The sequence below is a fragment of the Chelonia mydas genome, chromosome 9 (genome assembly GCF_015237465.2).
Source record: "Chelonia mydas isolate rCheMyd1 chromosome 9, rCheMyd1.pri.v2, whole genome shotgun sequence".
Classification (NCBI taxonomy): domain Eukaryota; kingdom Metazoa; phylum Chordata; order Testudines; family Cheloniidae; genus Chelonia; species Chelonia mydas.
The window spans coordinates 80,667,765-80,811,943 of NC_057855.1; the positions used below are offsets into that span (position 1 = coordinate 80,667,765).

General features: G+C 44.2%; 2 protein-coding genes and 1 long non-coding RNA gene across 20 annotated transcripts in view; 1 reads left to right on the top strand and 2 right to left on the bottom strand.

Moving 5' to 3' along the window:
• Positions 1-24,091: 24,091 nt before the first annotated feature.
• On the top strand, positions 24,092-119,770 carry SLC16A2 (solute carrier family 16 member 2). 2 transcript variants are annotated; one of them, XM_043522101.1, is made up of 7 exons: positions 24,092-24,566; positions 68,157-68,204; positions 93,112-93,256; positions 103,528-103,990; positions 105,435-105,578; positions 108,622-108,850; positions 110,333-119,770. In XM_043522101.1, exons 1-7 carry the CDS (start codon positions 24,092-24,094, stop codon positions 110,551-110,553), a joined length of 1,725 nt encoding a protein of 574 aa, XP_043378036.1. In that variant the 3' UTR covers positions 110,554-119,770. The 2 variants fall into 2 exon arrangements, with proteins under 2 accessions (XP_043378036.1, XP_007060231.2); XM_007060169.4 differs by lacking the exon at positions 68,157-68,204.
• Positions 119,771-131,659: 11,889 nt separating this feature from the next.
• On the bottom strand, positions 131,660-133,477 carry LOC122461867. The gene is made up of 2 exons (XR_006284088.1): positions 132,848-133,477; positions 131,660-132,134 (listed from the first exon to the last, which is right to left on the bottom strand). It is a non-coding gene; the product is annotated as an uncharacterized LOC122461867 (long non-coding RNA).
• Positions 133,478-136,719: 3,242 nt separating this feature from the next.
• Positions 136,720-144,179, bottom strand: part of RLIM (ring finger protein, LIM domain interacting) — a 19,157-nt gene continuing 11,697 nt past the window's right edge. For 13 of the 17 annotated variants that reach the window (XM_037909806.2, XM_043523183.1, XM_037909797.2 and 10 more), the window contains one exon: positions 136,720-143,641. In XM_037909806.2, coding sequence (XP_037765734.1) covers positions 142,083-143,641 — 1,559 coding nt within the window. In that variant the 3' untranslated portion in view covers positions 136,720-142,082. The remainder of the gene's footprint in view (positions 143,642-144,179) is intronic. The other 4 variants (XM_043523181.1, XM_043523182.1, XM_043523180.1 and 1 more) reach the window with 1 other exon arrangement.

A 144,179-nucleotide genomic window follows, 5' to 3' on the forward strand; every position in this document is an offset into this window, starting at 1 on the left:
AGCAGCCTACTGTTTTCTTACAGCTCTCCTTTAGTTCAAGTGAAGAGACCTGTGCCTGTGGTTTAGCAAGTCCGAGATCCTATCCCTATTGATAACTATGGTGCCTGTGTGCATGCACCAGAACTCATTCCATGTGGTCTCTTTCTCTCTCTTTTTCAGTCCCCATCCTGTCTTCCTAGCACGACCTGGACTGCGATGCTTGTGGAGGCTGCGGCTTCATCTCCATGGTGCTCTGATGTCCAGCTGCTGGTCTCTTCCTTTGCCATGCTGTCTCCTCATTGTAATTCCTACCTCTTGCCCCTGCGTGCACAATGGGTGTGCATTACAGTTGCTTGGGAAAGCTCTGGAGATGCATGTTTGCAGGGATGAGGAGAGGTGACCCAGTTTTAGCCTGCCCCTGCCCTTTTTCATGAGACCCCACCCCTTTTCTGATTGCAGGTAATGCCCATGCACTCGCATTTATGTACTTCACTCTGTGCAGAGCATATCAGCACTGTATTCTCCATGTAGGATGTGATACTTTCCCCTGGCATGGATGTCTCTGTGCTGTTTGGACAATGGAACTGAGCCCACTAGTGCCAGGCCTGAATTTGGCCCTTTGCTACCATGATGCACTGAATGGATTGTCTGTCTCCTAAGATTTGATTCATCCCGGTGTAGATATCAGTAATTCCCATAGTCTTCAATGGGAGTTATTGGTGTCCTGCCAATGGGAGAATCTGGTGCCCAGAATTCAAGCAGTCTCAGGGCTCTGCCCCACCCCCATCTCTGTCCTCCCTGCCCCAAAGCCTCTGCACCCACACATGCATACCCATTCAGTGCCAAACATTCAGCTTGTCTCTCTTAATACACACTCTGCTGCCTGGATTACAGGCAACTACTTGCAGAGCTGGAGAAGGAGTAATACTGAGGAATTGCTCAGAGGCATTTGACCAGAAATAGTGATGAAATTCTTCATGCCATTGCTCATCTACTTACTTGTATTACGGCTGTGGAAAGTCTGTGGATCAGGCCCAGACTTTGTGCTGCATGAATGGAACAGGCTGCAGGTTCTAATATGTTCCCACCCACATTTCATCTGTGCTCCTGAAATTGCTACTTCTTTCTTCGATGGTGAGTAAGGGATAGTTCCCTGCACATGTTTGACTGAGACTCATATTTATGGAGCTGCTCACAAGTGCAGAGCAGAAATGTTATACTCATGCTGCTGCGGAGTCAAGCAGATGCTAGAGGACAGAATGAGTGACCTAGTGACACACTTCTCTGTTAGGCAGAAGCAGTACTCAGTGCTAAAGAGGTCTGGAAAGAAGCTTAGGGGGATCGATCATAATCTGGGGGCAGCAGCTTTGGTAAGTGCTCAGAGTGCAGCCCTCAGCAACGCAGCTTGACTTTTAATTATTATTGTTTCTGAGTCTGTGCCCACTTCATACCCCCCTTCCACTTTAAGTATGGGCTATACTATTCCGTTGCTCTGTGCAAAAGGAATCGGAGTGGGGAAGATTCCTTTATGGATGTGGAGTCTAGAGAGGCAAATGCTGAATCACATCACTCAGAGGAAAAAAATATTTCTAAATTGGTTTTATATTTAAACCTCACAAGACACCAATCTTGCTATCTTCAGCTTCGATCTACCAAACTGAGCAGGGCTAGGATTGACATGTAGTTAGAAAGAAGGCAAGCCCTGATGGTCCAGACAGGGGTACTTCCCCCGTTGAACCAATGTCCCAGTGAGGGGCTAGGAGGTGCAATGGTAGTGGTGCAATGACTTCTCCATGAGATCCAGAGGTCCCAACCACTTGACCACAAAGATCCTGTGGCAGTTTATGCAAGAGTTGGCTCAGGAGTCCTGAGCATTTAGAGTCTGCTTGTAGTTTCCATAGGACATGGTGTCCTTCTCCCCCTGCCCTATACTGTTGCACAGGACAGGAGAAGAAGGACGCCATCTCCTACTGAAACTGTATCAGAGTACAGTGTTGTACAGTATAGCTGTGCACTATTAATCAGTCGTATTCCACCCTCAAGGTTACTCATTTTAGTGACAAGTGATTTTATATATGCAGGGCCTGATATTTAGTTTAGTAACACTCAAAGGCATATGCAGTGCTCGTAATTTGTTCTTACAGTTACTGGCACTGCATGCAAGTCTGGTAATTACACATGCAACTGCATCTCATTAGCTAATTGCTCTGACAGTGGTAATTGCATATACAAACTGAGTAGGGAATTGTCCATTCATTTTATGTGTGCAGTACCTAAACAATCTCACATTAAGCCCACCAACTATAAAGCCCTTTGGAATCCTTCAAGCGAAAAGGTGACATACACATGTAAAATTGTTAATAATTATGATGATTATGGGATGTGTAGTAGAGCTTTTGAGCTCCAGGTCACTGATATATAACATTGTGTGTCAGCTGCTACCTTTCTGCCTCCTGAATGATGTCCATTCCCCTCCTCCTCTTTGTGTTTCCTCTTTCTCTGATCACTCTGCCATCCCCACTGAGATAGCTAGCTCCTTCCTACGTCTCTACCATCCTTGCTGACCTGTTAGATTAGATCTGTGGCAGATCTTGAAATAAGGCTTTTATGGAAGTCAGTTAGGTCCCCATCATCCACCATCTTTTGACTCTGACTTACTTCCTTTAAAAGGACTATCAAATTTGTAAGGCCTGGCTTTGCTTTTGCATGTGGTCCTGCTGGATGCCTTTGATCAAGCTCTAACTCTCTTTGTGCATCTAGATCCTCTCTCCGGGAAACATTTCTGATCCATTTGAAGCTATTGAAGTTGAGCTTGTAGTATCACAGATCTCTCTCCTTTAAAAAAATAAAGTTAGTGGGTAAAATCCTGGCCCCATTGAAGTCAGTGGCAAAGCTCCTATCGGCTTCAATGGGCCCAGGATTTCACCCAGTGAGTGAAAAGTAGCCAGAATTCAGTACTAGAGACTAAAGTCTCCCCCCCCCAAACCCCATAATAGAATTGACATAGCCAACAAGGGGCCATCTGGATACTAGGGAAATTACAACTCATAATTTACCACTGGTATAGCTCCAACTGTGGTTGAATGCTGTAACTGTGGTTTAAAGATAGGCCTCCAAGAGGCATCCTTAGAAACACCTGAGCTCCATCTGCTTTACAATTTCCACCATGCTCCACCGGAGCAGTAATGCCGTTGGTGAATTACGGCTCCTAACTCATGAGTGACCAGCAGACTCAGCAGGGAATAAATCAGCCTGAAATGTTGTGAAGGGAGCTCAAGATTTTTGTTACAAAACTGCTTGGGCCAGAGATGGCTTTGATTGGCCAGTTATTCTGAATCACAGATACCTCTCGGACAGTTGAAATCACAACTTTGCAGTCTCCTCTGATCCAAGTGAATGTTGTCAGAAAAACAATTGACTCTGATGTTCCTCACCAGGTAATTTCTGCAGTGCAGTTTCTTGTGAACCTTGGCACATCCTGGAAGCACCCCAGCATAGATGGAAATTGTTGTGTCAGAACAGCACACTCTGTCACAATCCGCCGGTACTGCTCCAGCCAGGTCAGTAATTGTATGGTCACCAACGTGCCTGCAAAGGGGAATTGAAAAGCCTCTATACCTTTTCTCTGTGCATCCTATTTGCCATTTGGGGAACGCACAACCACACAACCCCACAACAACAATGTGAGGAGACAGATTCTCAGCTGACATAAATTGTCATAGCTCCATATATATATATATGGCCATCCTGTTCAAATTTGGGTGCTTAAAGTTAGGCACCTAAATCCATAGTTAGGTACTTAATCAAAAAAGGCTTGACTTTCAGAGCTGCAGAGCACCCACAACTCTCACTGAAATCCATGGGATTCAGCACCCCTGAAAATCAAGCCATCACTTTGGGTGTCTAAATATAAATATAGGTGCCTAATTTTATCCAACCAAGTTTGCGAATTTTGCCCACATGTTCATTATTTTAATAGGGGCTCCTAACTACAGTAGTGTCTTCTTTGCAGCTGGCCCACAAAGGACCCATCATCTCTCCTGCCCTCCAATTCTGTGCAGTTCTGCTTTCACAGTGGAACTGCTGAAAGACCATGAGACTATTGAGGCCGGGCTTGGAGCCTGAGAAAGCCCCCTGCAGGCTGGGCAAAAAGCCTCAGGTTTGGTGATCACCTTCGCTCATAGTAGTGAAAACCATCTATTGTAGCACCCACCTTCTTTTACGAACATAAACCCTACACGTTGCACATTTCACAAAGCAGTGTCTCAAAGGCATAGATCAACATTAATCTGTTCTCTTACCGAACCTATGTTTCTTTGTTAGAGTGAGATCAGGGTCTGCCCATAGCACAGTCGTACTTTTCTGTTTGAATCAGCAAAAATAGCAAACTCTGACCCCTTGTCCAAAGGCCTAATGTCCTGTTTATGCATTTGAAAAGCGCTTCCATGAAGGCCTTGTCCGCCTGAGCAGGGAATTTCCTGATTTTGGACTGGAACAATCCATTTCATTATTTGTTTGCTTGAGGAAGTGCTCTTGAGAAAAAGGCCCTCAGTGAAGTACACGCTGAACTCTCTACCTTCCTCAGGGGAGACATTTCACTCCAGTAACTGTTTGGGAACACTCAGATCGCAGTGAAGTGAGTCACTCTCCAGCAGCCATTCAAAGAGACAAGATAAAATGTGCTCTCAGGAACATAGGAAATCCCTGCGTGGGAACAATCCCACTGGGCATCCTGTCCAAAATCCTGTCTCTGACGGGTCTATATCAGATGCTTCAGAAGAGAAGTGTCCATACCACACCTTCTGTGAAATCTTGTTCTTAAAAGAAACGGTGCTGCCATCTTGAATACCCAAGTCTAGGAGCCTCAGCATGAGTGGTGAAGATCTGCAAACCTCTTGTGCTAACCTTACCTGGTTCTAGTTTCCAACCTCTTCCCTGCACTCAAATGCCAGGCTTCTTGTTTCGCTACAGTGATCAACAGGCTAGTTAGAAAATACAAAGTCCAGTCTATATAACACCATGTTTGTAACTAGACCAGGCCTGTTTCCACTCCAGGAGCATCTGTTTTATTAATTCTCTCTAAAACTAGGCTATTAACTCTTATTCTGCTCATTGCCTCTGCCCACAGCATTTACAAATTGCCTCCTGAAGTATACGTTATAACCACAGAGTTTACTTGAATTTGCAAGTCCAGCTTCATTAGCTGTGATGTCCTCTCTGACACTTATGCGCAGCCAGATGCCACAGTGAGCAGAGCCTCATATATGCAAATAACAAGAATAACGAATGAATTACACTGTGCACCATTTCATACGGTATTATGTGATATTATTTAGCTTCATTTTTCCAGCATGTCTTATTCTGGAAGCAAAATAATGGTTCGTTATCAGATATATATAGAGGGCCAGGTTGTCACAGATACATTCCTGATATAGGCACACACAGTTCAGGTGTTAGTTCATGGAGGTGGCTTCTAGGGCACCTAGCTCACCACTAGTTCAGGCAAATGCTGTTCACACCTGCACTCATGGCTGTTGCATGCACAAATTAGGCCGTATGAATAAACATTGAGTGCAAGTAGCTTTGACAATCTAAGCCATTATACATAGTCAATGTGAGACGAAAAAAGGAATGTGGTCTTGATAAAAATTGAGACATATAAACAATTTTATAATACATATAAACACATGTACATATAGATAATGCAATGATAGAGCCACATGTAGATGCTGTTTACAGAAAGAAAGCGTGAGAAAGAGAGAGAGAGTCTCCTTTTTTGCTGCACTTTTTTGACTGAGTAAGGGCACAGTTTAGAAGGGTGGCTGGGCTGGGTTGTGGACATCTGTTTTGAAAAGGGATTTGCCAGTGGCAAAGGTTGTAGCTTGCTGCACTGGGATAAGAAGGCTCCGTAAAGGTCTTATGAAAATAAAATCAACAATAATACCTACCCTTTTAAATCTGTAGATATAGTTAGAAAGTGAGCGTAATCAGATAGCAAGTTTAATTTCCTTTGTTATAAGTTGAGAAAACTGAGGCAGAGAGAGGATACCTGATTTGCCCAAAGTCTTACCGTAAATCAGTGGGTTGGGAATAGAGCAGAGGACCTGATTCCCAGACTGATGTTCACCTCCACGAATGATGTGATTTTTGCATACTTATGGCCTGATTGTATGATCATATCAATTAGGCTAAATGTCTTCCTATGTTTTGATCAAAAGCTTTTTTTGGTTGTTATCTAATGCCAATCAATTGTCTTTGCCCCACCATTGGTACAAATAAAAATATTGCAAGGAAATGTTGTTGTGTAAAAAGTGCTCCAGGGCTGACAGTGTGTTTAAAAGTTTCACCCCAAACTGTCTTTCTATCGCTAAACTGCACATCCCTGAAGAATGGGATTGGCACTTAATGGCCAGTGGAGTCAATCCTTACACAGTGTCACTAGGTGGCGCTGCTGCAATAGAATAAAAGTAGGCCTTGCACTGCAGCAGTTGGAATCCAAAACGCATACTGGCGGGCCTGATTCTAATTTCATTTACACGGGTTTAAATGAGAAGGAACTTCACTGATGTCAGTAGAGCTGCACCAGTGTAAGTGAGAATCAGGCTCCGTGTTTTGTTTTCTGTGATCATGCATTTTGTATAGCGAAGTGCAGCTACTCCTGCAGCAAAGATGTGAGTTTTAGTTAGTAAAGAGTTCACTAGTTTAGGAGTAGTAAGGACCTTGGTGCAGTGAGGTCAGTTTTTAAACCTGAAAGCACCATTTGATGTATAATTCTTCCACAAAAGATCTACTGCATAAACGTGTTGATCCTACATAGGGTGACCAGATAGCAAGCGTGAAAAAGCAGGACACTTTATTGGGGGAGGAGGGGAGGGAAGAGGAGATAGTTGCCTAAGTAAAACAAAGCCCCTAATATCGGGACATCTTGTCACCTTAATCCTACATCACTGGGAAGCCAATCCCAGAGGAAGTTCATGTTTGTGGCCATGTTCTAGCCACAAAGCTCACAGATCCCAGCCAGTGCCCTGATGTCACAAATGTCATCATGTTGGAAAGCATCCACATTCTGGGACCCCCAACCCTGGACCAAGGGCGGCCCAGGAGAGCCAGATACAGAGGGAGGCACTTGCCAAGAACAGTCCTGCACTCCAGGAGAAATATCATCCTCTCTTACCAACATACCCCCAAGGATGGGCTCCTTGATTACTAGCTCTTCCCTAGCTGACCTCACCGTGTTGTTCCAGTTCTGTTCCAGCAATGTTCTAGTCTCCTGGGACGTCCAGGGATTCAAGGCCTGGGCTATGAGGTCAGGAGCTCTCGTGCTGCTGCAGACTTCCTGCAGGAGCTTGAGGAAGTCACCCAATCCCTCCATTTAAAACAGGGGTACTAATCATACCACCTAACCTCCAAGGGGTGCTGGGAATGTAAGCTAACCTGGGGAAGCTCCCTGAGATTCTCAGGTGGAAAGAACTGTAGAAAAGCCAAGAATATTATTATTGACAAATCTAAAGTCTCCTGACTCAGTTCACTGGACTTGAACCTACAGCCAGATCAGACGGGCTTCATGTCCTGTTACAGATGGACTGCTGTCTAAGGGGCTGGTACTGTGAGCTACTGAGCACCTCCTGTATGGTGACGGGTGCACTCACCTCTCATTCAATTACTTCCCTGGGAGCTGGAGAATTCAGCCCCTTGTGACATTGGGCCCTGATCTAGCTTTGGCTGCGGGGTCATTTCTGATCTCTTTGGCTTTTCCAGAAAACTCATGTGAATGTATAGACCCTACGTCACACATTCTAACTAGAAGCTGGGACGGGATGACAGGGGATGGGTTACTCGATACATTGCCCTGTTCTGTTCATTCCTTCTGAATCATCTGGCACCAACCACTGTCAGAAGACAGAGGCTCGATCCACCATTGGTCTGATCCAGTATGGCCGTTAGTATGTTCTTATGCAAGGGACAGACATTTCCTAGGTTCTTAGCACGGCAGAAAGTCCAGAGCTGGCGCTGACTGTACCAAGTCTGGTATATGTTTTCTTTGGCAGAATCATGTGCTCTTTACAGATATAAATCATGGTGATTTGCTTTTCCTCTCTGCCTAATCCCCTGGCCACAGGAGCAGATGCTCAGGAGTCCCTTTGGAGTTCCAGAACAAGTGCACACACACAGCTCAGCCCAGATCCTCAAGATACACTTTCTGTTACTGTCGAGGAGATTTACAGATGTTAATTGCACCCAGGGGTTACTTCTGGATCTCTTCTTCACAAGATAACAGGTCAATTATTCTTTCCCAATGTATTTAGTTTTACATTAACCATAAAGTGTGGGTGAGAAGAACTGGATTGACAGGCCTGCGTCCATGACTTATTATATAGCCCTGTCTGCCACCGATTCTTTAAGAAAGGGAATTGAATAACGTCAGTACTGTGTATTATTACTCTGATTGATGAAGGAGCCATATTAACATGTGTGTGTAGATATAGAATACACCTACCAAAGATGGGTGAGCAGATATGACTCATCCAAGGTCATGCAGCAGGTTAGTGGCAGAACCAGCTACAGAAGCCAGTTCTCCTGATGCCCAGCCTGGCACTCTATTCACCAATGTAGGATTTGAACCTAGACTTCCCCACACGTTGGAAGGGAAATGGATTTAGGTCCAGAAGGGAAGGAACACTGTGATCATCTACTCTGACCTCCTGCATAACCCAAGCCACAGAACCTCATCCGGTAATTCTTGCATCAAACCCATAACACCTGTTTGAGCTACAGCATGCCTTTTAGTAAGCTAGCCAGCCTTGATTTAAAGACTTCAAATAACGGGAAATCCACACATTTGGAGGTAAGTTGTTCCAGGGGTTAAATACCGATCTATAATGTGTAGGGGAAAAAGCTGCATGCTCACAGGGGAGTTCAATTTGTGTGACATACTCTGGAGGTCTCACACTGCCAGTACTAAAACATCCTTGGAATTTCTAAATGTTATAGATGACAATCTCCTAACTCAAAAAGTTTTTCGTCTAACATGAGGGGATTCTATATTAAACTTCTTCTTGACAGACAAAGAGGAACTGATCACAGAAATAAAAATTAATGGCAACTTAGGTACAAGTGATCATGGCTTGATCACATGTATAATGTGCAAACAAAATAAAACCCAAACCAGTTATATATATATACTTGGTGCTTTAAAAGGACCAGTTTCACAAAGCTGAAACAATTATGAGTCAGATCAGCTGGGAGGAAGAACTTAATAAGAAAAATATGACTGGTAGTTGGGAATTGTTTAAGAACACTTTATTAGATGTCCCAAAATCCACAATCCCACAATTGAAGAAGGCTGATTTAGAAGTGAAGTGAAGGCAGCTATAATTTTTTATATATATATAAAACAAATGGAAGAAAGGGGAAATTGAAAGTAATGAATATAAATGAGAAGCTAGGAATTACAGAGAATTGATAAGGGAAGCAAAGGGACACAAGAGGAACTCTATGGCCAGCAGAGTTAAGGACAATTAGAAGGAATTTTTAAAGTATATTAGGAACAAAGGAATCCTAAGTAGGGTATTGGTCCATTACTAGATGGAAATCATAGAATTTTCAATAATAATACAGAAAAGGTAAAAGTGTTCAATAAAATATTTCTGTTCTGTATTTGAGAAAAATAGATGATGTAGTCATATTATATGATAACAGTCTTTCCATTCCACTAGTATATCAGCAGCTATTAAAATTAGATATTTTTAAAGCAGCAGGTCCAAATAACTTGCATATTCGAGTTTTAAAAGAGCTGGCTGAGGAGCTCACTAAACCATTAATGTTGGTTTTGCAATAAGTCTTGGAACACCAGGGAAATTATAGAAGTCTTGAAGAAATCTAATGTTGTGTTAATATTTTGAAAGTGTAAATGGTTTGACCTGGGTAATTATAGTCCTGTCAGTCTGACATCGATTCTGGGCATGATAATGGAGTGGCTGATATGGGACTCGATTAATAAAGAATCAAAGGAAGGTAATATAATTAATGCAAATCAACATGGGTTTATGGAAAATAGATCCTGTCAAACTAACTTTATATCTGTTTTGATGAGATTACAAGTTTGGTTAATAATGGTAATAGTGTTGATTTAATATTGATTGATTTAAACTTTACAAGGCATTTGACTCGGTACCACATGCCATTTTGATTAAAAAACTAAAAAGGTATAAAATGAACATGGCATATATGAAATGGATTAAAAACTGGCTAACTGATAGGTCTCAAAATGTAATTGTAAATGGGGACTCAACATCAAACAGGTGTGTTACTAGTGGGACCCCACAGGGATTGGCTCTGGGCCCTATGCTATTTAAAATTTTTACTAATAATTCCTTTACAGAGTGACTAAAAGAGTAAATGCAATCCCAAGTAATAAATGATTTCCATTGAAATGCCTTGAGATTATCATCATCATCTCTCTAATTAGCCTCTCTGATTTTTATTGTTATTGTTATATAAAATATTAATTTGTATTTTTATTCCCATGTCTCCTATGCTCTGTTATCAGAGGTCCTTCTACCTCTGGAATAGCTGTGGCACCTAGATCTCATGGAGACACTATCTTATCATTAGAGAAATAAAATGTAGACACTTTGAATGGTTGCAATGATGAAAGAGTGTAGGTCTAGGGGGTGGAATGAAACTGACCGGACTGCTCCTGCGTTGAAAAAAACCTTTGCACTCATGCATCGTTGTTTTTAAAAAAATCAAATTTCTGAAATACTGTCGGAAATTGCCCTTCCTAATGGATGGCATTGAAAATATTGAAGCACTTGTTAGAGAAGGGCTGCCGCTGGCTGATTAAGATTATATAACTCCACTACACACACAGGGTGTTAATATGCAGATGACACATTTATTCAAGAAACACAGCCAAGTTACTTTTAATTTGCTTTAATATTTATTTGTTTTAACTTACTACTTCCCATTGCTCAGACATTGGAAAGGTAACAGTTCTGTCCCTCCCGAGCTTTGGCCCCTTGATTTTTGAACAGTGATGTTTTCCCCTGTATGTTTCTTTTAATGGAGCACAGACAGCCTGGCTCCGCTGCATTTACTTCTCTGATTGTGGCACCTTAGAGACTAACAAATTTATTTGAGCATAAGCTTTCGAGCTGTAGCTCACGAAAGCTTATGCTCAAATAAATTTGCTAGTCTCCAAGGTGCCACAAGTCCTCCTTTTCTTTTTGCAGACACAGACTAACACGGCTGCTACTCTGAACCTTCTTTGATTGTGTGTCAATACGCATCACTGACGATATTAGCATAGCTCCACCTCCTGGCTATACATAGGAGAGCAGACAATATGGTGGCCTGTCTTTTAAAGGGGCCTCAACCTCATTTGATTAAAGCCAATTTAAAATTATAGCAAAATTAAAAGTTCTGGTTTGGAAATGTAGGCCCTATAATTCCTGCTGAACAGTGATTGCTTTTTCTATTTTGTTTACTAAGTAATAGCTGTGGGTTAAATCTATATGAGCTAAATTCATCCTTGGGGTAACTTCATTGCCTTTAATTAATGTGGGAAAGACTGAATGGACCCAAGACTTAATAGGGTGCCATTTTCCAAAGTGTTCAGCATTGGCCTAGCTCAGCTCCTATCGAAGTCCATCAGCGGAGTGCTTTGAAATGTCACACCTTTAGAATCCATAGGACATTGTTTATCAGAATCAAATGCTTTTAAGTTGTCAGTTTGTTTTGCCCAGATTACTCGGTAGATTCCCTTTAAAGTTGTCTGTTTATCTCATAGTGAAGACAGTTGCATCAAAATATTACTGTATAATCTTGTGAAACCTGAACAAAATCAGTGCCATTTAGAATTTGTCAGGAAATGTAAATGTATTAGTGTCATTAGTACACATTTTATTTATGGTATATGGAAAGGGCAATACAGCAACACATTACCTTTCCTTTAAAAGTAAAGGCGATCTCTCGATATGTTCAGGCATTCAGAGACCTAGTGTTCTTACTGGTATTTTTATTCCTGCAGCTCTTGCTCTCTGAACTGAGTGTTCCAATGCTCCTGCCAAGGAATGCTCTGTCACTGTTTCTTCCCCCTCTGCCCCTGAAATCATTTACTCTACTGAGATCATGTATTTGTTGTCTTTGTCAGGCCAGATGAAGTGGCTGTTTTAAGAACAGTTGAAATCTAAAGAGAAAAGCATTGCTAATGACAGTCACAGAGGAAAAAAAAGTAACCACATGCAAGCATGGAAATTTCTCTGCTGGTAGCCACTTGCTAACATAACCAGTTTCCAAATACTGACAACGTGTGCTGCTTGACCAAATGCAACATGTTGCTTTTGATGTCTGGTCAATGCAACTCTGTTGCTGGGATAAAGTCCGAGTACCAGATCACAAGTCTCTGCTGCTTCAGTGAAAATGAATTGTGTATTCCTCTTAGTCAGACACATCGTGCTGTTAGGCTTCCTAAGAGGTTTGCATAAGATGTTTCTATGCAGTCACTTTTTCATTTCTGAAAAACAAAACAAAACAACATATTTTTGTGGCTGCCAGTAACTTGGTGTAAGAAAGTTCTAGTAATACAAGGAAAGATGAAATTTCTGAAACCAACCACAGTTGATGCACAGCATTGTTCCACCCTAATGACTGTAGAATGGCTGGAGAACTGCTTGCCTTCTGCCTGCCTCTGATAGCCACAATTTGCCACCATTCTTCAGGGACTTTTCCTGGGTCTGATCCAATTCTCACTGAATGCAATGGGAGTCTTTCCATTGACACTACCCTGCAGGAGGCTGGCTCTGTAGCAGAGGGGTTCTTTTTCAGCACCACCCTTTCTCACGTGATAAAACAAGGGAAGCTGGTGAGAGCCAATGTGCTACTTTTTTGTAGCTGCTGTGCTCACTTGGTAAAGCCTGAGTTCTGGAAGCTGCTGTCACTGGGAAATCCTAGTGAGACAATGGCTGATTTGCCTCAAGATGAATATCCACTTGGCTGATGGGTGCCAGTACAAAAACCTGGATAGACAGAGCCTCCACCAACACTTTTAGTTACATGAGCATTTAATGATACAGTTCTTAAAGGGACACTGTCAGGCTAAAAACATGGGTAAAATCCTGCCCTCATTGAAGTCCGTGGCAATGAGGCCAGGATTTCACCCCATGTGTTTAAAAAGTGTTCTTTAATTGTGTTATTCATGACATATTAGATTATTAGAAGCAGAGAGCTTTCAAAGTCTCATATCCTTTATGTATTTCACTTAGCTTGGTCAAGGAAAATGAACTAATTGGTTTCCCTTTTGTTTTAGTCAGTTTCATTTTGTGGCTCTAGCGCATTAGCTCAAGGCCAAATACTGTGGGGGGAGGGTGTTTAAATCCAAATAAAAACCGTTTTTAATTTTTAAAAAAATCGTGGAGACATCGAACTTTGCTGAAAATATCAGAGTCCTAGCTCTATGACCTGCTCTGTAGGCCCCTTCATGCCAGAAACAGCCCATCACCTCACCGTCAGGTTGACTTTCATTCTGATCTTCAAAGCCCTCAGTGGGACCCAGCTACATAAATGACTGCATTACTCTCCACCATCCACTAAGACAGCTGTCTCTGGGACAATGCAGCTCATGCCATGAAAGCTGGAGATAAAAAATACTCCATTGAAACGGTTTGGCTGTGAAATGAGCTTCCAGAGAAGATGAGATTAATCCAGTGTCTGGCCACCCATAGGGCATGCAGCAAGACCTTCCTTTTTGATAAAGCCAGAATGATTTAGATAAACAAAATATAAAACACACAAAACCCCCGAGGATGAATCAGAGCCTTTTATAACCAGAGAAGGCTCCATGAAGCCAACTTGGGAACCCTTTATGCCGAACTCATTTGCCTGAGCAGGTGATGGGTGCTATAGAAAACCAATAGGTTATTGGTGGGTGAGTGAGGGGGTGGAATTTGAAACACAGCCACCAGTGGAAGAATTCTTGATTCAGATCTGGGGGAAGCTGCAGGGACCTGTGGAAGTTAGTGACGACCAAGGGCACTTCATAGATGCCCTGATCTTCAGCAGATCCCACTGCAACCTCCTTGCCCCTTCCCTCACAAAATAAAGAATTTGGAGGTTCTCCTCATGAAATTTACCTTGCCCTGGGCCTTCTCCCACACTGACTTTTTACCAAACATACAATTTGGGCCTAAATTAGCCTGCCCTCAAGGTCAGTGGATGAGAAGAGCATGATGTTACTGGGCATAATACAGTAATGAAGGAGAGCATCTATTTGTAGGAGCAGCTCTTAATTTGCAGGGTATTTTTTTTTTGTTAACTTCAATTATAAGCAATTAAGCAAGTATCCACCTTTTGCTTTGGAATCACCCGGGGCAACAGCATGGTGGATACTCTAGTATTGGTCTTCAGGGAAATCAACGTCACTCATATTTATTCTTGCTTTTCATGATACGCACTGTAGAGCTGGAAAGTTTGTAGCATTATTCTAAAAATGTGGTGAGAGAATGCAACGGCAATTTTAATATCCAGGGAGAAGATAATCATTTTTCCATGGAGCTACTAAGTGTTTGTACAGAACCTAGCACCAGGGAGCCCTGGCTGGTACTGCAATAAAAAATAATTAAAATGTATTCCTAATTCAAATGAGTTGACACCCGTTGTCTCCAGCATCATCAGCCCTTGCTTTAGGATGTTGCCTCTTTCAGGGTCTACCCTAATTTTAAAGCAACAGTATTTATATATACAACATGATGGGAGCAGTTCCAGGCACAGCAGTAACTCCTTTGATGTGATATTGGATGTAGAAGCTCACTGGTTATTTGGAAGCCTACTGGTGCAATAACCTTGGCAAACAGCCCTGGTACCACTGTGGCCGGCCTCAGGAGAAATGATTCAAACGCAGGTTGAACCTACTTTTGAAATGTGGCACAGAAACAATGGGATTGTTTGCAGCTTGAACTCTAAACAGAGAGCCTATTTTTATCATAAATTCTTTCCAGGCCAGCCACTTACAGTCAGTTCTGAGCAGGTCCCATTCCATCCAATGGAGGATGCACAAACCTTCCATGCACAGACATGTTACAGCGCAAACATGGAGTTAAGGAAGAGCAGTCTACAAGTGGGAAGGGGATAAAACTGAAGAACCGAAAGCTGGGAGGCTGACAAAAGACGGGGTTCACCATGAGGGTTCTACAGGGAGAAGGAATTCAGGGAAGGGAGAAGATTATCTTTGCTTTTAAATACATTTAAATGTAAACTGTGGAGCAAAATGGGAGTCTGCAGAGGGGCTGTACTCCTGTCCTGCGTGTCAGCGACAATGCCTTGGTGTGCTCTGTTCAAACTCAGTCTGTCTCTCACACAAGCATGGCTCAAGAGCAATGCAGGAACAGTCAGGAATCCATCTCTGACGTGTGGGAGAAAGCAGTCTGTAATGGAAAGTTTATAAGATCCAATAGTCACTGATTTGCAGGCTGGTGGAATGACAGCTCAGCAAGCAAACAAACAAAAAACACAGCAACAGCCAGAAAGAGAGGCTCTTTAAAAACGCAAATCAAGGCAAGGTCACATAAGCAAAACAAACACTTCCCCAGCTGGGGGATCATCCCACTCCTTAGAACCCAGTTAGTGCCCCTAGTCTTTTCTCTCTTCTGTGGCCCTGCCTTTGACTATGCCTCTGCCAGGGGAAGAAACAGGGAAGCAGGAACTGACTCTGTGTGCACTGCTGTGGAGCAGATAATTCCACTGCACTCTCTCCCATTACTTTTCCAGACATCTTTACTTAGTAATCCTGGAGGTAAAGAGAGATCATTATGGGGCTTGAACAGATACCTTTTAATCTGATAGCAGTCTGATACTGACACAAATGGAAAGGCAAAGAAAGCATAAGGCTTGGCATACATTGAAATATAAATAACTTGAGGCAAGCGGGCTTGAAGACCTACTTTAATACTGACACCTTTGTGTGTAATTATTTAATAAAGGATAGAAATGGGAGGTACTTTTAAAAATTAAATAAATGTAATGCCAAGCACATCCCCAGCAGGTTTTAATCAGCTGTATGAACATGTGGTTGCATGCTGTGACAAAGTGGGAATTCTCTGAAATATTTTTATTATTCCTAGGCATGCCTCAATTTCTCGCCATACTTTGCATTGCTACGCAGTGGGTGCAAAAGGGTGAAAAACCTGCTCTTTACACAGAGCAAGAAACATGATAGGTGTTGTGTCTGGGGTGGACTGAATGGGTTGTTAAAAGACCGGCAGAAGCCAGCCTGTCTCAATGGAGGGTCTGCAAAGTCACTAGAAGCCCCAGTGGAAGCTACTGACACTTAACCCATGAATATCTCCAGCAGGTGGAATCTGTGAACTCAGCAAGGGACTGCAGGAGTTGGACATGGGACGGAAAGGTTTCAGTTGGCCAGGATAAGCGTTAGCTTTTCAAAGAGACTCAGCAGCTCTCAGCTGGGACTGACAGAGAGATGGAGAGACAGAGCAAGAAATGGATTCCATGGTAGTTTGGCTAGGTGAAGCACTGGCTTGGCTGGAATGGACTATATCGCAACCTGTATGTCTCTATGCTAACCTGAGGACTTCCCGCTGCTGTATGCCAGTTGAACAATAAATCCTACTCTGTATTGAAAGGCTGCCAGGTGTCACTGCAAATACTTGCTGAGGTGCACTGGTCCCTGAAGAGTGTAAAAGTCTCTGACCAAGAGTCTCCCACAGTTGGGCTTGCTGGGCAGAGCCCATGGAGTAGGAATGCTCATGAAGTAGGAATGCTGGAGCCCAGAGGCCCAGTCTCAGAGGTGTTGAGACCCTGTGTATCCATGACACATGCATATGGCCATGGGAACACAGCACATTGTTTGTGCTTAACAAATAACAAGTGAATAATGTTAATAACTCAGGACTATAGGATCCCAAAAGCCCAAGCCCTTAGGACCAATACATAACTCCTTTAGCTCTGCTTAAGCATCAGGCTCTTAACCTTGCAAGGGGCCAGCCACTAGAGGGATACATGAACACATGCACTCAGCTCATTTATTACACAAGTTCACAAAACTTATCCATTTTAAAAGACGCTGGCAAGTTAAAAATTATATTTTAAAAAACAACAGACAACTAAATCAACATCCTGTGTTACATTTTGCCCTCTGTTCTATTTCTTTACTTTCTGTTCTTCACTCATCTTGGACAGTGAAAATAGATGCAGAACTGCCACTTTTGTTTACAGTCAGTCAGTTTTGCTTTATGGCTGTCATCCATAGTCCAAGGCTGAAATGTTTTGGCTGCAAACACAGCAGGGGAATGCTTGAATCCAAACATAAATCTGTTTTCACTGATTTTTATTTGTTTGTATTCATTTCCTGGAAAATGTTTCTGGTAATATTATGTATCCTAAAACTTTTGCCTAACAAAACACGAGTGTTTGCCTGTGTCTTATGGTGTCTCACAAAGATACGGAAAATAATGTTATATCCTAAGGACGCCCAGAACTATCTGTATTGATCGTGAATGCAAGTACCTCTTCACTTGGAAAACTTAGCACCACATGGCTACTTTTCACTTAGGGTGGGGCTAGTTAGGCCCTGATCCTGCAAAGGGATATCCAATCCCATTGAAGCCAACGGGACTCTGTAAATGTCCATGTTTGGGGATCCCTTTAAAATACTGGGACTGTAGGCCCCAATCTTGCAAATGGCTCCATGAGGGTGGACCATGTGGTACTGGGATCTGCACCTTTAAGTGGTTTAGCTTCTCAGATAGGAAGTGTGTGGGATCAGTGCTGCAGAACCCCATCTTCAGTGATACAGAGGCAACTGGAACTGCATTATGGAATCCAGAGGATCTCTTTCAGGCTCCTTGGGCCCAGAGTGATTGCTGGACACTACATGGTACCAGGAATAAACAGAAATTAAAGAAAATAACTGGAGTGGAAGAATGGAACTGCTAATGGCTACATCAGAGCTGAAACTCTGGAAATAGGGCAGACAACTGGAAGACAGTTAAATAGGGCTTCACTCTATATCTGCAAGCAATGGGTGCCCATGAAAAGGAAGCCAATCAGAAGGCAGCCTTATTTCTGACACAGCAGGTTCTGAGGCACTTGATGTGTTTAACTCAGTTAACTCAGGAACAAGAGGCTAACCACGAAAACTTGTGCAGTACTGCACTCCAAGCAAAAATGAAACCTATTCAGAGCTATGTTTTTAACAAAAAGGTACAAAAAGAAATTATGTGGTGCCAGAAACAGTGATATTGACACTGAAAGAAAAGTCACAGGTAGTGAAAGATAAATGGGTAAAACTCAGGGCTTACAGTGGTGAGTTGATTCCCACTAAAGGAATATGTGAATTTGATGGAGGGGTAAATAACGAACTGGAACAGATACAATCTGTAATAGTATAAGTGAAAAGAACATCTAGTATTAGGTTAAAAGCATGTCAAGTCCTTGCTCTCATCAAGAGAGTGCACTCACCGGTAGGGCAGGGGACCAAAGCAATTGAGGAAGAGTATGAGGACATCTTCAAGGGGATACAGAACAGAGCTGAAAGAGCCCAACCGCCTCACCCTTCACACCTGTGAGAAAGTTCCTCTCATCTTAATCCATTTATTCATGTCTGAATATTAGTGTCACTGTAGCTGAATTTTTGGAAGCCTTCATGATCCATCGCTAACTCTGAGCATTCAGCAGTGATCTGCAGCACACCATCCATTCATCTCCTTGCTGGTCATCCCCTACTACAAAGACTCTCCATTCCTTCCATAATAACTTTATCAAGGTTATTTCCATCTCTATGGGTAATGTCATTAAAGTACATAAGTTTGCAGCTGCTGATTTCCGACATTAGAGTCTGCTTCTCTCCAATAATATTTCTAATATAGACATTCATCTTTTTTTTCTGTCCAGAAAATATGCAAGAGTCTTTGCCAGCACCGTATTTCAAAAGCTTCAGTTTTCTTCTTGTCGGCAGCAATAACGTCCCACAATTCACATCCATAAATTGCTATGGAAAAAATTCGGCTTTTCACCAGGTGCACTTTCATGCATTTTGAGATGTTTCAGTTTTCCACACTTTCCTAAGGGAGGCCCCAGCTGAGCCAGCCATCTCTAAAAAAGAGGATGAAAAAGAGATGCCAGGTCATCTCATTACGCTGGGAATCATCGAACTGATAGAGTGGGTATACTTGTTGGTCATGGTAAAAAAAAAATGGCCCCAAAAGAATTAACTAATTATGTAAAAATGGAACATTTCCACTCCCTACAAGGGGAGAAATTTGGGAGGAGACGGCTACTGCCAAGTATTTTTCTAAACTGACTGTTTAAGCAGGGTTCTGGCTGGCACCCTTAGAAAAACAGCGGCCACGTCCATGCACACTCAGCACTCCCTGTTTCCACAGACTTCCATTTCGGTTGCTTCACCAGAAAACACAACAAATTTCTGATAGTAGAGAGGATACTAAAGTCTACACAGCTGCTGTCTTGTTCTGGAGGAAAAAAATACAAAGTGCCTTACCAGAAGGTCCAGGCAGTTCTGGAAAGAGCAACTGCTGCTGGGTTAAAGCTAAACAAACAAAAATGTAAATTCCACTCCACAAAAATAACGTACATGGGCGAGAACCTAACACAGCACGGTATAAAGGTGGAGAGCAGTAAGGCTGAGCCACCACCAACACGCCTTTCCCAACAGACAAGGAAGGGGTACAAAGATTCCTTGGCATGGTGAACTGTGTAGGGAAATTTGTGCCTCATCTAGCTGCTCAAACCAGCAACCTGAGAGCACTACGATGCAAAGACGTCCACTGAACATGGACTACAAATTTTAATAAAGGATTCGAGAAACTGAAGGACTTAATTAAAGAGGTCCCAGTCCTGAGGTACTATAATGGGAAGTGCAAAACTCAGCTGTCCACAGATGCCTCCAAGGAGGTATTAGCACGGCCCTCTTACAAACAGCATGGTCAAAACAGGAAATCAATGGGTGATGTATCAGACCTGTTCGCTGAAACTGACCATCAGTTACTTATTGCCATTGTCAAAAGAACACAGAGGTTATTTTTTCAGCTATAAATGTATGTTTTCCAAATCAAATTCATATCTGGGAGAGATCGGGGGTGCAGATATACTCTCTAGAGCATTTGACAAAAATGCAAGGGTGCAAAGTCCAGAGCTAGAATTTGTACGTGTCAATCTGATTAAAAAACCTGCCCAGTCTCAGACAAAATGTGGTCTGTGATTGCCAAAGCAACAGCTCAGGCTAAGACCCTGCGTCAAGTGATTAAGGCTCTTATCATAGGGCAGCCCCTATCACCATTAAGGGGGGGAACTCTCAGGCCTACCTGGGATTTTGTTGACACCATCTTTGTTTAAAGATGGTGATCCCTACGGTGTTACAGAGAAGTACAATAAAAAGGATACATGGATGTCATTTAGGGATTGACAAATCTAGGAAAAAGGCTAGAAACATTTTATATTGCCCTCAAATAAACAGTGACACTGAGAAACCTGTCAAGGCTTCTTGCATATGCCAAAAATAAGGCCAAGTCAACCAAAAGAGCTCATTGTGGTAGCTCAGGAAAAACTGGCCCCCTGGGGAAAAGCAGATGTAGATTTGTTTACACTGATTGGAAAAAACTATGTACTTATTCTAGATTATTATTTTCACTTCTCTGAGATAGCTTTACTCAAAGACACTATAGCTAAATAGGTGATTGTGCATGTCAAGTCTATTTTTGTTAGACATGGTATACCTGACATAGTAACATCTGACAATGGGCTGCAATTCAGCGAGCATGAGTTTAAATAAGGGGTCCTCAAACTGGGGGGTCAGGACCCCTCAGGGGGTCGCGAGGTTATTACATGGGGGGTGTGAGCTGTCAGCCTCCACCCCAAACCCCGCTTTGCATCCAGCATTTATAATGGTGTTAAATATATAAAAAAGTGTTTTTAATTTATAAGGAGGGATCGCAGTCAGAGGCTTGCTATGTGAAAGCGGTCACCGTACAAAGGTTTGAGAACCACTGGCTTAAGCAGTTTGCAATGAGGTTTGGGTTTAGACATGTAAGTGCTAGCACACTGTCCCGCATCTATTGGTTTGGTGGAAAGTGGTGTTAAAATAATAAAGCAACTACTGAAAATGACTGCAGAGTTAGAATGTGAGCTGTACGTAGCATTGTGAAATGAAACATGGTTTGTCACCTGCAGACATTTAACAGAAAACTGAGAATGGGAATGCCTGTAATGATAGATGCAGTGTAGTTGTAGCCATGTTGGTCCATGATATTACAGAGACAAGGTGGGTGAGGTAATATCTTTTATTGGACCAACTTCTGTCGGTGAAAGAGAAGCATTCAAGTTACAGCATTCAAGTTACAGAGAAGAGCTCTGTGTAAGCTTGTCTCTCTCACCAACAGAAGCTGGTCCAATAACAGATATTATCTCACCCACCTGCTATCTGTAATGACAGACACTGATAAAACCAAACAAAAAAAGCAGCATGTTTTGAGATCCTGGGCGCTGCCACCACTTCATGAACATGACAATATCCATGATGTTTCATGAGGTTGCCCTGCAGTCTTATGATTGTCACCCCAGACAGCCATATGCTGAGGGTGAATGGGCAACACCTTCCCCTGCTTCCGGAAGGGAGGGAGAGAGGGGACCTGAGTTTTCTGTTTTTGCCTGAAGGGCTCAGTTAGGCAACAATCAGGTCAGGACAACAAAGCTCCAGGACATAAAACTGCCTGAACAAATGGACTGGAATTTCAAAGGAGATCCACATGTCAAAGCAACAGTGCAAAGCACTTCAGAGATCAACTGAACATGGTTAGTAAACTTAGTTAGTAGGTTAGATATAAGTATTTGAAATAGTGTGTTACACAAAGGTTAAGTGTTACTATTATCAAGTTTTGGCTGGGAAAGGAAACTGTATTGTTTTGGGGACTGTATCTTTAAGAGGTTTAGCTTCTCAGACAGGAAGTCCAGGGGAGGAGCACTGCAGAGGGCCATATCTGCGATGAAAGGCAGCTGGAACTGTGTCTGTCACTGTATAAGGAAAAGGCTCTCTCACCCAAGCACTTTGGGCCCAGAGTGCTGAACACTAGAGACCCGCACACGTGCTCTGACTCCAATGAAGTCAAGGGGCTCTGTGCTGGTTCACGGAGCACATAATCACTTGCAGGAGTGGGGGGCTTAGGTTGGTAAGCTCACTGGCTCAGCGGCCTGTCAGTTTTAGGGATTTCTATGTCTACATTTGCCCTACTATTTAGGCATGAGAACGAAGATAGGGTCTGATCCGTGAATCCTTATGCTGAGAAGTAACTTTCCTGATGTGAGTAGTGCTAATGGACATCATATGTGTAGCTGTTTGCTGTATGAGGCCTACAGCATCTATGGTTGCCTCTATAGGCCATGAACACCCATGTGGCACCGTATGGAAAGTGGCAAAATAATAACAATCACTTGCTGTAAGTCCAGCAGCCAGTAACTTGTGCCTCAAACCCATCTGCTGGGCTGGCCCCTAACACAACTCACTTGCCCCTCGGTGCTGCAGCCTCTCCACCGCCCCCATGCACGGGGGGTAGGAACTGGGGCTCTCAGGGAGGATTCAGCTGCAGGTAGTGGGGAAGGCACAGTGCCCTGCCCTGGCAAGGCACAGGCCTCCTGTGGTGAGGTGGGGGTTTACCTAGCTGGCAGGGGCGGTGACTTATATGGGCCCGTGGTGCCCATGCTCCAGGAATACTCAGGCCTCGACTCCACCAATGTTTGGGGCCGGGTCTCTCCCCCAGCCCCGCCTGCTGCCCCCACACAATTTAAAAGGGACCGGGGGCCCCCAGCCACCACCACCAGCAGCGCAGTGGGGCTAAGGTGGCTTCCAGCCCGCCCTTGCTCTGCGCCACTCCCTGAAGCAGCCGGCATGTCCCTGCAGCCCCGGGGGCGGGGGTGTCTCCGCATGCTGCCTCCACCTTCGGCACCGACTCCCCAGCTCCCATTGGCCAGGAACTGTGGCCAATGGGAGCAGTAGGGGTGGTGCCTGCGGGCCCCGCCACCTGGGAGCTGCTGCCAGAGGAGTGTGCGGGTCGCTTTTGGGAGCCGCCCGAGGTAAGCGCCGCGCCCCTCACCCTCCCTCACACCCCAACCCCTTGCCTCAGCCCAGAGCCTGCACCCAAACTCCCTCCCTGAGCCTGACCCCTCACCCCTCCCACACCCAAACTCCCTCCCAGACCCTGTACCCCACACCTCAACCCCCAGCCCAGAACCTGCACCCCTCCCACACCCAAACTCCCTCCCAGACCCTTAGGCAGGGGTGGGACTTGGACCCCTTTTGGGCACCACCAAACATTATACAAACCTGCCGCCCCTACCAGCTGGCTGCCCCGGGGGAGGGGAGTCTTGGCAGCCCCTGCGGTGGCTCGGGGCCCTACGCCGTGCAGCTCTGCGCTCCACCAACAATGCCCTGATTGACTTCCACAGGGGGAGGCGCTGCCAATGAACTGCCCTAGGCAGGGCGCACGGTCGGAGGCGTCTGAGGGCCGGGGCAGCCGAATTACACCCGTGGGGAGGAAGGGGGGGCGGGGGTTGTTTTTAAAGCCCGTCTCTTCCCCCGCCCCCAGCAGCAGCGAAGGGGGTGGGCTGGGCAGACAGGCACAGCGCTCCTCTCTGCAGCCCGGGGGAGGGGGGGCTGGCCCCTTTGCTCTCTGCCTGGGGATTCACCGGGCGCGCTGGGGAGCGGGAGCGAGCGGATCCCGGGGCTCCGCGCGCCTGGGTCCGACGCAGCCCGCCCGATTCCTGCGTTGTTTACCGTGCGAGGGGAGGCAGGAAATCAGGGGCGGGGGAAGCTGGGCTAGAAGACCCCCACCACGTGAATATCAAGGTCCAGGCACAGACTGGGATCCGCCCGGCGGGGCTGGCCCCGGTTGGCGGCGGAGCCCGACCCTCTCTCCGCGCTGCGGGGGCGGGGAGCGCTGCCTCCGCCGGGGCGGAGGGCTTGTGTCCCGCGGCTTCCCCCGCCCCTCTCCAGGCCGGGCCCGGGCCCCCTCACGCGCTGACCGGCCCCGTCTCCCCGGCCTGCGGCAGCCGCCGCCGCTGAAGGGCGCTGCGCGGCGGCGCCCGGGAGATGGAGGAGGATACAGCGGGGGGCGGAGAGGCGGGGAGGAGGCAGCCGCCGGCGGCGGCGGGCGGAGGAGGAGCGGGCGAGCCGAGGGATGACAGGGGGAGTGGAGCGGGAGGAGGCGAGGGCATGTGGGACCAGCTGCTGGACGGGCTCCGCAGCCGGGATCCGAGAGGCGGCGGCAGCCCCTGCCCCAGTCCGGCCGAGATGGCGCTGCACAAGCAGGAGCAGGCGGTGTCCGAGGCGAAGGGGCCCAAGGCGGCGGAGGAGGATGGCGAGGCAGCCGGGGCCGGGGGGTTGCAGGGGGCCGGGCCGGGCTTCCAGCCTCCCGAAGGCGGCTTCGGCTGGATCGTGGTCTTCGCCGCCACCTGGTGCAACGGGTCCATCTTCGGCATCCAGAACTCCTTCGGGATCCTCTACGTGATGCTGCAGGGCGACCTGGGCGGCGGCGAGAAGGACCCCACGCTGGAGTTCAAAACAGGTGAGAGGGCGGCGGGGCCCCCTCCCCGAGACCGGCCTCTCCCCGGCCCCGCGGGGCTGCGGGCGGCGTCCGGGGTGGCAGAGCCGGGGAGGGCGAGGTGGCAGACTGAGGGATAAGTGGCTTGCACAAAAATCACCCCGTAACCAGATCTAAGATCTTCCCGGGCCTGGCACCAGGAAAGGGAACTGTATGTAACTTCGTCTGGTGTCCGTGAGACACACACACCCCGGCGGGGGCAGGGGTGCCCTAGAAACGCCACTGTAAAAGTGTCTTGTTTAAATAGGAAACATCAGACTGTCTGCTGTAGGAGCAAGTTCCAGTCCAGGCTGTCACTCCTGCAGTGCTCCTGCCAGCATCGGTGCATTGGGAACTCCCCTTTCTGCTGCTTGGCTTTGGTTGGTTTATATCAGAACCTGCATGCTGTTTAAATCTAGGTGTCTCCTTGCAGCAGCTGTAACTTGGGGGAGAGGGAGGCAGCTTGGGTTATAATCTATATATTAAATGTCTTCCATTCCTGCAAAGATATCCCCAGGGAAAGAATCAGGAAAACCAAATCAAATAGGAAAGCTCCATTGCTGTCCGCAGTGAAACAAACATTTCCAGAAAGAGGAAATCCTTGGAAATATTTTACTACGGGGCATAGGCAACATATTAAGGTTGCATAAGCATTTTCATTCTGACCCTCTGTTTTTTCACTAGTTTAGAACTTCCACCTTTGGACTGAATTACCAGGCTTGTTCTGTGCCCAAAGGTGAATCTTTTTGGAAAGTTTCAGTTCTCCTCTCCCACCCACAAAAGCAAAACAAACAAACAAAAATCCCCAAAACAGTTTAGTTGTTTTTTTGGGGGGGTTTTGCGGGATAGCAGAAATGTATATTGTCTGCATTTATATTAAAAAATATTCTGACACTGTGCAGTCAAATAGTTCCATGTTTCCTCAGGAACACAGGAATTTTTACTAGCTTTCTTCTTTCTTAAAAAGAAAAAACAAAACTAAAAACCCTGCCTAGGAAGTTTTATAAAGAAGACCCTGTTGAGACTATAGGATTGCGCTGAAGCACAAAAAGATCAAAATGATAAAGTTAAGGTTGCACATGTAACATGCCTTGTGCATATCCACTATGTGACTGTAATTAAAGATGATTTCTCAAATATAACAGTATTTTACAATCTTATGTGTAGAACAATGTGCATGCCATTGTTCTGCACATTAAAGCAATGGTCTACACAGACCATTAAAGCAATTTATATGAAGAGTGTACCATTAACTGTTCTTACACAACATACTACAGAGTAAAAAGGAAACTTAGCTGACACATATAGGCCATCTGATTTTTTTTCCCCGCCAGCTAAACAAGCTTTTTAATTGCCTCCTTTGAATTGCACCCCAGGAAGGCTGCTGACAAACTGCCTTAGTCCTGTAAAAATGCCTGCTAGTAACTTTAGTCACTTAATTTCAATAGGGATACTGACCTAAGAAAAGTTAGTAGCAGGATGAAGTGTTTTCAGGATTGTGTTGTCTAAAGATAGAAAAGAGCCTGTACCTTAATTATTTATTTGTTTGTATTATGGTAGCAGCTACAGGCCCCAGCTGAGATTGTGGTTGTATTGTGCTAGGGACAGTCCCTGACCCAAAGCTTATACTCAAATAGACAATACATACAAAGCGTGGGAGAGGAAACAGAGACTTAGAGAAGTGAAATGACTTGCGTGAAGTCTCCCAGCAGGTCAATAGCACAGCTGGGAATAGAAGCCAGATCTCCTGACTCTCAGTCCAGTGGCCTATCCTCTAGAACCAGTGTTTCTCAACCTTTTTGATACCAGGGACCCGCTTGTTGCCTTCCTAAACTGTGTCAAGGAGATCTGAGGGACCGGCACTTGTCCAAGGACTGGTCATTGAGAAACACTTCTCTAGACCACATTGCACTGATGTGCTAGATGATTGACAATGAATGTACAGGAATTAAAGAAACTACAAGATGCTACACCTCTTAGATTCTAGAATTAACAGCATGATATTGTTGAGAAATAATATAATCATGTAATTAAAGATCGTAACATAGTGCATATCCACATGGCGGCAGAGTTAAAGATGTATGGACAATCTTCGCATTGTCACTTCTAGGCTATTAACAGAACAATGTTAACATGGGTTGTCTTTTAAATTGTAAGTGGTGGAATACACAATGCATCTCCGTGTTTGTATTCTTCAGGAAATCAACACTTGGTTATCTCTTTCCTTCTTGTGATCCTACCAACAAAACCTGAGGCACAGTTTTAAAAGAGAAGATCTAGCTAAAAATATTGAAAACTGAAGTTTTGGGGTCAAAGTGATTAAAAACTCTGCCATGGGCATGCAGGAGTAGGCCCCTGTTTCTTCTAACGTGTGTGTGAGTCAATCCAGTGCTTTGTAATTAAATTGCCTATATGACAAATGTGAATTTTGGTCTGTGTGCTTAGCAAAGAGACCGTTTATAATGCATATGCTTTGACCTGCTAGCCTAATGTTGCCTTTATATGTTTGTATGTCAGTTCTCACTTGCTTTCCAATCACTGGACAGGTACGTGGTTCGCTACGTACTAAACGTGTACAAAATTCTAACTTTCAGGGAGAAGGGAATGACTGCCCATGTGCAATGGAGGATTGTTTATTTATTTAATCCTCTGTTTAAGTAAGTCTTGGTATTTTGGCATTTAAACGTATAGGCTCAGAGAGTCCATACACCTGCAATTCCAGCAGCCTGCTGAGGTCCCTCTGTGCTAAGACCTGAAGCTGGGACTCCATGGGTCATGGGGAGGCGCATCTGGATAGGAATGGAGATGGAGAGCAGCTACTCTTCTTGACATGTTCTACTCCATGCTTGGGTTGCTTCGATGAATTCCACCTGCTATCTAATGCTGCTAGAAGCAGCACTGAGTCTGGCCCATAGCTTCACACCCCATCCCTTCTGACAAGGGAGCTGTATGGGACTACCTGCATGCCACCCCTTCTCCCCAGTTCTTGGTTTCACAGACCACCTCCGCCCCTCCCCACTTTCAATTACGTACTATCCCTGTGGAAACATAATCAGGAAAGAATTTGTAGCTGCTTTCAGATTGCTAAGTGTTATGGCTTTCCTGAAAAGAATCACACTGTCTATTTATGCTCTGCATTTCATCTCCCTTCTCAGTTGGCGTGGTGCTCTGAGCTGTAAACTGAGCCAAAAGTGTGCGACTTGACAGCTTCCCATAGACCACCAGCAAGTACTCCACAGACCACAGTGTGAGAACCCCCAATAGATTAAGTATAGGACTAAGAGTAACTCCTCTCTAATCCGGCTCTGACACTGAGTCACTTTGTGGCCATGAGCAAGTCACTTAACCTCTCTTCCTCAGTTTCTCCATCTGTAAAAATGGGAGTTAATACATGCCTATCTTGTAGGTTTTTATGAGAATGATGTAATATTTGGAGAGCGCTTTTAAGATGTAAAGGCAGAGTAGGATTCCAGCCAAGTTATACTCCTGAAAAACAGGGCTTATATTTATATTAAAAAGGTGCTAACTCAAACTAAGCAATAGCAGCACAGACACATGGCTGTAATTATCGAGGTTTATTTCTTGTTTGCATTGCATTCTCTTGTTTCTGATCTCATAAAATGTAGAATCCTTGGAGCTCAAATGTAGGGTCAGGCTGTAAAAACAACCTTCTTTCAACAACACACTGAATGCATAGCTCCTTTGTTTAAAGAAATATACTGTTGAGCATATCTAAACAAGCAATCCAGTGATGATCAGTATGTACCGCTGTGGATATCCAGCACACCCCTTGGCTACGTGTAGCAAGAGATGACTTTATAGTGAGACACATTTGGAGGTTTCATTTTGTGGAGGGGGAGGAGTATTGTAGAGAAAAATTGAAGCTACAGTAAAATCTTTACCCAAGGGAAGAGCAAAAATCAGTCACTTCTAGCAGCTGTGGCCTATAAGGAAGCATGGAGCAATAGCGTACCTTTGGGATACTTGAAAAATGATAACGGTGATTAGATAACCTAGTAAAAAGAGCCCTGGTCCTTATTGGGTTTGTTAGACTCCCTAGCATGCATCATGGGAGCGACTGACTCCCATTGTGGCCTTGGGTGAGTCTCCTCTCATTGCCTCAGTTTCTTGTCCTGTAAAAAGGGAACAGTATTCCCATGTCTCATATGGGTATTTGTGAGAAGGATTAGTGAGTGGGTGAAATGGGGATTCCTTTCCCATGGAAATGGATGTTGGGGCAGTGTCTTAATACACTAGCTTTTCCCCTCTGGGGAAGCAAACCTAACCAGAATAGCAGTTCTTCTAAAGGGTCAGTGTGCACTGGGTCTTCAGGACCCCTGACTGATCCATTTTAGATTGGAGGCTCTTAAACAAGAAGGGAGGTGCTGAGTTTTATTTAAATCTGTGACCCACTTTAAAATGTGACGGCTAAGGAAAATAGGCTAGAAACCCAGGCCAGTTCTGGATTCTGCAGGTCAGACAGGGATGCCCCACCAGCATGGGCACAGTTGAGGCAGCCAAGAGTTCCCAGCTGGTGTTGCCCAAGCACAAGCAGTGTCCCTGATATGTGGGGCAGCAGGGTACATTGGGCAGGAGAGGCACCTGTTTCCGTTGGGTTTAGTGAACACAGAATGTCAGTTGTGCGCATTGCTTGTGGTTAACTTCAGTTCAAACATCCACTGAGGATCTGCCGTGAAATGGCAGGGAACCTGCCTGTCTGCCATTCTGAAAGTGTGTCTTGTTTCTATAAATCCACAGTAGGTGTTGCAGTTTCAGGGATTTAACAAGAGCTGGCAAGGCAGCTAGAAGGACTGCATTGATTTTTCCTCTTCCCTTTTTATTTATTACAATCATCTAGATATAGATTAACTTTATTTGCTTTACGTTTTATGTTTCATTTGCCTTGACATAGGAACTACAAGCACTTTGATAAATGGACTGTAAAGTTTGTCTGGTTTCTCCATAGCTCTCCCATAAGCGCCTCTGTAGCCTATTCCTCACGGCAGTAGTTCCTCAGTGTGTTGTGCAGCAGTCCTTTGACTGCCTTTTTGCACAAGAGATGGGACTATTTTGCTGCTTCGTCCAGCAGTGAAAGAATATCCACTGTTACAGCTCTGTGCAGAGTTAGGCTTCTGATTCCAGGTTTCCTGGTCCTATAGAGACCAAATGGTGTCTCAGAGTAAAAATGGGATTAAATACTTAACCGTAGTGGTTCTTGCTCAGAATTAAATTGTTCCCTACCTTTGTGGCTGGCTTCGCCTAGGATACACTAGCAGGAAACTTTGGGGGGCTTTTCTGGTACATCACTGAGTAGGGATTGCCTCTTAAAATCAAGAGTGCATGTTCTACACTGTGTAGTTTCTGTGATCATGTTGGAGGAATGTCCATCCTGTCTTCATCTTTTATGTTTAAGGCAGAATAGGAAATGAACCAGCCATGAACAACCCTGCTTTGGTAACAAGATGGACAAGGTGTCCCAATGGGCTTTTTTTTGTCTGGAAGGCTATAGGGCTTGTCATTTAGATTTTTGTTGTTGTTTTTAATCTGAATTCCCCATTGAGATCTATGGGAATTTCTGCTTTAAAAATTGATGCTGTGTTATGTCCTCTAATTCCTAGGATAGGTAAACTAGTTTGTTTAATCTGTCCTGCTTTATCAAAACTGGTGTGTGGAAGGGACAAACAGCAGGTTCATGTTACTGATAAAAATGGATCAGGGCTTCATCAGAACAGAGAAACCAAGCTAAGATCCTAGTTCAGAAAAAAGTTTTAGTGAGAGGAGAAAACATAGTTCTAACAGCCAAACTGTTTCTCTACTGAGAATAAAAGAACAAGGAGCAGAAAGTAGGAACTGACTCATTTAATACATACAGAAAAGCTTTGCATACCTCATTGTGGGGCCCTGCTGGCTCTGTGGGCTAGAAAGGGAAAACCCTAATGATACAGTGAATTCTGGGAGGTCATTTTTGAAAATGCACCCAAGTAAATTTTAGCAAAATTTCATTGCACTGATGACTTCAAACTCTCTTTCAGATCCCTCACTGTACAGGGCTGTGTAAACTGCAGGGACGGTGTCAGAGTCAAAAATCTGTCATTATAGCACTCTTTATTTGTTGTGTAAATCTAAATTTAAAAAGAGGCTTCTGTCCAAGACTCCAGGATTTAAATTCAGGATCTGTTTGGGGGTGGATTTTGTGGTAATGTTTTGTGGACTCTTCAGCCAAATAGGAAAAGCTAAAGACTATTTTCATGGAGTGGGGGTGTGTGTGTGTATTTCTCCATGAAAATGTTCTTTAGTTTTTCCTATTTGTATTTCTCTCACACACACACACACACACACACACACACACACACACACACACACACACACACACACACACACACACACACACACACACACACACACACACACACACACTCTTAATGTCTTCCTCTCTTTGCCTATAGCTTAGTCACCCATTAGGCTAGTAAACCTATGACTTACATTGAGTGACAAAGAAAATAGATCCATTTAGGGTATTTGCTAACATTGTAAGCAGGACATGTAAATCATTGTTTCACTCCTACTTAATTCTTACATGAAAAAGTAATTTAAATTTCAAACATTTGAAGTGTCCCTGTGACAGATGATGAAAAGTAAACAGACTTTTAGAAAATTTGTTAACACAAGGAATTAAATATGATTTTAATATCTAGGACTTCTTATTTTTGTTGTTGACCATATATTTCAAATACATTATAGAACTTGGGCTTCAGGTTTTACATGTTGTTTCTTGAAAAGGTCTTATCTGTCCTCTCCTGAAGGTGGCACCGTAGCTGTTGATGTGGAACAGTTTTTCAGATAGGCTCATTTCAGATGGACTTGACATCTTATATTAATTGCTCTAAGGCGATTGTATAACTATTAGACTTCTGTCTGCTTTTCACCCAAGGGCCTCAGAGCACTGTACAGACTTGAACTGATTACATTTCCACATCCTACGCTATAAGGAAGTAGCATTAGTCCCATTTTACAGATGTGTAAACAGAAGGAAAGTCGCTACCCTTAAGTCCACACACTGAGTCAGTGGATAGAACCCAAGTATCCTGATCCCCAGGATCTTCTTCTAACCATCAGACTACATAGCATCTCCTAATGATTCTCCCTAGTAATCATATTGCCTTTCACAATTTTCCATATGTTTTTTGTCTTCTCCATCTTACTGATCTTTCCCAACCTCTTCATTTCACTTCCCCTGAATTTTTTTTTAACAACCTTCTCTTCTTCGCTCTCCCTTCTTTATCCCCCATTCTTTAATTTCAATTTTCCTGAGATCCGTCAGTGGTTCTGGATCAGGTTGTTAGTTCCCCCACTGCAAAAACAGCAAAAATAATTAAGTAAACTAGATTTTTAAAGTTCAGTTTTAAGAATCAGAGTTTATTAGGAATGCATGAAGAGTTCTCATTAAAAATTATTTTTAACCACAGCTGTGAGTTCTTAGTTCTTTTGAGGGGCATGGTTTAGCCTTTGGCTGTGCCTTGCATTGATGCTCATCCTCTTGGTGTGTACATGGAATGAGTAGACACAAGTCTTTTGAATTTGATCAGCATAATGGAGGATATTGCCCTGTAGTTCACAGGAACTTCAAATGAAGTGTAACCAGTCTCAGGTGTAACCTCATTGCGTCGATTGGAGTAAAGTGAAAAGCTTTAAAACTTCCCTCTTTATTTCACAATAGCTAAAAATGCAAATATAAAACTAAAAGAACAAGAAACAGGATTAATACAAGACTTTAATGATAACAAGCAACCTTGTACGTAATAATTAATGCACTGCGGCATGAGAGAGTGGAGGAGTAGGTTGTATCTAGACAATTCTCAATTACTAGATTAACCATTCTAATAAAGAGCTGTTTACTCTCAAGTTACCTCCCTCAGATATAAAAAAAAAATCTTCAGTGTTGCTGAGAAACAGGGAAAGTGTTATTTAGAAATGCATACTGCAATGCTGCCAACTCTTCCGATCTTATTGTGAGGCTCAGAATATTTGGTGTTCTTCTTAAAGCCCCAGCCCTTGGAGTCAAGTGATTACGTGAAAATCTTATCTGTCATTTAAAAAAATAGTTCTTAGCCATCTGGTTGTGATCTGAGTGCACCCTAAAATCTTGAAATAATAAGGGGGACAAAAAGGACCTTGGTATTTATTTATTTTAAATCTCATGGGTTTTTTTATGTCTGACTCACAATTGTCGAACACTTGGCAGTGTTGGTGTTACTGGTTGGCAGTACCAGTGTTCGTTCCAGTCAACAAAATATAAGCACCTCCTGCTTTTAGTAAATCTTCCATCCCCCATACCCTTCCCTTTTTATATAAACCAACTTAAAGCCTGATCAAATTATTAGACTCCAAAACCGGTGATGGCCCACCACTGGGAGCACCCTGCCTCTGGCTGTAATACTCTTCATTCCAGTGGTGAGACTGGAATATGGATAGGAACAGAGAACCCTATGCACAAAAGACCCTGGGGTTTTTTTTTTTTTTTGTCTTCCTCTGCAGCATGGAGCACAGATCACTTGCAGGTTTAAACTAGTGTAAATGGTGGATTCTCTGTAACATGAAGTCTTTTAAATCATGATTTAAGGACTTCAGTAACTCAGCCGGAGGGTAGGGTTCTATTACAGGAGTGAGTGGGTGAGGTTCTGTGGCTGCCATGTGCAGGAGGTCAGACTAGGTGATCATGATGGTCCTATCTGGCCTTAAAGTCTACGAGTCTAAAAGACCTTACTCTCAAAGAGCCAAGTGAAGTTAGTTAACTGTGTGGCGGTGTAGTGAGCTGGCTTTTTTTATGGTGTTGCTTTCTGAGGGCAGAGAGAAGATAAGGAACCCGAACTCGGAGTATTCTCCTTTTAGATTCGGTGGTAGAAACCAGTGGGCTTGATTCTGGTCTCATTTATACCGGTGTGAATCCAGAGTAACTGTAGTGAAGTAAATGGGATTCACTGTGGTGTAACTGAGAACACCGCCTGTCTCTTTTTTTTTCTTTTGGAGTTGGCTTCCTGAGAGTGATTGATGTAATTTTGTCTGCCTGCAGCCCATGGGTTTGTTCCATTGCATTGTTCTGGATGCATCTTCCTGTTCAGTGACCAGGAGGATTTTGTAAGTCAACGCTTTCTCCGTGTAATAACAGTGACCGTGCAAGACCAAAGTACTGGGCCTTGTTAACCTGATGGTGCATGGATGCAAACCGACTAGAGAGCCCTGTACAGAAGGCTGTGATCATTGGAAAATGAGAGTTGCAAATCCCAGAAACTCCAGCCCTAAGACGACCTTAGAGCTACATAAAGGGAAAAAGAGAGGGTTTGAATTCTAAGTCAGCCAATCTTCAAGAAATAACACTTGGCACAGAATTGTTACTTGATTCTCTTGTGTGCGGGTGGTATAAATTACTAAAGGGTGTGTGGTTTGCCTGATTAATCTCTTGCTCAATACAAGCTCTGAACTGTATATCTAGTTTAAAAAGCCCAGGGATGTTGGAAGAATTCAAAATATCTGCTAAAAAATGTTGTCTGTCTTCAAGCTTTATCGACCCAGATAGCCCTGGCCTACCCATGAAATCCTGTAACTTTGTGTTCTAGTTCTGAGTAAGTTAGTTTCTTAGTATCTCAAACAGGATAGTACCAGCTGTTCTCTGTAACCATGGATATTGATAGAATCTGAAATTTTGATATTGGAAAATTGATTTATGTAGGGAATAAATAATTCTCTAAAGCCCTGACATGAATTCCTAAAGGGGCAGGATAACACCAAGCAAATTAGGCCTTGTGATGTTAAAGCTGCAGTGTTCCTTCCTTGGAGGAAAGGTGCAGGATAAGACAAAATGTTGTTATAGCATCAAATGATCTAAGAAGGTTGAGTTAGTGCCCTAACGTAGCCCTGCCAACTGGTTTGGGGCTGAAGTGCGGATGCCCCTCTCTACCTGTAAGAGAAGGCAAAACCTATTTAACCCTATTGCAGGCCCCTGAGAGGAAAAAGGGTGGAGCTAATTCCAATCAAGTGAAGATGTTCACATTACCACAAGGGTTTTGTCATGTTCATGGTGATTCGTAATTGTTTGTTTGTTAGGGGGCAGCATTTCTAATAGCAACTGGCAGATTGTATTTTTGTTTCTTCCTCTTGCTTTTGATTAATACATGATTTGTAACTGCACCTGTGCTAGCAATCACTTTGTGTGTTATGCAATGTCCGCTTTGGGAGACTATTGCCATGCTGAGGGCAGGAGAACAATATGAGCCAGTTTGTACACAAGTTAGGGGGCTGCTACTTCAGACCCTTACTTACACAGATAGACCTGCTGAAATAACTGAGACTTCCTGAGAAGCTAAAGGTTTTCAGGATCAGATCCTTGGGCACTAGGCCTCATCACATGTCTGTAGGGGATCGGGAAATATCCATCTTTTACATACTGGGAAGGTGAGGCACAAAGCAAAGTGACTTCCCCAAGGTCAAACAGTGGGAGAACCAGGAGTAAACCATAGGAATTGCAACTCCCACTCTTGTGCTTGGTGTGAGACCACGCTTCCTGCAGACGAGTAGTTAAATGTTCCATATCCAAGCACTTACAGCTTAGGTCTTCTAGTACTGAGGCCCATCTGTTGTCATCAGTTGGAAGTGGGAGCCTGCAGCTGGGGGAAGAGAGAAACGTGTGTTGCTAATCAGAGGTTACAAGCATTGCTACTCTGTCCTGAAAGCATGTTTCAGGTTAAAGGCCTAGTAGGAAAATGATGAACGTGGTTTACCAGTGAAAATGTCCAGTACTACAGTGTGTTTAAATATCTGCTCAGCTAATCCTACAATGGAATAATAAATTACTGTAGTGTCCTTTAAGCAAGGCCTGTGCCCTATGCTCTTTATTAGTCCTAAATGTTGTGCCAAGATCCCTAGATCTGTGCGCTTGGTTCTGGGGTGGTGGGGGAGACTTGTAATTGGAGGCTTATACCTAGCAGAGCTCTGATGTTTACTAGGCAGGTGCCTTCTCCAATAGGTGTTGGGCATATGAGAAGTGGGGTGGACTGTGGGTGGCTAGAGAGGGGGTGAATATGTGGGCAGTGGACCACATTCTAGTGTGTCATTTCCATCTTGGAAAAATTATCTGGTTTAATTTTAATGGCTATTGACAGCCAAGCCAGTTTAGATGATCATGTTCTGCATGTCTCTCACACAGACCAGTTCAGGCCATCCCCAGGGTCTCTTCCTCCCTGTCTGTTAAAGACAATGCAAGTCACCCAGAGCTGCCTGCATATTCTTCAGTCCCTCAAACCTGCCTCCCTCCTCTACTGCCTTCTGTCCTGTTGTGCTCTGCAAAGAGCAGGAAACTCTTCAGCACAGAAGCATTGACTGCAGAATGGAGCCATCCTGTGGCACAATCCTGGAATTATGCAGCACCCGAACAAAGAGGAAACTTGCTTAGAATTTGGTTGCATAATCAAGTAGGGTGTAGGGCCTTGCCTCTGAGTGATGCTCATCCCGGCAGGTGTTTTCTTACCTACCCCCAATTCTTCATGTAGTTATCAATGACTTGATTAACCCAGGGCAGCAGTACTGTCCAAAGGTGTGCCAGGAGCTCCTAGTGTTCACCAAGTGCATATTCTGCTGGGGCTGCCTTTTATGGTACACGTTACCCCATGTGTCCTCCGACTTTGGCTATGATTTTGTTGTGAACAGGCTGGCAGGCTTGCACTAGAAATTGACATTTTCATGGCAACTTAATAAGATCCCCTTATCCATTGTGTGTGTGTGTGTGTGTGTGTGTGTTTTAAAAAAAACAACAACAACAACAACAAAACACCAAAACCCCACCCTAAGAAACTCAGTGTAGATGAGCATCAGCACTGAGTTTTTCTTTTCCATGGGGGTGCTCCACCCCTGGTCTGTCCCGAAGCCCCGCCCTCTCCCCGCCTCTTCCTGTCCCTGCCCCACCCCCCTGCCCCAAGGCCCTGCCCTTGCTCCACCTCTCCCTGCCCCCCTCCTTGAGGCCCCCGCCTGCTTGCTCCTCTCCACCGCCCCAAAGCCCTTCCCCCAGCTGCCAATCAGCTGTCTGACAGTGCCTCCAATCAGCTGATCGAAGTGCTGCCAAACAGCTGTGGCGGGTGGGTGCTGAGCACCCACTATTTTATTTTATTTTTTTTCCCTGTGGTTGCTCCAGCCCGAAGTGCCCACAGAGTCAGCGGCTATGTGGATGAGGGCAAGCTCTAGCTCAGTGGGCTTTTAACCGCTTCCTGGCCTTATGGGGATGTGATGGGCTGTAGGCAGAGGAAATCATTGCTTGTGACTTGAATGGCAGTAAACAAACTACGATGTTACAGAGCTAATGGGGAGCTAATCCCAATAGGTGATTCTTTCTGCTAGCTGGTGTATCCTGGAGAATTTTGAATGTAGCATTGTGCCAGTACCCTTTTTATCAGCAGACTCTAAATTTAGTGACCTGGGAACTTTTTTTTTTTTATCCTAGTGACTGTCTTATATATTGTTGCTTGGTAAAGATCCAAATGTCAATGGTTAGAATTACAAGGTAAGGTGAGATGCTGTCTTTTACTGGACCAACAGCAGTGCACTTTTTTCATAGGACCCGTGTGTGTGTTATAACATAGTACGTATGTTATAATAAAATCTATATCGTTTATATAGAACAAATCTGATGCTTATGAACCTCAAAGTTGGAAAACTCATCTTAATTAATTGCAGATACCGTTGTTTCCCTCAACCTAAGTGAGTTATTGCTTATTTTGTTGTTTGTTTTTCTTCTTTTGTGAACGCCTGATTTCATTGCTCTTGTATTGTGGTAGCACCTTGGGGCTGCAGCTCCATTGTGCTGGGTGCTGTACAAAACATACCAAAAAAGAGTCTCTGACCCAAGGAGTTTGCAGTTATAGTTATGTCCCTTGGAAACCTTCGTGAACTTGAAGTTATCTACCTGTGTTTATAAATGTATAGCTGCATTTTGGGTGTGTATGTGGATATACTATATATGCAGACACACGCTACGATTTTATGGAAGGGTTCAGCACCCAAAATTCCAGTTGAAGTACATGGAATCTCTAGGTGCTCAGTACTTCTGAAAATTAAGCTGTGCATGCGCCATATAGAGTGTGTGTGTATACATAGCACGTGTGTGTAAATGTTGTGCACATTTTCCCTCATCCCAGGTTTTTCTTAGAGCAATCTCAGACAAACTACAGTGTGTACGGTCAATAGAAGTAGTTTGTTAGTAGACTTGAGGGGTGACTTGGTTTGCTGGGGGTTCATTTCTGTTCATCCACCCTGAGTCGGTTGAGGATGTTGCCAACCCCACATTAAGTATGTTCTGAATTGCTGTAACACGCTTTCAACTGTAAGCGTTTCAAATATCAGACAGTTACCTGGTATAACAGGTCTTGCCAGGTGCTGTAAACAAGCAGCTCGTTAAAGAGATAGCAGCACTATTTTCCAGCGATGTAGCAAGGAGTCTTCCTGCATGAAACCTGTGTAGATATGAGCAGTGGATCTCATTTCACTTATTTATTCTTCCTTCTTGTAAGGTCCCCTGCAGCAGAGGTGTTGTCCTGGGATTGGTAAGAATCCCTTCCCCTTTTACAATCCTCCCCCTCAAGGCCCAGTCTCCAGCAGCCCCTTTCAGAACCTGTCTGTGCCTTTCCCATTTTATTTGCTGTTCAAATGTGTATAGGATGCTGCAATCCCTGCCCTGATCAGCTTACTCATCTTTCAGTAGTGGTCATCCAACTCATGTCACTCAGCAGTGATCTCCCCATCCTCACAGGCTGGTGGTAGACCATGTTGCTACCACAGTGTGCTCAGCATGGGAGAAAGAGCCAGGTCCATGAATCAAACTTGTGTGTGCTGCTTATGTGGCAGTGCACAGCACTGGTACCTCTAGGCCAAGCTATTTCATTGCGTTTAAATGAACTGGTGTACTGGATCAAAGCGCTTTCCTTGGGGAAAGGGGAAGGAAGGAGCATTTTGCTGAGAAGCTGATTCCAGGTGGTAATCTATTAAAGATGACACAGTGTTGCAAAAAGCTGCCTGCGCTGCAGGGCACGGGGAAAGGAGGAATGTGGCATATAACCCTTATAGCTGTTAGCTAGGCCCATGCAACTGAGTGAGCACCTGGATTGTGTTTGCATTCAGCTGCCTCGCTCCCTTATGGTAAAGTTCTGTGGAATTTTAACATGACTGAAACAAACAGGTTTCTATAGAAATCCCTGTAAAATCCCATGCAATGAAATCTGGAGTGAGAGCCTTACTGTGGAAGGGATTTTTGTCTCTTACAAAAAGAAAAGGAGTACTTGTGGCACCTTAGAGACTAACCAATTTATTTGAGCATAAGCATCCGATGAAGTGAGCTGTAGCTCACGAAAGCTTATGCTCAAATAAATTGGTTAGTCTCTAAGGTGCCACAAGTACTCCTTTTCTTTTTGCGAATACAGACTAACACGGCTGTTACTCTGAAACTTGTCTCTTACAGTCACCCAGTGGAAGCCAAGAACAAGGAACTTGTTCGCCACTGGATTCAACTGGACTGTTCCATAAAGCGGTGAAGGATCAGATTTGGTGCACTCAAGTCTACAAGAGCAACCTCTGCCATATGTCCCCTACAAGCCATCAAGCCATGGAATTCCCTCCTATTTTAGGTGGGTCCCGTGGCTTGTTGTAGATCCTGATAGGGAAGGAGGCTCACCAAGGTCTGGATGTGGGGAATGCTTCCACCTAGGTTGTCTGAGGGTTATGAATGTCTTAACCCAAGGCTCAGTTCGAGCGGATGTGAGACTGCTGGGTGTGAGGTGGGGGTGGCTGCTGGGCCAGCCTAAAATGCTTGTCAGAGGGTCAGGTACCTCGCTCCTGGGGCTGGGAGCTTTCAGATGGTGGAGCAAGGAAGAACATGTGTTACTATTGAGCAACCTCCCTTCCTACCCTGCCAAAGTTCAATGCTTCCAAGCGTAGTTGGCCGAAAGGAGGGTCACTGCAGCAGGCAATGGTTCTTGGGGACACAAAGGAGGGGAAACCTTCTAGGAAAGGAATTATACATCTTCCGCCGAATAACAGCTATCACGTAGCCACATTACCAACACATTCTGTCAGTAACTCAAGTCGGTATCCTAAGAGTAACAGGGAACTATTATTTTTTTTTAACCTTTAAGAAACTGACATCCCGACTCTGAGCACCTTGCCCAGGGCCCGCAAGGCCCTGCTTCCAGGAACGCTTGGCCAGTCCATTCTTTAGTTTGAGGTAGTTTGGTGTTCAAATAGCATGTCCTGGGTGTTCTCCACATGGCATGGCTCACTGGTGCTTATTTGACATTTCCTGCATCTGGGACAGTGCCTCAAACTGAGAAAAAGAAACAATAACACTCACACAGTACCTGCAATGAAATTAACTTTTCCAAATGCCTGTATAATACCCAGCCCAATGCTTGTTGTGTGCTATATAAATCATACTCTGGTGGTGATATACGCAATGGAAACAGAACCCTCTTTTGGGGAAGCCATTTCCCCTTGTCCCAACTCCCCATAAAATTGGTTGCACAGGCAACCTTAACCCTGGCATTTCCTAACTATTGAGTGCTTGACTTTGCAACATGAGTAATGCTCTTTTAACATAGTTTTTTTTGGTGTGTAATTATTTATATTACAGTAACACCTACAGTCCGACCTGAAATTGAACTGTAATGTGCTAAACCTGCAAATTACACAAAAGACATTCCCTGCTCCCCAAAGTTACAATCTAAATAGACAAGACAGACTGAGAAAGTAATAGTATCCCTTTTATAGATGGAGAATTGTGGAACAGAGAGATTGAGTGATTTGGCCAAGGTCAAGGAAAAAGCCTATAGCAGAGCTAGGAACCAGGCTTAGATCTTCTGATTCCCAGTCCAGAGCCTTAACTGCAAGATACTAATAAAGCCCAGCATTAGTTAACTAAAACGTTAATTTGCTATTGTTGATAGCTACACACCAGCTGTTTCTTATAAGGGACACCTAGTCTAACAAGCCTGTTTTGTTTTGTTTTTTCAGTCTGTTACACCCCCAAGACCTCGTCCTATCTCTTGGGTTGTTGAGCTGAGTGAATGGAGCAATAGATTGGTTGTGTAAAGGAGAATTCTCTTATGCACCCCCCAGTATAACATCATTTGTGAATTATAAAGTGACCGTGAGTTGTTGCATAAGGAGCAATACAAACTCTTACTATTTGTTTGGCTCCAGATGAAGAGGGAACATCAACAGTCACAATGTTCCTGATCACTGACCAACTAGTAATCCATGTATTTTAGTAAAAGCACGTTTATTTCTTAAGCTTTATGTAAACAATGGAAGCTGTGAGCAATAGGGGGTGGGGAGAAACTGGTCTAGGGACTAAGCTTACTTTAAAGCGAAGCACGCCAAGCTGCTGAGCCTGGGGAGAGCTTAATTAAAATTGAAGGAGAAAAACTTCCAAAAAAATAGTAGGTACTTAAATGGGACATTTTTGTTCTGGGTTCAGAATGTTTCCTGTTTCTGTTGGTATCGGCTTTAATAAAACCAAATAATCTCCAAGAAAAGCACATTGGAACTCTTAAAGAGGCACTTTCCAGATGAAAATTTGTAACAGTATTATTATTGAAACCGAATTTTAACACTCTAATTTATATTCATCCTTTCTCGCTGTTTCTTTGCTTGGACCTTGACCTTGCAATAAGTGGCACACAGCTGAGAGCCCTGTACCAATCCGCATAGACTTCAGTGGGTCTCCACATGGGGGTAGGGTTCACCTGCATACCTCTCATTGCAGGATTGGGGCCTTGGACAGGTAAGTAACACCAAACTTGAAGAATTTCACTTCCTGGTTCTCTTACACTAGCCCAACATTCTTGGATTTGGGTTTCCTTCAATGCTGGAAAATGTTCAATGGTCTTTTGTTCTGCAAGTGATTTTTAGTGATTATTTAAATATAACTAATGAAAGCATTTCTGTTAGGTAGTGTAAATTTAACACACACCAAAAAAACCTTTCATTTTGATCTGGACTATAGTGGTAGTAACTGTTTAATGTGTTCGCTACCTTTTGAAATATCCAAGGAAAGAATTTGGGAGGCTTTTAAAAAAACAAAAGGCGGAGAAGGGATCCCATAAAATCCTACACCCCGAAATACTTTGTTTCCAGCCTACCTTTGAGTGGAAATCAGCCATAAAATCATTTTTATTTTGAAATTCAATTCGAAGAAGCTCTTAAACTAATTGGATGCCATGGAAAAATAGCACTGTCCATGTACAAGTAAATAAAAGAGCCTTATTTCTCCTCCTCCTTATAGTTGGAGCTGTGGTTTCTCTGGAGCACACTTTCTACAGCCTGCATAGAAGGCTGTCATGATGGCAGCCCTTTATAGGCCTGTTTGCCTCTTCTGTGTGTTAAAGTGCGAATTTTAGCTACAGAGGACTTAATTTCTGGGCTCCAGTGGGTCTTAATGTTTTAACTAGTCATCATTGATTTGTCTTTATTAGTGTGTGTAAATTGCCGGGCTACTTACCACAATGCCCTGGTACCATCTGTGCAGATGGGGAGTTGCAGGGGTTTTTTGGAGCCACAGAAGGGGGTCCCCAGGGTCTCAGGTAGGATTATCGAATCTAGCTAGATTTTTATATCCCAGCTAACTCTGTGGTCTTTGAGTTTGGGACTTCAGGGTTAAGGTTTGCAGTGCCTTGTTTGGGAAAATTGCCAGGAAGCGTTGTTGGGGGTGAGATGAGGGTTGCAATTGGATTCAGTGTACTTGTCTCAGGGGCTCATTAACTATGCTCATTACAGCATGTGAATGGGGGAAATGACTATGCTCTACCAGAGCCAGCTCCTCTTAATGTAATTTATGTGAGAGCTCAGTTAATCCAGGCAGTCACTTGGAATGTACAATGGAATGAATATCTTATTTAAAAAAAATATACTTTGTGTATATATAGATTTTCCTTAGGAGATTCTTCTCCTTTAAGAGGTATGGATGGCCCAGATTTCCATTGCAGCAAGGAGCTATAATTTATTTTGGTGGGAGGGAGATTGTACAGTTACTGAATTATAGGTAAAGTTGGGTATTAGAAGATCGCCTGGTCAGAGCCATCCCACCACCCATAGGGAAGGTTGCTGTGAACTCCACCATCCCTGGAACCAACAACCAACTGCAACCGGACATCGTCATCACCAATGAGGACCGGAAGAAGATCGTCATTGTGGATGTCACAGTGCTCTTTGAAAACAGGACCCCTGACTTTCCATGACTCCCGATCTCGAAAGCTGGAGAAATATGCCCCTCTGGCCGACACCCTCAGAGCTAGGGGCTACGAGGTTCAAACTCACGTGCTGATCGTCGGAGCCCTGGGCAGCTGAGACCCCAGTAACGAGCAAGTGCTGAGAGAATGTGGAGTCGGTCAATGCTACGCTCGACAACCAATCCTAAATTCTCAATTACTGAGGGACGATCTGCACTCATTGCTATATTTTGCTTTCCGCCACAAACTCTCTGTATAACATTTTTCATGAGTAATGTACCTGAATACTTGGATGCTAAATATCTAAAGTGTATTCTTAAATTCATTCACCTAAATTTAGGTTATTGCTGATTATGCACTATATGTATCTTATGAGTTTAAAAACAAACTTGGTATTTGTGGATAATCTAAGCACTATACCCAGATGTACAAACACTCTTTTCTCAGCCTGTATATTATATAATTTTAACATTAGTTTTAATAAAAATTTTAAATTTTGTTTGTATCAACAGTTGTGCTCAGAGGTTCAATTTGGGACCCTGTTATGCTGGGCAGCGCAAGGACGTGCTCAGAGTTAGTCCCTCTCCTGGAGAGCTTACAATCCAAGGCTTTGATTCAGGAAAACATCCCTCTGCAGCAGAGTGCTTAAGTCTCACTGAAGTCAGTGCAACTTAAACACATACTTAACTTTAAGCATGTGCATAAGTGCTTTCCCGAATCAGAGCCTAAATATAGGCAATACGTGACAGATGGGTGTAGAACAAGAGAGAGAAGACCAAGGTGTCAGTCATAGAAATGCAAGTCTGCGTACATTGTACACAAAGGTAATTTGGAGCCCTGATAGTACTTATCATATTTAAAAATAGAATAAGCCAACGAGATAAATGACTTGCTAGCGAGCCCACTTGCCTGCTACATCCTGTACTGGATACACACCCCACTCAGAGTATAGTTTATGGGAGTTTGCAGTGATTCTAGGACCTTTCCTATCCCACAGTGCCAGTTTTGATTTTGGTGAGAAGACTTAATTGCATATTAGTTCCCACCTTAATGTAGTTCTGGCTCATTCAATCACCCCAGTAAAATGACTTTTTTAATTGACTTTTAGATGGCTGGTGATTTTTTCTTTTAAAGTCTCCTGGCACTGAACAGGTTTCTATGTTCTACTCTGTTCCTGATTTACTTTCTGAAGTTAATTTTTCCATTCCTCAGGGAGATGTTTAAAGGATTTTGGAGGGTGTTTTTTTTTTAATAGATCTGCAGTTCTAGTGCACAGTGCGCTTGCAGGTTCAGGCTGTGAACAGAGGCACGTTACAGCAGGATCTATTGTAGCCAGGGCAGAGCTATGCTGTCTGTCATTGTCTGCAGTAGAGATGTAAAATATTAAGTGGTTAAATGATAAGTATTAGTCTTACTGTTAATACATTGCAGTTAACGTTTAAAACAGATTGGTAAAATAGTTCCATGACATTATAATACCTAATGTGCCTGTTAAAAACACCACAGCAATACCAGAAATATGTAGCAATTGTGCTGTGAGAATTGGGTTTTAAGTGTCCTTATTTTATGTGGGCCTTATTTTCTTGCCTGTGTATTTTTTTTCTACATTTCATAGTGTATGTGAAACTATGTTCCGCATTGTTAGAACCATTTCTATGGAACTGATGTCACACTTTGATAGCATTAACCTACTTGATGTTGTTTAAAGGTTTATTGCGATTTTTGGTAACTACTTTTCCAGAGCAGTAAGCACACCCATAGTCTGAAGATGGAGCGATTGAAAAGAAGTAATGCTTGGAATCATTTCACAAAGATAACAGAAGACACCGTTAAATGTAAACTGTGTAATACAGAGCTGAGGTATGCAAACAGTTCCGGAGCAATGCTGAACCATTTGAAGCTGAAACATCGCTGTTTCATGTGAAAAAGAATGCAAAAATCAAACAACACTGACTGTTTTTGTTTCTGGCAATTCAAAAAAATGCAACACGCAACGTGCCAAAAAACTAGCGGAGTTGTTGTGCACCATGATCACTACAGATATGTTGCCTGTAAGTGTGGTTGAAGGTACAGGTTTTTGTGCATTGATGAGTTTTGTAGACCCTGAATACGTGTGCCTGTGAGACAGACTGTAACCCCGCGACAAGAGAAGTGCTATGAAGACTGAAAACTCTCTGGGAAAAATTGGAAAAACGCCGTTAAAGTAGCTTTCACCACTAACTGCTGGACAGCATTAACTACAGAAAGCGACATGACTCTCACTTGCCATTCTATTGAAAATTGGGAGCTTTGATCCGCAGTTCTACAAACTGACATACAGTGTAAAACCTTTCTGAAAAATTAAACACTACAGTGGAAAGATGGGGTGTGGCAGGCAGTGTCTTGGCGTGAGTACACAATAATGCAAGCAACACTGCGCTCGCAAACGCACCGAGGTCTGTTACATGGGAATCTGTCAATTGTTTTGCCTGTACTTTGCAGCTAGCCATAAATGATGGGTTTTCTTCAAGTAGTGTGGATCGTGCTGTTGCAGCTGCAAGTAGACTAGTTGCGCACTTCCACCCCAGCACTGTGGCTGCAAAAGCACTTGAAAGAAAACAAACACAGCTTCAGGTTAAGTGACACCATCTGATCCAGTTCTGTAAAACTTGCTTGAATTCGGTATATGATATGTTCGAAAGACTCAATGAGCAAAGGTGGCCTATAACAGCTGTGCTTTCAGATAGCTCTGTAACAAAACAATCTGCTGCCCGAATGTTTCAGCTGCAAGATGAGCACTGGCAATCATACCTCACCAATCTATTAGAATTCTTTGAGGGATCAACAAATGTGTGGACATGGATGATCCCGTGCATATAATGTTCTTGGATTTTCAGAAAGCCTTTGACAAGGTCCCTCACCAAAGGATCTTGAGCAAAGTAGGTAGTCATGCAATAAGAGGGAAAGCTTGGAGTGTAAACATAACTTCGGAGAATGAACAGACGACTAGAGGTTGTAAAAACTCATCATATAGCTAAGTAGTCTGAGCATGGACTAAGCTTGAATATGTTACATAGGAGATACTTAATGTCCACCAAAGACTCCTCCAATGCATTATTCTAGGTGTAAATCTGAAAGTGGTTCCTTGCTTGGTATAGTGTGTTCTTAATTGAAGCTGACCCTCTCTTGGTCTGAGGTTAGCAGAACTCTGCAAAAAGTCCCCAGTGTCCAAATCCCTTTTGTATTTGTGTTCCACAGCCTTCACGTGTGTGAGAACTTTGCTGTTGGCAAGTAATGGGCCAAGTCTATTGGTGGGCATGTTTTATATTGTGAATCTATGTACAATGAATCCAAGTAGTAGTAGTAGTTTTCCACGTCAAGGGCAGAAGACTGTTTAGTTTCCCACTTCTCTCTTGGCAGTCAGAACTAATACCCGAATACCTGTTTGGAAAAGATCCCTCCAAGAAAACAAAACATAAGACTTTGTGTTCATTTGAGAATCTTATATAGGTCTCCCACATTTGATTGGCCTGAGATCCTCCAGTCCCATGGTGTAAATGAGGCAGAAGGGAGTCAGCATAAACTGAAGTGTATTGATTTTTATTTTGACAACGGCTCAGTGAAAGTTAAGGAAGCACGCATGATGCAGAAAGCAGGTTCAGAGCTGCCAGTGCCACTAAAGGAGGATCGGAGCTAACCAGCCCAGCCTTGAAAGTGGATGAAGCCAACCCAGCCGGGATATGGGCTGAGTCACAGTGTTTCCAAGGTGGTCTCCTGTGGAACGCTGACCGGATTTTAAAGCTGCTCGCCTGTATTGGAACCCATAAGAAACAGCTATGACAGTTCCACTACTTACGCATGCCTAGGGGTGAATTCCCCCTTGCGTCACAGCTGCCGCCCAAGGTGAATGTGGGTGGATTATTTAATTGCGAGATGATTTCACTTGTGCCATGATATATGGAAACAAAGCTGCATCATTAATTTCTTTCTGTCTACTTGTCCTTGTGGTAAATTCCAAAAATTCAGTGAAAAGGAATTTTTTGGGGTGGCGGGAAGAATGGAATGGGGCAGTCCCCTCCTTTCATTTTAAAAACAAAATCCCACAACCAACAACAAAAAAAACTTACTTACTAGACAAATATAGTGGCCAAGTTCTGCCTTCGTTTGCTCCCCTTCTGATCACTCGGGTTGCACAGGGTGTAATTCAGGCAAAATTTCCCCCTATATTAGTAACTTTCTGTAGAGAAGGGTGAATAAGTTGTGTCTTCCCCCCCCCCCCCCATAAAACAAATCTGCACTAAAGGGCAATCGGGATGTTTGTATTAACTGTCTAGCGAGCAACCTTCATGCTGCTTCTGCTGCCTCAAACTGCATAAGATAATTACATCGTTATCATTTAATCCTTGAGTAGAATAAAAAAATAAAGTAATTGGGATAGAACATTGCCAGGGGATAAATCCATCCAACCTTTTAAAAATAAACTTGGCTGGGCCTCCACTTTTCCGAGTCTGTTATCCCATGGCAGTGTTCTTCCCATTGCATTCAGGCTCAGGCATGCAATGAGTGCTCGCTCTTTCTTAAGGCTTCTCTGTCCTTATCATTGCAGCCGAGTAGCTCACAGAAAAACGAGACACGTGCAACCTGCTCTTGGACCGGATAGATTTTTCAGAAGCACCATCAACAAAACAGGAAACTTCTCCTTGCAGTCAAACAAAGTTGATCAGAAACCTGCTGAAATGAGAGGAGCTAGGAGTCAAAGGGACTGCTGACCTCTTTCTTTATTGCTTTTTAATTTGTTTACTTGGCTCTCCATTGTCTATAATACCATCTGAGTAGCTTGAAAATACAGTTTCCTTCCCCTCCAGTTTTTCCTGTTCCACTTGGCACGCATTGTTGGGTTTCTCCCTCTCCCGTTTGTGTGTGCGCATGTGAAGTTAGTGCTGGTACAAAGACAACCCTGGAGAATTTTGTCCACAGTACGAGGTTCCCAATCCTCACATTACCCTGAGAGCGCACCTCCTTCCTGACCTGCGGAGTCTCCAGTGCCCATTCAACCCTGGTCCCGTTCAAATAAAACAGCACAAACGGAAAGGTATATTACCTGCCAGCTCCAAAGTTTAGGATTGCAGGGTGTCTCCTGCAATGGTTGATCCCACTACTATCTTACTGCCGAGCAGGGGGCTGCTGCGTTCCTCGGACTGGTTCAGCTGATATAGATTCTGTGGAGGCTGTAGCGGGGGAAAGACAAAACTCAGAACTCTGGTCATGGCAGATAGGTAAAGGAAAAGTTATTCTTGAACTAGGTCTTTTTTAAGACCTGACCCGAAACCGTGAGTCTGAACACTCCTAAGCTCGAGGAGATCTCACACTGAATTGACATATACACACATTTTTCAATTCAAATTTAAAATCTGTTATTTTAAAATAGCATCCTTATTTCCTTGAAAGTTGAGAAATTTTTTTCCCTGAGTATTCTGGCTGTGTGGCTGGTAGAGAAGCCTGTGGCATGGCCAGTGTGGTTGTTTGCGAACGCAGCCCTCTGTGTTTAAGGTTCAAGGTATCATTTTAAAGAATAACAAAATTGGCCGGCAGCAGAGACCACACTGAAGCAGCGTGACTGCCATGGTGAGAAAGTGCTGGAGGGGAGAAAAAACACTCCCTTATGCAAGGATGCATTTTTGTGAGTTTAGCAAGAGGTGAACAGTCTGCTGTCTCTCTCTTCCCAGCTTTTCATGTAAAAGAGTTGTGGTCAACTTTGTGGAGTGAAATGGAGGTGAAACCACCCACAAATGTCTGTCAATATACTTCTGCTTACTGGTAAATGACCACGAGTCATCCACTTCCCTGCTCTCAAAGCATGCACAGGGCACTCCACTGAGCCTAGGTCAGTGGTCTCCAACCTTTTTTACACCCAAGATCACGCTTTCAATCTAAGGGCAACCCAGGATCTGTCCTGCCCTGCTCACTCCATCTCTTCTTCTCCCCCCCCCCACTTCTCTCTGTCACTCACTGTCCCGCACCCTCACTCACTTTTGCCAGCTGGGGCTGAGGGTTGGCGTTCAGGGTGGGTGTGTGCAGGCTCTGGGCTGGGGCCCAGGGGTTTGCAGTGTGGGAGGGGGCGAGTGCAGGGTTGGGGTGTAGGAGGGGGTGAGGGGTTCAAGCTCTAGGAGGGAGTTGTTTGGGTGCAGGAGGGGGCTCCAGGCTGGGGCAGAGTGTTGGGGTGCAGGAGGGGGTACAGGGTGCTGGCTCTGGGAGGGGGATCAGGGCTGGGGCAGAGTTTTGGGGTGCAGGAAGGGGTTCAGGGTACAGAAGGCAATATGGGATGCTATGTCTGGGAGGGGGCTGGGGGTTGGGGTGCAGGAGGGGGGTTGGGGTGCTGGCTCTGAGTGGGGGCTCAGGGTGGGGCTTCAGGTGCAGGAGGGGGTTTGGAGTGCAAGAGGGGGTATGGGGTGCCGGCTCCAGGAGGGGCTCAGGGATGAGGGTGGGAGTGCGGCCTCTTGTCAGGCAGCACTTACCTCCGGTGGCTCCCCGTCGGCAGTGGGTGCAGTGAGGCTAAGGCAAGCTCCCTGTCTACCCCGGCCCCACACTACTCCTAAAAGGGGCCAACGCACCCCTGTGGCCCCTTGGGAGTGGGGGGGGGCATATGGCTCCACGTGCTGCCCCTCTCTGCAAGCACTGCCCCCTCAGCTCTCCCGGCCATGGGAGCTGCGGGGACACTGCTTGCAGGCAGGAGTAGCGCACAGAGAGAGACCCCTGCCTCCCCCACCCCACCTCGGGGCTGTTGGGCTGTGCTGGCTGCTTCCGGGAGCGGTGTGAGCCAAGGTAGGCAGGGAGATCACAATCAGCTGGGAGATCCTCTAGGATGGACCAGTAGATCGTGATCAACCTGTTGGTGACCACTGGCCTGGATGATGTTAATATCGAATGGCTACTGAAGTTGTAAAGGAAGCGAATAGGAGCAGTGGGGGAATAGATGAGCAGAGGTGCTGCCAGTCAGGAGTGTGGTGCATTTGGCATTGGTGGTTGGGGGACTGGAACAAGAGGGGTACCTGTTGGGACAGCACTGGGATTCATCTGCAAAGCCCGGGTGGGGAGCCGAGGACTGGAAGAGCAGATCAGGACTGTGGTGCACTGGCTGAGCTGTACTTAGGGAAACTTACGCAGCACCTGTCTGTGCTGTGTCTGGCTCAAGCTAATCGCTGGTACTGTTAGCCCTTTGCACTCTTAAGACTTAATTCACTCCTAAATTAAGTTTAAACCTACGGGACGTTTTGGTTGTTGTCTCTGTCTAATCACTAGCATCAGACCCAATCAGCTTTCTTCGTACAAGCAGATTAGGTACATACCATGCTATGGCACACAGGAATTTCAGCTATAACCAGGGTTTGTGAGCTGTGTGTGTTCTCCACGTGGATGTGTTGCTAAACCCTCCATAGGGGGTGTGCAGACAGCTGGCAATTGCAAGAGGCTGTGCAGAGACGTTTCCCGAGCTGCATATAAACCTCTTTGCCTAAGCAAATACTCCCTCAGACAAAGGGCTCCATTCTCCCCTACCTGTGCACATGGCTGTTACCAGGAACCCAAGTGTGTATGCAGGAGGAGAGGTCTCTCCCAAGCCCTCCTGCGAACAGTCACCTGTGTGCTTGCTTTCCACCAGAAACCTTTGCGCAGACAGCAGGGGATCTGCGAATACCAACCTATGCCTTGGAGCAGTAAATGTCCCTCACAAATGAAATATCTCCTGTCAAGTACCTGCAGTGCAATAGGAATTGAGACTGAGAGAAGATCCAGTTGGCAAAATATCAGCTGCTCGTGTCTTTTTTTTTTTTTTTTTAAACCAATGCATGTTCATTCTCTCACATACACACAGACTCTGCATTTGTGTATAGCTCTTCCCCACCCACCAGGCGCTAGAAAACACCAGAGTCAGAGGCACTCAACTAGCATACAGTGCATTCCTTCATTCTCTGGCTGTTGGTAAGTGTCTGCATATTCCTCTTGCCACAGTTCAGCAACTTGCAGTGAAAGAGGATGCCCTGTTAACATTTTACCACAACTCTAGTTTCTGGTTTATTCACAGAAAGGTAGCCTGATCTACTGGGCTGTGTGCTGGTCTGGAAGCCAGGATCTCCAAGTTCTTAGCACTGACCTTGATTCCTCTGTGGCCTGGTGTCTCCTAGGTGTCCACTTCCCAATCCATTCCCTGTGAGAACAGAAAGCAGTCGGCAGATTTGGAAGCAGGTGAATGGTGGATGGCAATCTTGCCATACAGATCACTCAGGATTGGGCGTCTGACATCTTGCACTTTGAAGCATCCCAGGGACTGCCAGCCAGCCTAGAACGTTAGAGGTATGAGCCAGTGTCTGGGAAGATCAGCATGCGGGTGCCTGTGCACATATGGTGTTGTTCCGTTACCAAGCTGGCTGAACATTGATATTGTTAATAATCCCATTTAATGGCTCGGGGACCTAATGCACCCATCTGGTCAATCATCCACTTCTGGGGCTCCTGCTTCCCGCTCAGAAAGAAGAAAATAATCTGTTTTGCAATTTGTTTTTCCAGGCTATGTAGCCAGCTGGTGTTTGTTTCCGAAAGATGGGTTGAGGTAGAAAGAACATTGGCCTTAAATTTCAGGGTACAATTCATCTTGCAGAATTCTGACCCTCGCTACTTTAGTAACTGTCTCCATCCCCAGATCCCCTTGTGACCATCAGAATCCGCTGATGTGTATACTTATTGGCATTCTCCAGATTTGAACATCTGAGGGTTGCTGGCAGGATGTCTTCATTGGAGGGCCCTCGGCTCTAAAGCTCACTTCCCTGCCTGGTCTGATGGCAAAGCCAGAATCTTTTGACCTTCAAGGCATCTTCTGTTTATTCAGGCCTTTGTCTGGAGGCTTGATTTTTGAGGGTTAAGTCATTTGTTTTGACATTGGACCATTAATGTTCCATTGATAAAGATTCCCAAGCCCAAGGGCTAAGTGTGATTCTTGCATTATAAACACATTGTTCATTAAAGAGAGTCCAAAGCCTTTGACATTGTAAGGGCATTCTCTGTGAAAGCCCTTTAATATTCCAGATCCAGCTCTTTTTTTGTTTCTAGCTATTGTTATACCTTTTCCAAAAACAATCTTTGCAGAAGCCATAAGTTTGCTTAGGGTTTATTTAATTAAAATAAATCAAACCAATATTGCTTTATTCTGTGGCACAAGATTGGTGTTTGTTCTAGAAATGAAATTAAATGGTCACTTCGATCTTATGGATTGTGAAGAAGATGGTGAGTCTCAATTTTTTTAAGGGCTATTAAACTCTGCCCCGCTTCGGACCAGCAATCTGTCCAAAACTTGACTCCAATTCAAACAGCCCTACATTTGGGAGAGCCCAGATCCTGATCTCAGCTTTGTTGCTAGGCCCAGTATGTAAAGTTAAAAACAAGACAAGCTCTTGGATCTGAACATCCATAAATTTTGATTTTAAGTCCAGAACTGAATTTTATGGCTTTGGTTTATGTCTGCTTTGGATTACATTGCTCTATCTGCTTCTCTCCTCCACTTTAACAGCTGATTCTTATTTATTATTTTGCATTGCAATAGCACCTAAATTCCCCAGCCCCATAGTGCTTTGCATTGTACAAACACACAACAAAAAATGATTCCTGCCCCAAGGAGCTTATTGTCTAAGAAGATGGACAATAGGTGGTTACAATAAATAGATGGGAGGGCACACAAGGTAACCGTGTGACAGATTTAAAATGCTCTGGCTCTTGCATATGTGATTATCTATTGGAAATAGCCATGTCCCAGTAAATTGAGTGTTTCCAGGTGTTTGTTTAAAACAAACTCCATTTCATTAAGTTCCTGATTTCCCCGTGCAGTGATTAATGAATATTGAAATGGGTGGGGGACGCTCGTAATACACCAGTCAAGGAGAAGGAAAGCACTCGTTTGTTTGGGGTTTTTTTTTTTCATAAATTTTAAGGTCAGAAGGGACCACTATGATCACCTAGTCTGACCTCCTGTGTAACAGACGCCTTGGAATTTCACCCAATAATTCCTGCATCAAGCCCTTAACTTGTGGTTGAGCTCGAGTGTATTTCTAAACATCCATTCTAAAGGATTCAGTTGATGGAGAATCTACCATCTCCCTGGATACGTTGTTGCAAGGGTTAATACACAGACTGTTGAAAAGGTGTCTGTCTTTATTTCTAGTCCAAAATTTGTCTAGCTTCAGCTTCCAGCCATGCCAGCTGTTTACCAAGGAGGGGGAGATCTCTTCTGCTCTAGGCAGAGGACAGGAGCGGTTCTCTTTACTTGCCCATATGTCTCCCTTGTTTTCTCCCTCCTTTGGCTTTTCATTCCCTGCCCATAGCTTGATGTCTCTGCAGTCTTTACACAGCCCAGGTTTTCATATTTTCATCCCTCTCTATTGCCAAGAGATGCACCAGAGATGCAATTCCACTGCCTCAAATGACTTCTGCATCATAAATAGTTGGTGCACAGGTGTTGGTGCTCTCAGATTTCATACTTCTGCAAAGAACCATTTAAAATAAAATATGGTTGAAAGCTGCCTACTACTTCTAGTTGTCAGCTTTGTTTCAAAGTACTCTACCTTAGGTTACAGGGACAAACCATTCCAATGTGTAGAAAGAATAGTAAATATGGCAGGCGACCAACTTGGCTTCACAGTGAAATCCTTGCTGATCTTAAACACAAAAAAGAAGCTTACAAGAAGTGGAAGATTGGACAAATGACCAGGGAAGAGTATAAAAATATTGCTTGGGCATGCAGGAGTTAAATCAGGAAGACCAAATCACACCTGGAGTTGCAGCTAGCAAGAGATGTTAAGAGTAACAAGAAGGGTTTCTTCAGGTATGTTAGCAACAAGAAGAAAAGTCAAGGGAAGTGTGGGCCCCTTACTGAATGAGGGAGGATGTGGAAAAAGCTAATGTACTCAATGCTTTTTTTTGCCTCTGTCTCCACAAACAACGTCAGCTCCCAGACTACTGCACTGGGCAGCACAGCATGGGGAGAAGGTGACCAGCCCTCTGTGGAGAAAGAAGTGGTTTGGGGCTATTTAGAAGAGCTGGACGAGCACAAGTCCATGGGGCCGGATGGGCTGCATCCGAGAGTGCTAAAGGAGTTGACGGATGTGATTGCAGAGCCATTGGCCATTATCTTTGAAAACTCGTGGCGATCGGGGGAAGTCCTGGACGACTGGAAAAAGGTTAATATAGTGCCCATCTTTTAAAAAGGGAAGAAGGAGGATCCTGGGAACTACAGGCCAGTCAGCCTCACCTCAGTCCCTGGAAAAATCATGGAGCAGGTCCTCAAGGAATCAATTCTGAAGCACTTAGAGGAGAGGAAAGTGACCAGTAACAGTCAGCATGGATTCACCAAGGGCAAGTCATGCCTGGCTAATCTAATTGCCTTCTATGACGAGATAACTGGCCCTGTGGATGAGGGGAAAGCAGTGGATGTGTTGTTCGTTAACTTTAGCAAAGTTTTTGACACGTTCTCCCACAGTATTCTTGCCAGCAAGTTAAAGAAGTATGGGCTGGATGAATGGGCTATAAGGTGGATAGAAAGTTGGCTAGATTGTCGGGCTCAACGGGTAGTGATCAATGGCTCCATGTCTAGTTGGCAGCCGGTATCAAGTGGAGTGCCCCAAGGGTCGGTCCTCGGGCTGGTTTTGTTCAATATTTTCATAAATGATCTGGAGGATGGTGTGGATTGCACCCTCAGCAAGTTTGCAGTTGCTAAACTAAACTGGGAGGAGAGGTAGATATGCTGGAGGGTAGGGATAGGATACAGAGGGACCTAGACAAATTAGAGGATTGGGCCAAAAGAAATCTGATGAGGTTCAACAAGGACAAGTGCAGAGTCCTGGACTTAGGACGGAAGAATCCCATGCACCGCTACAGACTAGGGACCGAATGGCTAGGCAGCAGTTGTGCAGAAAAGGACCTAGGGGTTACAGTGGACAAGAAGCTGGATATGAGTCAATAGTGTGCTGTTGTTGCCAAGAAGGCCAATGGCATTTTGGGATGTATAGGTAGGGGCATTGCCAGCAGATCGAGGGACGTGATCATTCACTTCTATTCAACATTGGTGAGGCCTCATCTGGAGTACTGTGTCCAGTTTTGGGCCCCACACTACAAGAAGGATGTGGAAAAATTGGAAAACGTCCAGCGGAGGGCAACAAAAATGATTAGGGGACTGGAACACATGACGTACGAGGAGAGGCTGAGGGAACTGGGATTGTTTAGTCCGTGGAAAAGAAGAATGAGGGGGGATTCAATAGCTGCTTTCAACTACCTGAAAGGGGGTTCCAAAGAAGATGGATCTAGACTGTTCTCAGTGGTAGCAGATGACAGAACAAGGAGTAATGGTCTCAAATTGCAGTGGGGGAGGTTTAGGTTGGATATTAGGAAAAACTTTCACTAGGGGAGTGGTGAAACACTGGAATGCGTTACCTAGGGAATGCGTTTCCTTCCTTAGAAGTTTTTAAGGTCAGGCTTGACAAAGCCCTGGCTGGGATGATTTAGTTAGGGATTGGTCCTGCTTTGAGCAGGTGGGGTTGGACTAGATGACCTCCTGAGGTCCCTTCCAACCCTGATATTCTGTGATACCTCATTTGGTTTTTTTAGGACTAACTACAATGAAAATGTCCCTTTAACATGAGAAGTTGAAAGCTGCTGAGGTAGAATTTTCAAGGCAGTGCCCGAGGAGGGAGTTCTGTTTGGAATCTCTCTTCTCTTTGGAGCCAGGTCCTGGTTCCCAAGAGCCTTTTCAGGTTCCAGTGCTGCTGATATGTACATCTTGGATCTTTTTCTTTCTTTCAGAAGGCATGAAATCCTGTCCCCATTGAAGTCAGTGGCAAAATTCCCATCAACTTCACTGGAGCCAGGATTTACCCAATGACTCTTCCTCCCCCTGCTGGGGATGCTAGCTGTAACAGAAATGGAGGAGTTCTTGGGGCTGAAAACTCCCTGCATTCCAAAATTCCAGTTTACTCTTTGCCATTTATGCTGTCTCATTTCTTGCATTTCTCTCAACTTGGAGTCAAATAGACTAACCAAATTCACTTTCAGGTTCTCATGTACTGGCATAGTGAAATTTTGGAGAAGTTTTGTCTTAAAGAACACACATTAAGGAAATACTTGCATTGAACTCAGATTTGGTAAATTTAGGTTTTGTAAAAAGAAATTTTGGGGGCCAGATTTGATCTATCACTGACCATTAGCCAAAAAAAAAAAAGGTTTTGTGTTTGTAAAATCAATCTGGACAACTGTAGAAGGAAGATGAAGAAGCACTAAGTGTAGACCAGTCAAGCCAGGGTTTGCAGCTGTTGAATGGATTAGGCTTTACCCCGATTACAAGAAGGGGTAAACCTCAATTAGTCCAGTCAGGATCAGTGCTGGTGTAGCTATACTGAGGACCGATAGAGCTATTCCTGAATGTAGACACAGTCTAATTCCAAATTGCACTCAAAGCACAGCCTCTCTCTCTGACTCCCTTGGGTAGCTCAGCAGTTAAATATGGAAATACAGTTCTTAGAGTTCTGTTCCCCATATGTATTCCACTTTGGGTACAGATGTGCTCCAGGCACCCCTGGTTGGAGAATTCTTGATAGCAGTTTCCATTGGTCCACACATGCGCCCTTGCTCCCTGATGACAGTAGCCAAGGAGATAAAGGGTAGAACGAATGAACTGCCTCTCCAGTTCCTTCTTACTGCCACTTGGCCTGGGTCAGAACCTCCAGTGTCTGGAGCTTTGTCTTCCTTTATTCTTTGATCTGTACATCTATTTTGTGAATTATTTTAGAATTGTATCTGTTAGTTTTTAGCTAAGTTTGATAGCGAGGTACCCTGTCATGGGTACTGGACTGTGCCCAGGAATCCGGGCTTCAAAATCTGTGCCTCTTGTCCAAGCTCCTTCTCAGTCAGTGACGACCATCAACATTGCCTGTACTGCCTTGGAAGCTCACATCTCAGCAAGCTGCAGTGTCTGCTGCTCTTTCTCCAGTCAGACCCATGAGGGGTGGGAACTTCACCTGAAGAAGCACTTAATGGAGAAGGCCATGAGACCACAGTCAAACCCAGGCTGAGGGACCCCCCCGCCCCCATACATTGGCCTGACTCAGCAAGGAGTGCACCTCCTGCCACGAGGTCTGACTTACAAGTGAAGGAATCTACTCCCACAGATCCCCCGTCAGGGCCTTGTCAGGAGGGCAGGGAGCATTCTCATAAACATGAGAGCAAACCCTCCTCTAAAGCCACTTCAGAGAAGTCTGATACAACCTGCCTGAGTTGAGCAAGTCTTCCTACTCAGCCTATGAGTACCTAGGATGTTCTAAGTGTCAGGATCATGACAAGAAAGCCCAGATCAGTACAAGACTGCACTCCAGCAGCAAAGGTGCCTCTGGTACCAACTAAGCCTAAACTCCGGGAACTGATGTCATTAATAAAAGGCAACCATCAAGAGCCACAATTGCCAACGGTACCAGCTCTACATTGCCCAGCTGTGGCACAAACTGTAACTGCTCTGGCTCTGTCAGATTGGGTGGGCAGGACTTCTTGAACTCCAGGGAGAGCAGAGTCTTATGTCCCACCTGACAAGATTTTGTTTTCCCAGATCTCCAGCATCATCAGGTCCTTCCCTCATGAGGGGGGTCCTGATTCCATCAGGTGATGCAGCTTATGGGAGGATTCTTTTTCCCATTCCATTGTCCAGCCATGGTTTCCCTCCAGCAGAACCATTGGTACAGCTGATGGATCCAGAATTGGCATTTTCTTTCTCGAGAGACTCTGAACCATCCAATGAACCTATGTCCAGGCAGGCATGCCTAGGAGGAAGGGACTACCTTGGGAACTACAGAGCAACTTTCTGGCAAGCTGCAGACACTAGTTTTCTCAATCTCCTACTCTCCCATGCAGGCCCTGTAGAAGTCAATCTGATTCTTCTCTCCATGCACTGCCATAGGACATTCCTCAGGAGGGTTGTGACCTTTGTGTTGAATTGACAGCATTGTCAACCCTAGGGTTGCTCCATTAGCTCAAGTGTGAGAGGCATGCATTTTTGGAACTAGAAGGCCAGAATTTTGGACCTCTCCACCTGTGTCTGCGTAATTCCATGTATCTGCTGACTTGGATTGATTACAGGACAACATCTAGGGTCAAGCAAGTGTTTGATTGCTCTGTCTGTGGCCAGTGCTGAGTCTATGGCCCATGTGCTGAGACTGCCAACAAACTGGCTGCTTTGTAGCAATTGTGAAGGCATTTTTCTTTCATAATGTGGCCACCTACCCATCCCCCTAGGAACTGGACTGAGGCTTGGGCTACACTGAGGTTTTTAGCCACAACTGCAGCTTCACCCATGCATCCCAAGTGTAGACGAATTGCACCAGTGCAAGTTGCCACTTATGCCAGTGCAGCATATCTATGCTTGGGGTTTGCATGAGTGCAGCTCTATCAATGTATAAAAATCCCAGCATAGGGGAATCCCTGAGAGACACCCTCCCCTGCCACCCGATTCACTAAGTGCATACCAGCAGCCAGCCATGTAAAATGTTAGAAAGTTCCCCAACCTCTCTTTCTGGCTAACCTCATGTACACAAATGCAATTTCTCCCGCCTAATCCTGTGCAGTGCAGTTGGGGCTGTCAGGACCAGGCTCCGGAGTGAGTGTTACAAGGTAACAGTTTCCTTTCTCTGGCTTTGTGGAGTGTGTGCGCATCACTGCTGCAGCTGCACAAACTGGCCATCTGGAGCCCCGTGCAAACGGAGCTGCATCTCTTGATTTTGGTGACTCAATATTGTTCCCTGCGCGCCCGCCCCCACCCCCCCCTTGTTGGACCCTCATGTGTCTCTGTTGCTCGCCCCCGCTTCCTCTGCGGTGAGGGGGGCAGCCGATTTGCTCTCTTCTGGATGGGTTTTGGTTTCCTAACCGTCTCTTTCCTCGATATTGTAGTTCCCTAATTTCCATCGCACATTGCTCAGCTCCCAAGAATGTAGTTGGTAAATAACTCTGCTAGTGTGTGTGTGTGCGTGTCTTCTCTTGATTTTACACAGTGCTGCCCAAAATACAGTCAGCAGTATCGCCCATACAAACCCTTTTAAATGAAAAGTGCTCCATAAAAATGTGGAAAGGGGTGACTTTTATGAGAAGTATTTATTAGGTTTTTCCAGGCCTGGGGGAGGTTGTTTGAGGGGGCTGGTGGAGAAGGAGAACCTCTCTGAAAAGATGTTAAAGTCAGGAAAATAGGACAGAAAATAATGAAATGTTGTAAGCATTTTCAGTGTTTCCTTTAAACTTTTTAAAAATCCATCACTTATTGCATTGCTGCCAACTGAAATGACATCATCAGGGTAGCTCTGAAAATCTCAGAATGAGGTTTATCCTCTGAATTAACATTTTAACAATTAGGGTCCCAGTTCTGCAAAGCACTTAAAGAATTCAGCTTTGCTGAGTTGGAGATTAAGTGGATTTGGTGGCTTTCTTGCCTTCCTCTAAAGTAACTAGCACTGGACACATTTCTTGGATTAGGTGGAACTTTTATCAGCTCCAGTAGGGCAGGGAGGTTGGATGGTATATTGGATGGACTGATGATCTCCTCTGGTATGACTGGAGAAGGGAGGTGGGGCAAGATGGGTCATTGATCTATTGTGGTGCAATACATTGTGGGGTGGGCATTGGGGAGCAAGGGAGAATCTCACTTCACAGCAGAATCCACTGTGATCCTGCTGGGCATTGTTTTTATCATGACTGAAGCATGTTTATGGTCTCTGTTTCCTAAATGCAACTCTTGTGTCTGCAATGGAAAGAGGGAGCTGGAATGGCCATTGACTCTCTGGCTGTAATTGTGTTTAATGGGCTTGTAAGATCCAGCCCATGAGGAACTCTCTCAGCATCCATCAAGGAAATGAAAGAAAAGCCAAAATCAGAACTATTTATCCCACTTTCTTCTCTCCCCTGCCGTCCCTCCCACCCCGCCTGAACACTGGGGACTGATAAAATGGGACCCAGATCTGAGCATATGTTGGGTTTTGCATCCCAAGTCTATGCACTTAGGATTGTATTTTAGAATTGTTCTGTGATAGACGTGCTCTCAGAAACCTTTCATCCAGCCCTGTTTTTCTGTTCTGAGTGCCCTGGGCACCCTTGTGAACACTGAATTCAAAGGAAGGAAAGGCTGTGTAGCTTGTTGGTAGTTCCTCTGTGGCTGGGCTTATTTCACAGTTGATCATTTTTTCTTTTAAAATAAGCTCCATTTTGAGACAAGATAATTCCAGGGCAATTTGGTACAGAAGAAAGGAGCTAGCCTGTCTGACAGCCCTGGAGATGAAATCCTCTGTCCAGCTGCAGAACTGAGACAGCTCAAGGAGGGGTACTGGCAGAGTAATCTACATCCACGCACCTGTGCTGCTCCAGCGCCATGATACTTTAGCCATTTGCTTTCAGGCTTCCCTGTTAACTGATTCCTTCATGTCCTCCTTCGGTCCCAGAGGCACTGCAGTCTTGTGGCCTGTGTTTATCTCAGTCACATTCTGCATGTGCGGCTGCAGGAACATTACAAATGAAGGGTTTGGGCCACATCTGTCTGAAGGTCACTGACTCTCCTCCATCCCACCTGTTCTAGTCCTTTTAGCCCTTTTGCAGCACAGCACTTCCAATAGTTTTGCTTAGGACTTGGCCCGTCTCCTGCCGTCATTCCTATTTTCCTGCAGCAGTGAGAGATGCAGCTGAAAGCTGATTTCTGAGCCCTGGGCTTCTGTCCATGGGTAAGCTGCTATGCAGGGGGCTACCTTTGTTACAGTGATCTAAGTGGTCTGCTGCATTAAGAATACTTGGCTTTGGGTCTGCCTTAAAAACTGGGACCTCAGTTAGGATCATGTGTGGCTGATAGACCACATTTTACTTACCTCTTTATCTTTCTTGGAGTCAGAGACAGGGAAATCTTGTGCCAGCCCAATATAGTATAGACCCTAGGGAACTCTGTGATTGGCCCCTGGCCCTTGCATTGCTCTCCTGAGCTACCTAGCATTTTAAAAAAAAAACCAACAACCAGGAGTTTGGATAAATACTCTGTGCTGCAGTGAGAATCAAAGTAAGCACCAGGCCTTGGAACGCACCCGTGTGGGGTATTCCTTGTACATGTGTGTTGGGGAGTGTCAGAGGAAAGGTACGTAAGAGCACCCGTAAGAGTGATTTTAGAAATACGAGTAATTAATAATGGTGCCATCAATTGAGCGCTTTGGAAAATTTGGTGATGGCCCTGCTGATAGTGTGATCCCAATGCACAAAAGGCTGAGGAGTTAGAACTGGAGACTGTGTGTGCAGGGTCAGTGGAGTGGAAGCTTGTTCTTTGAATTTTTCTCCTGCTCCATGAGCAGTGCTAGGCAACAAACCCGCTGACCCACTTTTGAAGGAGGATATTTTTGAGCTCTTGTGCTGTCGCTGCTGTTTAGATTTCTGCTCCGCCTGGGAGCGCACTGCTCATGGAGGTGTAAACATCCTGCAGATGGGCTTCGTAGTATCATTGTTTGGTACGATTTGCTGGTGCCTCTTCTATTTTGATTTTGTTGTTTAAAATGATCAGCTTGCTACTTCCGACTGGGGTTCTGGCGGTAACTAGGAGTGAGGGCTCCATTGTAAGAGTCGTGGATTTCAAGGCCCAGGACTAGCAAGGCTGAGTCAGTTGGCTGAGCATCTCTGGGCCCTAAAATGTTCTCTGCTTCCTCTCCTATATCTGTAGCCTGTTCAGTGTGTGCGCCATGGGGATCAAAGTGTTGGTGTGCTCTGGGGTCAATGGAAGGACTCCCATTGACTTCCGTGGGCTTTGGATCAGGCCCATTGTACATGGCAGCCCTTTTCACAGAGACAGCCAGCTTCCTCTCCTCAGATTCACTGCTGGTCCTTCCTCTGGCACATCACTGCTCTTCTGTGCAAGCCCAGCCTGCAGCTATACCGTCTCAGCTAGGCCAGACAGCAGAGCCACTAAAACCAGGCCCAGATGGTTGATTGTTCCTCGGGCCTAGCTCCCCTCTCATCCCCTTGTCTCTCCCAAAGCAGCACCGTTATGAAACACATTCATGTGTTGCACACACCAGACAGTGACTGTAGAAATCACATGCATATGGTGAGCCAGGGCTAGATGGTGGTCTTGAACACTGGTAAATGCAGCCTTGTTCTGAGGATGATGTTCGGCAGAATTGAATCAATGACTCCACGTTGCTTATGCTAATTCAGAGTTCTGCTGACACTATGCGAGCTTCTGAACTACCAAAGGAGAAGTTGGAATTCCAGAGTGGATTGAGTCCTTCCTGGGAGTCCCATAAGACTGTGTCTCTAGTCTTTCTTTTATTCACAAGTATGTCTGAACTTGAGCATAGATAGCAAGAGCAATAGGAAATGCAACAGCAATAATTCCATGTTCAGAACTCCGGCTAATCAGCCAGGCCATGACTTCAGCTTCAGCCAGCAGTAGTGTCTCCCTCTGTCCTCTTCCCAAGTTCTATATCTATTGCCGGTCTTAACCTCACCCAAAATGCACGCTAAAAAGTCATTTTGTGTTTGGCCGGTCATCCTAGGTACGTTCTACCGAAGCAAGGGGCTGGGCCTAACACAAGGAAACTATTTGAAAGACACTTCGGCTTCTTAGCAACCAAAATGCTCTGCTGCATGGATTGTTGCATAGTTGTTCCTTGCTTCTTCCAGAAGGATGAGGGAGTTGGCACGCATGCGCGCACACAAGCCAATGGTTGAATAAACCCCCTTAATCTCTGGAGATGAGCCTCATCTATGTGGAGACCTCCTGCCTCTGCACTGACTTCAAATGACCCTGCTGGTTTTGCAGGAGCTATGCTGCCAGGAACTCCCCCTACCACAGCTACTCATTCACCACTCACTCCCCAGAGGTTTTTCTGTGTCCCAGAAAAGAAAGTGGAAAAGGTCATTGTAGACTTCATTGCAATTTAGACTAGCTTCCTCTGCATCCAGGTTGAGGGATGGGAGACAAATCTAGTTGAGCTTGACTGGGCCACCTGCCCCGGCCTCACCTCATCTGTGGAGATGGAACCATGCAGAGAGGTTTCTATGGCTTTGCTGGGGAAAAGTGGAAGCATTCAGCTGAAGTGGCATTGCCTCTCTCCTTCCCTTGCAGCCTAGATGCAGGGACACAGGTTCCCTTCCACATGAGGAAGTTGAGGGGAGCCTGCAAACCAAAGAGCATATCTGGTATTTTTATTTCAATAAGTTGTTAGCTTTTATTTTTTACCTCTGGTACAACAATGCAATATGTTTATTGGGCCCCCCAGTCACCCAGACAGAATGTCTGGTCTTTATTGGCCTAAAGAAAACTTTCTTCGTGGTGTTTTACTCCTTGCAATTTGGGAAGAAGAAAAAAAAAAGCTGTTTTGTACAGTGGGAGGCAGATAAGTTTCTTCTGGGGAAGCACATTAACATTTGGCACAAAACAAAACACATCAGAGTGTAATGACTTTCAGTCTGCCCTTAACTCACCTCACTGGGTTTAGATATTGCATGGGTCTGGGAAAGTAACTTTGTGTGAGCCCTACATTTACTCCGGAGGCTGCTGCAATCCTTGGGCATTGTAGGGGTTGGCCAAGAACCTTGATTTTGATATATTTGATTTTATTGGAAAGGCATGGAGAACTTTCTTCTGATCCAGTACCATGTCCATTTTATTCCTCTAATGCATTGTCACTATAATCTCCTAGAATAGCTCTAGAGGTCATTATGTAGAAAGAATATGCTATAAACTACATACTGTGGAAATGTTCTGTTACACTGATGATACATACAGGGCCCAAATAAATCAATGGCTTTATAGATGACTGTCGTGGAAATAATCAACCATTTTCAATTGTTCTATGGATGACCAGCATCCAAGGTCCATCTGCAGCAACTTAGATGTCTGATGACAGAGTGTGCCATAAAGCCTTCAGTGATGCTTTAACCACCAGCCAAAATGCAGGATCCACTGCTGAAAAATTAAACTTTAGATTTCATCAGGCTAGAAAAACAGAATCCTCTCAAATGAAATTTCTCATCTTCTATCAGGTTTTAAAATGAAAGGTGGGTGGTTTCTAACACACAGAGGAATAAGGTCAATTACTTCAGAATTCAGCTTCCCCATTCTAATCAATCTACAGTTCTTCTGTCATGAACACATGGCATCAAAGGGGCATAACCTGTTTTCTTGTTTCAGGAAATATCTTCTTTAGTTTCAGTATATTCTTTAGTTACTGAGCTTTGCTTAACAGAATGGGTCACTTTCCCAGGAACCACGTTCTAAGACAGCGGTTCTCAAACTGTGGGTCAGGACCCCAAAGTGGGTCGCAACCCCATTTTAATGGGGTCACCAGGGCTGGCTTAGACTTGCTGGGGCCCAGGGCCAAAGCCAAAGCCTGAGGGTTTCAGCCCTGCATGTTGAACTCATGTTATGGCCCCCTGGCTGGGGCTGAAGCCCTGGGCTTCAGCTTTGCACACTGTCCCCCTATCGGGTCAGTGGGGCTCAGGTGGGCTTAGACCTTCAGTCCCCTATCCTGGGGTTGTGTAGTAATTTTTATTGTCAGAAGGGGGTCATGGTGCAATGAAGTTTGAGAACCTGTTTTAAGATCTGCATCTTAACTAATGGAACCACAGGAGATTAAAAATCAAAGGATTATTTTGATATCCCTGTGTTTTCCCCTCTGGATACAAACTTTATGAATAATACCTAGGTCTTGTATAATGATTTTCATTAGTAAATCTCAATGTGCTTTACAAAGGAATATCATTATCTCTAATTTATAGATGCATGGAGGTGAAGTGACTTATCCAAGGTTACCCAGCAGGCCAATGAACAGAGCCAAGAATAAAAACCAGGTCTCTTTAAACATTTGATTATATATTGCTCCATACATACAGCAGCAATCAGACTTGTTTGGTCTATGCTCCACTTCTTAATGCCAACAGATGTCAGACTTTGAGTGGACTTGTGCAGCTTGAATTCCCAGAGTTTGGTCACCATTATGTATTGACTGTAGCAACTTGGAGCATTTTAAAAACCTTTCCCCCCATCTGTCCCCCTTTCTAAAATGGTTTTGGTTGCCTATGATCAGAGTTCAGTTGTATCATTGTAGCAGAGCTGAGGTAGAATACCACTTCCTGTTCCAGGGAATCAACACAAGCCAATCAGCCCCCCAGGCTTCCCTACAGTTGCAACCAGATTCATCTCCAAGGGTTTGTCTACACTGCATTTGGAAGGTGTAATTTCCAGTACACCCATGCTAGCTCTGATCAAGCTACTGTGCTAAAAATAGAAGTGTTGTCATGGCAGTGCAAGCAGTGGGAGGGGATAGCTGTTCTAAAGATAATCCCTTCCCAAATGTTAGGTATGTGCTTGGGTGGCTAGCTCCTCCCCCTTCTATTTTTAGTGCCCTAGCTCAATCAGATTTAGCAGATGTCTACTCAAACTGGAAATTACACCTTCCAGTGTAGACACACCTTGTTTGAATCTCTTCCTTTTCAAGCCTAAGGCTCCATGAACCTAGTTCTTGCACGAAGACAGAGCAGCCTCCTCTCCAAGTGAACTCAAAAGCTTTTGCCCAGGCCTAGGGAGCATTCCTCAGCCAGCTGCAATGCATGCGCTGCTGGTGTTGCAGACAGAGCCAAGAGCCTGCACGCAACGTATGGATACGTGCAAGTTAATGGATGGCTGTCTTGTTTGTGAAGCTGTCTTGTTTGCTGAGAGACAAAGGAACTTTAAAGATAACTGACAAAGTTTGAGAAAGGTCTCCTTTGAAAGCAGGCTAAGGCAGCTGCTATTGCTGTGTAGATTTTTCCTTTCATTATATTTTCTATGTAACGGATTGTATCTTGAGAATTGGGGGCTCATTAGTCTTAAGCAAATAACTTAATTAAAAGATTTTGATGGAAATTATGTTGGGGAGAGGAGTTGTATCTGCTTCAGAGTTTATTAGGAGGGGAAGGAAGGAAACTGAGACCACTGTGTGTCTAACCCCTTAGCGCTGGACCTCTGACTGCCAGAACCTGGGACTTAGACGACAGGATGGATCACTTGTTAAACGCCCTGTTCTGTTCATTCCCTCTGAAGTGTCTGCCACTGGCAACTGTCGGCAGCCAGGATACTGAGCTAGATGGACTATTGGTCTGACCCTATATGGCCATTCTTCTATTCTGTACCTAATTCCGCCATTCAATCCCTCAGTACCTCAGTTTCCCCATCTGTAAAATGAGGGTGGTAATAACAATTTCCTAATTGACAAGACTGTTGCAAGGCTTAATTTAATGTTTGTAACACACTTTTTGAGATCTTCAGGCAAAAGGTGCTAGAAGTGTTAAGTATGTCAAAGGTAATTTAACTCCTATCTTTTAAAAAAAAAAAATGAAAGTGAGGGGATGGAGAAAGACAGAAATAAAACAGAAATGCCTAAAGTGCCCAGCAGTGGCTGCTGTGGAGATCATTATTTATAAATATGTCCTGTTGCTTCATTTTTGTTTTTCAGTCAAAGGGAACGGTTGTTAGAAGGAGAATCCTCAAGCTGTTGTGTACCTTAGCTTTGCTTTCAGTAGGTTTTTCCAACTTTGGCCGCTATTGGGCTGTCCCTGCTTCACCACAATGTCTGCCTCCACCTCGCCACCTTTTACGTCTTCAGCAGATACTACTTCATTCTAACTGCCAGAAATACCCCTCCCCCACCTGTCCACCTCAGTAGTCTTACTGCTGGGGCTCCCAGTCCTGTCTTGCTGTTCAGTTTAATGGAGAGTTTCCTGTTGGTTCTTATCTGGCACAAGCAGTTGGTCTCCTATTGCTTCTTAGTGCTCAGGGTTATTACCCTGGATTCCTCTAATGATCCTTTCCAGCACTATGTCGTAGTGCACCCAGCATCTCCAGCATTTGGTGGTATGTCACAGAACTATTGGTACTTAATGTTCTATCGAACGAAGGAAGCACTAGGGTCCTGCTCAGAACAATACGTGGCCCTAATCTCCTGGGAGCCGGTGACCCAGAGCTCCAAAACAGGAAATGATATTTTCGATTCAAATGTGACCATTCGGAGGGGCGGATGTTTGGATGGAGAACGGATGTTGTTTTGGGGGCAGCCCCTGCTGACAAGGGCAAAGCATGTCAGTGCAGCTGAGACAGAATTCATAAATCCTTAAAGGTATTTTCTGTAGACCCAGATGGTTTCAGGGGAGCTATCATCAGAGTTACAGAGAGAAATAATCTTGGAACAATTTTCCATAGGTCACACCACGGCCATAGTGACAGCAGTGGTGGAATTTAGATCCACTGGATCCAGAAGGAGAGGTTATTTGAGTCAAAGGAGGATTTTTTTTTTTTTTTTGCTGTTAACAACATAGGGTGTATGTCATACAGTGACAGTCCTAGTTCCCTGTAGTAGATGGCAATGGTGCATATACACACTAACATTTATATAGCTTTTAATCCAAGGATCCCAGAGCACCTTGCAAAGGGGAAGTAATTCTGTGCCCATTTTGAAGAAAGGGTGTTGAGAAACAGAAGTTAAGTGACTTAGCCAAGGGCAGTCAGTGGTATTGATGGTAGTAATCTAGCTGCCCTATAACAGTCCCAAGCTGTAACCACTATTCTCACTGCCTTATAACAGAGAAATAAGCACTAAATGTTGTTTTTCTTGTGGCAGCATACAGGCCCTTACTGGGGATCAAGACTGTTGAGCTGGGTGCTATACATGCATGATAAAAGTAAAGACATTTTCTGCCCCAAGGATTTTACGGTCTTTGCACAAGATAATAAGTGGATACAACAAACAAATGGACAGGAGCTGGTGAGAACAAGGGAACAGTGAAAGGTTGATGATGAGTATAATAAATACAATAATTTGCAACAGAGATGCTTCTGTCCTCTTCCTCCCATCTCAGAAACAAAAGCTTCTCTGTCGCTGGAAGAATACAGATGTTTTCAACTGGATCTAAAGAGTCTCCCAGCTCCTCCTCCTCCTCCCCAAGCGAGTGATGCCCTGGCACATTTGCTCAGCTGAGCAATCTGGGCTCCAGCCTGGCAGATACTGGGTTGTTAGCTAGGTGAATATTAATAGTTCAGCAACAGAAGCTAATCTGCTGGTCCTCTAGGAAAGAGAGAAAATTAGGTTTGGAGAGGATTAGTGAAGCTCACATTTACTATTTGAGGCTTGAAGTACAAGTAACTTTAAAACATGTTCCCTTCTTGCAGAGCTACAGGACACCAGGAGGGTAAAGTGTTTTCTGGCAGCGCAGAAGAACATTGTTTGCCAGCTAGACTGCTAATGTTGTCCCCATCTGTCTTCTGCAGCACTGATGTCCCCTTCCCACTGCTTGATGCTATGCCCTTTGCAACCAGGTACAGACTCTTGCTTAGTGATCTGCTTACTCTGCATGGAAAAAGTTAGATTTTGGTTTCTTTGCCCACTCAGTCATACACCAGTGTACCTGTTCAGCTTCAGAGAATTGCTGGAAACTGCTACGAATCTGCTGGACTCTTTAGCTTCCCAGACCATTCTCGAAGTGCAAAACTGATTGGTCAAAATTATGCTGATGAAGTGCTTGTCATGGGGTGTGTATCTAAGCAGGCAGATCAACTCCCGAACAAAATCTGTTTGACATCATTAAGGAAAAAAATGCATAAGGGCTTTTCTTGTTTCGGGGCCGGTGAAGCTGCACTGTTGTCAAACCGAATTTAGATTGACAGTCTCCATCTGAAGTCCCTCCTTCTACAGAATCCACACAGTACAGACAACTCCAGCTTCCCCATGCAGCTCCATCAGTTTGGCTGCACCATGTCCTAGAAAGAACCGCCTCTGAACAATGCTTCTCACCCCACACTCTCCAAGTTTGTCAGTAGAATATTGATGCATCCTGCTGGCAGTTCCAGAAAATGCTGAATGCCAGTAAAGGGTTTGGTTACCACAGAAATTCAGAGACATTCACATTGTGTAAGAAAGAAGCAGTCATGGGAGGGTGCAGGGAAGGGTTTGTTCCAATGGTGGCAGGAAGGAGTGATATTTTGTTTTAATTGTGCTTTCCATTGAAATCACATCTCTAATCTCTTCCTACTGTCCAGTGGACACTTGCTGTGTTCTTAGGCTCTGACTTAACTGCCTTAAGAGAGCCTCTTGAGATGGAGGAGAGGCATTTCTCTCTGTGCAGTCCAACTGTCCAGAGCTGCAGCTCTTCTGTATGCAAGTTTGGGTTGGCACAGGATCTCTTTTGGTGTTTCCATTAATGGTTTCTCTCCTCTTCCTATACCTGATCCTTCCACGTGCTCCTCCCCTTGGAGAGGAATCACAACTTGTTGGTGATAGAATGTCAGGTCAGGTCATGCAGTAGAATCATAGAATCATAGAATATCAGGGTTGGAAGGGACCTCAGGAGGTCATCTAGTCCAACCCCCTGCTCAAAGCAGGACCAATCCCCAATCAAATCATCCCAGCCAAGGCTTTGTCAAGCCTGACTTTAAAAACTTCCAAGGAAGGAGATTCTACCACCTCCCTAGGTAACGCATTCCAGTGTTTCACCACCCTCCTAGTGAAAAAGTTTTTCCTAATATCCAACCTAAACCTCCCCCACTGCAACTTGAGACCATTACTCCTTGTCCTGTCCTCTTCTACCACTGAGAATAGTTTAGAACCATCCTCTCTGGAACCACCTCTCAGGTAGTTGAAAGCAGCTATCAAATCCCCCCTCATTCTTCTCTTCTGCAGACTAAACAATCCCAGTTCCCTCAGCCTCTCCTCATAAGTCATGTGTTCCAGACCCCTAATCATTTTTGTTGCCCTTCGCTGGACTCTCTCCAATTTATCCACGTCCTTCTTGTAGTGTGGGGCCCAAAACTGGACACAGTACTCCAGATGAGGCCTCACCAATGTCGAATAGAGGGGAACGATCACGTCCCTCGATCTGCTGGCAGTGCCCCTACTTATACATCCCAAAATGCCATTGGCCTTCTTGGCAACAAGGGCACACTGCTGACTCATATCCAGCTTCTCGTCCACTGTAACCCCTAGGTCCTTTTCTGCAGAACTGCTGCCTAGCCATTCGGTCCCTAGTCTGTAGCGGTGCATTGGGTTCTTCCGTCCTAAGTGCAGGACCCTGCACTTATCCTTATTGAACCGCATCAGGTTTCTTTTGGCCCAATCCTCCAATTTGTCTAGGTCCCTCTGTATCCTATCCCTGCCCTCCAGCGTATCTACCACTCCTCCCAGTTTAGTATCATCTGCAAATTTGCTGAGAGTGCAATCCACACCATCCTCCAGATCATTTATGAAGATATTGAACAAAAGCGGCCCCAGGACCGACCCCTGGGGCACTCCACTTGACACCGGCTGCCAACTAGACATGGAGCCATTGATCGCTACCCGTTGAGCCCAACAATCTAGCCAACTTTCTACCCACCTTATAGTGCATTCATCCAGCCCATACTTCTTTAACTTGCTGACAAGAATACTGTGGGAGACAGTGTCAAAAGCTTTGCTAAAGTCAAGAAACAATACATCCACTGCTTTCCCTTCATCCACAGAATCAGTAGTCTCATCGTAGAAGGCTATTAGATTAGTCAGGCATGACCTACCCTTGGTGAATCCATGCTGACTGTTCCTGATCACTTTCCTCTCGTGTAAGTGCTTCAGGATTGATTCCTTGAGGACCTGCTCCATGATTTTTCCGGGGACTGAGGTGAGGCTGACTGGCCTGTAGTTCCCAGGATCCTCCTCCTTCCCTTTTTTAAAGATTGGCACTACATTAGCCTTTTTCCAGTCATCTGGGACTTCCCCCGTTCGCCACGAGTTTTCAAAGATAATGGCCAATGGCTCTGCAATCACATCCGCCAATTACTTTAGCACTCTCGGATGCAACTCGTCCGGCCCCATGGACTTGTGCACGTCCAGCTTTTCTAAATAGTCCCTAACCACCTCTTTCTCCACAGAGGGCTGGCCATCTACTCCCCATGTTGTGATGCCCAGCGCAGTAGTCTGGGAGCTGTCCTTGTTAGTGAAGACAGAGGCAAAAAAAGCATTGAGTACATTAGCTTTTTCCACATCCTCTGTCACTAGGTTGCCTCCCTCATTCAGTAAGGGGCCCACACTTTCCTTGGCTTTCTTCTTGTTGCCAACATACCTGAAGAAACCCTTCTTGTTACTCTTGACATCTCTTGCTAGCTGCAGCTCCAGGTGCGATTTGGCCCTCCTGATTTCATTCCTACATGCCCGAGCAATATTTTTATACTCTTCCCTGGTCATATGTCCAACCTTCCACTTCTTGTAAGCTTCTTTTTTATGTTTAAGATCCGCTAGGATTTCACCATTAAGCCAAGCTGGTCGCCTGCCATATTTACTATTCTTTCGACTCATCGGGATGGTTTGTCCCTGTAACCTCAACAGGGATTCCTTGAAATACAGCCAGCTCTCCTGGACTCCTTTCCCCTTCATGTTAGTCCCCCAAGGGATCCTACCCATCCGCTCCCTGAGGGAGTCGAAGTCTGCTTTCCTGAAGTCCAGGGTCCGTATCCTGCTGCGTACCTTTCTTCCCTGCATCAGGATCCTGAACTCAACCAACTCATGGTCACTGCCTCCCAGATTCCCGTCCACTTTTGCTTCCCCCACTAATTCTTCCCTGTTTGTGAGCAGCAGGTCAAGAAAAGCTCCCCCCCCCCAGTTGGCTCGTCTAGCACTTGCACAAGGAAATTGTCCCCTACGCTTTCCAAAAACTTCCTGGATTGTCTATGCACCGCTGTATTGCTCTCCCAGCAAATATCAGGAAAATTAAAGTCACCCATGAGAACCAGGGCGTGCGATCTAGTAGCTTCTGCGAGTTGCCGGAAGAAAGCCTCATCCCCCTGGTCCGGTGGTCTATAGCAGACTCCCACCACTACATCACTCTTGTTGCTCACACTTCTAAACTTAATCCAGAGACACTCAGGTTTTTCTGCAGTTTCGTACCGGAGCTCTGAGCAGTCATACTGCTCCCTTACATACAGTGCTACTCCACCACCTTTTCTGCCCTGCCCTGCCAGTATTTGGCCATTATGCTTAATAGACCTAAGAGACCTGTTTTTCTTTTACTCTCTACCCAACAATAATACAATTTGGGGATGGAAGGTGGTTTATTTTTAAGCCATCTCAACATCATACATTAATTCCTTGCTTTTCTCATTTTGGGAAGGGTCAAGTTGCTATCAGGAGCTAGCTACTAGAGCAGATCTAACTCATGAGCACAAAAACGACCCCACTTTATCGGCATCCTAATGTGCACATTACCGGGGCTGGGTCCACAGGTGGCTGCTCTGTTAGAGGAGCTGGAAGGCAGCTTCTCCTGAAGCCAGTGAGGCACCTCCTACCTGCACGTCATTCATCAGAGGCTTTTTGAAGTGCTTTTTTCAACAGTGCATGTATTGGAGATTAGCACAAAATAAACTTATCCCTCTATTTCTTTTTCTTGCCTTCAGTGCTGCTGAGAAGAGTGCTCTAGTGAGAGGAATATAGAAAAGTTGAGAATCACATTGTTTCGGATTGCATGCTATAATAATTTTTTTGAAAAGCCAGACCAGGTAGATTATTACAGAAGTGTGACATTTTTTACCCTGGTCACACAGCATTTGTCTCCTTGGCCAAATACTTCAGTAGCACATTACTGTAGTCATTGTATTAGTTTATTCGTTCTGTTTTGGGTAACTTTTTTTTTTTAAATATTTCTTAAAATATCAGTTATTCGAAAGAGAGAGAAACAATCCCTGGAATGATTTGGAATAAACCTGAGTTACATTAAGAGAGGAAAATTCTGTATTTTTTTTATTGTCCTGACCTCTCTTGAGATGAGCCAGTGCACTCTTTGTTCTACCACCATCAAAATGGTTGGTCTGCTTGATGCATCATTGCACATGTTTGGTGACGGGTTGGCTGATGTTAGGAGAGTGGATGCACTTGGATGCAGTTGGGGTTGCCGTGGATGCCAAGTTTCCAAAGAGCTTTTGTTCAAGACTAGGGTGGACTATCAGCATGCACGAGGCTATTTTAACTTGAAAAGGCTAGTTTGTAATTACCAATTACCAAGACACATCCTGCATGGTCCTATTCCTCTGAAATAGGCAACTCTTGGAACAAGGGGTGTTTGTGCATCAATCCGGAGTCTGCCCTGCAGAGTTTGATAATCCTGTTTTCTCCTTGTGATTGTCCATTCTCAGTGGCCTCAAGCTAGAGCTGGTCAGGAATTTTTTGACTAAACATTTTTAACAGAAAATGTTGATTTGTTGAAACCCAAACTTTCCCCAGTAATGATTAGTTTGACAGGAAGGTTTCTCGGGACCAGGATGGAATTCCTCATCCAAATAAGAGATCCAGTCCAGAATAGCCAATAGCCCCTCTTCACCTGGGATTTGGGAGATCCAGGTTCAAGCCCTTGTTTCTGAATCAGGCTGAAAAGAGACTTGAACCAGGGTCTCCCACATGCCAAGTGAATGCCCTAAACACTGAGCTATTGGCTATTCTGGAGTGACTGTTTTTATGCAAAAAACTTCCAGAGGCCTAGTTCTCATTCTGATGCAGACTGAAAGCAAATATCTCATTTTCTGACCAGTCCTATTCAAGGCATTTATGGTCCAGGTCACTTTAATTCCACCAGCGCATTCTGCTTTCACACCCATCCACTCGGGACTGACCTCTAACTAAAACTCCTGTCCCATTGCATTATGGATCTCGTGGAAAATTTTTCAATGGATTATTAGGGGGGATCTCTGCTTTAGCTACTCCAGAGCCCTGGTTAGAAACTAGGAGAAGATCATCTCAGGGCATTGCTGCATTCATGACTTTGGAAACACGATAAAAATATATGGGTCTGGTCTGGGCCAGCAAGCTGCCAGGTTGACAATCAACTAGGGGAACTACATGTTCCTAGTCTACACTTTAAACATTTCACTGGCGTAGCTGTGTCAGTTAGGAGAGGTGATTTGTTTTTAATTGAAAGAGCTATGTTGATAAACACCTTGTTGTAGAAGTAATGATCTGTAATTAACTGTGCTTATTCCAGTATAGCACTTGTCAGTCAGGGGAACCAGAATAATCTATACCAGCATAAGCACTTTTAAACTTATGTGACTCTGCTTTCCTAAGGGGATTTGCTGGTGTAGCAATACCAGCAAAACCTTCCTAGATTAGATAAGGCCATGATCTGAAGGAAGGCTTTCACCTTCCAAGGGTCCCATTATATGTCTGTGTGAAAGGGAGGATTGGCCAATATCTGAGCCTTGGAAGAATTGTCTTCAGAAGACTCTGACCTAGATGTGATTCCTTTCTTCTGTTCTGTCTGATTTTTCTCCCCTCCCTGTGGGAGAAGGGTTTTTCTCTCCCTCTCCCACCTCAAAATTTATTGTTGGCATATGACAGGCATAATTTATGAGCGTGAGGAGAGTTTAATGAAAACCAAGGGCTCGCTCTTCAGTGCCCTAGACCAGAAGAGCCACCTTTCCCTATCCTGTTCAGCATGCATTCCACTGTGCGATAGAGAGGCAGGTTGTTTGGGTTTTGCGTCCCTCTTAGATTAATTTGAGTTGACGAGAGCTACAATAGCTGTGGTGCAAAAGAATGTGGGACCTAGATGAAGGGTCTGTTCTCTCTCTTAATAGCAAAGTTTGGCAGGGAGTGAACTCTCCTGTCTCTTTCAATTTGGAAAAGTGTATCAGTTTGCACTCTGGCCTCTGTCTGGCCTAGTTAGCACCACCAGCTAAGGCCAAGTGTCTGTTGTGCTGCTGGATTCTGTGATGGGGACAGTTGTCTGTTAAGAACTACGCAGAGGCTGTTGGTTCATTTCACATTGGCCATCAGACATCTGTAGCGTCACTACTGACCTGCACTGGATTTGAACCATTGACCTAGAAGTAACAAGGCTCCATTTTTCTCATTGGCCTGAGAAACACATCTTTGATTTTCCCTGAGGTGCTTCTGGAAGGAAGCCATAACTTTGCTTTTCTGGCAGACTGTCACAAAGGAAAAGAGATTGTTATGCATCCAGAGAAATGCTAAGTGGCTGATTTAGGTGAGCCCTCATTCAGTAAATGGAAGGGGGAAAGTAAGTTCTGCTGTTTTCCGGGTTTACATCTACTGTGTGTAAATGCAGGTCCTAGAATGGGAGGAAAGGCACAATGTAAAAATCAATAGGAAGGATTATTCTCTGTGCTTTACATCTGAAGGTATCAAAGTGCTTCACAATGGGAGTAGCTATAATTTTGTCCCATTTTACAGATGGGAAAACTGAGCCATTGGGAGGTTAAAGGTCTTATCCAAGTTCACACTGTGAATCAGTGGCTGAGCTGAGATTATGGCCTGGTCCTAGGCTTTAACTACTACACCAGACTGTCTTCTTGCAGGGTTTGTCATGTGTTCTAGGTGGGCTCAGCCTGAAACCACCAAGGCTGGGAGATTCAGTTCCAAAACCAATAAAGATATCAAGCTGCTTTTTAAAGATTAATTCCCCCTCCACCTCGCTCTTTCTATCTCTCTGTCTCTTGTCCCACTATCCCTGTCCTGCCCTTCCTACCATCTTCCCTTTGTTTTTGCAAATATGTAACTCTGCCCCACTGCAATAGCTTTTTGGGCCCAATGGTACTTTCTTAGTAAGTGGGTTATGGAAGGGGGGAATTAAGCATTATTATTATTATTTATTATTTATTTTATTTATTAGCATATTTCATCTGAGGATTTCAAAATGTCTTGCAAACCTTAACTAAGCTTTGTAGCGTCATTTCATTGAAATGCAGCCACCTTTGGGGAGGAACGCTAACCACTTAAAAAGTGCACAGCAACACTACACCACACTTCAGGACAACAACTGAAGAGGGATAGGATAGTACATCCAGCTTGAAATTGCTAAACAATGTAGGTAGACAGGAACATGTGGACAATCAGTTCTACACAATTACACTTTGGACATGGCTGTTTACTTTTGTTTAAAGAAACAACTGTTCTCCAGCATCTGATATTTTGTTAAAAGATGTGGCCAGGACTGAAGACAGATCGGGTGTTGCCCTCTTGTTTCTATGCAGCATCATTCCTGTTTTTCGGGGTCACCTCTCCTCCCTGTGTTGAAGAGGCAATCTGAGGGGTCTTGCTATTTTGTTGCTCAATAACACCTGCTTTTTTAAGAGCTAAATGGTGCTAAGGAAGGAGCAGTAAAATAGTGGAACATGTTCCAGAATTCCCCAGTTGTTCACTGCTTCCTGCTTGTCTGTCTCACAGCTGTCCTTGCTCACATGCAGTCAGAACTCGATCTTTTCAAGCCAGCCGATGGCTTTGCTGTTCAGTTTCCACTGCTAGTGCTCGTGCTATATAGGCTAGCCTGGGCTGGGACTGCTGAGAGACAGCAGATTCAGTTGCTGCAGAGAGGGTACTCATGTAACTCAACACTGCCCCCTCTTGCCTCTTCGGTAGCAGTGGGCGGGAGGTTCATTCTCCAAGGCTGGTGGTGACCCTAGCATGTAACACTGGGATTAACTAGAGTTTAATGCATTAACCCATGGAGTTGCCCGGGAACAGTTAATTGCAGCAAAGAAGGGCAATCCTGCCATCCATTTGGCATGCAAACAAAAAGGAACCATAGGAGCATCTCTGAGCTCAAATTGGGAGATGGAGGACTCCCGTGGAGAGGAGGGTGAATGGCAATACTCAGACGTAAGTGCCAAGCTAAACCATGTCCAGCTGAACAAAGTTTATACAGAGCTTTTAGATTACGATTAACCTGTTATCCCCGTGCTTAGTCAAAGGGCGATGAAGTCTGTGCAGGTCATCACTTTTTAAAGGCTGTACCTTTACATAAGCAATCTGCCATCACCAGGGGTTATTGCTGCCTTAGACAGTTGTGTAAGGATAGGGTCAGACAGCAGAGTTAATTATTACTGAGGCATGGTTGGCTCTAAGTCCTGTCTGACTTTGTCAGTGGGGGCAGCTACTCCAAAGGGCACATGCTGCTGCTGAACAAGCACCCTGGCCCCTGAGGGGGACAGGTACAATCCTAAAGCTTCAAAGGGGACGTCTGCACAGCAGAAAGACCCCACGGCAGCGAGTCTCCGAGTGTGGGTCAGCTGACTTGGGCCTGCGGTATGGGGCTAAAAATGACAGTGTAGCTGTTCGGGCTTGGGCTGAACCCTGGCCTCTGAGGCCCTCGCCACATTTCAGACCCTGGGCTCCAGCAGGAGCCTGAATGTCTACACTGTTCTTTTTAGCCCCATAGCATAAGCCCCTTCAGACTGAATCAGCTGACCCAGGCTCTGAGACTCGCTGTTGCGGGCCTTTTTTTTTGCTGTCCACGTATCCTAAAATTCTAGCTGAACTCCAGGCCCTGCCTGCTCTCAGGGCACATTCCATTGAATAATATTGAGTTCCTGTAAAATACCATTCTCTTCCTGCAGGACAGGTTGGCATCAGCCACAAGGCTCCATGCCTACAGGTACCATGGTTGGATATGCTAGATTTGGCAGTCCTGCTGTGTGATGAGTCAGTGTCTGACTCTTACCCTGCCAGTATGCACAGCTGTCCCCGTAGGATTCTAGAATGAGGTTGTCAGGTGGGGTCAAACCTTTTTAAGCAGGTGGGTTTTGCAGTCACAACACACATGGGTTGTATCTGTCCAGGAGCATGTGCTTCTCTTCAGCTTCTTCTTTAAACTCTTCTCATCTAGTTCTCCTGGTGTTGGATGCCAGATCCATTCCACAGACAGACCTTCAGAGAGGCTATGTTACTAGGACCCTGGTGAATCTGGGTACTTTGATCGCAGTTGCTACAAAAATCATTGTTCCACAGTGGAAGCAGTCATTCTAATTCATTGTTCATCGTTGGCTCCATTCCATCCTTGGGGCATTCCTGCTGGAAATGTGTGCTTCCAAAAGGAAGAGGTTGGAAACATTTTGGGGAAAACATGAAACCCTGCTGATGACTTTGAGAACTGGAGTTGATGAGAACACTGATGATTTGTGAAATAGGGCAGTTATGTTTTACTGTGCTGTGGAAATGTGCTTAGCACCACTCAGAACACAAATGAAATCAGGTCCTGTCCTGCCCCCAAAATGTTACAGTATACAAGGGAGAGCCAGAGCAGATGACTGACCTAGGGGCTCCGATAACTGACAGCAATAAATATTTTTTCAGTTTTCAACACCATCCTATAACGGTGGAGAATTTTTCATGTTCACAGAAACTTGGGCCCATAAAATTGCAATGGAGAATTTAGGGGCTGCTCTTGGAAAATCTGGCTTCAGAAGTTCCTCCCTTTTCATCCGCCTCATTCTGCAGTGTTTCAGTTCAGTTCAGTGCTCCTGATATTGTCAGTCCATCACTGTGCAAGTGAATGATGATGTTGCCAAAGTGCAGAGAGAGGAAGTAACTGAGTGAGTGAATCTCCTTGGGAGAGCAGTCTGCTTAGACTGGAGCTGTCTACTGACTGGGTGATCAGATATCATGGAAAAAGGAAATAGTGGTAAAAAGCATGTGATTAAAGCACAGGACCAGGAACCTGGACTGTCGAGTTCTGTTCCTGGTTCTGCCACTGACATGAGAGAAACTCTGCTGCCCAACCTTGTCTGTCTCTGGTCCCCATCTGCTTCACACAGGTACAGAAAGGCTGGTAAAGCTCTTTGGGATCTCAAGTTAGCAGGAGCATCAGAAATTCCCCATATTATAATACATAGTATATAACTCTTCACTCGGTGTCTTGCAAAAGACGATATTCCTGTCACTATTCTTGACTTGGGCAGTGGTTCTTGTACTTTATTCTCTCTGCGGGTATATTTTGAAAAGGGATTTTGGGAACAGTGGGAAATAACATGTGAACAAGGAGGCTTTGCTCTGTAGAGGAATCATGTTGCTCTTCATTGGTTTTGGTCAATTTCAGGGGGATTCAGTCTCCGCATGTCTCCATGGTCTTTTTGTGTCTACTAAAGCTCAGAGAGAATCCCATTGCCCAAGCTACCAAACCTAGCTTGGTGCAAGATTACAGTACCTCGGGTTTCCCCACCAAGCCATAATTCAGCTCAGGCTTGAGCCTGAACAGTATTTTGAACTAATTTGGGATGATTTATAGTTTTGGGTGAAAACCATATGAACCGTGGTTTGGGCTGAATTTCTCTTTGGGGCTTTGGTCAAACCTAAAACTCAGAGAAAAATTCAGTGTGTGTGAACCTCATGTGAAAAGACCTCTGCACCAGCCTCTGGCCAAATGAAACAGCTGAGTTGTCTACATCTCTAGTTAAAGAGACCACAGCCTTGCTAATATTGGGGCTTATTTCTCACATACACTGATATCCCTTACTTAGTGGTTAACATAGGCTGAAACAGGAGGGGGAGCTCATACTAGAGCCAAGGAAAGAGGGAGTCGAGAGGGAACATTGCTTGTCCAAGCCAGGAAAAGGGAGGGAGCTCCCCCTTATTTTAATCTCTTTGGTATCTGGGCTTCACCTCAAATTCCAGATCTGGGCTGTTCAAATGCCTGGAAGTGCAGGGATTTTCACATCTGTAGGGTTGATTTTGGGTTAACTCTAATTATTTCCTGAATCCTTGGAGTGGCAGAGATCAAGGGAGGAGGCAATTTGATTTCTAGAAATATAACTGAAACTAATATAGGCTTCTCGGTTCCAAATCCATAGGCTCCTGCAGCAGTTAAATATAGTCAAACGATCCTGTACTTGGAGGATATGTGATGCACACTTGATATTTCAGTTTCTGGGAAGCAGTTTAATAATTCTTGTTTGTCATAGGACCATGTAGTGGTGGTGATGGCTAAAGTCTTTAGTGCAGTAACACCCCTTCTATGGTTTTCACATTCTTCCTTAATCTGCTGTAATTCCTCCAAGAATGGGACGTTGAAAATAGTTCTTTAGTCCTTCTTGGTCTCATGCTGACTTTCAGCAGGGTGGGTTTGTTTGTTAGTTTGTTCCTTAGCAAAACAAACAAACAGGCTACAAACTAACATGGATGTTTGTAGATTTGAGTCAAAGCTGCAAGAAAAAATCCAGTCGAATCCATGATTAGTAAATTGGCCGTAATATTAATTGTCTGTACTACAGTAGTGCTTAGAGGCACTATAAATGGCTTCCAGGAGTTTCTGAAAACTGGTCATCCCAATTTTGGTCCATATTTTCCTATTGAGACCTCTGGTTTTAAGGTAGGGGAGTCACGATTTCAGGGCACCTGAACTTTGCTGTTATTGACCTGAAACTATGTTGAAACAGTTTCCTTCCTGTACTTAGGAGGCCTCATCAGTGTGTGACAGTGACATGCTGAGGTGCCCCAGTGTATGGTGGGCTTGGATCTTTTGTATGGGACATGAGTGGATTAGATCTAATGAATAAAAGAGATGTTGATGAATTACTTAGACCCAAAATGTGGGGTGTTTATAAGCTCTGTGTGCGTGCCTGTCTGCTGAACTCCAAACACGACAGTATTGTACATGGGAATCAAAAAGTGAAGCTGACCAGATCATTTTCACTGGCCAAGTGGAATGCTGTGTAAAAAGTAATCGGCCAGCAGCAATAACACAGAGTAAATGTTCATTCCAGTGTCTCAGTTTTAAATGGCAGATATTACCAATGACACATGCAAGGGCATTTCTGTTTGTTAAATAGGATTATTTATCTTGTCAGTTTCCCTTGGAGACAGAGACTGTGCCTTCCTCTTTGTCCAGTGACACACACTAAGCAATGAATCAATGGCTGCCTTTAAGCAGCCACCTGTGGCACGTTGTCAGAACCAGATGGACTGTGTGCCGCCTCTTGCGGGTTTGCCATCCCCTTCTCACGTCCGAGAGTATCAGTATGCCTCTCTTCGAGGAAGACCATGCGAGGGGACCTTCTCTGCTTACTGTGCTTGGGGAAGCCAGGTCTCTAGCTTCAGTTGAGAGCTAAGCAAATTAACATCCCCTTTGGGCATTAAATAACGATGGGAACTTCCCCCAGGGTGGGACTTTGGGCTTCCCTTACCAATATGAATGCTCCCCCTAAAGAGCCTGGATCAGCTCCCACTACAGCAGACTTTGCATTGAGCCCTAAGAGCTCTTCATGTTTTGCTTCCTGGGAAGGCAGATGATGTGCTGAAGAACATCACAGCACAGACTTCATCATGTGCACTGTGCGATTGCAATAACCTTGCTATTTTTTTAAAGGGGAACAAGATGAAATAACTATTAAAGTCTAATGCTGATGGTGAAAGCATAATCCCAACTATGCATATAAAATGATGGCGTCTAAATTAGCTGTTACCACTCAAGAAAGAGATTTTGGAGTCACTGGATAGTTCTCTGAAATCATCCACTCAATGTGCAGCAGCAGTCAAAAAAGTGAACAGAATGCTTGGAATAATTAAGAAAGGGATAGATAATAGGACAGAAAATATCATGTTGCCTCTATATAAATCCATGGTACACCCACATCTTGAATACTGTGTGCGGATGTCGTCACCCCATCTCAAAAAAAGATATATTGGAATTGACAAAGGTTCAGAAAAGGGCAACAAAAATGATTTACGGGTATGGAATGGCTTCCGTATGAGGAGAGATTAATAAGACTGGGACTTTTCAGCTTGCAAAAGAGACGGCTAAGGGGAGATGTGATTTGAGGTCTATAAAATCATGACTGGTGTAGAAAAAGTAAATAAAGAAGTGTTGTTTACTACTTCTCATAACACAAGAACTAGGGACCACCAAATGAAATTAATAGGCAGCAGGTTTAAAACAAACAAAAGGAAGTATTTCTTCACACAACGCACAGTCAACCTGTGGAACTCCTTGCCAGAGGATGTTGTGAAACTCAAGACCATAACAGGATTCAAAAAAGAACTAGATAAATTCATGGAGGATAGGTCCATCAATGACTATTAGCCAGGTTGGGCAGGAATGATGTCCCTAGCCTCTGTTTGCCAGAAGCTGGGAATGGGAGACAAAGGATGGATCACTTGGTGATTGCCTGTTCTGTTCGTTCCCTCTGGGGCACCTGGCACTGGCCACTGTCGGAAGACAGAATACTGGGCTAGATGGACCTTTGGTCTGACCCAGTAGGGCCATTCTCATGTTCTTATATTTAGTTTGACAGTTGTTAGCTAAACAAAGGCATTTTATGGTTGGTGAATTTTGATGCCTCATTCTCCAGTCCAGAAGTGCCAAGTTATACGAGATCCCAGGCCCACTTTGTGCCCTGATCTCTATAACGATATAATTAATAAGTTGTTGGAGCTCCATCTTTCTTCCTTAGAGTTCTCTGTGTTTAAACACCAGCGTAAGAGCTGGCTAATATCTCCAGAGGAAAAGTACATGGCTTAGGTAAGTGCAGGAACGAACTAATGGTTAGACTTCATCATGTGCACTGTGCAATTGCTGGGAGATACAGTTTTTAATGGTATTCAAGCACAGCTGTGGGGGAGGGTCATGGGAGAGCCAGGCAAAAACATCAGTTTTGAAAGCTAAGCGAGTTTGGCTGGAATGTGATTAGAAATGCAATGGGTTCTTTTAAAGATCCACTTTTCAGCCATGTGTGTAGCTGCTGAGCTGGTGTTGATGAAGGCTGCTCTTTCCTCCCAGAACATTGGGATGGGACAGGAATACGCAAGTAGGAGAGGAGGGATGGCCTTATGGTTGGGGTTCTAGGCTGGGACTTTGGAGACTGAAGTTCAGTTCCAAGCTCTGCTACAGACTTTGGCTATGTCTACCCTACTGCAGTAAGTCGACCCACGCTACGCAACTCCAGCTACATAAATAACGTAGCTGGAGTCGACGTACCTTAGGTTGAATTACCATGGGGGGTCGACGGGAGAAAATCTCCCATCGACTTACCTTACTCTTCTCGTCGGGGGTAGAGTACAGGGGTCAACTGGAGAGCGATCTGCCGTCGATTTGGCAGGTCTTTACTAGACCCTCTAAGTCAACCGCCGGTGGATCGATCTCAGAGCGTCGATCCCTGCCATAGTGTAGACTTGCCCGCACTGTGTAACTTGGGGCAGGTCACTTGGTTTCTCTGTGCCTCAGATAATAGCACTGCCCTACCTCACATGAGGATGAATACATTAAAGACTGTGCTTAGATACTCCAATAATGGGGCCACTTTAGATATGTGAGACCCTCTATTGAGGGGATACGTTCAGACTCTAGTTATAATGGTGCCATTTGTTGTATCACACTGTGTTTACTGATCCAAGATTAAAATAGTCTCTGTGTGTGCCGCCTTCTTGACTTCTGTGGAGAAATAATTTTAAAAGGGCCCAAGTATGGGAGGCCTATTTATCCACTTTTAACCCTTAAAAGTGCACAGGGAATATATGGTAGGAAGCGGGGGAAATGCATTAGAAATTAGAATTGCAAATGATATACAGCCATATACACCCATGCCCAGTAAATACAGAAGCCCTTCAATATGCAACAAGGGAGGGGATGATCCACTGTTGTACAAAGAAGGGGATTTTAACAGCTGCAGAAGTATCACAACGCCCACTGCTGAAATGCAGAGGTCAGCTGAATAAAAATGTGTGATGGGCACACAAGTGTTGAGTTCAGTAGATGACTATCATTACTAGCTGGGAGGTGATGATACAATGCAGTCTCCTATGATAGCATAGGATGACCAGATGGGCATTGCACCCAAGAAATCGTGTAGCCATCCTCATTGTTTGCCAGATATGTGTAGTTGCAGTGCTGATCACTGGTTCAGTGGTCATGTGCACATGGCCAGTATAACACCATCTGAGTTTTTGTAGCTTGCACGTTTTTTCCCCTGACCATATTGTCCAAGTTGTTTCTTTATTGCACTTGCAATTTGTGCCATAGGTAAGGCTTTCAGGTGTAGAATACCAGCAGTCCTTCATTTCCTCCCTTTTCCTACTGGTCCTTCAGATTTGATTGTATCCATCTGTTCCAGCAAGGCCGCGAGCTACCATACAGTGTCAGCAAGGATTCTGGTAATTCTCCAGCAGAGTCTCCGTGTGTGTGTGTCTGTCTGTCTCTCTCTCTCTCTCCCCTCGCCCCCCCCCCCACCCACTATGAGGAGAGAAACAGATGTGGTTAGTCACACTGAGTTAAAAAATGGATGCACTCCTGAACTTGGAAGAAGTTTGAATGCAGACCCAAGCTTTGCACATCAGGTCCAAATAGAAAACACACAAGAACAGCAATACTGGGTCAGTGGTCCATCTAGCCCAGTATCCTGTCTTTCGACAGTGGCTAGTGCCAGATGCTTCAGAGGGAATGAGCAGAACAGGCAGTTATCAAATGATGGGTTCCCTGCCGTCCAGTCCCAGCTTCTGGCAGTTGGAGGTTGAGGGACACTCAGAGCATAGGGTTGCATCTCTGACCATCTTGGCTAATAGCCATTGATGGACCTATCCACCATGAACTTATCTGATTCTTTTCAAACCCAGTTATGCTTTTCATCTTCCCAACATCCCCTGGCAATGAGTTCCGCAGGTTGACTGTCCATTGTGTGATGAAGTACTTCCTTATATTTGTTTTAACCCTGCTGGCTATTAATTTCGGTGAGTGACCCCCGGGTTCATGTGTTATGTGAAGGGCTGAATAATACTTCCGTATTCACTTTCTCGACAGGATTCAGGATTTTATAGACCTCTATCACATCCCCCCATAGTTGTCTCTTTTCTTAGATGAACGTTCCCAGTCTTTTTAATCTCGCCTCGTACCGAAGCTATTCCATACCCTTAATCGTTTTTGTTGCCCTTCTTGGTATTTTTTCCAGTTTAATATATCACTGTTAAGATGGGGCAATCAGAACTGCATGCAATATTCAAGGTGTGGGCGTAACAGGGAGTTACATAGTGGCATTATGATATTCTTTGTCTTGTTATCTCATACATGCTGGGCCTTGTTACCATGGGGTGCAAAGAGATCAGTCTAAGCTTTCAGGATCCTTTTGGACCCAGGCTTTGTACGTCAGGTCCATCTCTGCATTGAGAATGTCCTGAGAGGAAAAGCCCACTCTAGTCAAGACACGGTGCTACTGTTTCAAACTGCAGCTTCTGATTAGGGCTATGTTTGGAGCCCTGTGAAATGGTTTTAGTGATTTCTAGTGCTAGAACCAGATTGACAGCTCTAGAGATGGAAGCCACATAACATGTACTGCTGTACTTAGGCAGCAGGGGCAGGAGGGAGGCCTCTAGGACTGAGAGTTCACTCTTCATTGCCCATTTGATCCTTCACCCACCTACTGAGACTGCCAACCCATATGGCCAGTTAGTGCCAAAGGGTGGGGTTAGGTTTGACGATGTCTGCTAGAAACTGGACTGAGTTCTTCAAATTCAGTGGTCCACAACCCACAGGCTGCTTGCGGCCCAATCAGCACACAGCTGCAGCACATGTGACATCCTCAGGGCAATTCAAGTAGTATGTATATTGTGTGGATGCAGCCCGCATAACACACACAGTGCTGCATATGTGGCCCACAATGGTAAATAGGTTGAGAACTGCGGCTCTATTTCATTTCATAGAGGCCACCGAGCAGCCAGCAGAGTGCTGCTACTTTGGGTTATGACTTTCTGGGGCTGGCTACAGGTGAAAAGGTCTGTCCAGATCTCATTACCAGTGCCTTGAACTGCCAGCTTTCCTTTATAAATTAAAGTACAGATAACCTCATATATTGAAACCTGTGTCTACAAGAGTTTCTTTTCCCTGGTATTTGTTGCTGTTGCTGTCACCAGTTTGATTACATCAGGAGCAGCAATGATGAGAGCACCAGTGTAGGCATAATTCCAAGTGATTGTTGGCCTTTCAGTACCGTGTCCTCCTCTTACTCTGCAGAGAGCAGGTCTACATGACACAGCGCCTAAAACATTGACAGCTGCCAGCATCTTCTGAACGCTAGCCTTCCCACCCTGTCTACCCATGGTGGTTCTGCACTAATGGAGGTAAAAGTGGGAAATTTTAGGACAAGCTTTCAAGCTTGGGACAAGGTTCTGAAGTCACCTACCAATTCTTGAGCAGTCAAACTCCCATGCTATGGTCAGAGAAGGAGGTCTCTTCCCTTTGTTTCTTTGGAGATTCATTTATATTGAATAAAAAGACTAGATTTAGTGTACCCCATGGCTAGTATTAATGATGTTTTTCTGAAGGCTTTGCGAACAATGAGCTCAATACCAGAGGGAATTTGGATCCTTGTCTGTAAATGACTACAATATTTTTCCTTTGTTTCCTGTCCTGGAAAAATCATTTAAGACTAATTTTCTATTGTGCAACTTACTAGTCTTGCCCTGTGCCTGTTGCAGTTCCATTCCTGGAAGCAAGAGCTGTTACATTATTGAAAGCCTGATTCAATTAAGTCAGAAAATGGGGGACGTGCACCTTTTTAAAAAGTGGTTTTCCCTTTTGGAATAGATGGTTAGAAAGAAATGGAGAAGAAACTACATGCCCTCCCTATCATGTGATTTAGAAATCCCCCGCAGATTTAACCTGCGGAGCAAGCTTTGCCTTTTGCTGTAGCAGATTTCTCTTGACGGTTAGCTCCCTGTCTCCTGGAGAAGAATGGGTTTTGTGATTCTTGTTAGCAAACGTTTCAAACGCAAACATTCAGATCCTGTTGGAAACTGCCTTCTTGATCATCAGTCGCAGGAATGGTTGGACCCTGGAGACTGAGCTCACTTCTCACGTTGAGAGGTGTTTACCTCAGGTCAGGATTGAGTCATGTTGGTATGGGGGGTGGGGGGGAAGTTTCATGTGCACTGCTTGTCCTGTACCTTGCCTGCTGCCGTGCACCCCATTCAATTGCTCACTACAGATTTTCTGCGTTCCCCTGGGCTCTGATGATGATGCTCTGTTGTTTGTACCCTGCACTGGGTCCATTTCCCACTCCATTCGTATTAGCGTCGAAGTGGTGAGGAGCTTTTTGGAAGCTGTTGATGCCCTGTTGGCTGCTGCATTGCCGTTCTGTGGTTTGACATGCAAGAGGGCCACTGGTGGGACTGTTTCCACTGCAGTGTTCTGTATTATGCTGCCCTCTTTCCGGATTGTTGGAGGATATCCCCATGTGTTCCTTCTCCAGCTCCATACTCGGGAGAGATCTCATCTGGGTGCGCTGTGATTTACCCACCAAACACCCTGAGCATCAATCTAAGACTATCCCACCTGCTGTGGAGAAAGTTTTGTGCTGTGATTTGCCCTCATGGGCAGCCCCAACCAGCTATCCACATTCTTGCTGCTGTTCGCTTTCCCCCTGCAGGTGATTTTTGCCAATCATTAACCTGGACAAAGCAGCAGGCATCTTTAGCAAGGTAACTTTTAAAAGAATTCAGCCTTTGGTACTCTTTTTTTAGTGAAAGTCACCCCCTACATGGCTGCTGGTTTATTATCCTCCGGTGGAAACTATTGTGGCTGTTGAGTAAGAACGTACAGCCGCAATTTGCTTTGCATGTAATTTGATACCAAGAGGCATCAACACATAGCCAGCAATTAGAACGTGACAATATGTTGGTTGCTGACTCTACCAGCTGCAGTGTTGCCAAGCCCACATGTTAAAAATGTGAGTTGGTCCCCAAAAGATCATTTGATTGGCTTAATTTTTTTGTGTGAGAATTTTTGTATTGGTTGCAAAGGCATCTTTTTGTCTGGGGAAGAGGCAGATTTTGACCGAAAGTCTTCATCAGGAAAACACATGCTAGGCCTCGTTCTCAATCAGTGTTGGGGATCAGACTAGAAACCTTCAGGATGCTTTGTTTAATGAACTTGCATCCACGTGCAATGAACACTCCGTTTCAGCTCTTTTGTATCTATTCCATTGCATCTGAAAGGCCAAGGGACACAAATGAAAACGTCTTAATATATTGAAATTACCTTTGTATTCTCATAAAGCGTGTCCCGTGTCACACAGGGGGCTTTGCAAGGACACGACAGCTTACAAGGTTCTGCCTGTCAGTAGAGCATTGTTCTCTCCACTGCCTTCATGCGCACACTTTGGTAATATTAGTCTTGTTTTCAGAATCGCACAGGGTGTCTGTTGGACTTGGAAGATTCTGAATGCCCACCAGTCAGGCCTTTCTTCTCTCCAAAGGCTGACTCCAAAATAAACCCATTTACCATTTATTCCAGTAAATTTTTGAGCCTGAAAGGCCTTGAGTCTGATCCAGTCTTAACCCAATTCCTGTCCAGATTTTGCACAATACTTAAATAAATTCCAATCTAGCTTTAAATTGGGTTTTGTCCAATTTTTGTACAACATACTTTATGCTCCACTGGAACATGCTAAGTTGTTAAGATTCCTTTAGGGTCCTGAGGATTGTGTTTATTTTACATATATTACCTGATGGATTTTGGGGGTGGAGTAGGAACTAGAGGCCTAATCCAAAACCCACTGAAGTCAAAAGCAAGACTCCTATTGACTTGGGGGGGGGGGGCGGGGGTCTGGATCAAGTTCTAAATTCACTAAGATTCTTGAGAGCTGCCAAGTGAAATCCTGGCCCGTGCAGCAGACTAATAGATCCCAGTCTAGTGCCCACTGAAGTGCAGGATGAATTTCCTGTTAATCGTGCTACATGGGTCCCACAGAGATCAGCATTTCTAGGCTGCGGTGACCCAGAGGACCAGAACAGCTAAGACTCTGTGAGAAGCTTAATTCCATTGTGGAGAGTTTAAGATGGATTTCCAACAATCAGTTCTGCTTTAGCTCATAAAGTAATGATAATGGACAGATACAAACACAGCACAAGAGCTGGTTTAGTGACATTCTAACAGTTGTGTTACTAAACAATGTGCTGGACACTTTTTTTTTTTAACTAATTTTTTTCATCATCTTTGACCTTTCACTGTGACTATCCTCTGATCTTTTGCTGAAATTAACAAGGCAAAACCGCCTCAGTTGTTGGACCCAATAGCCATCTTCAATTCAGTTGTTGCCTATCACAATGAAGGGCTCAGCTCTACTTCTTCGCTCCTGTCCATACCAGTCCTGTGACTCTAAAATATAAGACAGGTTTCAGAGTAGCAGTCGTGTTAGTCTGTATTCGCAAAAAGAAAAGGAGTACTTGTGGCACCTTAGAGACTAACCAATTTATTTGAGCATAAGCTTTTGTGAGCTACAGCTCACAAAAGCTTACGCTCAAATAAATTGGTTAGTCTCTAAGGTGCCACAAGTACTCCTTTTCTTTTTGTAAAATACTAGAGTTAACTATTCATCCACTTGTCCCTATCCTCATTTGGTGTTAAACACAAACCAGCATTAAATAGGCCTCAGGATTGGGAGCCAGCAACTTCTCGTGTTCTACTCCCAGCGGTGTCTTTATGATCTTGGACAAGGCACTTAACCAGTCTCTCCCTCACATTCCATGTCTGTGGAACTGAGATAGCAACAACACTTCCCTGCTTCACAGGGACGTCGTAAGCATTACCTAGTTAATATTTGTAAAGCACTTCGAAAACAAAAAGCACCCTGGACGTGTTAATTATTATTATTACCTATTTTATCTCACTGTTATGTCAGAACACTATTTTTTTCCACTGCATGTGGTAAGCAGTTTCTCTAAGGTGGAGTAATAGAGTAGGGGAATTTTTTGTTACAAATCTAGTATAAATTTTAGTTAAACAATGCCTCCCTTCACAAGTTACAATTTTTAGAAGTTCAAAGCTGAAGCTGCTGATTCTCCTGGTTGAGGTTTGTTTTGAACTGCCCATGTGAGTCTGAATTTTGGGCAGGATTTTGATACCAGTTACGCATGTATAAATCTGGAGTAATTGAGATCAGAATCTGGCCTACTTAAATGTAATACCTGGTTTTCTGCTTGCATTTCCATGTTTCTCAGATTAATTTCCCATAATAACCACATCTCTCAGCAAACTTCAAACATGATGGGGCCGTCAAATGTTTTACTGGCTTGGCTTAAATAGAGGGAACATTTCCTGAAATATATTCTCCAATTTAATGAGTCTATTTCATTCTGGCTCTTCCCCTCTGGCCCTCCCACCCTTTTCGTGGTTGTTTTGGGTAGCTCTTTGGAATGATGCCGTCTAATCCTATTAGAAGTACATTCGTTACACTGTGCACCTTGTTTATAGCCAAGAGTATTGGCTATAGAGGGAGATCTCTCTCTCTCTCTCTCTCTCTCTCTCTCTTTAATTTTGTTTTGTTCCAGTGCCAGATGGGAGTATTTTCAGGCTGAAGTGAGTCCTAGAGAACTCCTGCTGTGCCTCAGTTATTCTCCCTTAAAGGATTTTTCCTCTATCTCAATTTATTGTCAGAACACTTTTTTGAATAAAATGGTTGTTTAAAAACCTATCATTTGAAAAGGCCAGCTGTTCTCAGGTCCCGAGAGTGCCTCTTTGTGTCGAGCTTTTTAGGAAAGAGGAAGAGGATTGTTGTGGGGAGGGCGGCGCTATCTTTAACTTTCTTTTTGTAGGGACCTGGTTATTTTCGGAAGCTCTCTCAGCTATAGAAGGACCAGTTGTATTGTACTTCTTTGGGTTCAGTTGTATGCCGGGATGAAAAGATTTGCAGAGCCCTCACTGCAGGTGCAAGCAAATCCTTACCTGCTGAATACTTGCTGAAGTTTGGCTTGGAGTGTAACTGGGACCACTTGTGTAGGGGAAGTTTCTTGTTCAGTGTCACAGTCTTAAAAGTTGCACTATGGAGTCTGGTGCCCAGAAGTACGTGACTCTGGAAGCTGCCATAAAGAAGCTTATTTCCACCAGTGCAAACCACGGTGATTTATAAGAGAGATCTTTCAGTAGTTTTAAGACCTATATTGCTGCATGCTATCATGATAATGGACACTACCCTGCATTCAGATATGGATATATGGAAGGTACTCAAAACTGTGCACTTACTGAGTTTCTGTGGTGCTCAGGAAAGATCATTCTACGGCTGTTGATCAAATACTACAGTTCAGCATTGTGGAAATTCTTTATTTTCTCTTAAAAACACTTAAGAAGTTCCATTTAAAAATATTAACAATACAAAGTTAAGCACTCAGAAGTCCGAAAATGGCAGTGTTGTGCGCACAACCTTAAGTTTGCCCCTTTGTGCAGCTACTAGATCTCCTTAGCTGGTGTCAGTACATTGAAGGAAATTGAGCTACACCAATTTATACCAGCTGAAGATCTGGCCTGTTGTCTCTAATTACATAATTGCACATTGTATTGTCTCTCTTTTTTGGCAGGACCCCTGCCTCATTCATTATACAGGTTGGCCAATGAATGAGGCAAGGGTCGGTGTAGAGACTACTGGAAAGGAGACCACACGGTCAGCAATTAAAAATATAATTTCTTATGTCTGTTTTGAACAGCTGTTTAGCTCATTGCATACCATCTGACCTGAACATTGAACGAGGCAGAGGTGCTGCAGAAAGAGTGGCATGTGATTATGTAAATAAAGACTATGATAATTCACAGTCATAAGGTGTCCTAAATTAAAACTAATTTGCTCTTTTGAGTGCTTTATTTCACAGCCTTGTTGTTTTATGGAATAAGGCATATAGTATCAACCTGATTTCTGACTAATTTTGTATCCTATAATACTTCTTTTGATAGGTAATTCTATAAATAAGAGCAGCCATCTGCGTTTACACTACCTAGAATAAAATACCAAAGGCTTTCAATCCTTATGCATAAGCTAGTCATCAGCTGAGGTCCAAAAGAAACTCCCCTCCCCCGACCAAGGAGTGTAAATATTATACAGTTATGTGCATTATGGAGGGGACTTGCATCTCCCGCTACATCATTCTGCATTTTCCAGTGGCCATTGATCTGTGCCAGAGTGGCAGTTTCTATATTCTCTTCCTTCTTTCCTCAGAAAGAACTCTGTGCTCCAGACAGGAGACCTCCTCATACAAGGGTTAATGTATTCTGCAGTGCATTCCTGTTTGGTTCTCTTCACCATTTATGGATGGAGGTTTTTTTAATAAGTAGCCTTTCTATATCTTCTCTTTTAAAGAAAGGATGGGTTTAAAGAGACCTTTAAAGACATCAAACCTGACAGGCCCAAAATCTTTTTCAGCAGCAAAACCTTTTTTTAAAAAAAAATTGTAATTTCCTCCAGATTTGTGTAAAGAAAGATGGAAAATAAAAGGCCTTCCAACAGGGGATGTGAGGCAATGTTAAATCCTAGGTCATCATGGTCCTGGTCCAAAGTGTACTGAAGTCACTGGAAAAACGCCCATTGATGCCAGTGGGCTTTGGATCATACCCCTGACAAAAGTCTTTCCTATGAAATCAGGGGTGTTGGATTTGGTTTGTGATAATGGTCTTGTTCACACATCTTATATGTCTTTGTGCAGGTACTGTACATCGCCTTGTCTAAAACAAGGTGCATTCCTTGGAAGAAAACACTGGCAAAAGATTTGTCAGTGAGCACAGCCCCAGACCATATGTATGTGTGGTCTGTTTATTACTCTTGGACCAAGCCAACATCTCTTGGTGGGGCTCAGACCTTTTTCTCTTAAGTTTTGCCATTTTTCTGTTTTTTGTATCTGGTTGATGTGTCATTTGAGTGTCATTAATTATTTACTAGCTTATGTTGTTTAGAAAATTGATGTTTGCTGTAATTAATATCTCTCAGTTGTTCTATGTAGGGTACATATTGTTGCTGGAGTAGGAAAGAACATTGCAATTAAAAGCCATCTGCAGTGACTTCAAAAAACCCTTATGTCCAGCAGGGAAGTTTAGAAATCTCTGGCCCTTTAGGAAAATGAGTATTGATGGATAGTAACTGTAGCTAAAATATAGGGCTGAAAGCCCTCTGCCTTCAAGAAGGTTCCTAGGAGTTGAGGGTGCTTAGTACCTCAGGATACCAAGCCTGTAAGTGTCAGAGACTAGGAAGATCTGATGATCTCTCCTGGGTCTACGTGGTTTTTCTTACCAGTCCAGAATATTTTACAGACAGAAATCATAGCAGTGGAGACATCAGTATAGTGACTACAAGACAAGCTAGATAAATGGAGAGGAATCTGGGTTGCCTTACTAGAATACATAAACCCAGCAGAGGTGGATACAGTGTAAACCTAGGCACGCCTCCCTCACACAAACACCTACTTGTTCTATCCACACAACAAGTACAATGAGGTCAGTGACAGTGCAAAGCTCTGTACATGCCAGGCTAGCATGCCTCAGCTATGGCCAAAAGAGACCATGTCTCTTGAGAGAGTAGTGCAAGGATTGGCTGGCTGTGCAATGGAGATAGGCCACTCTACTGAGACTACCAACAAAATCCCCCCCCCACACCCACTGCCATCTGCACTGGTCTCTCTTTCATTGGCATATTGTTTCCAAAGCAGTTGCTGATCTTCACCTCCCTTTGTTTCTCTTCCTAGCACTGGTTGGAGCTTTGGCCATGGGGATGATTTTCTTCTGCTCGCCTCTTGTGAGTATCTTCACCGACCGGATTGGCTGCAGGACGACAGCAGCCTCGGGGGCAGCCATCGCTTTTATTGGACTCCTTTCCAGCTCTTTTACAAAGTAAGGCTGAAACTTGCTTTAGGTGGCATGTAACTTTCTGGCAAGCTTTTGTTGTTGAAAATCCGGTGCTAGTTTATTGCTGCCTTTTGGCAAGGATCAGGTGTAGTGGAAGAGGGTGCTCTCCTTGCGCTTGCCACAGCCTGCCTGCACACAGGGAGTCACTGTCCAAATTTAATCCCCCTTCCTGAAGTTTTTCTTTCTTTGTCTTAATGAGACACAAACCTTAGCCTGAATGTCTTTGGAACTTGGCTGTGCCCAGGATTTCTCCCTGCAGGTCTGCTCCTACGTCTCTCCTCTATCACAGGTTCTCAGCCTTTTATGCTCCTGAATTGGAATTTGAGACCTTCTAGTCTGACTTGCAGAATGTCAGCAGAACTGCTTTGCACCTCCACGCGCGGTGATAGAACCTGAGGTACTGTCACAATCAGTTTAAAGTTGGATTGGATTCCAAATCGGATTTTAAAAAAATTGACCTTGGATACTAAAAGTGAATTAATGTTTAAAATCAAACCTGACCCCAAGTATGGCTGAAAGTGACTGACTTCCACTGGAGCATAAAAAAATGGAGATGTCCAGAGACTGAAGCCTGTCTTTTTATCACCAGTCACAATGGACTCACAAACTGAATTTGCATGGGGTTTTTGGCTATATGCAGTAGAAGGAAAATCAGGAATGTAAATGTGTTCTGAAGCAGAACATATTAGTCCATTGGAATGTCTTTGTGTCTGCAACATGCTGCTTTAAAAAACACAGTATTATTCATTTTTTCAGTGCTTTTAAACTTCTGTGGATTTCTGTTAGGACTTGATTTCATTAACATAAAAATGTTAACAAGCTTTGATGGTACATTATACTGCTTCAGCATCACAGATTTTCAGTTTGTTTGTGTGTGAGAGGGTAATTGATTATATATTAACAATTTTCGCATGGGTTTGTTTTCAGTTTTAATTAAAACACTCCCTGTAATTGTTTAAAACCATACTGATGTGAAAGGAGGTGACTTGTCTGCAGCATTCCACTTCACCACTCCCCTAGTGGGAACCCTTGACAGGAGGGGGCAATGAAGATAGTTGAGGCTCAGAGCAGCTGCTTTTGTGCCCAACTCTTCAATCTCCTTTCTGTTTTGGCATGGGAAAGGACCCCAGTGGTCTCCCCAAGGAGACCCTTGAAACAGACATTTTAATAAGAGGAGAGAGATCTCAATGGGAAATTTATGTCACGCAATCTAAGTACATCAGAGGGCCATGTGCAGTTCAGACATTGAATGTACAAGTGGAGGCATACACTGCTGGCTTCCTAAACAGCACCAGACGATGGAGTCCAGGCACCACATGTTGCCAAAAGTTCAGTGGCTGTTTGGTCCCAGATCAGTGCATGGAGGAATTTTGGCCTGAATTTTACCCATTTGTTGATATTCCCCAAATCCTGCCCATAACTTGGTTTTCTACTAGCATGCTCCTGTTATGTGCATGTATGCTCTACTGTGTGGAATCGGAACTGCTTCATAGTGTGTCATAGAGCCTGTTAATCACTGAATAATAGAGGCCTTGTCTACACTGGCAAGTTTCTGTGCAGTAAAGCAGCTTTCTGCGGTGTAACTCTGGAGGTGTACACACGGCCAAGCCACTTAGTGCGCAGAAACTGCACGGTTTCAGTGCTATAAAAAAACCAACACCTCGACGAGAGGCATACAGCTTTCTGTGCTGGGGCTACAGCACCGCGGTGCCAGTATAGACACCTTCATCAATTACAGCGCTGCAATTGGCCTCTGGGAAGGGTCCCACAATGCCTGTTCTTGCCTCTCTGGTCATCGGTTTGAACTCTACTGCTCTGCCCTCAGGTGACCAATCGTGAGCCCCACCCCTTAAATTCCTTGGGAATTTTGAAAGTCCCCTTCCTGTTTGCTCGGTGATGGGTGCAGTGGTCTCAGCGCATCTTTCCAGGTGGCCAGGCCTGCTCCATGCACCAGGCGATCCCCCGCTTGGAGCAGTGCTGAGCTGCTGGACCTCATCGGCATTTGGGGAGAGGAGGCTGTCCAGTCCCAGCTGCACTCCAGCCGTAGGAATGATGATACCTACGGACAGATTTCACGATGCATGACAGAAAGGGGCCGTGACCAGGACACACTGCACTGCAGCGTCAAAGGGAAGGAGCTGCGGAACACCTACCACAAGGCGCGGGAGGCAAACCACCCCTCCGGTGCTGCACCCACGAGCTGCCAGCTCTACCAAGAGCTGGACACAATACTCGGTGGCGACCCCATCTCCACTGTGAAGGCCCCTGTGGATACTTCAGTGGCTCACGTGCCAGTCAAGAGTGGACCAACCCAGGAGGAGGAAATCTTGGACGAGGATGTGGAGGGGGACCCAGAGGCAGATAACGACTTGGAGTTCAGAGATGCATGCAGCCAGGAGCTCTTCCCTACCCTGGAGGAGGCTAGCCAGTCACAGCGGTTGGAGCTTGGCAAAGTGCAAACAAAAGAGGAGGCCCCTGGTAAGTGGCTTTGATTTTAGGAATTGCTGAAGCTTTGATTTTTGGGAATTGTTGGGGGCAGGAAGGTTGCAGAAAGCAGGCTTGTGTCTGTATGATGCGTGTACCACCACATGCCTAATCTGAGCGGCAGAACAGAGTGTTGATTGACTCCCTCACTTCATGGCAATCTGCCTTGGAGATCTCCACGAAACTCTCATAGAGATACTGGGCAATCCGCTGCCGCATGTTCTTTGGCAGAGCTGCTTTGTTTCTTACCCCATCAAGGGTATCTTTCCCACACTACTTTGCCGTCACTGGGGGGGACCATTGCTGCACGCAGGCGAGCCACATAAGGGCCAGATCGGAAGTCGCAGTCTTGGAGAAGACCTTCCCTTGATTCCCTGCTCACCCTCCACAGCGAGAGATCTTCCATAACGAACACAGCCTGTGGAAAATGAGGGAACAGGAATGGTTATAAGTCCGCCCCGTAAAGTGCTGGCTCTTCCCAAGAGCCATGTGCCCAGTGTACAGTACGGTCCTAGAACACTGATTTCCCCTGTGACAGGTATGTGAATAGTGGCTGTGTTTTTAAATCACTGAATCAGTGGTCTGTGTGTTGCAAACAATACTGCTTCTGTAAAATGTTGCATTTTGGCTTCAGAGATATGACCTTGGGAGCCCAGCCTCCCTCTTTGTTATCACCGGCTCAATGGCTGCACAGAATTAGAAAGCGGCCACAAAAAACACGATGACTCTGCGGCTTAAAAACAAGAATTGAAGGAGTGGCGGGACAGCGAGAAGAGGGACCGAAAGGAGAACACGGTGCGCCAGAACGATGCCACAGAGCGGCTCTTAAACATTATGGAGTGCCAAACGGACACACTCCAGGTGCTACTAGCACTGCAAACCGAGCAGTTCTGCATCTGCCCTCCCCTGCAGCTGCTGTTGCAAATCTCTTTCCCATGCGCCCCCCAGACACCGCCAACATACTTATCAACCTCCTGGCTCCAGTCTGTACCCCCTGCATTCCACTCCTGCCCTGTCGCAGTCCAGCCCTGCGGACTCCCAGCACCCACTGCACTCAACACCCGTCCCTCTGCAGTTTAGCCTTGCTGAAGAACAGTACCCATTTCACTGTACTCCAGAGGACAAGATTGCATATGATACCTGGACATACACAAATCTTTAACCATCCTGGGGCCCCACCTCCTCCTAGGACCTTCCCTTCCCCCACAGTGCTGATGTGTTTTTTCTGTTTGTCTCTCTCCTCTGGTGGTTGTTTTTTAATAAAATAATGGTTTTGGTTTGAAAGTAATCTTTATTCCATTAATTGAAAGCAAACAGAACCCTGCAAAGCAACAGGCAATTTTCTTAAACCTTCACAGTGCCTTGTCTGCACCAATCACAGTCACCTCCTAGCATTACAAGCACCTCACTCCCGAGCATAGCAACCATTAGTGATTTTCAGCTTCAAATTGCTGCCTCAAGGCATCCCGATCCGTATGGCCCCATGTTGTGCCCCTCTAATAGCCCTGGTCTCTGGCTGTTCAAATTCAGCCTCCAGGCACTGAGCCTCAGCAGTCCAGCCCTAAGTGAAGCTTTCACCCTTTCCTTCACAAATATTATGGAGCGTACAGCACATATAAGCTATATAGGCTATAAGCATAGGAATATTGTCATTGGCCAAGTGCAGCCTCCCATATAGGCAGCGCCAGCAGGCCTCTAAATGGCCAAAAGCACAGTCAACAGTCATTCTGCATTTGCTCAGTCTGTTGTTGAACCACTCTTTGCTGCTGTCAAGGTGCCCCGTGTACGGCTTCATAAGCCATGGCTTTAAGGGGTAGGCAGGGTCTCCCAGGATCACAATGGGCATTTCGACTTCCCCTACAGTGATCTTCTGGTCCAGGAAGAAAGTTCCTGCTTCCAGCTTCCTGAACAGGCGAGTGTTCCAAAAGATGAGTGCGTCATGCACCTTTCTGGACCAGCCTTCATTAATGTCCGTGAAACGCCTACAGTGATCCACAAGCTCCTGGAGAATCATTGAGAAATACCCCTTCTGATTAATTTACTCAGTGGCTAGGTGGTCTGGTGCCAGAATTGGAATGTGCATGCCATCTATCACCCCTCCACAGTTAGGGAAGCCCAACTGTGCAAAGCCATCCACAATGTCACACACGTTTCCCAGAGTCACAGTCTTTCGGAGCAGCATGCGATTTAATGGCCCTGTATGCTTCCGTCAACACGAGTCCAATGGTCGACTTTCCCACTCTGAACTGGTTAGCAGCCGATGCTAACCAGCTTCCACAGTGCAAACGCCACGTGCTTCTCCAGTGACAGAGCAGCTCTCATTCTCGCGTCCTTGCACCGCAGGGCTGGGGGAAGCTCATCACACAGTCCCATAAATGTGGCTTTCCTCATCCAAAAGTTCTGCAGCCACGACTCGTCATCCCAGACGTACATGACAGTGTGATCCCACCACTAAGTATGTTTCCCAAGCCCAAAAGCGGCATGCCACTGTAGTCACCACCTCCATGAATGCCACAAGCAATCTCGTGTTGCACCGACTACACATAACAATATCAATGTCAAACTCCTCTTGCCTTTGTAGTTTAAGAAATAACTCCACTACCACTCATGACATGACATGCAGCATATTGGTCAGCAGTGCAGGATCTATTCCTGCAGACCAAAGAGGAAGAGCACGCAGTACACAAACCATTGAAAGATGGCGCCAAATGCAGATGGAAGGGGATTGCTGGGATGCGAAGCAATGCATCACGGGACATTGGGACAGGACCCAGGATGCCCTGCGACCCCCTCTGCCTTCCCACAACTCTTAGCGGCAGAAGAGGAAGAGATGCTCTGTGGGATAGCTGCCCAGAGTGCACCGCTCTGAATGCAAGTGCTGCAAATGTGAACACACTATTGCGCAGGCAGCTGACAGTGTGAACACACAACAGCGGTTTCCCTTCAGCGCTCTCTGAGCAGCAATGTAACTCCGCCATTGTAGACCTACCCAGAAATTCTCTCTGGGAGCACAAGCACCTTTGCTACGCAAAACTACCTCGTGACACTAAAGCTAGAACTTGGGTCTGCCTGCTCTAAAAGGATGAGCTGCTGCCTCTTGATATGGAAAACACCGAAAGACCAGTCTACTGGAAACATTGTGTGTGTGTATTTTATTTATTTATATTCTGGTGTGTGTATGTGTACGTACGTGTACACACACACACACACACACACACACACACACACACACACTACAAGAGCCGGATAAATCCTATGGGGAATGCTGTATATAAATTCATGGCAGTGGAATAAATAGAACTGAAGTGCAGTTGTGGACAGCTTCAGAGAGATACAGCATTTTACCCCATCATCTCTTTTCCTCCCAAGTACTTCTACAAAAGTTTCAGACTTTTTTCCCTTCGCCGATAAAATGTTCGTACAAAGCAAAGCAACTCTTCAGACTAGGCTGCTTTTAGTTTGGGGTTTTTAAAGAAAAACAAAGAGGTTCTTTCCGTTAGGAGCACTTCAAAGGTGAAATGCATATTTCCTGCTTTCTCACTGGTGGTTTAAATTCCTTCAGATATCTTGTAAGGATAAAATTAAAGCCTTCTATAGCTGTGTCGCAGGGAGGGGGCCCTTTTTATTGGACTGCCTTAGGCAATGTCGAACAGAAGTCAGGGGAAGAGTGGTGCAGTTTAGCAGTTTCCATGTGCTCCATCAGGATTGTAAAGTCCAGTTCTGAAATTTGGAACTACCAGCTTCCACTCTCCCCTAACAAGGGGATTTTTTAATATAGCCACACCGCACAGTTTCAGGTGACACATGTTGTAGATTATACGCACATACTGCAGTTACTACACTGAAACAGACCAATGGTCAGTCTGCTGTAGAATCACAGAAACTGGAAACAGTAAAGAGCTGCTAGACCATCTGCCTTTCAATGCAGAATTGTTCCCTATAGTGCTTTGTTCAGTCTGGTTTTAAATGCCCCAAATAATGGGGGCGGCGGGGGGCTTCCATCACTATGGCAATGTCTTTGACTGTGGGCAGTGTCCTATGTTAGTTCAGAGGAAGGTGTTTTAAAAACTCTGTAATGCATAAAACTGTGCAGTACTAGGGTGGTTTTCACTTTGTTTTGGTACTCAAAGCAGAGAGGAGAATCAGGATTGAGCTGATTTTTATAAATCAGACCCAAACCTCCCCTTTTTGCAGATCTTTGTTTTCTGCATGGAAAGAGACCCACTCCTCTTCCCCTTAGCAGCCCTAGGGAATGAATGTACCAGTCACTTGCTATCACACCTCCTTGCTGAGCAAGCCGAAATGTTACTGGGATGAGTTTTAATTCTGTGATCTGTTTCTCGGGTGTACAAGAGGGAAGGAGGGAGGACAGTCCTCACAATCAGATGGTAAAGAGGGACAGGCAGATGGATAGGATCAAAAAGGAATTGACTCAAACCTTGGTTCATCCCTCGAGCCAGAACTTATTAACATTTAAGGAACATCGTGTTCCCTTTTTTCCCCCACTCCCACATTTCCATGGGCCTCTGCATTTCCTGGTTCCCTCTAATGCAATATCAGTGCTGGGATAAGAGTTTCAACATTAGGGATGGGCCTGAACTAGCATGCCAGTTCTGAACACCTATGAACATGGGTGGTGGTTCAGCATCTGGATCCAAATTTTTCTTGTGCCCCTACCTGGGCTGATCTAAAATGCCAGATCCAAACATCCCTGAATTTTAAAGTGTTTGAAATCCTAGTCCCTAATTTTGCAGTTTGAGTCTATTTCTGTCTGGGGCCACATACTTGGGAGTTCTAAATGAAAACTGTTAAATAAACCGTGATTTCAAAGAAAAGCTTTGGGAGGTTGCTTTAATTGTCAGGGTCCATCCCAGTAGCTGGCATACATCGTGGCAGTAATAGTAGTGGAGACTTTCAATTATGTCTTTCAACAAGCATTGTTACACTATTAATTAGCGGGAGGCTGCTGCGGCTCTAATGGGCTCTCAAGACGAGATAAACATCGGCTGTGTTTAATCTTCTTTTTATTCAATCTTAGCTGGATTTTGTTAAGCAAAGGCAGGAAACAATAGAATCAGAAACATTTAATATTTCAGTGGGCTTTCCCCTTCCATAGATGAGGCCTCACCCAGAGCCCTTCTCTCCCTAATTTCTGCCCTTCTGTGGGCTGTTTGGTTTGGAGGTGTTCTGGAAGGGACAGATTTCCCTAGAGAGAGAGAGACACCCTTTTTCTACCCAGCTTGTACCCCTTCTCTTCCCCTTAGGCCTCTACATTTCAGTGATCTTCTCTGAACAGAGGATGGGTTATCAACATTGCTCCTATCTCAGCCGGCAGGATCTCTGCTGTTGGGCCACGTGACCAGCTCTTTCCCCACAGCTGAGCAGCCTATGCAATACCACTGCATTGCTGTGAGCCCAGGGAATGAGAGAGCAACCTTTGAATCAGACCCAGGTGGGTTAGCGTGGGAGCACTTTATTCCCACCAGGGTCACCAGTCTCTCCCTTCTCATCCTCTCCCTCTGCTGCCCAGTATGTGCATGGTGAAATAATCATGCAATGTCTGCAGCAAAGTCTTTCATGTCAAATGGTTTCTCCACTAGTGTGTTTTAGAAATGAAATTTTTGCCCTGTGCTGTTACTGTTTCCTTTCATCATAAATATTGATAATCCAGTGAGGGATTAAATCATGGTTGACGGTTTTTATTTTAGAGGATGGTTTTTTGGTGGGTTTTTTGTTGTTGTTGTTTTTTTACTGTTGCTATGGTAACTCCAGAGCATTTTCTTTAGTGCTTCCAATTTTTTTGTCAAGAAATCTTCTTCTCTCTTGCTTTCTGTGGCTGCTGCTTTTCCTTCTAAAATGTTTTCTTGTTGAGCAGTTAGGCAGGTTTCTGATACAGGGTGAATGCAAGTGTCACATGTTGTCATTGAGCGGATTCGCCTTGTAATGTCATTTTGCCTTGAGTGCCTTCCGTTCCAAAGGACCCCAGAAGCACAGACTGTCTGTACCTGCCAAGAACTACCTGCAGAGCCAGACACTTCTCTGCAGGAATAGAAACACAGTCTTCGGTACCAAAATCCCAGGCCTCTACCACATGGGCTAAAGGAGAGCTCTTTCAGTTGGGAGTTGTAAGTCTGGGGCAGCCACAAGAGAGAGAAATTATTGTAAATACTAAGCTGGTGAAATATACCCCACTTCTAAAATGCAGCCACGTCTGAGGAGGGCAGCAGCCAGCTCACAGCAAGGAGTTGGAAAGAAAAGTCCTGGACAAGGATCCAGAGGCAAGCCCCTGTTCCGACAAATCATTCTACAGGATATTTTAACACCTTTGCAGAGCAGACAGGATCTGTGGTTTTAACATCTCCACTGCTTCCAAACATGAAACTTGCTCCAGAGCTAGAAACCATTTTATCTCAGCTAAGACTGCCAGCAGTGGATAATTTTGGGTTATGAGAGTGGTAGGGAAACCAGATGTCCTTCTAATGTCTGTATTCCACTTTAAATGGCTCAATCCCAGACTGCAGCGGCATTTGTGTGTTTTGTCAGAGCTTTGTCCCTGAAGCAGTTGTGTGAAGGGTAAGGGAATGGCTATGAAATTATTACTCATCAGTGCACCCTACTTCTGAGGTTTCTCTGATGTGGTTTGGCTTTGGAGGAGCTTGAAATTTGGCTTTCGTGAACGGTGGTTTGTCTTTGAGTAAGTTAGTGTAGCAGTCACGGTCTGCTGCACTAGATGAGGAGACAGACTTGTAATAGAATTAATGATATACTTGTAAATATTTTCTGACTTCCTGTTACTCTGTTTCTTCTGAGCTGGAATCTCCTCACCTGCTTTATTACTAGCAATTGGAGTTTTTAAAAATTTAATAAACTTTCATCCCGAGGGATCCCCAAGGACTTGACACATGGTCTGTAGGGCAATCATTTCACTCCCTACTAACATGCAGCCACCTCTGGAGTGGGTTACAGCAGCTGCTTAATAGCTCACAATAAAACTTCAGGTCAGAATTGAAGAAAACAATATCCAGTTGAGCATTACTGCCCAAATTCCAGTTCTGCACTCTAAAATCCTCTGGTAATTTCATGTTCTGTTCTTGAAGCAAGTGCCAGAGGCTCTTTAACCATTAGAGGTCAGGGCCTCCTGTTTTTAAATTGGAGCTGGTTGAAAATTTTCAGTTGGAACTGGGTCTTTTTACGGAAAACCGAATCTTTGTCTAAATGAAATTTTTTGCAAAAAGTTTCTTCTTTCCATGGAAACTTATTTGTTTTTTTAAAAAAAACAGATGTCTGGAAATTACAATATTCCAATTCAGATATGCTGCCACGGTGCCTCATGGGAGTTGCACCAAATATCAGACGGTTGTATCAAGTATCATGTTGATTCTGAAGAAGTGGGTTTTTTACCCACAAAAGCTTATGCCCAAATAAATCTGTTAGTCCTTAAGATGCCACCGGACTCCTCATTGTTTTTATGGGACTTGTAGTTCAGTTGGTACATGGGACTATTCTCCTCCAAAGCCAGACTTCATGTCCCATGAGATGTAATGGGCCATCTGTAAAATGGGGATAAACTTTGCTTTGTCTGTCTAGATTATGAACTCTTCGGGGCAGCAACTGTCTGTTCCTATGTATCTGTACAGTGCCCAGGACAAAATAGGACCTGATCTTGACTAGAGACACTAGGCTCTACTGGAAGATAAATAATACAGAGTAATATCTGTTACCCTTTGCAATTTTAACCAAGGTGTTTTTTGGTTGTTTTTTTTTGCCAATAGGTCCCTTGAAGTCCGCTATTTCACCTATGGAATCCTCTTTGGATGCGGCAGTTCCTTTGCTTTCCAGCCCTCCCTGGTCATCCTCGGCCACTACTTCAAACGCCGTCTAGGCTTGGCAAATGGCATCGTGGCCGGAGGGAGCTGCCTCTTCTCAATGTCCCTTCCCTTCTTTTTGAAAACAATCGGGAGCACCATCGGGCTAGCTCACACTTTCCAAGTCCTCAGCGCCTTTATGTTCATCCAGATTCTCTTGTCTCTGACTTTCCGGCCCATCTTGCCACCATCTTGTGACTCTTACCATGATAGACAAGATAAACTGGCCAGCCGGAACATGAAACAGCAGTGCGGGTCTCAGATGCGGAAGTATTTCAACATGAGGGTTTTCCGGAGACAGACGTACCGAATTTGGGCTTTTGGGATTGCGACAGCTGTCCTGGGATACTTTGTACCTTACGTGCATCTGGTGAGAACATTCTAGGGGTGATAGAGGTGACCGCATGTGTGGGAGGGGAGAATTATTTGTATCTCTGTCTTTTTGCAGCAGGTCTCCTCCTCAAGTGTAGGCCCTTGCCCCACCCCACATCTTGGCTGTGCTCTGAGTGCTGTTGATGGGCTCCAGTAGGAGCCTCATCTCCAGTACTCAGCAGGAGGGAGCATCACCACAATGTGTGGGAGATGCAAGGGGATGAGGGGAGAGACTAAGGATATTGCTCCTTCCTAGAGATTCTAAGGTGGTGGGTGCCATGCTGAAGGACCATTCCACAGCTCAGACAGGTGGCTTGATAGCCCCCTGAGCTATGAACAATCACACCCAAGCATGTTTCCAGCTAAAAAGTCATTTTAGTCAGCTAAAAGTCCAGCATTGATTAAAGTGCTGTAATTGCATGTAGTGCTTCACAAAGCCTCTGACGGTACATGGCCCTTGCTCCAAAGAGCTTCCACTGCACCACAGGGAAGTCCAATAGAGGCTCAAAATGGAGGGAGCTATGGGGAGGCATTATGGGTGAGAAGGTCAGCACAGGGAGGCTTCAGGTAAGAAATGGGTTTTGCGGAGGTGTGGGAGGACGCTTGGCACATGTGAAGTGGGATGATTTTTGAAAAACGTGAGAGGGATGGGCCACGCTGACAACTGAGGAGCAAAGAGAGCAGGGAAGTGAGAGGTGAAGGAGGACACAGGATGAGAGGAAAACAGGAATGGATGGAGCTGCGGATAGTCTTGACGACAAGAGGGTGGAGTGCGATGCAGAAGCTTCTCTTTGAACAGAAATAGTGAGAGGCAGGAGCTAGCTTTGGAGTGTTTCACTAATAGAGCATTCTGATTGGCTGAGCCTCCCCATGGACTTCATCTGTGTAGTAAGTCGTAGCAGGTAGGACAATTACCGCATGCCACTGAAGTGGACTTTGGAGGCGTGAGGCTGAGGGACTTTAAGCCCTTGAGTGCTGAGGTTAGAGCACTTGCTGCAGTTTATGAGAATAGGTTACCAAACTGACCCATTTGGCTCAAGCAGAGAACCACCTAGGAAATGTAAGAGCCACCACATAATACCTAACTTAGGGCCATGCTGTTACCTTTGTGGAATTGAAGCCATAAGAAGCCGTGAGGGAAATAGGTCTGTGCAGTTACTGGACATCACTGATAAGGTGGGCGATGCTGGTGGCCTGTTACGTAAGGGCTGCCATTATGTTTGGTGCCCTACAGTGGATCTAGCATTATGCAGCCATTCTCTAATACCAATTAATCCCTTGAGGGGAATTCTATACATGGTTATAATTAGTACACAGAAATAGACCTTCCTCTTAGAGATTCCCGTTTTAATGTTTGACAGTCCCAGCAAGTCCATTTTTGGTGTGTGCAATTAATAGGTTTATTGAGGATTAATGTCCTTATTTTCCTCCCTGCCCCCTAGATAAAGTATGTGGAGGAGGAGTTTAAGGAAAACAAAAAAGAATGGATTCTCTTGGTTTGCCTTGGAGCCACGTCAGGGCTTGGGCGCTTGGTTTCTGGCCGGATTGGTGACTGTATTCCTGGACTGAAAAAGATTTTCTTGCAGGTATGCTATGCCTAATCCTCACAAAAGTGCATGCTAAGAATGATCGTTTTACTACCATGGGATGATTTGTCCATACAAATATCAGTACTCTGCACTTAGCACCTTTCATCCGGGGATCTCAGAGTGATTTACAAACAATTAACCCTCCCAACCCCTCGAGAGGTAGAGAAATATTATTAAATCCATTTTACAGAAGGGTCAGTTGAGGCATAGAGAAGTTAAGTGATTTACCCAAGATCTTGCAGCACCTCTCTGACAGAGCTAGGACTAGAACTCGGGGAGTTCTGACTCCTAGCATCTTTCCCTGACCACTAGACACACTGCCTTCCTCTCTGGATTTTGTGAGCAGACCATTGAAATCAAGTGGCTGATCCATCGGATAGCCCTTCTCAAGGCTTCTTAAAAGGTCCTTCTCAAGGTTTTGCGTGTAGTGACTCTCCAAGGAAAAACAGAGGATCCCAGGGCACCATTGGGTTGACAGTAGGGGGTAACACTGGTGTCCTGCTCTTTATTCCTTATCATAATTAAAAAAAAAAAAAAAAAAAAAAAAAAAAAAAAACCCTGGTTCTGATCGCAAAGGGCTTGTCTACACCATGTGGCAATGTGCACTACGGGGGTGTGATTTCTAAAGCACACTAATGTGTTGAGCACTAATTGGTCTGTGTAGCCCCTGCTGGTGCTCACTCAAGGTCCTTCCTGCTCTTTAAAGTGGTACTGTCAGCAGGGTCTCCATAGATCCAATTAGTGCACAACACATTCATGCGCTTTAGAAATCACGCCCCATAGTGTGCATTACCACACCGTGTAGGCAAGCCCCGTGACTGACTGTGAGCTGTTGCTACGTTTGCCTTCATGGTACCTGTTCCTTTGGGATAACTAGAGTACGAGAGGTCTTCCACAGAACTAGATTCTCGTCTCTCTTTCAGTGTCAAATTCAGTCCTGGTATAAGAGGAACATCTTCCCTGGCTTCAAAGGAATTGCTCCCACTTAGACAGAATTGAGCCCTTCTAAGCAGCATGGGCTAGAGTCGCAAAAGGAGTTAGGTGCCTAAATCCCAGAAACAGGCCCAAATGGGATTCACAAAACCCCCGCTCAGGTGCTGCTGAACCCTGTAGGCACCTAAACTTGCTTGGCATCTCAAATTTTGCAGTAAAAGTGCCCTGAGCGCTTATATTTCTGCCTCTATATATGTGTGTTGCAGCCCTAAGTCCCAGAGCAACGCAAGACTGGGGAGATAGGCATTCCTCCACCTACTTCACCTGCAGAGTCCACCTACCAGATCGGGCCCATATAGGCAAGTTTGCACAAAACAGCTGGAAAGATGGGGGAAGAGGAGAGGAACCTCCCTCTTAACTTCTGTGCCCAGTGGTTAAAGTACTCACCTGGGACATGGGAAATCCTGGTTCAAGTCACCCCTCTGTGTAAACGGAGGAAGGACTTCGAACAGGGATCTTCCATCTCTCAGGTGAGTACCCTAACACCCCCCCCCCAGGTGCAGTTTCTTGCAAACACAGTGTAGGCCAAAAAAAAAATGGTTTGCAGCTGAGAATCCCAAGTAGAGGGAGGTGCCTCCCTGTAGTCTGAATTTTGGAACTAACTCCCTGAGGGGTGCGGGGTTTAAGACCCATCCTTTGCCTTGGCACCTCTCATTGGCTCGCTTAGGCGGAGAGCCACCTAGCTGACTGCCTTTTGAGAATCCCATTCCTAGGAGCCTAACTCAGGCTTTGTGAATCCGAGTGATTTTCTAGGCACCTAAAAGTTAGGCAGGTCGATGCTGAGCGTAGAACCGCATACACTCCTTTGTGAATCTAGCCTCACGTGTAATGTCAGGTAGATCTGCAATGTGGGGCTAAAACACTTATGGTCCTTGTTGCCCTTGTATAGGTGTGTTGCCTCATTTCTATTAGGGTTGTAGCTTCTGGAGAAAGAAAATCTGAGTAGCATTCCTGCCTTTTCTTTCTATAGTTTAGGCAGGAAAGGAAATACTAGTGTTATCTTTCAAACTAGATAGCTTTACCAAAACTAGAGGCTTGCATGCAGTTCCAAGAACCAGGAGGTCTAAATATTTATTCTTGCAGCTCTGGCAAAGATCCTACAGGCTGTAAAAATGTAACCAAATACAATGGGCAGTAATTGCACCCTTTTAAAATCACCTTAATGGGGGCCTTTGTATTGCGTGATGTTAAACACTTAATAGGTTTGCTAATATGCTGGGCTTTTCTTCCCCTGCAAGTTTTTCCTCTTCCTTATTTCCACAAACTCTTCATTCTCTGTAGTTAAGTGTTCTCTTTAGGGTTCTGGGCCATGTTACCTCAAGCATGTGGCATAGGGGAGGCAAAGTCAGAGCCTGATAAGCAGTGTTTTGCATTGCTGCTATTCAGGATGGCTGGGCTAACCCTTACAGCATGGAGCACTTTTTACTTAGGGCCAGACTCCTACTGGCATTTTCAAAAGAGCCTAAGTGAGTCAGGCAACTTACATAGATTTCAATGAAGTTAGGTGCTGAGGTGCTTTTGCAAATGCTGTGAGGTGCCTTCCTGCATTTTTTTTAAGTGCCTAAATGCCTTTGGAAATCTGGCCCTGTTGGATAAGTAGTGAGTGTTCCAAGGCAGAGGGCAGGTGGGATGCCCGGAAGCAACGTGTCAAGGTTAGGAGAGTGGCAGGCAATTAAGCAGTTCAGTTGGAAGCAAATATCGGGGGCAGTGAAGAAGGTGTGGCCATTCTGGAGAGTATGTGGGGTCTGGAAAAGAGACGAGTTGCTTAATGGATGTCGTACTTGGCAAGGTCGGTCCAGACACTTGTAGCCAGCAGGCGAGGGAGCTGGCAGTGGGTTCCTAAATTATTTGCATAACTTTTCTCCAGAAAGCTCTCTTCTCTTAAAATGAAATGCTCTCAAGTCACCAGAAGGAAACTACAGACTGGGACTATGGGGAATAATAATCTGTCTCTAATGCCCATGCTGCCCTTGGATTTGTATTAGGAAGTCATGATTTTGTCTTCTGTCACAGTTATCTTAGTGATGTCTATACTTTGCCTCTTCAGGTTGCCTCTTTCATGCTTCTGGGCCTCATGTGCATGATGATCCCTCAGTGCCAAGCATTTGAGGGGGTCATTGTCGTCTGCCTCTTTCTGGGACTTTGTGATGGATTCTTTATAACCATCATGGCCCCCATAGCCTTTGAACTGGTTGGACCCATGCAAGCTTCTCAAGCCATTGGCTATCTCCTGGGACTTATGGCCATTCCAATGACAGCTGGCCCACCAATAGCAGGTCAGTAACCATCAGAACATAGGGCCCCAATATTTAGTTAGAATTCTGTCTTGAGTTTTTTGCATTAAATTATTGGAGCGATGATGTGTTGTTAGAGAAGTAGGATTGTCACCTTCACCTGTTCTCATATTATGTGATGCAGTTTCTTACGTTTATTTGATCCTGTATCCGCTTTGACGTTGGCTGAAATACGTCTACAGTTAGCCCTTTTTTCTGTTATTTAATTGCCAGCAGTTTTCCCTTCTGGCAGCTGAGTAACTGAAAAAATGAGCAGAGGATGATTCATTTTCAAGGCAATTTAATCAACAGATTTTTGTAGCACAATTAATACCAAAATTGCCCAGAGTTAGTGAACATTCCAGTAACCTGGCAGAGAGCTGGACTTAAAGTTATGTAGGTGCCACTTATGCTCTGCTCTCATATGAAATTTAGGATTGGAGTTTTGCCTGATCGGCAAAGGATAAGGCCCTAAATTGAGTCAAATCTAAAGATTATATGCTTAGGCCCTGATCCTGGAAAGACTGGATACATATTTAAGCATGGGAGTTGTCTCAAAGTTTTTTAAATTGAATGTGTCTGTAAACCCTCTGCAGGACAGGCCCTTGAACAAGAAGAGCATCTGCAGTTGCACTAGCTAAGCTAAAAAATTAATTAAGGTAGTCAATCCATAGATAACTGGGCATAAACTGATAACCAGCTGTTTTCAGCAAGAAACTCTGGCTGTTGCAGAATTATAAGCTTTATAGCACTATTCATCAGAAGTGGGTTATCAGACACAGGATAAGGTGTCTTTCATTTATACAATTCCTATGTAGGAAAATTCCCAGCAGCCCCTTCCTAGTGAGTTTCCAACAGCCCTAGAATTATGGTGGCAGTAAATGCATCAATCTCAGAAGCCTGGCCATCTCTGAACTCACTGAACTAATAGAATGCAGAGTCATGATTGGGTTTGGAGGGATTCATTTATAATTGGTACATGTCAGTAGCTGTTCATTTCTTCCCCAACCAAAAAATTAACTAAAATATGCATCAGCGAACCAAATATTACAAAGGAAGGAAATTAAGAACGAACCAATTGCACTTATAGATTGTCCTTACCCTCTTTACTTGTCATATTTGTTTGGCAATCAAGTATTTAAGAAATTTATCTGAAATGTCTGATTATTAAATACCTTGATTTTATTTTTGTGGTGAATCTGAGATTCTACTTTCAGCTGTGATTTAAATAACAATTAGCATTTGAGATTCTGATTCTTAAATTTCTAAGTGTGAAAATGCCATTCTGATACAATTTTTTAAATACCAGAAGATCCCACTCTGTGGAACTAAACTTCAATATTATTCCATGCTTTAAATATCAAATCCCTCCAAGTCTAATTTATGATGGAGTTGGAGAGAGACTAAGTTGTCTCCTCTTTTGATTTAGGAAGCTTAGATTAGCCATCAGACTGAAGCAACAACCAGTGTCCTTCTGTTTTTCAGGATACCTCCATGATTATTTTGGGAATTACTACTTAGCCTTTTACTTAGCTGGAGTTCCCCCAATTATTGGGGGCTTGGTCCTATCTGTTGTTCCTCTGATCCATCAAAGAATGCTCAAGAAACAGCAGATGGATTCTGGCAAAGACAAGATGTTGGTTTCAGAGACTGTCATGAACGGTGAGCTTCTTCCAGGCTGTCCTGCCACTGAGGCACATGGATAAAGCCTTTCCTCATGCAGCCATCCACACCCAGACACACACATACACGCGTTATCACCACCAGCATCTTCTCGCTTGACTGAGCACAGGCCCTTTTCTAAAAGGAGCAGGACCCTCCCAGATTGCAGATGAGCGGCACCAAATACATAAAGAAAAGAGTTCTCCTCGTTCAAGCATTAGCTAGCGGAGCCATTTTTCAGGATGTTTTGATTTGAAAGTTGTGTCTTTCACCAGCACTTTTCTAAAGAGAATTCTCACTAGAGCTCTAACTCCATTTCCCCTCTTCCCCCCCCCCCCCAATTTTCTGTTTGTCACAGCAATGGTTTATAGTTAATTAAACGCCTTTAAAAAAGGCTGTATATGGAACTTGTTAACCCTTTTGATTTTAGTTTCAGATCTATCCCATCACACAGCAGTGTCAGTGCTGCTTAGATGATGCCTTGGAGTGGGATTCCATTCCATGCCACCTCAGTTTAATCTGCAGTTAACAAATTCTGACTGTTTTTTGATCCCATGTGAAGGCAAAAGAATTCCAGTGGGGGTAATCTTTGTATCTTTTGTGAGAGTGCTCTGTCTCTCCCTGTCCTTCAAAGAATCTATCTTTGAAGCTGTCAGCATGCTTTTATGGACCATCAGTGAACCTCGGTAGTATGGTCTGTCAGCAGACTCAAATTCCTGCCATTCGCCCCTTGATGTCCCATATTAATGTACACCAAGAAGGGAACAGCCGCTTACTATCTAATCTTATCCCAAATTGGCTGTAGACAGTGAAGGTAAGTTAACACATTGGCTACTTCAGATGTGAGTTTCACTGGTCTCAACACTCCTGTCTTTCCATCTGTTCTTGGAGTATGCTGCATTGCAGTGGAAGAATGCTTATGACCACTTGCTGTGACTCACAGTGTGTTACTGGTCCCCACTAAAGGTTTAGGGCTTTGGGTCACTGCACAAAAAAGAGAGGGGGCTGACAAAACAGAAGGGAAGAAAAGGAAGTAAAAAAAGCATGATTGGCTTTGTGCAGCTACTATGGATGGCCAGTTCCATCCATTCAAATTTACTGCTCTGAAAGCCAGGAATCTGTACCATTTCCCAGTGGCTCAGTCATTCGTCTCCATTTTCTTGACCAGTAACTAAATTAGTAGGCTTCCAAGCCATCCGTTGCAAGGGGAATTAACAGTGGCTAACTTAGGATGCTGTAATCATTAAAATACTAAATTTGCAAGGCAACGAAATTACTAGCATTGAATCCTCCAAGAGGAACAGTTAGTTGGAGCTGAGTCCTCATGTTGACACAAGTCAGCATTGGCCTGAGCCATTCCAGTTGGTTAACTCCTCATTTAGTATTATTTTTGTAACTACGTTGCAGTGTGTGGGTTAGTTTTCACTCAGAATTCTGAATCCCCTAACGGACCTGTAGGGCTGTCAAAATGTGTGCTGTGTGAGCAGAGGGGTAATGCACAGCCGTGCAGATGAACTCACATGTGCCTGTTCTGTGTTACTCAACAATAATCAACGTGTCAGTGTTACAGGAGCTGTGGGAAAAGACCAAACGTTTTTTAAAAACAAAAATTGGTCTGCTGCAGTATTTAACTCTGTGCCCATGCAGGAGCCCTGCAGTGGGCCAGAGTGAGAGGTCGGTTTGGGAGGGGCGGGGATTGTGCAGAGGCCGACAGATGAGCTGACTGGGTGTCCTTCTAAGTGATTTGCATTGTCAGAGAGGAGCGTTTTCTCTTAGTGCCACTGATGCAATATGTGGCTTTTAATCTCTGACTGTGCATTTGTGTGCTGTGAACGGCTCTGTGCTTGATGTAGGAAGAGTAGTGTCAGCTATCCAGCGGGATCGTTGCAAATCAAAATCGCCCGAAAGGCCTTGGTGCTCTCTGCCCTCCTATGAGCTAGCAGAGAGAAAGCCAGTTCTGTAGAACTTGCTAACTCTGGGGTTGCACTGCATCTAGTTCATAGAATCAAAGACTTCAGTACATCTTGATCTTGGAGAGAACGCGCAATAAAAATAAATTCAGCAGAAGCAAATTCACAGCATGGAATGAAGGCAAAACTCAGCACTGCACAGAAGCTAGTTATCACCAGGGCAGGGGTGGCAAATACAATATAGGGCTGAAGAGAAAGGGAGCTTCCCTAACTCCACGGTTATGAAACCAGTAAGCTGCTTGTTAACCAAGAGAAATGAGGTTCCCTGCGGATCTACCTCCAGTGGGAGCCCTGAATATCTGATAGGAAATCTGAGTCACAGATGGTTTTTCGAGGTTTCTATATTGTAGGTAAGTCAGTGGCGGGGGTGGGGATATTGTTGGCCAAAAATGGAGAAATTGTGTTCTACATGTGAAGTGATCATACATCTACAAACATTTTTTTACAAGCCATGAACTTTAAAAAAAAAAATTGCTACCATTAAAAATGTTAGAGTAAAAATGTAACAGATGGACATACTATGGTAGCCTTTCTTTGTTCTCATTGTGAGTGAAGAAGTCTGTAAGCTTAAAGACAAAACACTGAGCCATAGACTTATCCCCAGTCCATGCCTACAAGTCCTGTTGACGTTTGCATTGGTGGGAGTTTGGCATATGGATTGAGGGCTCAGTATGCCCCTTTTGCTTTTACCAGCATTGCCTGTATAAGCTAAGGTCTTGTGTTCTGATCTTTTGTAAATTTCAGGCCCTGTAATATCTGGAGAACTAAATGGTATTTTGTAGCATAACTTAACTTAACCCAAACAAGATGTGTCTTTTTTTCCCCTGTCCTCAAAGGATATGCATGCTTTTCTGTGACCTTATTTACTGTCGTTCAATTGACACAGTCTAACATATTAAGCAAATTTGCTAAACCGGTTTCTTATTTTGTGGCATCTATGCCAGGAAGCAGGCGACCCAGCAAGATTGGGCACATATCAGAGCCTGGGGAGACTGCGTCACCTGGATAGATGCTTGTTGAACAGGCTTGTACTTCATATCAGTGCCTTGATATGGGCCAGACTGTGATGCCTTTGTTCTACTAATAGTCCCATCGACTTAAGTGGGATTTCACACTGGGAATTTCTTTATTACATTGAAGTCAGAGGGACCATTGGCAGAGTAAGAGCATCACAGTCTGACCATAAATCTCAGTATTTAGGAGAAGAGGTGAAGATGACTTTGCATTTCAAATCCCTTCATGTCCTGCGGGGGGGAGGAGGAAGTGTGTGTGTGTGTGTATGTATGTATGTATGTATGTGTGCATGCCCTGTGGGGGGGTGTTATGGGTGTGTGTGCGCGCGCATGCGCGTGATGTCTGCATTAGCTGAGGGTTTTTTTAGCTTATTCTCAATTTTGAGGCTTTGCTATGGAGAGGTAGAAGGGGGGTTAATGTAAAAAAGAGGGTATAACTGACTTGTAATAGTACAAGCAGTGCTATCTCACCACCAGCTCTGAAACAATAAACAGATGCATGTCAGGGTTCATATCAAACAACAGGGCACTCTGTGTTGTCTACAGATTAATTCTAAATAGTAATACTTTTCTAACTCCTAGGAGACCAATTACAGATAAGTCCAGAATTGTCTCAGAGTTGCATGCCCCAATACTCTCCTTACCTGTGAAGATCTCCCATTGAGCAATAATCTACTTTCTGAAAACTCTCAAAGCACGTGGGTTCTTATGTGCTAGAATGTAACAGCACTATGAAATTATGATCCACTTCTTTAAGAAGATTTTAGCTTTCTGTATCATCATTTTAGCTTTCTGTATCAAAGCTAGCATTCTCTGCAGGGTAGATGGGGAGTGCCATAGTAAAGATAAACAAACTTAGTTTATCTAGATTTGGGAGGAAAGGGTGGGGGCTAGCAAACAGTAGTCTAACCTCAACTGCTTTTCTGCTTGTAGGCGTACCCTTAATCAACAATTAAGGGACCACATTCTTCTACAGGAGAGAGGTTTGTTTGAAGAATTAGGGCAAAATTCTCCTCTCTCATGATCCATACATTGAAGTTAGACTCTGATATTTGGTGCTCTGAACAAAAACAGATGAGGGTAAGGAAAGCCAAACATTGGAGCAGCCTTGTGCCAGATAGATGCAGGAAGAGAATTTTGCCTTTAACTGTAAAATAAGCTCCTCGCTTATAGTTCAGTAAATTGCTTACTGAATTCAATAAGGAATGTCAGGCAGCCTCTATAAATTATTGCACACTATTGGTATGCAGTAGAGATGAGGTTGAGCATCTGAGTGTTGTTAACCTTGTAGCAATTGCGCTAAATTCCCAGAAATTCCCTGCCCTTGCTTTGTGCCCATTGGAGTCCACTGTTGCAAAGCCAAACTATGACTGCAAGCAGCTTCTCCAGTGTAGCCAAAATGAAGTGAGATGCATGGGCTGCTCTTCCCAGTGTATTGTCTGGGGAGCTAATATGTTTATGGTTCCTGCTAAGGACTAGGTTCTGAAATTCCTACTGGGACAGAATTCTTGTTTGAAGTCAAACTTGCCAGAGTAAAAACTATAGGATCATCCCCTGGAGTGCAGCATTACTTGATCCTCTCGTTCAGGGTGAAGTCGTACTCCAGCTGACAGCGAAGACCTGATCCTTGCCTGCCCGTTGCTCTGCAAAGTGTGGCAGCCCTGTTTGGGTTTTTTTTCTCATCAGTAGATACTTTTATTAAATTATCATCTTTCTGAATCAAATCAAGTCTAGGAATCATGTCATGTCGGTGTGACAGCAGAGGCCGTCACCATGACAGCTTGAAATGTCTGTTTCCTTTTCTGTTTTGTTTGGGGTGAGGAGTTTGCTAGTTGAAGCCTCTCTAGCACCTAAGCAGTATTGACCCTGGAGTATTAAGTGATAGTGCACAGGCTGCAGTTAATGAAATTATCTTCTCTTTCAGCGATAAGACCACGGGAAAATCAAGCAGGGAGGGGTAGGCTGAACTGTGTGTCACAATAGAGTTAGCAGCAGATACAGAGAGCTGAAGACAAATGCATAATCCTGTATTACAATATATCAGAATAGGACCTGTTGTATGGACACACCAGTTAAGGATATATTGGAGTTTCCATTCTAAACCCTTACCTGCAAGATGCTCAGTGGTTGCTGCTAAAACTTGGTATATGAGATTTAACTCCTGCCACTCTGGGAGAATACCGAACACGCTAGCAGGGATCAAAGGATCATGTTTTCTTTTAAAAATCTGTTTAAGTTTATATGAAAGTGGGGAAACTGAGGGGTTACCATTTGTCGGTGGTCTGGCTGTCCTGGATATTTGCTGCATTCCATCATTCAAAAATAATTATTCGAGATACATCAATTCTAAAAATAAGATTGAGACTTTCTATATAAAAGAAACCGTTTCAGCATCAATGACATTGAGGTTTTATGTTCAGTCAGTTTTTTTCAAGCTTTGTTTACCCTAAACACATATTAAGAAATAAAATTCAATAATCCACATTCTTAAAACTGCCTGTCAGTGAAATCTACCCATTACAGGAGCTGTGAAAAACCCTTCAGGCCATTTACATCCCATATAAGAGCTTCAGAGCATATGGAGTCTTTCAGAAGCCTTCTGTGCTGGGATGAATTTCATCTTCAATACACACTGGTGGGCTAGAATGTCACTAACCAGTGATGGCCCATTTCTTCAAGAAGTTTTTAGACCCATCCGTATTTCAGAGGTGGCATGAACACAGACTCAATGAAGGAGTCAAATTCTGCTCTCAATTACTATTGTGGTGTTACCAATGTAAAAGTGAGTCACTGGGGTTACATCATAATAACAGAGCAGAAAAGGACCTGATCTGTCTATCTAGGTGAGCACCTAGCACAGAGTTGTGCGGAGGGCTGTCTGATTTGGGCATCAGTAGCTTATACAAACCATTCAAGCTGCCTGGGTTGTTGCTGCTCTGCATTATGCCTGACTTGGTCAGAGTGGGCGTTGCCACTGAAGTCCCTCAGAATAACCATGTGCTGAGCCAAAACCTCTGAACTAGGAGATCGGAACTTCAATTCTGGTTTATAATCTCTCTCGGGCGAAACCATAACACTAATTTCGGCAAAGTTATTAACAAACTAATTATTTATATTGCATTGCTTGATTCTTCGCTGCACTAGTTTTCACTGGGGCAGAATAACCTTTCCTCATCTAACTGGAAATGGAAAATAGGAATGAGCTTAAAAGAGCTGAGGACATTCCCCATACAAAGCAGTGCCTCATGTCTTTTGCCCCATCCCCTCAGCATTCATTCACTAGAGCTAATGGCCAATATATCTCCCTAGAGAAAAACAAGCTTTCAGAAATGTCAAATTCTGTAATTTTAGGAAAACCCTTCTAATTTCCAGCTGTCCTTTAACCTGCTGGAGGATTTAGAAATATGCACTATACAAGTCATCCTTAAACACTCATCTGGCTGACAAGTCTGGGTAATACCAACATTCTAAGGTTAAACCCTAGTGGCTGTGGCACTAATGCCTGCTTGGTTCCTTTTTAATTTTTTTACATAGTTCCTTGTTTTTGATCCATTGACTTGGTAAAATTGCTTATTGAGTCCCTAAGCCAACAGATCAGACAGAACTGGTTCATAACAATTAAACCATATGAGGCAGTTTCACACATTATTTCCAGGGCAGCCCTCTCAGAACTTGCTTACAGGGAAACTTCATTTATAAAGGAGAAAAATGGCAATCCCAAATTGTTCCAGTGCATAACAGTGCAAACCTCCCTCTATAGTGACATTTTTATGCAGTGGTGAAATGATTTGAGTATCAGAAGGTTCCACTCTCGTCAGCCAGAGCCTATAACATGGTTTGCATTCTGGCTCGGGAGTTACTTCATACATGGACATCCCAGCTCATCTCTGAGAGCAGAACATAGTTCCATATTTATTGAATTCCTAGATTTGCCTCCCATTAATCATCATCACTGGCATGACTTCCTGATGGCATTTGTGCATTTCAGACAGCAGGTGTCATTCTCCAGTGTGTTGCATCTTGTGGGGTCACATCTGTGCCAAGTTGGTGTCCGATGCCACTGTTTTCACTGCGTGGCATTTGTGCGAATGGCATCATGAGTCGCAAAACAGTGGCCCCGGTGACTTTTGTTCTAGTGACATTGAGATCACCTCTGCACTTACTTTAGCAGAATGATCCCACATGACCGTCTCATTTTTGTAAATAATGTTGAAATCTCTTTACTGTTGCCATCATGTACTCTTAGTCTCCAAACAGCTGGAATACCGGGGACTCTAACACACTCTGTCCTGTTGTGTTGCAGATTTTGCAGGCTTCTAGTCAGGCTTATGAAACTGAATCATCTCTGAAATAAATGTTTTAAAAACGAAACTCTGTGCTGTTTTGTTTACCGTTCAGTAACCTAATAGTAGCCTGCCAGCTCCATTTACCTCTTGCACACACAGAGTTTTCCGAATCAAAGTGCTTTTCCCTTCAAGGGTACACATCTGTTGACAAAACATCTGCATTACTGATTGCAAATGCAGGACCTAATGAACAGAGAGCATGTTCAGTGTATGCACTCTAGTCCTTGTCAAATGCAAGAGGTGCATATCAAACAAAAAAAAATACATGGTTGTAGTATGTGAAAAATTTGCTTTTGAATTATGTTTTCTATATCTAAAGATTTTTTTAATTTTATAATGTACTTTCCAAAGTTCATTCTCTTAGCTACTTTCAGTTCCAACTGCCAAGACAATCGTAAATGTAAAGCATTAAGCGTATTGTTAGTCTCTAGAATTAGCCATTCTGTTTAGTAAGGAATGAAACTTTGTATACAGTTTTTTTGGGGGAGAGGGGTTGTTTTTATAATAGAAGTGCAGGCTGATTGTTTACTCGAGTCAGATTTCTGCTTGGATTTGACACACTCTGCTTTTCATTGATCACAGACAGACTTCAAACTGTCTTTTTTGGTAGGATTTCCAGCCTTCCCTCAATCTGTGCATGAACTTTTGATCCTGAAATGGCTTTGTGCTTTCCAGAATGGTCTTTCTGGAGTTTAAATGCATTTGGGTTTGTTGTTTTGTTGCCTCTTGAGCACATCAAATCAAATTTCCCTGTACTTTCCCAGCATATCCTATTTCACCAGACCCAGGAATTTCATGTAATGGAATTCATCAAAGCTGGAGGAGGGACTTTGCTTGGGAGATGTTGGGCAATTTGCAAACAATCCATTTTCCCCTCTTGAAATCCAGCCACCTAAAAGGCAACTCTGTGCGTGAACACCAGAGGCTGAGGTTTGAGTGTATGCTGTTGGGTAACAGATGGGACTGGTAATTTTTAAAGCTGAGTTTCTGAACCCATTGTAAAGATCTTCATAATCCTATAACAAATGGTCCCCCGCGCCCTCTCTGTAGGATTCGGGGTGTCTGTTTGTTTAAAGGAGGATTTGGGTTATGTGCACAGGAATGTCTTTCAAGCCCCAATGAGGTGGTGGAAGATGATCCCTTCAGCATCCCTGTAAGGCATTTTGGAGGCTGAGATTCATTGCTTTAGCCAGCTTTCCATGCTGATTTGCTGGTAAAACTTTGAGGGTGATGACCAGCAGTCCCCAGCAGAAAGAGAGTGGATAAAATGCTTATTTGCCCTAGGTAGGCTTTACAAATCCTCCCATTTGTCCTCTGCTTGGAGATCCAGCTCATCATCTGAAGGGTGCAGCCTGCCAGGTGCTGAGCACCCTCAGCACCCATTGAAATTGCTTCAGGTCAATGGAAGCAGAGGGCATTTCAGCACTTAGACCCCAATTTGGCAAAGTACTTAAGCATGTGCTTAAGTCCATCCCTATTTAGCAGAGTTCTTATGTATGTTCTTAACTTAACATTGAAGTCAGTTCTGTCCAGTATAGATATGTGTTCCTGAATTAGTGCTAAGCACTTCTGCTGAATGGAGCTGTATTTTAACCATGTGCTTAACATAAAGCAAGTACTTAAGTGCTTTGTTGAATCAGAGCCATATAGTGGGTGATTCGTACTTGACAGAATCAGGCCCTTATGAGATCATAAGATTCAGATAAAGAAATCTAATTTATAAAAGCTAAAGGCCAGAGTTTGATGTCTCCTTCAGATAAATGTTTTATATTCCCTAAAGTTTTGTACTTGGAAGTGAAGTATTTGGATGTGTTTAAAATATGACTGTCCTTTTCAGATGAGAACTTCTGATTGTTGATATAAAAAAAGCACATTTTTGTAAATGTTTGTTAATGTTTTAAGGAAGTATAGAATTAAAAGAGAAAAAACGGACTGGGCTTTTGCTTTTTTTCTCTTTGCCGTATTTCCCTTTCCTTCCTGATTTGCGCACACAGCCTTCCTGCCTTCCCATAGATCCAGTATGTAAACTCTGAATCAAGTGAGCTTCTCTCCCTGAGACAGATAAACTGATCTCAAAACACGCCTACGTTCAGTTGTGGAATTTTCAAAGATAAGGAACTTCAGAGATTACAATATAACAGAGCATTTATTTTCTAGACTCTTTCATATAAACTGAAACAACCCAAGACACTTTGCAGAGGTAATTTAAAAAAAAATCCTGCGGGAAACTTTTCAATCCCCCATTAAATTTTCTAGGCTTTTAGAATGTCTATGGAACTCCACAGTGGTTTCATCTGTATTAAATTCTGTAGAAGTTTTCTGGAGGGGCAGACTCATTAACAGCATGTTTTTGGAGGTTGTTTTTAACCTAGCCAGTTACTGGGTTCTGCTTTTGGCAGATTTCACACTGCAGCTGTCAAATACTGACTCAACCACCCACACCAAAAAGAGGGTGGGGGTTGGGGGAACAGCGATTCATGGGTTCTGGCTACTGGCCTTTCTGAATTTCTGGCTAAAGCATCCAACAATTGTGATCTGTTTTCCTCTGTCAGTTGCCAGTGTTTCCTTGATTGCACATATTATTTCCTTGATCTGTATCCGTCCAGTCCTGTAGAGCAGTGCTTCTCAAGCTATCTGATGTGGGGGACCGGCAAATTCTTTTTCCAGTGTGCGCGCAGACCGGCAGCCAATGGCTCAGTCCGCGGACCACCACTTTGAGTAGCACTGCCGTAGAGCACAGAACTGAAGCTTTGCTCCTACGCTATCTCTCTCAGCATACCGATTGCCGTACCCTGAAAGCTCCCTATCCAGGGAAGGTGTGGGCTGCTTCCACTCCCTTTTGCACAGGCTGAGTGATTTTTGTTACAGGTTCTCCTAACCCTTTACAAAGCATTCGCTGATTTAAGCCTTGCAATAGCCCTGTTTAGTAAATAATTCAGCTGCAGAGAGATTGAAGTGTACATGTTGAAAAGGGTCCCCTCACTGTCAGTGCTAACATTCCTGAATACTCAACTTGAGCACATATATACTCAGACGCCTACTATGAATGGATTCTTTTAAAAACGTAGGCCCGTAACTATGTGACACACCAAGTCCATGGCAGAGCTGACAGGCTCCAGGCATCCTGCACTAATGGCTAAAAATTCTGCTTCATGATTTACCTGCTAAATCATTGATGAAAAATAGAGAGAGAACCTTTTAGTGAGAGACAGTGGGAAGAGGAGCGAGAATTGTTGCAAAAGTCAAGCTGGGTAGGAGCCACTATTCTGGCCATTACTTCTGTGTACCCTGTCACTTCTACTGATGATCAGGTGGGTAAGATATGAGAATTCCCTCCCCCAACTCTACCCATGCCATACCACCAGCTCCCCCTGCTGGCAAAACTGCAAGTCTGCTTGCATGACCCCTGTGGAAAATTCCAATGTGGTGGAGACACAAGGCCAAGGTAATAGAGCAATGTACATAATATTGTGTCCATACAGCGTTTCCTCTTTCCACAACTTTAATTTTGTGACAACTGAACATCTGTCAACAGAATGACCCAGAGTAGAGCAAGTCTGACCAGAGTGGGGGAGGAATCCTTGAAGAAGCCAAAATTATAAGTAAGAAAGATATTACCAGTTAGGTTTCAGAGAAGCAGCCATGTTAGTCTGTGTATTCGCAAAAAGAAAAGGAGTACTAGTGGCACCTTAGAGACTAACCAATTTATTTGAGCATAAGCTTTCGTGAGCTACAGCTCACCGGATGAAGTGAGCTGTAGCTCACGAAAGCTTATGCTCAAATAAATTGGTTAGTCTCTAAGGTGCCACTAGTACTCTTTTTCTTATTACCAGTTAGAGCTGCGTGGAAATGCTCTAGCAACATACCCACTGTGTTTCTGGAGTGGGTTGAAGAATTAAGGTAGTGCAAGCGGCCTATGTCCAAAAGCCATTCCTGTCATTTAAGAACACCACGTAGTAAACGTGTTCCATCTCGATATATGTGGGGTAGTGTTTTTTTTCTTTCCTGTTGGCATTAACTTGACATATGGTAATGCCTCCCAAGGGAAAGCATCATTGTGTTGGGTGGGGTCAGAGAGTGTGTCTGAATTACCTCTTGCCACAAACCAGATTATAGAATTTTTCCTGGAGATTGGGTGATTAAGCATAGTAGAAGCTGTAGTGGACTGTTAGAGCAACAGCAGAACATTAAATTTGTATGATGCCTGAAGTTAATCTTGAAAAGAAATATAGTAACATGGTAATTGTTCTGCTGTCTTGTGTTTTAATTGGCAGCAGGTGAGAGCTGGTACATAGCTTAGCGCTAACAGAAATCTTCATCAGAGAGATCAAACTGGTCATTTTTTAATCTTGCGCCCATGAAAACCCACTAATGTGGAATTAGTTTTTGCATATCCATAGATCAAAAGAAGTTGCAGGAGGAGGGAGTGGTAAATGTAGTTTCAAAGGGAATCTCATAGATAAGACAATCAAAACTAGTCTTTACCTAGGACTTTATGTTGTGCCGGTTCTGGGGGGGAAACAAGATGCCCTAACTGGTTCATTTTGTTTTCAATTTCTATGAATGGAAACACTGTGAATGCACTGTCATTTCATTTAATAAGTACAGTCCTCTTATTTTGGCTATCAGGAGGCTGCAGGGAAAGAAAAGTTAGCCACAAGTTGGGCACTTGTATGTTTTACTCCCTGTTTTTTGCACACAGTTAACAGCTCTGGAGGAGACAACTATAAGGTTTTTTTTTTCTGGGTGCAGTATGTGCACACACATTTTTGTGGATGCAACTTCTACCTTGTCCTGAAAATTTATCCCCCTGCATACACCTATAGAGTTGCTTTGGTGACTTTTTTTTTAGTATCCCCATACATCCATTGATCTACTGGGTCCCCTTTTACAGATATATACACAGAGAAATGGCTGCCCCTACCCCTTGAAGGGATTACACATCTCACCCTTAGGCAACAGTTTGCCCCGTTAATGCCCAGCAGTGAACAGGCAGAGGGCACTGAAGAAATAAAGGCCAGGTGAGAATTCTGTGGAAGTGTAATGATTTCAATCATCAAAGCTAGCACCTGGAGAGGTGTTAGCCGCAGGGCATAGTGCCAGTGATTTAGTTTACAATCCTTTCAGCTCAGCTCTGAACATAACCTGGATCACAGTCCCTGCACAATGCAGATCGTATTAATTAAGCATTTTGAGTTTGTGCCACCATTTAGTCTGTATGGCACTGGTCCCCAAACTTTTCAGGGTCATGCCTTCCCCCATTCCTCCCCAGGGGTCGGGAGCGGGTCCGTGGCTCCAAGGAGGAGTGAGGCAAGGGTAGGGGGCTGGGGCGGCCTGGGGCTGCAGCTGGCGGGGTAGGGCCGAGAATGGCGCTGCAGACAGGGACCAGGAGCCAGGGCTGCAGCTGGGGACAAGTCTGGAGTAGAGCTAGGGTGACCGGATCGCAAGAGTGAAATATCAGGACACATTGGGCGAGCGGTTGGGGGGCGGAGAAGAAACAGACACAGGTGCACAGCCCTGACCAGAGCCAGAGGCACACTGGTCCACCTGGCCCTGTGCTACCAGCATGCCCCTTCCTGTTGGGGTGGGCCCAGGCTGCGCCACACAGCTCCCCTGTCCAGAGTCCCCCTACAACCCTTCCACCACAAATGCACAGTGCTGTGCACACACACCCCACAGGCCCACCACAGCTGCCCAGCACCTCACACACAACCCCCCACTTGCTAGTTTCCCAATACACACAGATTTCCCCTTCCTCCCTCCCAGTGCCCTTCCCCACAGCCCCACCACCACAACTGCACAATGCCCCATACAGACCCCCCCCGTCCCCTGACACACACAGATCTCCCCCACTTCCCAGCACCCCCCACAACAAGCCCCCAAACACACAAACCTCCCCTACTGCCCAGCACCCCCACAACCTCCCAGCCACTCACCATCACACCCTGCCCCCTTCCCTGGCCGCACGCACCAGCCCTGCTGGGAGGTCTCTGGCTCCTAGGGTGAGAGCAGCGAGCGGAGTCTCCAGACCCTCCACATGCTGCGCCCGCCACAAGCGCGAGCTCCGTGGCTCTCATTGGCCGGGAAAAGCGCCAATGGGAGCTGCCGGAGCCACGGAGCCAGAGGGGCCCTGCCAGGGGGTGAGTCCCGGCGGTGCTTACCTGGGGCGGCATCTGGCAGGCAGGTCCCTCTGGCTCCTCGGGTTGGGGGGCGCGGCGGAGGGGTGGGGCTCTCTGCCCACTGCCAGCACCTGCAAGCCCCACCCCTGCAGCACGCGGCGGAGACCGCCTCGCCGCCTCTGTGCCTGGGACTGCACTGCAGGCTCCTGCCGGCCGGCCGGCGGGCGGGCGCCGGGAGCTGCCCCAGAAGACACGGAGAGCGGCGCCGGCGGCAGCCTGCGGTCCTTCTCCACCAGACGGTCCCGATAGCTGGAGAAAGCGCGTCCCGACCGATGTCAGGACGCGGGACAGGGCCCTTAAAATCGGGACTGTCCCAATAATAGTGGGACGTCTGGTCACCCTACTTGCACCCCAGGGCGGGGGCTCGGGGTGTTGTCCCGGGGGGGGCCAGCCTCCATCGCTGGGTGCTCAGACAAGACCCTGGTCTCTAAGGTGTCGCCGGGTGAACGACACCGGTCGGTTGGGCTCCTTGACAAGGGGGATGGGCCAGGTGAACCTATGGCTGAAGGTCGGCTAATCCCAAATAGGGTAGAGCTGAGGGCAGAACAGGGCTGGGTGGCACTCTCTACCCCTCTCCCCACTCCACCCCGTGGGGGCTGGCCTAGGCCTCGCTGTGCCCCCGCCCCACCATTCCTCCCCGCCCCGCTGGGGCGCGCACCACAGTTTGGGGTCCTTAGCGGTATGGCCTTTGAATTATGGGTTATTTAATGCCTGAACAGAATCTTTATATAATGCCCCGTTCCTTTTATTTGTGATGCTTTAATGATTGGCAGCCTTTGCTGAACCTGCTTGGTCCAGGTGCCTTAGATGCGCTTGCCCCACAGGACAGGACTCTGCTTTTTGCTGCTGCTGTTGTGCAGCTGCTTCAGTGCCAGAGGACACAGCAGGCTGAGCTAACAGCCCATCCACATCAGGGCTGAGCCCCCCCTGCCGCCCCCCCGCCTGCCAGCGGCATGTGCTTCCAGTTAGGACAATGCAGAACTGCGTTCATGAGAGAGTGCGCGCAACTGCTGGACAATGGCGCTGGCAACAGGCAAGTTTGCTGCTACTACCAAAGCCAGAGAAAGCCCAAGGCCCCTAGTGTGGAAAGGTGGTGGGTGTAGAGAAGGAGGGCCTACAACCTGTAATGGCCTAGCAGCACACAAAAGTAGTGCCAAGGCACTCGTGCACCGTTAGGGCCTCAGTTATCACAGTATTGTGCACAGTATAAGATGCTAAAGAGAACTGCCAAGAGCCAGTTCATAGGCCAGCACCTCGACCAGAGACTTCGAGCTGGTGGTTCTACTCTCCCCTGCTCGATGTGCTGGAAAGTACAGGGGTCTAGCCGCAGGGGCAGCAGGCTGTGCTGCTTTCCATCGACAAGCTGTGCTCCGACCTGGCAGGGTCACCTCTATGGCTGAGGGGAAAGGTGGTCCCATTTCGAGCCTCTTGGCTGAGGTCACCAATAAGGAGGCCAGTTAGTACCTGCTATGGGGGTTGGTTTTGTAATGCATGGAACTGGGTAGAGTCTTGTGTCTCCCCTGCCCCTAAACTACAACAGGGTTTTTTCATGAGTAAGGTAAAGAGTTTTGTCATGGTTACTTTTAGTAAAAGTTACAGACAGGTCACGGGGTCCGGTTAATTTTTGTTTATTGCCCCTGACCTGTGACTTTAACTCGGGTAGGGTCAGGACTGACAGCTGGAGCCCCACCATGGTGGGACTGACAGCTTGAGCCCCATTGGAATGAGGGGCGGGGCACATCCCCAACCTGCCCTGGTCCTAGCCGGGCGGGGGGCACACAGCCCCAACCCGAGCTACAGCCGCTGACAACTGAGGCCAAAGAAGTCATGGAGGTCTGATAAAGTCACGGAATCCCTAAGTGTACCTAAATCATATCCTTATTCATGAGCCAAAAAACATTTTAGTCTTTGAGGGAAGGCCAGAATTCAACCTTACCTAGTAAATTGCCAGGTAGGTCAAGCTAGCCAAAAAGCCCATTGCTGTCTTCCAGATTATGACTGTGCTGCACATTATTCATTTAGGCGTGTCACTGAGTATCATTTGTTTCGGCCAGTCAGGAGCTTATTCTGCCCTCAAGGCATATTGGCCAATAGGCATTGTACAGGCATTGTACAGGCACAGGGCGATGACACATTTAGTAGCAGTGAACACTTGTATTATTGTACACAAATGACTCACTTTCAGCATATTCCCAGTGCATCTGGATGGTATGAGGAAGCCAGAACCACAGTGCATGATAGCATTTGTTCAGGAATTTCATGGCAGTTGGAGCTAGATAATCCCTTCCTAGTAAACTCATGGTTCTTCATGCACTGTTCTTGGAAGGGGAGCAAAGGGTGCACTTAAATCACTGACTTTGGGCTATTGCTAAGATTGGACTAACTCCAGGTGTTTGACTCATAGATTTTAAGGTGAGAAGGGTCCCGCATGATCATCTAGTCTGACCATCTGCACATTACAGGCCACAGAACCTCACCCACCCACTCCTATAATAGACCCCCTAACGTCTGGCTGCATTACTGAAGTCCTCAAATCATGGTTTAAAGACTTCAAATTACAGAGAATCCACCATTTACACTAGTTTAAACCCGAAAGAGATGCAAGCTCCATGCTGCAGAGGAAGGCGAAAAAGACCCAGCATCTCTGCAATCTGACCTGGAGGAAAATTCCTGCCCGACCACAATTATGGCAATCAATTAGACCCTGAGCATGTGGGCAAGACCCACCAGCCAGACCCCTGGGGAAAAAAAAAAATCTGTAGTAACACAGAGCCCTTCCCCATCTACAGTTCCATCACTGGCCTTTAGAGATTTTTGCTGTTAGCAGTTGCAGATTGGCTACCTGCCATTATAGGCAGTCTCATCATACCATTGCCTCCATAAACTTATCAAGTTCCGTCTTGAAACCAGGTATGGTTTTTTGCCCTCCACTGCTCCCCTTGGAAGGCTGTTCCACAACTTCACTCCTCTAATTATTAGAAACATTGATCTAATTTCAAGCCTAAACTGGTTGATGGCCAGTTTATATCCATTTGCTCTTGTGGCTTAATTTACATAACTCCTTACTCTTCATTAGCCTCATTAAACACTGAGGCAAAGTATTTGTTTAGATGTTGAGCCATGCCTCGTTTATCTTTAATCTCCACCCCATCCTCATTGGTTAGCAGTTCCACTTCTTTCCTTGTTTTCTTATTTATATGGCAATAGAATCTTTTACTAGTGGTTTTAATTCCCTTTGCAAGGTCCAACTCTGGTTGGCTTTGGCAGTTCTCACTTTATCCCCACACTTTCTGACCTTCAGGAGGTAGCCTTTCTCCCTCTCAGTCTTACATGCTCCCAACCATCCCCATGAAAAGCTAAAAGTATCCTAGTTTGTCTAAAATGTGGACACAGGCAAAAATACAGGCCATTTTTATACAAAATACAATGTGTTGGAGAGTTGCATTGTGGGGAGTAAGAGGAAAAACAGATTTCCTGGGGAGGAGGGCGATCGAGTGGAAGGTCTATACTGGTAAGCTGCATGTCCACAAAAGCCTGTGTTTGGCAGCATGTCATCTTGGCCTGTGACCCAACCAGTCCATGCCTCGGCTCTCCTCCCCCCCACCACCGTGAACAGAGGCATGGCTGTCATTACTCCACACCCCAGGGAGGTTATTTGCAGGTAAAACATGCAGATATTGAAGCCAGGAGTCCATCCCTCCTTGTTACATGCATCCTTTTCAGAACTGCTCCTGCTAATGCAAAGAACATGTGTGATAACAAACCTTTTAAGTGGCACTGAACACATTAAAGCTCTCTGCAAAGTTGCCCTGGTATTTTAGCTTTCAGTAAACCCATATGTAACATTAAATATTTAAAGAAAGAAGCCCTTTAACGGGACTCTGTCAAGGACCAGGCTCCACGTTTAACCTCTCTTTTCCTTCCCATGATGCACCCCGCTTCCAAAAAGCCACTTGTATGGTGAGTTGGTTAACCCAAAAAATGCCTTGTATTGTTAAATGCTCTTCTGAAAGTGAAAGATGTATTATGGCCCACCTCGAAGCAAGGACTAAGCAGATGCCATCAGCGCCGGTGATTGGCCAGCTCAGAAGGCAAAGAATTCCTTCAGCATCGGTGTCCTTCTGTACTGCCACTCTGCTTCGGTTCTTGAGAGTCACGAGGGGATTGAGCTGGACTGTGTAGGAACCCTTCTCCCCAAAGAACCATCTCGCTGGAGTATAAGCAGATGGGCACAGCACTGGCACAGGCAATGCCCCCTGAGTATATAACAGCTCGACACAGTCATGCCAGCTACAGACCCACAGTACCTCTTCGCATGTTCATACCCGCTGCAGCCTGCAAGTGAAATACAACTGGTGACTAATTATTACCCACCGAACTTGAAACTCTCACCCTTTTGTGAGCATAGTGAGCTCTTGCAGACATAGCATCATACAGTTTTAATGTCCTTTGATGTCTCATCTAAAGGATGGACCTCCTCCGGCCTCCCCCTGCCATGTGCTGGGGTATCCACTGCGCCACCTATTTGCTCCCCAACACACACCCCTGCAATGCCAGGCTCTGTGAGGTCTGCCATCTATACACTAGGGTGACCAGCTGTCCAAATTTTATAGGGACAGTCCCAATATTTGGGGCCGTGTCTTATATAGGATCCTATTACCCCCCCCCACCCCGATTTTTCACACTTGCTGTCTGGTCATCCTACTATACACTGATCCGGTCTGATGGTGCCTTGCTTGGAAGGAGAGTTACAATAGCATCCAAATCCCTTCCAGATATGAGTTAAGTGATGTGGCTAGCATTTGATACATCAGATGCTCACTTTAGCCCATCTTGCCTCAAGGGGAAACAACATGAGGTTTTTATTTATATTTATTTAAATGTCTGCTGCATTCTGTTGCTTTAATGCAGGCAAAGTCAACAAACTACACCTTGCATTAGAACAGAAAGCAGTGCACTGCTACTCACTGTACCCATCATAGTAATCTCAATGTTACCTTGTGCTCCCTGCCCCACACTGATTTATTGTATCCAGGTGTTGGCTCTCAGCTTATACCTTGATTGCTGGCTCTTTGGGGTAGGGGGTTGCCTTTCTGATGTACTTTTAAAACAACTCTCCACCACTTTGCACAGGTTAAAAATGACAACGCATATGCAATGCCGTGAAGGATTAGGCCCCTGGAGTTCAAAGAGGTCCACTGAAAATGCAGCGATAGCAGGATAACAGGGTCTCAGCTGCTGCCTTCATGGTCAGAGGCAAGTAGGATGTGTTTTGACTTCAAAGATGCTGCTTCAAACAGCTGACGGGTTGGTTGGTCACCTAGCATTGGTGCAGACAATGAGGCACAGACAAGAGGAATAGATGCACACTTAGGACAGATGCTGGCCCCACTCAGTCAGAGAAGAGAAAGTTGAGGACCGGCCTCAGACTGCTCCAGAGAACAACGACCATTCTGGCTGGACTGCCTCTCTTAGCAAGAAAATCAAGAACTCAGTCATGGAGAGTGACCCTGGGCAATGCAGTGAGAGTTGGGAGGGGGGATCATTCATGAGTCTTTGGGAAGAAGACAAGCATCTCACATGGGACAGGAAGCTTTGAGGAAGAGCCCAGACTGGGGGCTAGGATAGTATAAAGAACCTGTCTGGAAAGTAGGGGTGACAGGAGAAGTTTGTTGAGGGGGAGGGGGCTCCCTCAAAATTTTTAGTTTGGAGAGTGTTGAAATTTTGATTGATTTTGGATCTAGTTAGTTTTAATTTACGTTTGTGTGTTTTGTAGTGAATTAGGCCTCAGGACATTAGCTTTTCATTCAAAAGATAACACTGAGTCCATCTAATCAGCCACAGTCCTGTTTGCGCCCACATTCGTAGTGACACACTCATTTTTGCCTCAAACTTCCCCTCCTCCTGATACAAAGGGTGTTCTCTGCCATCACATTCATACTCACCATTCATTTAGTCACTGTAAGCTTAAAATACTGTTCTAACATGCTTCTTTTACATCATCCACATGGGAGCATCAGATTTGCCAGCTCTCCTAGCCACTAATCTGATATAAACAAATCCCTGCGTAAAGATTAGCTGCTGCAGGAGTAGCAAAGGTTGCCATAGCAGCATATACTATCTTAATTCATTGTTCTGGAGTGAACAGAGGTTTCTTAGTTTAGTGCCTTGGCTTTATCACTACCTTGGCTAGACATGTTGCTATGGGCTGTCTCTTCTCAGCTGTCACAGACATCACCAGCCCTGCAGAATCCCAACCTTGCTTCCAACCACTGTGGAGTCTGTTGTGCCTAAGAGTCAATTTGCCTCTGGACCTGGCACACTTCCCCTGCAAGCTCTCAAAAAATTGCAAAGCTTAGCATATCTTCATTGCTGTCGGCATTCTGGCTGCATGTGGTTCTTGTGTAAGGGTTTCAGTCAAATAAATATAGTTTAAAAGATTGAAATAGGTGTTATTCTGCTTTCCCTCAAACTCCTGCTATATCCCAGTCAAAGCCTCAAGGAAGCACCTCTCCCCCCTCTACACTGCTCATCACCCTACAAAGGAACTGCCATGTCATCTAAGACCCTTGGTCCATCTAGTCCAGTATCTTGTCTTTTACAGAGGCCATTGCCAAATGCTTCAGACACAAAATGTGCATCCTTACCTTAGGATTTATGCCCTCTACATCATCTCCCCTCCCTGCTCCTGTCCTCTACTTTTATCTCTTCTCGCCACCCACTGTGCTTGTCCTTTAGGTCAAATCGGAATAGCCATTCTGGATTAAAGCAGTCAGCCTTCTAGTCCAGGAGCAGCTGCTTCAGAAGACAGAACAAAAACTTTGCAAAAGGCTGTTATAGAACCCTGAAACACAAGGATTTCTGTCCCTTCTAAAACTCTTGTTACTCATTATCTTTACTATTGTAACTGTAGCTCCTGTCATTCTCCATGTAAATGCCCAGTCCTTGCTGGAGCCATATTAAACTCTTGGCCTCAGTAACATATTGCTGCAACGTAGACTAATTGTGGTTTATGTCAAAAAGTATTTCCATGTGGCCAAAATGGAGCACTAGGTTGCAGCTCAGGAGACTCAGTCACTATTCCCTGCCCTTCCGTGGGCCTATTGGGCAAGATTGGGCAAGTCACTTCTCTGACCCATGCCTCAGTTTCCCCATCTGAAAAATGCAGATAATGATACTGACCTCCTTTGTCAAGTGCTATATAAAAGAGTTAAGTATGTTGATCAGTTTTAAATGTTCTAACTTTTAATTGCATTGGCTGTTCCCTTGCTCTTGGGTTATGAGTGTGGAAACTACTGTTTACCCCAGCTGCATTCTGCACTATTGGGCACACCTTTATTCTCATCTCCCTTCTTATTCATCTCCTCCTTAAAATAAACAGTCCTACTCTTTTCAGCCTCTCTGTTCCCATGGAAGTTGCCGTATGTCTCCCTTTATTTTCATCATTTATCTCTAGCCCCCTTTCTCTTTTTGCTCTATTTTTAGGAGGGTGGGGTGACCACACCTAAACGAAACATGTCAGTTGAGGGGGTACAATCAACTCGTAATATATTTTCAGTAGTATTTTCTATTCCATTCTTAGTGTTTTGTTTACATCTTCCACTGGCATTGCAAATTGAGCAGAGATCACCAGGGAGCTGTCAGCCATACAGACCAAGTTTATTTAAAACCCAACTACATCTACACAAAAAGGTCAAATTATTCCAATGGACATTCATTCCCTTACATTTGTCAACACAGTTTCATTTGCCATTGTGTTGCCATTCATCCAGCTTTGTTAGGTGGCAATTATTTTCAGTAGCAGGAATACAGAGTCACTACAGTGTACCTAAAACACTCAAATCTCCCATTGGCACTAAGAGGGTCTTGGCTTACATCCTTGCTTGGGGTCAGGAGGTAGAAACTTGTACACCTTCAATTGCTTGAGTTTCAACAGGACTTTGACACAACTGGGTTAGGTGCCTCTGAGAATGCCACTCAGTCTCATAGGAGGTGTTTTGGTTTGTAGACAGATCAAATATGAATTTTTTCACGTAAATACTACAGTGCATCTTGCTGTCTATCCAGAACCCTGCATCTGAGATGGTGTTGGTTTTGTTAAGGTCCAGATTTTGTTGCTTTAAGAAGAGAATGAGAAACAGAAGGCTTCCATAAGCAGACAATAAACCACAAGAATTAATCCTGCTCTGGGGTCCAAATATCAACTCAAACAAGAGCACTTTTTTCTTTTCAACATTTCATGTAGCACATTACCAAAGCCAAAATATTTGGGTGCAGATTGCCAAACAACACAAAGACCATGCATCTACTCATTAAACTAACTAAAAGCAGGATGTTTGTGCTGGAAACGCTTGCTTGTTTAAAGGTTCCACACTATAGCCTCTTTGCTCCATTTAGTTCATATTTGACAATCTGGAATCATTTTTAAAATTCAGGTAAGCATTTATAAAGTGCTTATGCTGCTATGGGACATTACAAGGATCCAAGTTTGGCTATTTGAGATCTGAAAATGCTGCCCTGAAAAACAGTTTCTGAAAACTTGTCCTAAGGTAGTGAAACAAAAATCTTCATGTCAAAATCGGTGGGTTTTCAACATCAGTAATAAACTATGGTGACCTCTCTTTTACAGTTGCACAAGACATCCCCCTAATGGCTGACATTTGCAATAACGCTTGTTATACGATTAACAATCATTACTTCAATATCACTGTAAAATTGCTTCACACACTACCGCGTTGCCAACTCTTAAAATCTTATCATGAATCTCGTATTTGATATTTTTCTTAAACCCCAGCTCCTTGATGCATGTGCTTATGTGAGACATTCAAACCTTTTAAAATCATCAAAGCTAAGTTCCTAGTCCTCCTGGCTCTTGAGAAAAGTTTGAAACCATAATCCAACTGCACCTAAAAGAAACAAAACAAAAATGCCCCAATTTTATGATTTTTAAGCAAGTCTCATGGTTTTTCTACAGCATGAGTCATGATTTTTTGCATGCCAAAGGTGTCAATATTGCACATATTTAATGCAACAATGTTTTTAATGTTGGAATGCCATTAACCTTGAAACAATGCTTCCTCCACTTTAAGTCTTGTAGGAGTCTGAAGTGTTTTCACTCTAGAATTTCATGTATGGAAGGTAGCAGTTTTGCTTCTAAATTAGATTCCTATAAGTTAGATGGAAGAGAGCTGCTCGGATAACTTATCTAACCCCCATGTATGATTGTGCGTGATGGTACATTCAGGGTCTTCTCCTGGAGGTGGTAAGTTATGGATTCTCCCTCAAGATAGATTGGAAAGCAAAGTGGTAGGAAGCTGTTGTAATTAAAAGCCATGTCTGTCCTTTTTCAAGGACTGCTCTGCTATACTGAGTGCCCACCTACCCCAAGGCAAGTCCACCCTGAGTTTAGAGGTTCCTACCTGCGGTCCAGAGTCCTTGCAACTAGTTGAGTGAGAGCTTGCTAGTGACAGAGCGTCTGTTTCCAAATAATAAATGGCATTAAAAGCCAAAAGTATATTAAATATTTTCCTATGACCTTTCTATGTGCTTGTGGACTTGTCAAAGGCATTTTACATGATTTGCAAGGGGAGACAGGCAGAGAAAAATAGCATTCATACTTTCCCCTGTGCCTATCCCCATACCACAAGGAAGTCTTGTTCTGCTCCTAATGCAGAAGTGCAAAAGTCATTTTGCTATTAGAAGAGTTTTTGTTCTCATCTATCTGCACTGTGAGCCTGAGGCATAAGGCCACTGACTGCACAGAAAGTCCACTGCTCCCTGACGTACAGAGGGCATGATGGAATGTCTTTCACAGTCCCTCATGGGAAGTTGAAACCCCTTTTAGAAGATGAGCACTTCAACAGAGCCCTGCATCAGTGAAGTTACAGGAAAACATTGCTCACAGACCTTCATTTTGGAGTAAGTTACAGTCCTGCTGCAGGGGCTAACAGCCTCAAGAACCTAAATCATCTTTCCCAGTTCACTCAAGTGTTCTCCACTTAAAGCACCTATCAAACCTATGAGCAACTTCCTTCCTTATGTTCTATACCCATGTGAAAGCAGGTCACGGAGCCACAACAGCACCTTCTCAGCATTCACAACTTCTGCTGCAAGATTGCAGCTCTCCCATCTCCCCAGCTCCATTGACAATAAGATAACCAACATACATACCTGGGAGGTACATTTTCATGCCACTTTTGCAAAGATGCTGGAGTTCATGGTAGAGATAGACACTGAACTGTGGCTCCAGCCACAAGAGAGGAGTAGCAAGAGAGTTGCATCCTTTCTGATCTGATCCTGATCATATCTGGTACAGAGGAGCAGAGAGACAGTTAGTTGTCTCTAGATATTTATGTTGATTTCTTCACTGCAGTAATAGACTGCAAGGTATGCAGGACTACGTGGAAGCAAGCCTGAAGGTGAGTGTAGAAGGACAATGCAAAGTTGAAGGTCATGGGCCTGAACAGACAGGGAGGAGCTAAATTATATAAGGGTTTGAAGACTAGAAAAACAGAGCTCAAAATATGATGCAATGAAGGAACTGGAAAATAAGTGAGGTGGGTAAGGTTTTTTGAGGGAGTTTTTGAGACAGAAGGGGATTCATAAGGAATAGATCAGGATTTCTCAAACTGGGGAGGTCACATCCACCCTAGCCTGAGGGTTGTAGTAGCAGCTAGATGGGAGGGAGGTCCTGCTATAGAAAAGGATTGACAAAGAGCTCAATGGACTAGACTAAAATCACACAAGTTAATAGATCAAGGCCCAACAATATTAAAGATCAAATTTCAATCTATGAACACTGAAACAGTTGTGTCCCTCTGGGACAACACAAATCACAAAACTCAGGATGAAGCATATAAGAGTTGTGGATAAAGCACCCTCGGGCAAGGAGATCTGACTAGAAATAAAATTCCAGAGATGAGACAGATCCAAAACTAAACTATCCTTTAGGAAACACTGCAAATCCTTCCACCATACAAGTAAGTCATTTGCACAACACTGACTATTCCATCCTACCAAAGCACACCCGCCCAATAATAAAAACAAAGAACTTTTAACAAACCAAGCAACCAACAAGCCAAACAATAAATAGGCCAAGCAGAGTTTTTACCCCCAAAAGTGAGGAGAGCCAAAGCTTCCAGGATATCACTATTGCTATTGATTTTACCTGAAAAATGCTTGGATCCTATAGTGAAGGGTGCTAGTATAAAACCCTAAAACAGACAGAAGTTAGAATAGAGGATATTTTTCTTTAAGAAATTGGCACTGGTAAAAAGGCACTTTAGAAAATGAAGTCTGCCCTCTACAGAGTAGGTACTGTACAGTACAGACAGCAGGAGTAACGCAAGCTTCTCCTTGCAATCACATCAACACTGAGTGGGCAGGGCCATGAGAGATCAGTTTCAATGGCCATTTTATATAAGAATTCCAACAAGACCAAACGATGCTAATTATGGTGGTGGTTTTTAATAATGTGGTTGTTGCCACTTCCCAACAGAGACCAACTCACTTCATATAATGAATATCAGTACCTATCGGAGGCACACTTGAACGAGTCATCTAGAAATAAAAGGAGGTGGAGATTATGATCCCCATCTGTGAAACAGGGACACAGAGGGAGAAAAGCAAAGTGACTTGCCCAAGACTGCAAAGTCTGTATCAGAGCCAGGATTAGAACTCAAGACTTCCCAATTCACAAGCCTTTGCCTTCAGAAAGATTAGATTATGCCCCTAATTAAACAGATAAATCATCCTTGAAGGGCATTGAAAGCATCTTCACACAGAGGACACTACTATTTTGCTTTGCAGTACACTTAAGGGTGCCACTTTCAGTCCAAACCGAACTCAATACTGTTAGTTTCTGATGCAAGACACCACTTTTATCAATAAATATCTGCACAAAGTTAGAGAAATTGCACAAAACACAGACATGGCTCTTATAACTATGTCTATGTAAGCCTTTATATTATCCCACGCAATCCTATCACTATTCTCCTACTCTGCCTTCCATTTTTTGTTACATCTTGTTGAACGCTGTCTTAATAAATACAATTAGACCCTCCCACCCTTTGTTTCAGACATCATCCCATGTGTCCAGGATTGGTCTTTGCTTCCTACTCATAGAGCATGCATGGAGAAGCATATAGTTTTCCACATCCTCCAAAGGGTATTTAGTTTCCTTCTCATTCATGTGGAGCACTGCACACAGGTCAGAGATTAATTTAAAAGGAAGCCTCTGGCCATACATGAATTTATGCAATCTTGACAGTGTTTCTATGGCCCTCTGCATGTTTCTAGATTGACTTTCACCATTGAGGCCAGGTCATTGATTTCAGTTACTGAATAGCACCCATAAATCACAGCTACTATTTTGGAAGATGAATTAGAACTATGTCCTTGTATTCTATGCAACTGATTTAGTGAACTCTTGTATGTGGTGAGATTTATCCCTTCAGTTTAGTATACAAAGAAGCAGACAAATTCTTTTGACAAAAAGCCACAGGTTGTTCTTATTCCTTTCCTGCTCTCCCACTTCAAATAACAGACTAACACGGCTGCTACTCTGAAACCTGAAAAAAAAAAAAAAAAAAGGATTCCTATCACATTTATCATGAGCTATTAACCCTGGTAGTCCCAATTACATTCCCACTACAGAATGAACACCACCCCCCAGTCCCCAAGGAGCGATGATCAAGAACAAAATTATCACTTCATGCATTTTATTGAGTCTATTTAAATTTGCATTATGACATCTTACATAGGAAACAAACTCCTCCTAAATGTTAGCTATCAAATATGATCAAACTGTTTTATGACCTTTTAGAGTACCATTTTGTACTAAAGTCCAATATAAACAATGTAAAGCACTGTACAAAAAGGAAAATTGTTACATTCTCAGTTTAATACAGGGCTTCCCAGCCAACAGCCTAACAGAGATAGGGAAGGGCTCTTGTGATTTTAATTTAAGTGACGAAAACCAGATAATGGAACCAAATAAGGTTCAATAATGGATTCGCCCATAAGAAAAAGGAAATCTCGGTGCAAAAGAGGTTGGGAAGCCCTGATATAACAGAATCAAACTAATTTTTACACAACATAATTTAATGTGCTTTGAGTAAATTACATTACCATTAGATTTGCTTCTGTCTCCTTCCCCTCAGGAACCCAACCCAAACAAAAAAAAGCCTCTTGTAGGTGAAAATTTGAAATATTTCTAACTGTGTTGCTTAATTCCCTTAACATGGCTCCAAGTTAACACCTCCTGGGAGAAGCCAGCTAATCTGGCACAGGCATTTCCATTACAACTGCATACCTAATCAACTCAAGATCCGATCACGTAACCCTAATCAAGTCACATAAATCCCCAGTCATACTGAGGATGAATGGAAACACCAGATTCTTACACGGAATGCCACATTACAGTTATAGTAAGGGTCTCAAATTAACAATGCAAAGAAAAGTTAAGGCTGCAGCTAAACAGCTAAACCCAGCCAGCTGAACCTTGATATTGCAATATATGTGCTGATTAAGAACACACACTGTTGGAAGACCCATGGAATACCTAGGCACACTGGTACAAAATGGAAACCAATGCTTTAACTAAATTTCTTTTCTCATCTTAAAATTAGACCCTAGTTACTATAACACATCTCAGACCATGAATTTCCTCAAAGTGTAGGCAAATATTTTAAGATAAATTTCATACTGAAATTAGATTAGTGAAATGGTCCTTTGGACACTACATATTCGCATAATCCATGGATAGTGGACAGTCATTACTGTCCATTGTGTCAACATTAGTTGAAAACACATTAATCTGCAAGTTGGCATAATGGCCAATCATGGCTTCTTCAAAATTTGTACAGTATCATTTTAGTGCAGCTGCTATGCATGCACACCAATACTTCCTACAGAAAGTCCTTAAGAAACTTTTAACGAGTAGTTTCTATGCATGCAGTGCAGCAACTACCCTGTCAAATAACACTATTTTCCAAACAAGGATCAGTTAACATAAATGAACTAACTGCCTGCAAAATACTATTTGCAAAAAGCTGTTTATTTTTATTTTTTACAAAAGTGCAAGTAAAAGAAGAATCCCAATAAAAACCAATCACTACTTTTCACAGTTCTTTCACTTAATGGATAAAACCCATTAAAAATGTCTACAAATTTGCAGTTTGATTAGAACTATATGCTGCACTCTTACAAAACAAAAGATTGTGCACTCTTCTACATTTTAAATACCTAGGGGTAATCCCAAACACCGGAAGGATGGCTGTCCACAATGTGCAATAGTGTGTGTGTGTGTGTGTCTGTGTGTGTGTGTGTGTGTGGTTTTTTTTCCTTTTTTCTTTTTCTTTTTTTTTTTTTAACATCAGCTTTCCTTATACAAGCTCTAGCAGGGGAGCTTCTTCAAACACAAAACCAACTTAAACAGCAAAGAAATTAATGTTTTAATAAATAATGGAGTCAAAGATGTGTATTTGCCCCAACTTTGAAGGAGGGTAAAAAAAAGCTTCCTCAAGATGGCACTATAAACTAAGGAGAGGAGAGCAGCAAATGTATAATAAGGCTACCAGAATCTTTTAAATTTATTCATCTATGTACACGTGGGCATTAAAAAAAAACCCCAAAAGATAACGGCTGTGTTTTAACCTCTCAGTGGCCACTGGCATCCAGTAAAGTGGCTGTAAAAACAGTGCACATCCATCTACAATTCCAATGCTGAAAAAATAGGTTTAAGCTTAAGAAAGCTATAGATGCAAATATGTTAAGAATGCTTGGCACCAAAAGGATTCATATATTTTTAAATAAATTGATTCAAGAGACTAACTTTAGCTAATTGTGAGCACCTCACTAGAGACGCTTTTATACTTTACCTATAAAGCTTGCAATTTAATTTAAAATTGAAGTATTAATATTGGCTTTTAAAGCTTAATATAACTTTAAAGGAAAGAATGACACCCATAAATTTATTGTACTATACAGGAATGAACTAAACTACCTTATAATACTAGGGCCTGACCCAGCAACCCTTATTCAGATGAGAATTCCTGCTGCTGGATCAGGCCAATAATTTTCCACAGATTTGTTTTGCACAATTCATAATATGAAAGTAATTCATAAACGCCACTGAGTTACTGGATGTAGCTCAGAGCACAGTTATACCACTGCTCATTTCCAGAACTGTTGTGGACGTTGGTAAATGCCTCATCTACTTAAGAGTTCCTCACTAACAGCAATATCAATCATGCCAATTGTTTGAAGTCAAAGAAACAAACCCCAGTGCTACTGGTATAGTAAGTTTAAAAAGGAATTTCATTATAAATAATTAAAACATTTGAAACATTCAAAGGATTCTTAATTGAGGTGAACACTGGTTTCTGGTACCTTTTTGGGAACCTCAGACACTAAACCGTTGGTACAATTACATAAAGTTAAAACATTAAGGCATACCACTTTTAGGCAATCATAATAAAACTACAAAGATGGTTGTTGAACTGTATAGTTCTTGGAAACCAAGAACAATCTGAATTAACAAGAGTAACTTCTTAATGAGGTATTACAGCCTTGCTCCACTGAGTATCGCTTGTTGCTAATGGGCTCATATTATTCTAATTTCTGTCCTTAGTCCTCCTAAGACATCTGATTTTAAAAAGCTAAAAGTGTATTTAGAAATCAGTAGCAAATACCACTATAAAATATTTCAATTTGAATTCTACAGTCCAAGTCAGCAAAGACTGTTACTGAAAAATGCAAGTGATTGCATACACTTATGTGCACACTACAGAAAAGATTCAAAATCATGGTGTCCAATGTTTGAGAAGTAGTTTTGGCTTAAGATTCATTAGATACACTCATGAATCAAAGTCCAACCAGTAACATTAATATCTAAACTCCAATTTTATAGCTGAACACATCTCAGAGAGAAAACATTCGAGAGCATGTATTTGTTTATAAATGTTTTATAAACATATGATAAGGAACACCCTTACAATGATGGAGCGTTCCACCACAAGGAAAGCGAGCTCACCAGCCAGTCAGGATTCCCCACTGAACTGGGGATGACAGGAAAATGCGCTGTTAGAAAAATGGGAGGGCCCCAGAACACCTTGGAATCCTGACCTGGCTGGTGAGTAGTTCAATTATAATGGCTTTAACAGCTAGGATGACGTTCTATGTAACCACCACTCAAACACTGAAGATCTGTTAACGTAAAAAAGACAGGACAGGTTTGGTTTTGTCATCTGAGTATCGAGCAACAGTTTGGACCTAGCCAGCAAGAGCAGTTCATATCCCTAGTTAACAACTACTATATTTTTTACTTGAAACAGAACACTGCTTTCCTTGAGAAGCATGTAGCGTTGGCAAAGCTACTAAAGAGTAAAACAAAAGGAAGGTTTCTTGGGGATGGGGGAGATGGGGAAGAGGTTTCCCACCATGTAAAGACAGCTGAGGTATGAACATTTCCAAAGAAGACTTAAAATTGTGTAAATGCATTTATAAGATCTGAATTGTGATAAGCCCACATTAACTTTTAATACAAAATGCAACTGGAATTTAGACAGTCTTTAACAGTAAAGAGACATGCCTAATATTTTACTTTAAGGAAAATAAGTTGCAAATTCAAACAACTTGAAATTTCATTTTTTAAATGTATTCCAGTAACCAACAATTTAAGATTGGCAATTCGTTTGATAAACTTCTGTTAGAAGATTATTTCTCAGTTACACCTAAATGTTAATTTCTCTACCCTGGACACTGCAACTTCCATTGATTTTTGGAGGTCAGTGTGTTAAATCAACTACCAAAGCTCCAGAGATTAACTATGTCATTAGGGTGGAAAAAGAAAAATTAATTTGCCAACATGTGACTGCTGAAAGTTACATATAGCCCCTCAGTGATTAAAATACAGCTTAATACAAAACTTGGGCAAAATCCTCACTGAATGAAACTGGTACATACAAATTTGTATCATTACACATCAGTAACCATACAAAGAAAAAACCAGTCTTCAGAGCAGGTTTCTATTTTTTTTTTTTATCACCACCTTTTTGGTGGCATTACTGAGCCAAGACATTGCAATTATAACATTCAATTGCCATCAGTTTTAATGCAATTAAGATGTCTAATTCTTAACTGTTTTATGTTACAGTAGCTGTTCACATAAATTAAATAGTACAGATATGCACTGCTCTTGACAATAACATTTACAAAAGCAGCTCGCTTGTATTTAGTTTGCTGTGTGTGTGGTGGGTCTTATATGAAAAGCATTCTCTTCATTTCTAAGCATGGTACAATTTTAATTCTTAATGCATTAGTACAACAGTGCACTGGAAAAGTACTGAGCTTCTACAAAAAAGCTTTACAATTGTAAAACAAAAATTGTGATTTTTTTATTTAAACAAGCATAGGCAATTCTTATATTTCCACAAGATAAATATCCCGATTAAGCAATCAGCTCACTCTACAGCGTGCCATAGTGATGGGCTGGAGACAGCTGTACAATGGGAAAAGGGCTAACATTAGTGTTATCTGCACTCACATGTCCAAGAATACGCAATATGAAAATTAACCAAAATTATATTTAAGGGTGCAGTTGAATTAATTTCATATTCAGTGGGATAGCTGGGTTTGTTTTTAAAAATCCACTATGAAGCATGTGCTGTAGCTAGGATGACTTCTCAGATAAGTTCCTTAAAGGGATGAGCTGAGTGCTGAGGTCTTTAAGATTCACAATGCATGGGGAGGGGAAGGGAAGGCGGGGGAAGGAGCTTAACAGTCTTGATGATGGAAAAAAAAGAAATTTATAGCAAATAGGCATCTTAGGGGAAATAAAATTTTCTGAAATTCGAGACACTGAAACTGAATAGATTTGGAGACTCTGATTTAAAGAGATTCCCATTTTAAAAGCTTTAATTCTGAGAAAATGTTTCCATGAGGGAAGAAGCAGCCAAACTCAGTACTTTACATTGAAGCACCACTCAAAAAGTGGCCATAATGAAAGTGACTTTGTTGCCCATCACTATTACACCAGCTGTTCAGCCAAAAAATTCAGATCTCATTTAGACAACACTTTCTCTGTTACCAGATGCTAAGACTGCTCTACGACAAATAGGACAAGTGGAATTTTCTGATAACCAGCGATCAATGCAGTGGACATGGTACTCATGGGAACAAGGCAGTTTACGAAGCTTGTTGCCTTCTGTGTATTCTGTAATACAGACACTACAGGTTTTCAGAGCATCGCTTTCACCAAAATTCCTCCATGCTAGGTTGTCAATTTGTTCTTTGGTGAGTCCTCTTGGCTGGTCATCATCATCCTCATTTAGTAGAAAAAACTGTGCTAGGCTAAGGAATGGTAAAGAGCCACTTTCTTCAAAAGTGACTGATCCCCTCGTATTCCGACCTTCCCGCCTAACAGATGTTGAACCTCCTTCATTACTACTTTCATATACCTCCCCTGAGCTACCTTCAGTACTTTCACTGCGTGAACTAGTACTACCACTATCTCCTCCATTCTGTAGCTCAGGAGCATCTACATTTTGGTTTGGGACTGGGCCACTAGGATCTGCATCACCATCACTGTACATATAGTAGTTTAATTCTCCAAAACCTGTCATTATCTGCCTTAGAATGGTCTGAATTGCGACTGATGTTGTCTCATTAAAGCCCGTGTTTATGATTCTACGAATAGGAATCCTAATGGTACTGACATAAGTTCTCACTCCAGCCCGTTCTGAACGTGAAAATGTGCGCCTAAGCCCTCCACGTTCACTTTCATAAGTGACTGTATTGTTTGGTGTCTGGGACCTGGATCGGGTTCGGTTGGCTATGCTGTCTCTCTGCCGATATTCTCCTGGACGGACTCTTCTCACTTGAAGATCAAGAACTATGGTAGGTGGCCTCTGTCCAGGAGCTGCAGACTCACTGCTGCCATTTGTTTCTGAAGAACCTAATGCTGGAGGAGCAGGTCTTGTTTCAGGGGTTGAAAACAGAACTGCATTTTCACTTGCAATCTCAGTCCCCGTTGTATGTTGCCTTAACGTCACATGCTGTCTAGTTCTAGAACTTCCCTCGGATTCATTTACCAGGGAATGATCAAGAGTCTGAGATGGCATATTGTGAGGAGACCTGCGAGGAGTCTCGCTTGCTGGATTAATAGGTGACCTACTTCTATCAGTCCTAGCCCGGGTTCTTCGTTGTTCTGGGCTCCTGCTTCTTGCTCTTCTCTGGCCTCTGAGAGGAGATGCTTCCTCAATTGCTAACTCCTCAGAGGTACTTCTGTCTGATCCAGGCTGCCTTACAGATGGCGATTCAGATCTTGGAGTCTCAGTGTCACTTTGGCTATTTTCCAAATCCTCACCATTGGAGGGCTCTACAGATTGCTCATTTTCAGCTTCTGGGTTTGGGTTCCCATTATTACGGTTGACATTTATTTCCAAACTGAATCTGAAATCACCACTGTTAGGGTTAGTCCGGCTCACTGCCCTCCAAGACTGGTTTCCTCTTTGCCCGCTCCGTGTGGTATTTCCAGTCTGTCGTACTGAATTAAGCCAGTCTATTATGGAATCTCTATTAGAAACATCTTCTGTGGATTCTGCACCTGTCAAAAGAAAGGGAACTACCAAAATTAGAGAACTGAGGTAATTCTTAGATTAAATTTTCCAAAAATATAATTCCTTAATTAAGCAAGTTACAGTTTTAAAATATTTAAGCCTTTTAAACACCGTAACAGTTTCATCCTTAACATCTTGATTAGTGTTATGTCTAAAAGAGCTGTTTCTTTGCGGGAGCATGAGTGGACATTTTTCTACTGCCAATAATTATGCCTCTTTAGAAGTTGTAGCCAAATAGCAAACAAGTCATCAAAATAATTATTTCTTGTAACAACCAAATGGAAAATCAGTTATGTTTCAACTGTAAAAAAAAAAATAGATGTTTTTTACTTGCTCGAATACTGTCCATTCAATGGTCTGGTATAGCAGCAGTTAAATCACAAAACCAAAGCCATGTCTATATTTACAAGCATATAGAGGCACAGCTGTACAGATACAGTTGTGCTGCTGTAAGAGTACTTGTGTAGCCACATTATGCCAACAGGAGAGAGTTCTCCCGCCAACAAAATAAAACCAACTCAATGAGCAGTGGTAGTATGTCGG

Coding starts and splice junctions, on each gene's coding strand:
- SLC16A2 (XM_043522101.1), top strand. CDS start 24,092: ATGGAGGAGGATACAGCGGGGGGCGGAGAGGCGGGGAGGAGGCAGCCG. Junction 68,205..93,111: donor GCTATGCCCTTTGCAACCAG/GTACAGACTCTT, acceptor TTCTCTTCCTAG/CACTGGTTGGAGCTTTGGCC. Junction 93,257..103,527: donor CTTTCCAGCTCTTTTACAAA/GTAAGGCTGAAA, acceptor TTTTGCCAATAG/GTCCCTTGAAGTCCGCTATT.